The sequence below is a fragment of the Henckelia pumila genome, chromosome 4, assembly GCF_033568475.1.
Source record: "Henckelia pumila isolate YLH828 chromosome 4, ASM3356847v2, whole genome shotgun sequence".
Taxonomy (NCBI): domain Eukaryota; kingdom Viridiplantae; phylum Streptophyta; class Magnoliopsida; order Lamiales; family Gesneriaceae; genus Henckelia; species Henckelia pumila.
The window spans coordinates 136,225,102-136,369,280 of record NC_133123.1 but is presented as its reverse complement, the minus strand read 5'-3'; the positions used below and the strand labels follow the sequence as shown (position 1 = coordinate 136,369,280).

At 39.8% G+C, this 144,179-nt stretch overlaps 2 protein-coding genes across 2 annotated transcripts in view; both read right to left on the bottom strand.

Moving 5' to 3' along the window:
* The window catches only part of LOC140861829 (heat shock cognate 70 kDa protein-like), a 54,511-nt gene extending 52,612 nt beyond the window's left edge, over nt 1–1,899 (bottom strand). Inside the window, exon 1 of the mRNA XM_073264833.1 lies at nt 1,724–1,899. Coding sequence (XP_073120934.1) covers nt 1,724–1,899 — 176 coding nt within the window. The remainder of the gene's footprint in view (nt 1–1,723) is intronic.
* Nucleotides 1,900–68,579: 66,680 nt separating this feature from the next.
* LOC140861828 (heat shock cognate 70 kDa protein-like) lies at nt 68,580–136,991 on the bottom strand. The gene is made up of 2 exons (XM_073264832.1): nt 136,816–136,991; nt 68,580–69,507 (listed from the first exon to the last, which is right to left on the bottom strand). The coding sequence occupies exons 1-2, from the start codon at nt 136,989–136,991 to the stop codon at nt 68,580–68,582; spliced, it is 1,104 nt and encodes a 367-aa protein (XP_073120933.1).
* Nucleotides 136,992–144,179: the final 7,188 nt, after the last annotated feature.

Below are 144,179 nucleotides of genomic sequence, written 5' to 3'. Positions count from 1 at the left end.
GAGGAGAAAGCTCGCGCGGGCGCGAGGCAATCCTTTAAAAAAATTGATTCGATTTTTCTGCGGCTCTTCGTGATTGATTGTGTTTAATTATTCGAGATTAGATGATTAGTAACGGGGTCTCACATTAATTCAATGCCAATACTGCTGCAACTGCTGCTGCAACTCTCGCATCTCAGATGGAGCTAATCGGTACGGTGCTCGGGAAATCGGCGCTGTCCCTGGCAACAAGTCAATGCCAAACTCTATCTCTCGCATAGGTGGTAACCCTGGAATCTCGTCGGGAAACACATCCGGGAACTTACTGACTACTGGTATCTCCTCCATGTCCGGACCCTCTAAGGATGCATCAATCGCATAGATCAGGTAGCCTTCCCCGCCAGACTCTGAAGCACGTCGGGCTTTCAGAGCAGAAACCACTGGCATCGGGGGTCGCACTTCCTCACCATAGAAATACCAAGCATCCTCAGCCTCGGGGCGAAACTGGAAAAATCTCTGGTAGCAATCCACTACCGCTCGATACGAAGTCAAAAGATCAATTCCGATGATACCATCAAAGTCATCCATCGCTAAAACCATCAGGTTAGCGCTCAATAGATGTCCCTCAAATCCCAAAATACAACCCAAAACAAGACGCTTAGCTAAGACTTCTTGACCCATCGGAGTCGAAACCGCTAACAAGACGTCTAAGGAAACAAAAGGTAATTTATGCCTCTTAACAAACCGAGCTGATATGAATGAATGCGAAGCACCGGTATCGATCAAAAGATAATCAAGAAAACCGCACAAACTAAAAGTACCTGCAATCATGTTCTCACTGTCTGTCTGAGCCTGCTCCTGGTTCAGCGCAAACACCTGCCCCTGAGCACGCGGGCGCGATGACTGTCCTCTCGAAGAAGACTGAGAATGATGTCGCTGCGATGGCTGCGACTGCTGACGCTGCTGCGGCGAAGGCTGCTGCTGATACCGCGGTGGCTGATAGATAGTGGTCTGAGAACCACCAACACTCCCCGAACCACTCACTGTACCGGCCAAAGTGGGACAATCTCTCTTCATGTGACCCTCCTGGCTGCACTAAAAACAAACACCAGTGATATGAGGACACGGTCCTGAGTGATGCTTCCGTTTGCACTGACGACAACGTCGTGAATCACCAAAACGATGAACACCGCCAGATCCGGAAGAACAAGAAGAAGAAGTACCACCCTGTCTCTTAAAAGACTGGGCCCTTGGACCCAAAGAGCTAGATGGTCTGGATGCAGAAGATCCGAAAGTCCTGTTCCTCTGCAGACTGTCCTCTGCCTGGTGACAATTGTTCACCAAATTCTCGAAGTTCCTCTCTTTGCCCATGGCAACCAACTGATGAATGTCAGGGTTAAGGCCCTGAAGAAATAGATCGTGCATTGTCTCTGAGCTACTCGCAATATGGGGACTGAAAGAAAGAAGCTCAAAGAATTTCTACTGGTACTCATCAATGGTCATAGTACCCTGTCGCAAACTCAGCAACTCGCTCGCCTTCGTCTAACGCAAAGCTGGAGGAAAGTAATGCTTCTCGAAGGAAGACTTAAACTCAGCCCAAGTAGCGGTACCCCTGGCGGCAATAAACGGAGTAGAAGTAGCTCTCCACCACCTCTTTGCATTTCCCTCTAGAACAAAAGCTAAAGTCTCCATCTTCTGGACTTCAGTACACTGATACTCCCGAAAACAACTCTCCATACGCTCCAACCAGTCCTCAGCAACTGCAGGAGCCTCGCCACCCACCAATGGCTTAGGAGCCATCTGAAGAAACAGGTTCGTACTAAAACGCCTATGATCCTCATGATGATGTCTATGGTGATGTCTCCTTGGTGGATCACCCCAACAACCATCGCTAGCCTGACTCTCGTAATCATCATCTGCCATCTGTCAATAACAACAGACAACTCTTAAAATCCGTTTTACTAATTCCCAGTTGCAATGCGCTCTGATACCAATGAATGTAGCGACCCTATCCGGATCTACTACCTAATCAGAGTGATTAGCGCAAGCAACAATAATTAAAGCGTTAAATAACGAATAATTCCAAAGTACAACAAATCCAATCGGCAGAATACAACCGACGATAGAAACAGTGTATAATTATTTATACAACCAAATCGAAATTAGGGTATCGGAATCCCTAACAAACTACCTCTGCATGGTAGCAACCTCAACCCTGCTGGGAACCACCGAAACCGTCCAGCCTCAGACCTGACCCGCCACAAGGTGTCCCAAATATAAATATAAATATGAGCATGCACATGACTTTAAAAATCAGGGTTAAATCACTTTACTCATGGCGCCTGGAATACACAGTAACGGACAAGAGAGCGACTCCGCGTGGTACTCGTATATTCCCAAGACACGAATCCTCAGGAAGAATCGCCTCGACTGATGGAAACTGTCATGACTCACATCATACCCGATGCAGTCTCCGTAAAAACATATGCATGTGCTAAAAACAGTAAAACATAGCCAATACAGCACATACATCATGCATCACACACATATGTATAAATATTATGCCGGCTATCTCGGTCAGTACTTACGTACCTCTAACACTGCAGGTCAACTCCTAGCACACTCATCTAGGTCCAAAGCCTACAAGTCTGCTCTACTGCGTCTACACATGCAAAAGTCCATGCATCACTATAAACGCTCTAAAAGCCTTAACTAAGCTATTTCATACTCCTAAATATTTTTAGGAAGCCAAATTATACCTTCGTCCGTCGTCAGCCCGCTGGTGTAGAATCGCCTCAAAACTTAGGCACACCTCCGCTACGACGCCGGGATCGCTAGGCAACTTCCGGATTCCCAATAGGATGCCTAGAACTCCGTAGATCTAAGTAAGAAGGTTCGAAAACCAGAGGAAAGGAGGGAAAATCGGTGCACAGAATGAGGGCTCGGACCCCTTATTTATAGACGGCGATCGGAACGTCCGATCCCTCATCGGAACGTCCGATCGCGAACGGAGCGTCCGATCGTGACATCGGAACGTCCGATGTCACCTCACGTGCATAAGCAGTGACGTCATCTTGCTGACGTCGGTGATGACGCCAGCCCTAGCCAGAACGGAACGTACGATCCTCCAACGAAACGTCCGATCCAGATCGAAGCTTTCGATCTGTGCTTTGGAGCTTCCGATCCACTTTGGATAATTTTAGGCAAAATTTAGTAATTAATTTCCTTAATTACCTTGATTAATTGCGGGTCACTACAACCAAAGCTGTTTTGATTGAAGCCAAACCGACATATGTACCTGAGAATTGAAGATTTTGAGTTCTATAGCAGATTTTTGAGAGATTCTTATCGTCGTGGAGCCAATCGATTTCTCATCTAAATCTAGAGAAAGCTCTTGTATCTGAACCAAATCTTATGAGATCAGTTTGTTTGGCAATAAAAAGAGATCGACCAGAGCTTCAGTAATTCTTATTTCCTCTGTACTAATGATCTTCAGTGCATTGAATTTTCTTATCTAGATTCTTGAGGTATTCTTATATTCATAAGAAATCTGTGATAGCTCAGTCATGGTAGAAAATGGAGCAGTTCAAGGATCAACATCCTTTTCGTGATATTGATATGGCAGTGATCTTATTGCTGTTAGATCGGGCATCTTTATCTCCAGTGAAATTTTCGAAGTCTTTTTGTTGAACTGAGAAGTCAGAGTATGAGTTTCGCAACCGAACTGATTTTGAGATTGAGGTACAGATTGGATATGATGTAGAATCTGATGGTGAATTACAGTATGATCTGAAGTAGAACAGTGCAGCGACTGAAGTTGGAACAGAATGATGTATTATTATTTTATCTACTACCGTTATTCTCTTGAGCCGATGGATCTGTTCTTATTTTAGCTACTATCCTTGACTTCACCGACCGATGAATGTTGCACTCCTGATTTAGAGTCTAGAACAAATAGGAAATCTATCAGAATTCTTTTATCCGAACTGAACCAGAATTGATTTAGAAGATGGAGATAGCGCAGAAAACAGATTTCAATTGAAGAATTTATTAAAGAAGAGTCAGTACTGGACACAAGTTGGGTTTCAGGACAGTGACAATACCTCAGTTTTGAGTAATTGTTTTGTCGTTCAGAGATTTTGATTGAGACAGAGTACCTTGATATTTGCACTTTGGACTTATGCATTATTCTCTCAGACGACCGAAAGATGTTTAGAGGATTAAAGAACCGACTGTCTATGGTACAGCTATTGTCAGATTGTAAAGAAGATTATTTTTTGACGATTACTTTCCGAAGCTATCGTTCAGTCGGGAAATTAGTAGTCAGCTGAACTATTAGACCGATTATAGAATCTGCTACTGTTTTTTCGTATGGAATGAACTCCAGACTCGACCCAATGTTGACAAGTTGGTCAAAAAGAGTTTCAGATTGTTTTAATCTGTCGCCGTTTTATCCGTGCAAAATGGAATTGGGAGCATTCGACATGTGGTCACGGAGGTATAGAACTGTTTGATTTGGAGATGCTATCTGACTATAATCGAGATATGACTGTAGTCGGCTTCTGTTTCCATACAGAATGGATTTCAGACACGACAATATGTTTGGAATTGTTGTCAGGAGAATTTTCAGATAGTTAACTTGTCAAGGTCTGTCCTCTCAGAATGAGATTTTGAGTTAACTTGGGATCAGATTTGATTCGAGATTTGATAGACGAATGTAGTTTTCCTATCTAAGATAAAGATGACTTGAGAAGAAGAATAAACGAATTACTCGGATTCCGACGCAGATCTCTGTACTTATGTTCAGGGAGGCCGAGTAATTAAGAATATTCCTCCTTTTAGAGGTTGTGGCAGTAATAATAAGAGAGAAAACTGTCTCGATGAAACTCTCAAGCTCCTTTGAGATTCTAAAGGATTTAGGCGATCTCGCCTACTGACTTTTACTTCTTCAATTCTCCTTGTTTTCCACTAATTTAATCTTCCATATTCTTTGGGTATTCTCGACGGGCTTCACATCTTTTGTTGCCGATTCACATTTTTTTCTTGTTGTTGAGACGAAAATTGATGTGTCGCCAGTTTTGTTTGAGACAACTGATTCAGAGTTGACCGATTATAGTTGCAGCTTCTTAGCGGAACCGTTTCAGATGAGTTGTGCAGTTAAGCCGATACGGATTTAAAGAAACGGTGCAGGAAGCGGAGTTTGATTAGAACCGCGATTTCAGAGTTGTTTTGGGAGAAGAGTTATTTTAGCAGTCTTCAAACTCTATCTTGTTTTCTATGAGATGGAACTGCTTTGATTTCGAGGACGAAATCGATTCTTAGAGGGGAGAATTGTAAGGCCCTGAAATTAATTATTTCATGATTAGCATAATTGAATATTAATCATTTTGGAATTAGTGGAAATTATTTTGAGGTGGGACTGAATCGATTTAATTGGGAGTTCAGGGAACAAAGTGCAAAATGAGATTTTTATTATTATTATCCTTTCAAGTGGACTCCCCATCACATCACTTCACATCCCTCTCCTCCCTCTCCATTTTCGTACGTACTGAAGCGGAAGCCATGACTGATTTCTTCAAGCTTTTGCTCCGTCCGATTCGCACGATCCGACCGTTAGATTTCAGATTCGAGTTGAGATTCACGATCACTGCAACGAAGGCTTCATTTGGACGTAAGTTTTGCTACGATCCACGAAATTTGATTTTTTTTGGGTAGTCAGAATTTGATAATTTTCGGGTATATTGTGCTTGAGCTAGCATAGACCGTGTATTCGAAGTCGGTTCAGAAAAAGGTCGAAGTTAGGATTTTGTTGGATTTTGTTGTGTTTTGATGGATTGGAAGATGATATGAGTTGTTTGGAATGGTTTGATGATGTTGAGGATTTTTGGTTTGACCGTTTATAGCCGTTATGCCGTCGAAATCGAGTTTTGGATTATCGGTTGTTTGTTTCGGTTTGATTTCCGAAATTGTTTGAGTTGATGAATTGACATCGAATCTGTATAATCTTCATTTTCAGATTTGGGTTGAAGTTTAGGATTTGGATCGAACTTGGGAGTTGAATCGATTCAGAATTGAAGAACCGTATAGTATTGAACTTCTTGAGATGGCTCGACTGGTTTTGATTCGATATTGATTGAATTTCTTTGCTTCGATTGTTTTGATTCGATTGATTATTTATTTGAGTTCGTTGTTATTTTCAGATTGAATCCTTGACGAACTTGAAAGGTAAAAAGACGACGATTGAATGAACGGGACGATTAACTCGAATTTGAATTAATTCGAGTGCCCGAAAGAAATCACATACTCGTATGCTTTTCGAATTATTTGATTTTAAATGGAATGAGTTTAGTTTCATTTGCATACATCTTGAGCCAAAGATTCGATTCGTTTTGAATTTAGACGATTTAGGGAGCTATATTGAAGTGGCTTTGGATTTCGAGTTTTTCCAATTGCTAAAATGCTTCTTATAGTTGCTCTGAAGTCTAGGGGTCTGAGTTGAGCGACATCCACCCCGAATGGGTGTGTCGGTGAGTTGTTCGTGAAAACTTGGCCCTGGGATCCCAACCGAGTACCGATTGATATTCGATTATCCGATTAGATAATCCCGAGTTTTGAAGTCATGCATTGCATTTTAATGCATTTTGAGTTGATAGCTGATATGCCTTTTTGAATTAATTGGCTCGTTGTTTTATATAACATGAATTGTTATATTATTTGAAATTGCTTTATTTGTCTCTTTTACTGGGAATTATATTCTCACCGGATTATCCGGCTGTCGTTTTGTTTGTATGTGTACTTGACGGCAGGTGGGGCAGGATCATGTCAGAAGATACATGACTAGATCGAGTTGGAAGTGATAGAGTGAGACACCGTCTAGAAGTTTGTTCTTTTAGCAATCTTGCATTATAGGGTTGATGAAATTTCATGTCTTGATTTGTGTCTAGGAAACTCGAATTTATTTGATTTGTCGAATGACCCTATCGTCAAAATTCTTATTGTATTTTTTTTTGGACAGAACATAGAATATTGTATGTCCCAAATTTTGATATTTATGCATTCTTGAGTTTAGAATAGATCGAAATTGATCTTGGTTGATTTTTTCCAGCGTTTCCAGGTTTCTGTTCATTTGGCCTGCGCGCGGGCGAGGCTGGACCTCGTGCGCGCGCGGCTAGCCTGGAGGGGCTCTGACAGTTTTGCTCGCGTGCGCGCAAGCACTCCCCTCGCGCGGGTGCGAGCAGTTCCACAAGCCTCTGGACCTTTTGCCTGCGCGCGCGCGAGGAGAAAGCTCGCGCGGGCGCGTTTCAATCCTTTAAAAAAATAAAAAAATTGATTCGATTTTTCCGCGGCTCTTTGTTATTGATTGTGTTTAATTATTCGAGATTAGATGATTAGTAACGGGGTCTCACAGTGCCTCTCTAAGAATACATTGTCTTAACTCATCAATCTCAGGCACAACAATACGGCTATTCACAAAAAACATCATCTCTGACCTGAAACTCAGACTTGTGTCCTGATCTCACCTTCTTTATCGACTTTTGAATACTCTCATCTGATTTCTGTGCTTCTCTGATCGACACAAACAACTCTGGCTTGGCCTGAATCGCACAAACTCTGATTGGATTTCTATCTGGCTCAAACTCCAACCCAGAAGTGCAACAGTCGTCGATCAACCGAGAAACACCGATCGTCGAAAGAGATAATGAGCAAAGCTTTCGAATCAAGGCATCGGCAGCTGCATTCGACTTACCTGGGTAATACTTAATCTCGCAGTCGAAGTCCTTCAATAAATCTAGCCATCTCCTCTGTCTCATATTCAACTCAGACTGTGAAAATAAGTACTTAAGACTCTTATGATAAAAAAAGATCTCAAAAGACTCACCGTACAAATAGTGACGCCAGATCTTCAAGGCAAAAACAATAGCAGCGAGTTCAAGATCATAAACTGGATAGCGAGTCTCGTGCGGTTTCAATGCCTCGACGCATATGCTATCACCTGCTTCCTCTGCATAAGAACACAACCCAGACCTAGATGAGAAGCATCGCAATAAATTGTGAAACCTCCAGAACCAGATGGAATAGAAAGAATCGGAGCACTGGTTAATCTCTTCTTCCTGGGTTACAAGTTCGAGTCCTGGGAAGGGCATGAAACTCTCCTTTTCAGGTGGAGAGAAGACCATGAGTATGGCTGGGCCAGAGCAGAGCCTGAGAGATGGCAGAGCAGAGTCCCAATCCATTACATAAAAGGGCGCCCTTTTTTATAATGGACAGGGATGATAAGAATTTGGATTTATGCCTGGAGATCCAAGTTCTATCCCTGGGGAGGGCATGAAACTCCCTTTCCAGGTGGGAGAAGGCCCATGAGTAGAAAATGGCTGGGCCGGCCCAGAGTAGAAGTGCCTGATGTGGCCAGAAAGCAGAGGGTGCGGGTCCAGTCCATTATAATAGGTGTATCTCAATTGGTGGAAGATTGTTGTATTTTTGGATTAATATTTGAAACAGATATGTGACCTATTCGTGTTTGTGCTATAAGAGCTGAGCCAGAACTGTTAATGAGAATCAAAGAAGCACAGAAAGAGGAACAAAATATTCAGAATTCTATTGCTATGGTCAGATCTGGTTATCAATCTGAATATCAGGTTAGTGCTGATGATGTTTTATATGTGAATAACAGACTTGTTGTTCCAGATGTTTCAGACTTGAAACAGCAGATATTGAAAGAGGCTCACAGCAAGTCGATTCAGTATTCATCCTGGTGGCAGGAAAATGTATAATGATCTGAAGACACAGTATTGGTGGAAACAAATGAAAGCAAATGTCACAGATTTTGTGTCTAAATGTTTGAATTGCCAACAGGTAAAAGCAGAAAGAAAGAAACCAGGTGGTCTATTGTAGAGTCTATCAGTTCCAGAATGGAAATGGGATCATATTTCCATGGATTTCGTTACACAGCTACCACGTTCATCCAGAGGGTGCGATGCCATTTGGGTGATTATCGATCGTTTGACGAAATCAGCATGTTTTATTCCATACAGAATGACGTACAGACATGATCAGATGGCAGAAATCTACGTCCGAGAAGTGGTAAGATTACATGGTGTGCCTAAATCTATTGTTTCAGATCGAGACCCTAGATTTACATCACACTTTTGGCATAGTTTGCAACAAGCTCTTGGTACTCACTTGCATCTGAGTACTGCTTATCATCCTCAAACAGACGGACAGTCAGAGCGGACTATCCAGACACTTGAGGATATGTTGAGAGCTGTAGTACTAGATTTTGGTACAAGTTGGCAAGATTCATTACCACTTGCAGAATTCTCTTATAATAACAGCTATTAGACGAGCATTGAGATGGCTCCTTTTGAAGCATTGTACGGAAAGAAATGCAGATCACCATTTTATTGGGATGATATCTCAGACGTACCAGATGTTGGGCCAGATATGATCCGAGAAATGACTGAAAAGGTGAAGCTTATTCAGAAAAGAATGAAAACAGCTCAGGACAGACAAGCAAAGTATGCAAATATCAGACGACGACCTCTATCTTTTGATCAGGGAGACAGAGTTTTCTTGAAGATTTCTCCGTTTAAAGGTACAGTCAGATTTGGCAAGAGAGAAAAGTTATCTCCACGTTTTATTGATCCATATGAGATTATCGAGAACATAGGCGATCTTGCTTATCGACTCGCTCTTCCTCGATCTTTGGCTGGTATTCATGACGTATTCCATGTCTCTATGCTGCGGAAGTATCAGCCTGATCCTTCCCATATTCTTCAGCCTAATGAAGCTGAACTTGACGAGACTCTCAGTAATTTTGAGCAGCCTATTCAGATTCTTGATCGCAAAGATAAACAGCTCAGAAACAAGACAATTCAGCTAGTCAAAGTTCAGTGGAGTCGACATGGCACTGAAGAAGCGACTTGGGAGACTGAGTCAGACATGAGACAGAGATTTCCAGAGTTGTTTCATTGATGTGAGTTCTTATTCTGCTTTATGTTATTTCTTTCTCTTATGTGTATACAGATTGTCTATACAGCTTGCTTATGATTTCGAGGATGAACTCATGCATGAGTGGGGGAGAAATGTATGGCCCGGAATTATTTAATTTTAATCCGAGAATATTTAATTTGGAAATATTTAGAGTTTAGAATTAAATTTTAATATTCTTAAATGAATAAGGATTGAAATTGAATTAAATCGTTTTTCCGGGGACTGAATTGCAAATAGCCAAAAGTTCAAGGACTAAAGTGCAAATATGCAATATATATCTAATTCTCTACTTGAATTATCTCTTTTTCACGTGGAAAACATCAAAAGAAAAGGGTAAAGAGGCAGTACATGACTGAAACCTTTGGACGCCATTTTTGTCCCGTTCAAGCTCCGATAACTTGTGCTCCGGTTGTCAGAAATTCCGAATAAATATATATCTGCGATCACCGCTCCGAGACCTTAGTTTTGGTACAAGTTTCATTCATCTTTCTCATACTTTATTTGTATGTTGAAGATGGAAATTTATGATTTTAAGATATAAGCATTTATGAGCTGTACCGATTACGTATTCGCAGACGGTTCGGAAAAATACTATCGTTCGGATTTTATATGATTTTAGCAAGAAAAATTCGAACCCTACCCTATCTGATTATGATGCTTTTGATGATATTGATATGAGATTATAAGTGATCTTGATTGTTGGATTGTTTTGGATATTGTTTGGATTGCCGGTTTGTAGCCGTTACGCCGTCTATTCGCAAAATGTCAAGACTTCGATATTATTGATTAAAAGGAGCATGGTTTGAGTTGCATCTGATCTTGTTAGTTATTTGATATGTTATTTCTCAGCTTTCATTCGAAGATTGACGACTCGAGAATCCCGATTCGAACCGAGAAGGAGTTGAAGCAAGGTTTAGCGCATTATATTTGAAATGAAGTTGAGAAGCTGAGCAGATTTTGACATGTTGTTGTTGATTGTATTTACAGATTTGAAGTACTTTCAGACTCGACATCGAAAGACATAAATGACAGCAAATCCAAATGGGATAGAACACTCGAAATAGCTATTGTTTCGAGTATTCCCTTGTTAATCACATACTTGGTTGAGTATGTATTTTATGTGATTAGATGCTTTGATTGCTTTACATGCTTATATGATTAGTTGTTCAAGATGTTTTAGAGCATTTAATACATACAGAACATGTTGCATTCACCTTGAACTCCAGCCTGAAAAGCAAAGAGGGTTGAAAAGCCTAGAGTGCATATGACGTTTGGAGGGCTGTAGTTGAGTGACACGGATTGTAGACTTACTTCCAGAGCCAGAAGACTCACTACAGTTGCATCAAAGTCAGAGGAAATAAAGTATTTAACTTCACCTCGATTGGGTGAGTTGGTGTTCGTTAAAGATTTTATTTCCTCGGGATCCCAAAGAACTTATATCCTATTGATATCAGCTTGATAGCCTCTTTTGCCATATGCATTGCATTCACGTTTATTATCTTGCGCTTTATGTTGTTTATACCGGGATTTTATTCTCACCAGACGTATCCGGCTATTGCTTTGTTTTGTATGTGTGCATGGCAATAGGTGGGGCAGGAGCTAGTCAAAAGAGACAGTGATGGCTCGAGATAGAGTTGTAGCATGTGAGGACACGGGTTTTAGCAGCACTACATATACTTTGAGTTGATGAACCATGTTAGAACAGATACAAGAATGTTGTATAAGTAGTTGAATATGTCTTAGCTTGTGTATGGAAGCTTATAAGATGTTATGAGATAGCATGTATCTTATTTGGTAGATTATACAAGAGATTATAGTTATTGTTTCTACCTTTGACAGCACTTTGTTAGCAGCAGATTTTTCCAGAATTGAAGCCCGCTCGATCGGGTGAAATTCACCGATCGAGCGAGCCATGTATTTTGCAGAACAGAGGAGTTGATATTCTTGGCCGCTCGATCGGCTGAAGTTCACCGATCGAGCGAGGCCAAGAATGTCCTGGACCCGAGAGCTTCGAGTTTGAGCTCGCTCGATCGGGCAACTTCTGCCAATCGAGCGAGACAGTGTATTTTAAAAAAAAAATAATTTTGTTTAGCTCTTGGTTCCTTAATTCTTTTAAGTACTTGATTAATTGTTAATTATAATAAATTGTCCTAAGATAAGATTAGCAACCCGGGTCCCCACAGTACACACTCGTCAAGGAATTCCCTCCAAGACTAGTTCTCATAGTAGAATACTCACCCTATATCTTTGGCACACCAGACGATATCAAGCCATCGATATCAAACCTGATATCTAATCCAAGGTCATACCCTGTTGTGACTGCTACCGAATCCCTAGACTGAGTAGCCTTCCCACCGCCAATCTTGAAGCACGAAGGCTCCTAGATAACCTCTGAAGTACAAGGACTCCCAGAGTAACACTGGCATAGGGTCGCGTCCCATCACGTCTAGTCATGGTCATAGTCCACAACTCTTGGCATATACTGGACCTGGTATCCCGATTAAAAACCATCATCACAAGCCTCAACCTAACAAAGGTCAGTCAGCCTACTGTTCTAAGAAAACAACCTAGAACAAAGTTCAAATGTTCTAAACCGAACAATACCCTTAATGCCCCTAGATGAGTCCACTCATCGCTGGCACTAACTTAGTCCACTGACTAACTAGGTCAATCCTAGGAAAAACGCCTAGACTAACCACAAGTCAAACAGTCACAGTCGGCCCACTCAAATCCCATGAGCTACAGCAGTTGAACACTAATCAACTAGAATCAAGCCAACCTCAGCAAAATCATGCAACCATCCACGAATTGCTGGATAAATAAAACATGTATCACTTATTTCAAGTTATGTACAATTCTCTTTATTACAATCTCATGTAATATATACAGTATTCAAAATACAATGAAATGTACAATCGAACTTGAAATGATACAACCAAAGTATGATGATTCATTACAACTGAAATACTTTTTACAACTACATCAATACAGTATTTAAAATCATCGTACTTGTCTTGTTTCTTGAGCATGAAGATTCTAATCAACACACGCATCGATACAAGCATACTTCCGACCAAGTCTCTCTACATGTCCTCCTACGAAGAACTCCGGAGAAATGGCAAATGATAGCTAACCAGCTATGCTCTGCGTCAGTGCATGTCAGTCGACCTCTTCTGCTCACGATCTACCATCAGCGTTCTTACTGTAACCAAATCATGCTTTTGAACATGAAGTTTCTCGTATGCCTACCAAAAGCATCGATACCAGCATAACGGCAAAACCATGTTCTGCATGAGGTTAAAGACCTCACGCTCGAAACCTGTCATGCTTTAGGCACTCGAGGCATTCTCTGGTGAAGGTCTATCTGACAATCTCTCCATCTACGACTGGAAAATCTTCAGAGTAGTGTCATCATGGTATGGACAATACAGATGCAAGCATCAAGTGCGACCCATCCAATGCTCTGCCACTGCCTCTGGCATCCGGTACTCAATCCAAAACTAGGATCCACATGAGTAGAAATCTTGAAAACTCGGACACGATCCATCCCTCCTGTCCGCACTTGCTGGTATCCCATAAGCCAAATCTTCAGAAATCTTGCCGATGATGATAGTCTCTGGGCAAACTAATCGCCGCATCATCACCTCTTCCAAGGTCTCATCCATCCTATAAGGATAACCCAAAGTCTCTTTACTATATCCCAAGTCTCTTGCATGCATATGCTCTGATACCAATAAATGTAGCGACCCTACCCGGATCCGCTATCTAATCAGAGTTTAAGAGCATAATTAAACATGCATTAAATAAATCGCTGCGAAAGACTTAAATAAAACCAGACCGGCAGAATACAATCGGTTAAACCAATTCGATTTATACAACCAAATTGAATAAATAGCCTAAAGGCAAAACCTACAGCTAATCCTGTTGTCTTCACTGGTCACTGGCTACTCCAAGCTCCTGGCGCTCAATCTTGCACCTACACCTGCCCCATCGAATGGGGTGTCCAGATACACAGAAAATATTGGACGTGAGCTCTAAGCTCAATATGAAAGCACTGGGTAAAACATACAATTATGATGCATGCAAATGATAGGGTATCTATATCTGGGATAACTGTATATAACTGCTCAGTAATGGCGCCTAGGACATGAGTGGTACAACCTGGGGAGTAAACCCTGTCGACACTGCTCATTCCTATAGGACGTGGACTGTGTTTCCCCAGATGCTAATCACCCATGACCCGTCAGTCACTGGGCCCTAGACATCAACCGTCCATACAGAGCTGAGCGGCCCTACATGGCTCATCTCACAAGATGGACAGGCACAATATGATATGCACATCCTGCATAATAATATGACACACAAATGCAACATATAAGCATGCAAAACCCGCTGGCTATCTCAGTCTGTACTTGCGTACCTTTCTATAGGCAGTTTCTAGCAGTCCCACTCTAGGTTCCAAGCCTATCATCAACTCTACAATGCAAATACCCATGCATCATTATTTAAGATCTAAAAGCCTTAATTAAGCTATTGCATAATCCTAAATAATTTAAGGAGACCATAGCTATACCTGCGTTCGTCGTCAGCCCGCTGATGACAATTGCCTCAAAACTTAGGCACATCTTCGCCTCGACGTCGGGATCGCTATGCCACTTCCGGATTCCCAATAGGATGCCTAGAACTCCCTAGATCTGAGTTAGAAGGCCTAGGAATTGAGAGAGGAAAAGGAGAGGTGCGTGTTGAAAATGAAATTTCGGACCTCTATTTATAGGCGAAGTTCGGGCGGTCCGAACTCGACTTCGGATCCTCCGAACTGGTTTGGATCCCCCGTTCCTGACTTCGGAGCCTCCGTTCCTGTTCGGAGCCTCCGATCCTGACTTCGGATCCTCTGAAGTCCCATCAATGATGTCACCCATGACGCATTATCTTTGGAGCCTCCGATCCGAGTTCGGATCCTCCGATCTTTGGTTCGGATCCTACGATCCAGTTCGGATCCTCCTAACCCGGTTCGGAGCCTCCGAACCATCCGAACCCTTGGAACCTTCCCGACCATTTTTGAGTGTCCTGAATCCATTTCTGGACTCCGTTAACCCATTTGGAATTTCCTTAATCATGTTTTACTTAATCTAAACATGATTACATGATTAATTAATCATTAATCGTTAATTCTGGATACGGGTCATTACAGTCATGCTCGCTCGAGCGAGTGAAGCAAGCCCAAAAATCCTTCGGAACAGATTCTTGCTTGCTCGAGCGAGACTTGCGCTGGCTCGAGCAAGCGGAGCATGCAGAATTTGTATTTTTGGAAACTCTTGCTCGGATTGGATGCTGTCTTTTGAAGACTCTTGGGCATATAAATACAAATCTAATCATCAGATTAAAGGGTTCCAACACGCAAAGAATGCGGAGAGGGTGGCTACTGCAACTTGGGAGAGAAAATTCCTCGTTTCTTCTTCTTTTCTTATTTTTATTTTTAGTTCATGATTAAAACATTTTTTGAATCATGATTTTGATTCGCGAGTAGTTTTTCTTTCGATCAAGGGCACCTGATTGGGCCAGACAAATTTATGTAAAAAACTTGGATGTTTGTTTGTGATGCGATCATGGATAGCTCGCATGTTGATCAAGTGATTAAGGATCCGTTGGAGATGCCAAGAGGATCGATTACGAGAGGACGAGCTAAGAAATTCAAAGATGCGCTTCAATCGTTGATAATGGACATTGGAATGCTTGAAGATCATTTTGAGAGATGTTATAATGCTATTGAAGGCCAAAAAGATCAAGAAAATGAAGGATTTTCACGACAAGACAACGCTCCAACGCTTCAAAACAGGCGCTCCAGCGCCAAACCTTCGTATTTTGAAGCGCCCCAGCGCTAGTCCATCGGAGCTCCAGCTCTGTACGGAGCGCTCCAGCGCTGACGTCCTAGCGCTCCAGCGCTACCGCACTTACACACAGTACGACATGTAGTGTGTGTTTTCGGATTTATGAGTATTTATGATATTCTTTTCTATTTTTGAGAGTTTATTCCTACTAGGAAACTTTTAGGAGATATCTTTGATATCTTTAGCTATATTTTGAATTATTTTACGATATCTTTTATTATTTTGTAGTTGTATTATTAATACAACATATACATTCATTATTAAATATAACAATTAAGATTTCAGATTATTGATTATTCAATACAAAATTCTCTCTAGAATTTTATTAAGCTTTTGCTTACCCAAAAAATCAAACTTATCAAAGTTTTCAACTTTGTGGCGTTTGTCGATTGATTATCCTCGTGGGTTGTCAGAAACAGGTTTTCTGAAGGTCCCGTTGTGATCAATTGTTTTCTTCGTGATTACTGTTGCTAGTTTCGTTGTAAGCTAGAGGTGGTTAATCCAAAACTTTTTACTTGTTTTCAAGATTGGGCAATTTCTTGATTTTTTTTGTTATTGGATTGAGGGTACGATTTTAATATAGTCGTGTTTGCCTTCCATACATTAAGAATTCATATCATTTGGTATCAAAGCAAAGGTTTTGAATCAAGTAAGTATATATCTTCATCTATCTCTGTTCTTCGCGTTCTTCTTACCCGTTCTTCATCGTTCTTCGTTGGAATATTTCCTTCGTCGAATTTTTGTGTCGTTTCTTTCAAAATTGTTATCCAAGTCTCGTGTCTTGTGCTACAAGTTATAAAAAAAAAAATCAATCAAAAAAAAAAATAGAAAGGATCGAAAGCTTCAAAAAAAAAAAAGAAATATTGAAGAAGCAAGATAACTTGTTGTCAATTGTTCATCCTTGGGTTCAAGTCAAAATTCGAGTGTTCATAAATTTATTCATCTTGTTTTTGTCAGTCTTCGAGAGTCAATCTTCAAGTGTCTACAAGTTGTGAGCTTGAGAGTTTGATTCACTTTTACCAAGCAAAAGCCTACATAAATTCTGAGTGAAAAAAAAAAGAGTGATTGAGTGAATTCGTTTGGAGGGACTTGTGAGAACTTGTGTGAGGAATTTTATTACTAAATTTTTTCTTGCAGGTACGATGAGTTCAAATAGTCACAATTTTTCAAAGGAAGATTTGAGTACAATGATAAGGGAAGCAATGAGAGCGGAGTTGGAAACAATGCATGAAAGGATAAGTAAACTTGAATTTAGTGAGGATGATGAGAGTTTTGGTGAGAATTCGGGTAGGAATAGGCGAGGTCAAGACGATGGAAGAAATAGAAGAGAAGCAATGCGAGGGAGGTATACTGAAGGGGGTAGAGAAGATGGGAATATTAATGGGATTAAGATGAAAATTCCATCGTTTAATGGGAAATCTGATCCAGAGGCTTATTTGGAGTGGGAGATGAGAGTGGAGTCGGTGTTTGACTGCCACAACTACAACGATTCGAAAAAAATAAAGTTAGAAGTTGTTGAGTTTGTGGATTATGCTCTAATTTGGTGGGATCAACTGACTACATCTAGGAGGAGAAATCGTGAGAGACCTATTGAAACATGGGAGGAGATGAAGCAAATAATGAAGAAAAGGTTTGTTCCTAATTACTATTATCGTGATATGTTTAAGCGATTGCAGAATTTGAAGCAAGGCTCGAGAAGTGTAGAAGACTACTACAAGGAGTTGGAGATTACTATGATCCGGGCTAACATTGAGGAGGATAGTGAGGCAACAGTGGCTCGATTTCTGTGTGGTTTGAATAGAGATATTCACGACCAAGTGGAGCTACGACATTGTGTGGATCTTGAAGAGATGGTACAATTAGCTATGAAAGTGGAGCTACAGCTTAAAAGGAGAGGCATTGGTCGAGTGTCCTCGGGTGGAGGAACTACTACACCTTGGCATCCAAACGTTGGCAAACGAGAGGATGTCAAGCCGGTGTCCAAACCAAAAGTTGACACCAAGCAAGAAACACCAAAGCAAGGAGTGCAAGGTAAATTTGAAACTCCCAATAATCGTTCTAGGGATATTAAATGCTTTAGATGTCAAGGTCTTGGTCATATTGCTAGTCAGTATCCTAACAAAAAAATAATGATTGTGAATGATGGTGGTGAGGTTGAATCGGAGAGTGAGGAGGAGAATTATGATGATATGCCTGCGTTGGAGGATCCCGATGACGAGGGATATAAGGCAGCCGTTGGAGAGTTGTTGGTGACTAGGAGAGTGTTGAATGTGCAACAAAAGGAAGAAGAAGAAAATCAAAGGGAAAATTTGTTTCATACTAGATGCTTTGTGAAAAACAAAGTATGTAGTGTCATCATTGATGGGGGTAGCTGTACCAATGTCGCAAGTAGCGAGCTTGTTGAGAAATTGAGTTTGCCTACTTCAAAACATCCTCAACCCTATAGATTGCAGTGGTTTAATGATAGTTCTGAAGTGAGAGTGACTAGGCGAGTTGTGGTGCCTTTCTCAATTGGGAAGTATGGAGATGAAGTGGTGTGTGATGTGGTGCCTATGCAAGCGTGTCATATCTTGTTGGGTAGACCGTGGCAATTTGATAGGAAGGTGACACATGATGGGTTTAAAAATCGTTATTCCTTTACTATGAAAAAGGAATCTGTTGTATTGTTGCCTATGACTCCAAAGCAAATATTGGAGGATCATTTGCAAAAGAAAAAGAAAGAAGAGGCCGAAAAAAAGAGTGAACAAAAAAGTGAGATGGCCTTAGAAAAAAAAGAATGAAAGAAAAAAAGATGAGAAAAAAATTGAGAGGAAAGAGGCCGATAAAAAAATATACATGGCCCAAAAGAGTGAGTTGCGAGAGATTTTACATGTGCATACTCCACTTGTGTTGATTTTCTATAAGGAGATTCTCCTTAACACAAGTGATATAGCCGGAAATCTTCCGAGCAATGTTGTTTCTCTTTTGCAGGAATTTGAAGAATTATTTCCGGAGGATTTACCTCAAGGACTACCACCTTTGAGGGGAATTGAGCATCAAATTGATCTTGTGCCCGGAAGTGCATTACCGAATCGTCCAGCTTATAGGAGTTATCCGGAAGAAACAAAAGAGCTACAAAGGCAGGTAAGTGAACTTCTTGATAAGTGATTTGTGTGTGAGTCTATGTCTCCTTGTGCTGTACCTGTTTTGTTAGTGCCTAAGAAAGACGGTTCATGGAGAATGTGTGTTGATTGTAGAGCCGTTAACAATATTACCATCAAGTATTGGCATCCTATTCCTAGACTAGATGATATGTTGGATGAATTGTATGGTTCTAGCATCTTTAGTAAAATTGATCTTAAGAGTGGTTACCATCAAATTCGGATGAGAGAAGGTGATGAATGGAAAACTGCTTTTAAAACTAAGTATGGGTTGTATGAGTGGTTGATTATGCCATTTGGGTTAACTAATGCACCTAGTACTTTTATGAGGTTAATGAATCATGTTTTGCGTGCTTATATTGGAAAATTTGTTGTGGTATATTTTGATGATATCTTGGTGTATAGTAAAAGTTTGAATGAGCATGTTGAACACTTGAGGATTGTGTTAATCACACTAAAGGCTGAACATTTGTATGCTAATTTGAAAAAGTGTGTATTTTGTACAAAAGAACTTGTGTTTCTTGGTTTTGTTGTGAGTGCTCAAGGTGTCAAAGTTGATGAGGACAAGGTAAGTGCAATTCGAGATTGGCCAACGCCTACTTCTATTGGTCAAGTTCGGAGTTTTCATGGTCTTGCAAGTTTCTATAGGAGATTTGTAAAAGATTTCAGCACTTTGGCGGCTCCTATGACTGCGGTGATAAAAAAGAACGTTCCATTCCATTGGGGCGAGGAGCAAGAGAAGTCTTTTGATATTATTAAGTAAAAATTAATTAATGCTCCTTTACTTGTATTATCTGATTTTTCTAACACTTTTGAAATTGAATGTGATGCGTCAGGTGTAGGAATTGGAGATGTTTTGATGCAAGGTGGAAGACCGATTGCATATTTCAGTGAGAAGCTAAGTGGAGCGTCCTTGAATTATCCTACCTACGACAAAGAGTTCTATGCCTTGGTTCGTGTTCTTGAAACGTGGCAGCATTATTTGAGGCCAAAAGAATTTGTGATTCATACGGATCATGAGTCTTTGGAAGACTTCAATGAGAATTTTTGAACTATTGATTTTGATTGTCCCATGATTGCGAGAACAGATTGTGACTCGCAGATGATTGAGTGATCCTATGAAATGATAGCGAAGAAAGAACTTTTTGATATTGAATTTTTGGATTGTGCGAATTGTTGATTGATCAAATTTGATTTTAAGACATTGGATGAATGTCGACTTGGTTGAGATTGACTCAGTAGAGGAGTTTGAGATGTTAGAAACTGTCTGATTGACATAAGTTTCCGTTGAATTCTAAAATGTGTATTGGGTTTAGATTGAGATTGATTGATTGAAGATTGAATTGTTGACTTGTTAGAAGATTTCGAAGAATTCTTGGTTGATTCCTTATCAGCCGACAGACATCTAGAGCAGACTATTCAAACCTTTTGAGATGATATTCTACGAGCCGTAGTGCTAGATTTTGGCACTAGTTGGCCAGATTCATGACTTTGATTGAATGTTACGATTTGAACTATTATCAAAAGAGTTTAGAGATGACTCTTTTCGAAGCGATGTACGATGAGTACTACGAATTTTTCTTATTTTGAGAATGGTGTTCTAGAGTACATCAGCTGTAGAGTCAGATTTGACCTGATATTGTCATAGATGTCAAAGAAAGTGATTATGATTCCGAATAGAATCAGAACAGTGCGAGACAGATGTGTCAGAATTGTAAGTCTTGATTCAAACTTTAATAAGGAAACAAGATTCGTTCCTTTGTACTTTAGAGAGATGAGACGGAATTGAATGAAACTTTGAACTACTTTGATTGATCGATAACCGATGACAGATACAGAGTAAGTACCAAAAAGAGGAGTAGTTCTAGAACAATTTCATTCTAGTTGTTTCAGTATGATGACTTATATAAGAATCGAAGAAGTCATTTGAAAGCTAGAACAAGATTTGAGATATATAATTTGAATCACTTTATTGCAATAAGATTGAGTACAGATTCTTTCGAATCTCTATCTGATATGCTCGGATTGCATGCGATTTCGAGGACGAAATCAATTCTTAGAGGGGGAGAGTTGTAACGCCCCAAAATATATTTACCGAATTAATTAGCAATTGAAATAATTATTGAGTTGACGAAATAATTATTATTGCTAATGAGATTATAGAGTGTATTTACAAATACACGTGTCATTTAATCAATGAGTTTGATTATTTTTTAGAGATCTCCAATATTTGGCATTTTGGGATTAATTATTGAGATATTGAAATAAAAATAATTATTTATGCCAGATAACTTAATTTGGAAGAATATTTGACCGAGTGGACTGGTCAGAGTCTAAATTGGATTTAGTATTTAATTGGGAAAATTTTGAGTCCAATTGACTGGTCAAAGTCAATAATTTCAGAAATGGTATTAATTGATGTTGGGTGTGTGTATCAGAAAAATATCATATTGGAGATTAATTTTACCATTTGAGTATCTAATAAATTGGTCCGGATCAAGAAATTATCGGGTTACTATAAATAGAAAACAACGCGCGATGGGCATCATAAAAGCAATTACAGAGTTTTGAATTTTTCCCCAATTTTCATATTCACTATAGCAGTCCCACGTTTTCCATTGCCGACTGTTAACCGGAGCTCCGATTGAAGATCCGATCGGTCACTTTGTAGACAACATCAAGATAAAGCTATTGGTGTAAAGAAATTGACAATCCGACGGTTGGATTGTCAGGAAATCGAGTTAGAATAGACGGGTTCTGCACAGAATTTGGTTTCGCTGTAGCAGTCCACAGTTTTTATTTTTCCGGCCATTCACCGGAGCTTCGATCAAAGATCCGAACGGTGAAGTTGTAGCTAAGATCAAGAAGAATCTATTAGTATAAAGAAATCAAAGATCCGACGGTTGGATCATCGGAAAATCGATAAAGAACAGATGCAATCTGCACAGATTTTCGCAGGTACTATTCATCGTCTTCTTCGTCGGAAATTTTGGGATTTGAGCTCGTTTTTGTTATTTTTTGAGTTGCTAGATGATAGTAGATGATGTTTAGAAAATTCCCTAAGCTTTTGGTAGCTTTTTCTGGCGTTTATAGGGCAGATCGGAGCTTTTTCAAGTCGCCAAAACCGGACTGAAATTTGTAGATCCCGGCCGCCTCGGTGGTCTGTTATGGTCGTGGCTTATATGGTTGGAATCGTCTCGTCGAACTCGACAAGCCTGCCAAATTTCATAATTTTTGGAGCAGTTTTGACATCCCCGCCGGACGCCGCCGCGTCGCCGCCGTCTTCTCTGATTTTTCGGCGACCTCTGTCGAGTTAACCATTTTTGATCGTCTCGACGTGATAGATCCAAATATCCAAGTTTGGAGTCGAGATTCAAAACAGTGAAGCGGTGAGAACGCGATAAAGTTGACGAATTATTGGTCAAAGTTTGACCAGAGTTGACTATGGTTGACTTTTGTATATTATGTGATTTTTCGCAGATTGGAAGCCAGTCGAGGATATTTAAAGGCAGAGATCAGCAGTTTAGAGATTGGACTTTTCCAGACTTGAAAAATTGAGGTATGAGCTGATGTCGATTTCTAAGGGAATGAATACTCGAGTGAGTTTGAGATTCTCGAGTTCCCGATTAAAATCACATACTTGCATGTTTATTTGATATTGAATGTGAATTTGAATGATTTAATTGATTTTCAATATTACTTGAAAGACATGAGTTTGTCTATATGAAATTATTTGAAGTATGTGATTTATATATTCGATTTGAAAAGCATGAGATTTCTTATTTGAATTACTTCAACGATTTTCGATATTATATTCATGAGTTTGTATATACGAGTTGAATGTGTTGACATCTTCGATACATTGATGTCTGAATACACAGATTTATTATTTTCGATTCGATTAAATTGCATTTGATTCATATGCATTCATCTTGAGCCAAATTTCTTAAATTTTTAGAGGGCTGAGTTGCCCAGATTCGAATTGGACGTTTGGGAGCTATATCGAGTGGCCTGGGATGTTGAGTTCCCCCAGTGTCAGCATACTCCTATAGTTGCGCCAAAGTCTAGAGGTTTGAGACGCGTAGCACCACCCCGAGCGGGAGCGTAGGTGGGTTAGTTGCGTGATCTTGACCTCGGGATCCCAACCGATTGTCCGATATTCCCTTGATTATCTGATTTGATAATCCCGATTTTTAAACACATGCATTTCATTGGCATTTCCATTGAAGAATTTGAATGTATATTATGATTTTAATATACTTACTTGATATTACATGTTACGTCGCTTTTACTGGGATTTTATTCTCACCGGAGTTATCCGGCTGTTGTCTTATTTTGTATGTGTACTTGACAACAGGTGGGGCAGGAGCTAGTCAGAGTCGACGTGGTTAGCTTGGGATCGAATGATAGATGTGAGGCGTCGATTTAGAGTCGAATAACTTTTAGAACTCGGTTATTTATTGAAGCATGCTTTTATTGTTGATTTATAATACTACTGCATGTATTTTTATGCCCCGATTATTCTTAGAATTGATGTATGTCGAAGAACGAGTTAAATTGATTTTTATGGTTGAGCCCGAGATGATCTCGCTCGAGCCGAATATTTTTCTACAGCTCGAGCGAGGCACTGTTCTTGATTTAAAAAAAAAAAAATTGGCTCATTTATTTATCGATGATTGTTTTACTATTTGAGATTAATTGATTAGAATCGAGGTCCTCACAATTCTCAAATTAAATATTCTCGAATTAAAATTAAATAATCCCGGGCCTTACACAATCATTCAAGAAGTCTGGATCTACTTTTTCCTCTGGTTCTGAAGGTGTTGTTCGCTTTGGGAATAAGGACAAGTGCGACCATTGCGGGAAGAACCATCCGTCAGACAAGTGCCGTAGAGCTTCTAGAGCTTGTTTTTGATGTGGAGAGGTTGGTCATATCCGGATGGATTGTCCACTATCTGGGGGAGGCGGTTCTGGTTCAGGATCAAGTTCTCAGGCCACCATTCAGCATAGGTCGCAGAACAGTCCGCTGGGAGTTCTCATTTGAGGTCGCGGGCCTCTGGTCAGGTGTTTGCCTTGAGACATGATCAGGCTGTGGAGGAGAATGAGAAGGTCATCGCAGGTATATTTCTACTTTATGGTATACCTGCTATCGTACTTATTGACACTGGTGCATCTCATTCCTTCATTTCTGCACGTTTTGTTAAGAGGCATAAGTTACCATGCATTGCACTAGACGTAGTAGTTTCTGTTTCTACTCCAACAGGTCAATCTGCTTTGGCCAAGCGTCTAGTGATGGGTTGCCCTTTAGAGTTCGAAGGGAATATTCTGGTAGCGAATCTCATGGTCCTTGCGATGAACAACTTTGATTGTATTCTGGGGATAGACATGCTGACTACCTATCGAGCTTCAGTGGACTGCTATCAGAGATTAGTACGCTTTCATCCGGATGGGAGTGATAGCTGGTTTTTCTATGGTGAGGGAGCGCGACCCCCGATGCCTTTGGTATTAGCTTTGAGAGCCTGTCGAGCTCTAGAGTCTGGCGGAGAAGGCTACCTTATCTATGCAGTTGATTTGTCCGCTGAGAGTATTGGGATAGAGAGTATTCCTGTTGTGGATGAATTCCCAGATGTATTTCCAGATGAGATTCCGGGTTTTTCTCCTTCTAGGGAAGTCGAGTTTGACATAGAGTTGATGCCAGGTACTTCGCCTATTTCTCGAGCACCGTATCGTCTAGCTTCGTCAGAGATGCGTGAGTTGAAGAATCAGTTACAGGATCTTTTGGACAAGGGGTACTTTCGTCCTAGTGTATCTCCTTGGGGAGCTCCTGTTCTTTTTGTAAAGAAGAAGGATGGGTCTATGCGATTGTGCATTGACTATCGGCAGCTGAATCGAGTTACTATAAAGAACAAGTATCCGTTACCTCGCATTGATGACTTGTTTGATCAGCTTGTAGTGACCCTTACCTGGATCACCTACTAAACAGAACTTAGGCATGCAATTTAACTTAATCAAAACATTAATAAGAATTCAACTGCAGAAACCATAAACATTATACAATCCCAAGACAAGGAATCTGTAATTAACCAAATATTATACAACCAGATCGAACAACTGTATCAATCCAATAACAACAGAAATAAAAACCTAGGCGAAGCTCCAGCTGACCAACCACTTCTTAGCCCCTCTTGGATCCACCCGCCTCATCCAATCGCAAACCTGCCCCATGGAATAGGGTGTCCAGAAATACAGAGTACGAGAAGTGAGCATAAAACGCTCAGTACAAGAGTATGAGTATACATGCATGCAAAGTGAACTCCCTATAACTCGAGGTCAAGGATCAGATAACAGAGACAGACCGGGCCCTGGTATGCAGCACGCTGTGTCGTCGCTTCAGGAGGTGGCTCCCATACCATAATACCAGTGGATATGCCGGACCCAAATCGATGGAAATCCAACCACTAACAGGATAGGGAAAAACCCTACTAACAGACATCTCGAAGGAGATAGCTCAGTATGCAAATGAATGCAGCATAAATCAATGACATATAAACCATGCAGTCACATAATACATGCATACTCAGTCATGATATCTCGAACAGTACTTTCGTACCTCAAATCAGTGCAAGCTCTACCAACTCTAGGTCCATGCCTATAGTCTGCTCTACACTGCCAAATGATACTACTGAAAGAGTGGGTGCCCGGTTAGCCAACTTGTGGCTAAGGGCTTTTATGACTCTATGTATAAACAATCTTTGTTTAATATAATTTACATTCATTAATGACATTTTCTTTGTCTTTCTTCATATTGTTATATTGTGATATACTATTGTTGTTTTGATAAAGACCTTGAATATACTATAGTGTAAGTAAGATGAGATAGTGAATAAAGAGAGATCACTATTATGAAACACATCTTATAATCACTGTATATTCTAAACAGTTCCTAGTCAATTGAGTCGTTCGCTAATAAGGATAAGGATCGCTCGAGATTGAGACTAGCATTTGTGATGCCAAGTACCATGTTTCATTGGTAATGAACATGGAGATGTTCAAAGCATGCAAATGGATATTCATATGATGAATGATCGAACTACCCTATTCGAACTTTCCAAGTGGTTATCACTTATCGAGTGGATAAAGTCCGCGGTTTTGGTTGTACACCATTAGTCCTTACTACTTGAAACATCATTGAGACTCTATATGCTAGTACTGTACTTTGACTCGTTTCCCGACTCTATTGGGGTCATCAGGTGTCGGGATTGGGTACAATTACGACACATATAGGAGTCGATGCTTTGTTGTCAAGGATTCACCACATACTTGCGAGTGTGGATATCCTATGCGATCTGAGGAGATATTAGTGTGACGAATCTTTGGCCAGAGTACATGATGTGTTTTAGGTTACTTGGTTTTCCTAGTAACACATGCGATGTCACTATTTGATCTCCAAGATTTAATGCATAGTTATCGAATCTCGAACGACTCTCGATGCACCAATGGTTGTTGATTCGATCGGGATATATGGATGAAGGGACCGTACTGTACGCTAACCAAAATCTACTGGTTCTTGCAGGCACTATCAGTGATACCTAGGGAATCATGGGGCGATGTTGCTAGACGCTCTTACCATGATTCGTTGGGCAAGTCGAAAATTGTTGTTCCGAGTCACAAGGAGTTGTGAGCCCACGACTAGCTGTATCCCTGAACCATTGAGGGTCACACAAGTAATGGATTACTAAACCCCATTGAGATAGTTAAATTTAAAGAGTTAAATTTAATGAAAGAGAAGTTGGACTTCTTAAATAAAAGGAGTGGAATTTCCTAAAATGACATAGGGATGGGCATTTTTGAAAATCACTGAATTCGGATTCAGAAAAATTATCTTGACTTCAAAAGATGCAGAAATGGTTTCTGTGCACATTGGTAAAATCAGTTTATCAATCGGAGTCACGATGAATTTTATATTAATTTCTATCATAACAGGCTTGGCTTGTTGGGCTTAAGTTATGGATTGTGGGCCCTAAGCAGTTAGAGTCCTAATACAATTATAACTTAATCTAGTCTAGAAATTATCTATAAATACATGTGTAGTGTTCGAAAATCATAAGCTTTCAGTCTTGCAATTTTCGAATTACACACATATATTTTCAAGAGGAATTTTTGAAAATCCTCTGCTCTTTTTTGAGATAATTCAGTCTGTAATTTTTGTGAAAAATTACATTCTGAATTGACAGATCAAATCTGTTTATTCTCTTCGATAAACATCTGATTGATTTCTAGTGCAATCAATAAGAGGGTTTTAGTTTTCTATTCATGGACTTAATTCCGGAGGTTGATCGTGATAGTCATCGGTTCCCGGGATTTACAAGAAGAGCAGATTAAATTCTGTTGGAATCCATAATCAAGCCTTTGCTTGAATAGGTAAAATATTTAACTGTGTTTATTATTTTACTTGCAACAATTTTAATCGTTAGGATTTGATACCCACGATATGGAATCGTTCCATATCGAAAAATAAAATTTTTAAACTTTCGCTGCTCCGGGTATCACATCCGTGTGATCAGAGAACGCATGTTCCAACAGTGGTATCAGAGCCAGGTTGTAAACTTTGATCAAACGATTAAAATTAATAGATTGTACAAAATTTTTAGCCTCGGTTTTTGAAACAAAACGAAAAATTTTAAAATTAAATTTGAAAGGAAACAAGGCAATCGGGCAGCGAGCGTCGCTGCCCGGGTCAGCGATTGTCGCTGCCCAGGGGCAGCGCCCACCTCCACGTGGGCAACCCTGTCCCACGTGGAGGCGGGGCTGCCCGGGAATGTCCCGGGCAGCCCGAAAATTTAAAAATTTGAATTTTTGAAATTTTTGAAATTTTAGTTTTTGGTCCGATCGAAAATTGTTTTTGATTGGTCCACGAGGCATCGGATCAAATTGTTTGAGTCCGAAATTTTTAAAATTGATTTTTGTATAAATTTGAATTTTTGGAAAATTTATAAATTTTATCCGTTAAATTAGATTTTATAAAATTAATTATTTTGGTACAATTGATGATAAGATATGATCTTATGAAAGGATAAGATAAAATTTGATTTTATCTTTTTAATTATGATGTCATTGCATGTTATCCAATTATTTAATTATTGAATTAATTATTGGATAAAAGGACGATCGATTGCCATGACCAATTTGGTAGGTGTATGTTAGGTTATTTACATTTGGTTTTATTGTTGTTGGATTTTATTAATGGACTTGGTTTATAGCCCAATTTGAATTGTTATTTGTAATAAAAAGTGGGCCTGGTTTATGGCCCGTTCCCACTCTTAAATATGTATCCCCTACTTATTATCGAAATTTATTGTAAATTTATTAGACTTAGTGGGAGATAAAGATTTAAAGACAAAGGTGGGCCCAGCAGACAATAAAGACCGAAGAAATGTAAATTGAAAGCTCAATGTAATAGGATTGCATTGCATACTTGCATATCACCTAGGATTGGACTTAGATTCGTGATTGGCAACCACGGGTCGATTAGTGATTAAAATCGATCATCCTTTAAATAATATATGATATTATTGTTGTATGCATGTTTAGACTAAATTGTATGAAACCGCAAGCATACAAATATTGCATGATGAGACAATTTTCAAAATTAAAAATCCGTCATTTTAAATATGATTTAAAATTGATATCAAGATAAACAAAAGAGAATTTAAATATTGTTTAAATGTTCCTTCCTTCCATCAACGATCAATGTATGAGATGCTACCCGCGGACACGGTCCGGCTCATATTATTGGGGGGGCCCGTTCGTCGGAAAGCTGTACATTGGATCGACACATGTTGTAAGTTGGGTGGAACTCCCATGGGATTGGCTCATATTATTGGGGATCCACATGACGACCGTCCATCACAACTTAATATTGATGGATCATATTGACATGTCACATTAAACGGCGTCATATTATTGGGCCCTACCTTTTGAAAATTATGGTTGGCTGATATTATTCGGGACTATAGTTTGTCAATTGGACTCCATGTTCCCACTAAGGAAACAAGTTTTCCGTTTTCACTAGAGGGTAGTGAAATCGTTAAAATAGTGGGAGTGAAATTCATAAAATTAAATCTCGCCATATTTTATGTCTTAGTAAATTAATTAAACAATCACTGATTATTGTCTGTTTCTTTTCAGTATTTCATTACAATGAATTCGCGCAATCCACTATACTCAATTCTCGAACAAAACAAATTGACTGGCGCAAACTATACGGAATGGTTCCGTAAATTAAAGATTGTTCTAAAGTCGGAGAAAATTTTCTACGTGTTAGAAAAGAATCCTTCAAAGGAAGCACCGGCTAATATAAGTCCGGAAAAATTGGCAAAACTTGATCAATGGTGGGACCATGATGTCAAGGCTAAATTCTATATGCAAGCTTCAATGTCTAATGAACTCCAGAGGCGATTTGAGGATGCCGTGAATGCTGCTGACATACACATACACCTCAAGGAACTTTTTGGAGCTCAGTCAAGGTCGGAGAGGTATGCTACCGTCAAAGAACTCATGACATGCCGCATGCGAGATGGGACTTCGGTCCGTGAGCATGGGGTACACATGATTGGGCTCATTGAAAAATTGGTAACACTCGATTTGACTTTGGAGCATGAACTAAACGCGGACTTGTTACTTCTTTCCCTTCCTTCTTCGTTTGACAGATTTGTGGTGAACTTCAATATGAACAAGATAGAGGCCACCCTTGAAGAGATGGTCAATATGCTTGTGTCTTATGAGGCCACATTAAAGAAGGATAAACCGGTACTCTTGGTTGGCTCCTCTTCTTACTCCAAGAAGGGGCCAAGTGGAAAGGGTAAGAAACGTTCTGCCCCAACCAAGAAAATTGTACCACAGAAGAAGGGCAAGACAAAAGCTTCAAACGTGAACATATCTGGAGATGTTTGCCATCACTGCAAGAAACTCGGTCATTGGAAACGTAACTGCAAGGAATACCTCGAGCAGTTGCGAACTGCAAAGGGTATGTTTTACATTGAAATAAATATTTCACTTAATACTACTTCTTGGGTATTGGATACCGGATGTGGATCTCACATTTGCAATGATTTGCAGGTGATGACAAGAAGTCGTAAGCTTAGGATGGGTGAGACCCAGCTGAGGCTTGGAAATGGTTCCAGAGTTGAAGCCAAAAGCAGTGGGAGACGTTTATTTAGTTTTGCAGAACAATTTTAAGTTATTTTTGAGGGATGTTTTATTTGTGCCAGATTTAGTTAAAAATATTATTTCTGTTTCTATGCTTGATAGAGATGGTTTTTCTTGTAATTTTGTGAATGAGATTTGCAATATTTACAAGAATGAATGTTTGATTGGAAATGGACAACTTGAAAACGATCTATATAACATAAAATTAAAAGGCGTTCCAATTAATTATGTTGATAAACCGGTAACAACAAATAAAAGGAAAAACGATAGTCAAAACCCGGCAAACCTTTGGCATGCTAGGCTAGGTCATATTTCCTCAAGGAGGATGAACAAGCTAGTGGGAGAGGGCATGTTTGATATGTCTGATATTAACTCTCTACCTACTTGTGAGTCCTGCCTAAAAGAAAAAATTACTAAATCTCCTTTCAAAGGGAAGCCTGAGCGTAGTCAAAACATGTTGGATTTGATCCATACAGATGTTTGTGGACCATTTAGTATCGGTACTAAAATTGGACACACCTACTTCATTACCTTTACTGATGATTATTCGAGGTATGGGTATTTATATTTAATGAAATATAAGTCTGAATCATTTGAAAAGTTCAAAGAATTCAAGGCTGAAGTAGAAAACAAACAAGGTAGAAATATTAAAGCACTTCGATCTGATCGAGGTGGAGAATACTTAAGTACCGAGTTTTTGAGCTATCTAAAAGAGAATGGGATTCTCTCTCAGTGACACCTCAGCTGAATGGTGTCTTGGAGCGTCGCAATCGAACTTTGTTGGACATGGTTCGATCTATGATGAGCTTCACTGAGCTCCCACCTTCGTTTTGGGGCTATGCGCTTGAAACGGCGATATTGTTGTTGAACATTGTCCACACTAAAGCAGTAGATAAAACTCCATACGAGTTATGGAATTGGAAAACTCCTAAGTATTCGTACTTAAGAATTTGGGGATGTCCTGCTTACGTAAAGCAGACAGTGGGAGATAAGTTGGATAGTCGATCCATCTTATGTTATTTTGTAGGATATCCGAAGAATTCAATCGGATATTATTTCTATCATCCTAATGAAACAAAAGTGTTTGTTTCGAGGAATTCCACCTTCATGGAGAAGGAGTTCTTATTAGATAAGAAAGGCAAGATGATGGACTCGAAGAAATTCGAGAAGGACCCGAGATACAAAATAACGATCCCACACCTCAAGAACCTTCAGTGGACACGCCTACACCTAGGAGATCCGACAGGACTTCTAGACCTCCTATTCAATATGGTCTTCTTCTTGAAGGGGATCAAAGTGAACCCGATATTGGATGTGATCCAAGAAACTTCAAGGAAGCAATTTCTGATGCGGATTCGAATTTATGGCTTGATGCTATGCAGTCGGAAATAGACTCGATGCATACAAACCAAGTTTGGTCTTTAGTAGATCCTCCCGATGGAATTGTTCCAATAGGGTGTAAATGAATCTACAAGAGAAAACTTGGGCCTGATGGCAAGGTTCTAACCTACAAGGCACGATTGGTAGCAAAAGGTTATACTCAAAGACAAGGAGTTGACTATGATGAAACTTTTTCACCAGTCACAATGTTCAAGTCCATAAGAATCCTTATTGCCATAGCAGCATGGTATGACTATGAGATATGACAAATGGATGTGAAGACTGCATTTCTTAATGGAAACATTAAGGAAGAAATCTATATGATGCAGCCCGAGGGATTCACATCCATGGGAAGCGAGCATAAGGTATGCAAGCTTCAGAGATCAATTTATGGTCTCAAACAAGCATCAAGAAGTTGGAACCAGAAATTTGATGAAACAATAAAGGACTTTGGTTTCATCAAAAACCCGGAGGAACCGTGCGTGTACAAGAAAGTAGTTAAGGATGCGGTGACGTTCTTAGTGCTTTATGTTGATGACATCCTACTCATTGGGAATGACGTAGGGATATTGCAGTCAACAAAGATATGGTTATCAGGTAGATTCTCGATGAAGGATTTGGGTGAGGCCTCCTATATTCTAGGGATACAGATCTATAGAGATAGATCTAAGAGAATGATAGGACTCACTCAAGCAACCAACATCGACACCATATTGAAAAGGTTTTCTATGATGAGTCCAAGAGAGGACATCTACCTATGTGTCATGGAGTTTCTCTATCCAGGTCTATGTGTCCCAAGAATGATGAAGAGATAGAGAAATTGACACACATACCATATGCGTCAGCCATAGGTAGTATTATGTATGGGATGATATCTACCAAACTGGATGTAGCCTTTGCTCTGAGTGTCACGAGCAGATATCAGGCCAACCCCGGTCAAATGCATTGAAAAGCCGTGAAGGATATTCTTAAGTACTTGAGAAGGACTAAGAATATATTCATGGTTTATGGAGGAAGAGAATTGAAATTGGAAGGCTATACCGACTCTAGCTTCCAAAGCGACGTGGATGACTCGAAGTCAACCTCTGGATTTGTATTCATGCTCAATGGCGGTGCTGTCTCTTGGAAGAGTTCCAAGCAGGACACCACAGCGGATTCCACCACTGAGGTAGAATACATTGCAGCATCAGCTGCTGCTAAAGAGATCGTTTGGATGAGGAATTTCGTCCAAGAGTTGGGCGTAATTCCTGAAGCTGTTGGTCCAGTTCCGGTGTACTGCGACAACACTGGTGTCGTTGCTCAGGAAAAGGAACCAAGGTCTCATCAAAAATCCAAACACGTACTGAGGAAATACCACATCATCCGGGAGATTGTGGAAAGAGAAAACATCACTGTCGAGAGAGTGGCCTCTACAAACAAAATCGCTGATCCACTTACTAAGCCCTTGCCAGGACCATTGTTTGACAAACATCGCGAAGCAATGAGATTACGTAGTATGACTAGTTGGCTTTAGGGCAAGTGGGAGATTGAAAGAGTGGGTGCCCGGTTAGCCAACTTGTGGCTAAGGGCTTTTATGATTCTATGTATAAATAATCTTTGTTTAATATAATTTACATTCATTAATGGCATTTTCTTTGTCTTTCTTCATATTGTTATATTGTGATATACTATTGTTGTTTTGATAAAGACCTTGAATATACTATAGTGTAAGTAAGATGAGATAGTGAATAAAGAGAGATCACTATTATGAAACACATCTTATAGTCACTGTATATTCTAAACAGTTCCTAGTCAATTGAGCCATCCGTTAATAAGGATAAGGATCGCTCGAGATTGAGACTAGCATTTGTGATGCCAAGTACCATGTTTCATTGGTAATGGACATGGAGATGTTCAAAGCATGCAAATGGATATTCATATGATGAATGATCGAACTACCCTATTCGGACTTTCCAAGTGGTTATCACTTATCAAGTGGATAAAGTCCGCGGTTTTGGTTGTACACCATTAGTCCTTACTACTTGAAATATCATTGAGACTCTATATGCTAGTACTGTATTTTGACTCATTTAATGACTCTATTGGGGTCATCAGGTGTCGGGATTGGGTACAGTTATGACACATATAGGAGTCGATGCTTTGTTGTCAAGGATTCACCACATACTTGCGAGTGTGGATATCCTATGCGATCTGAGGAGATATTAGTGTGACGAATCACTGGCCAGAGTACATGATGTGTTTTAGGTTACTCGGTTTTCCTAGTAACACATGCGATGTCATTATTTGATCTTCAAGATGTAATGCATAGTTATTGAATCTCGAACGACTCTCGATGTACCAATGGTTGTTGATTCGATCGGGATATATGGATGAAGGGACCATACTGTACGCTAACCAAAATCTACTGGTTCTTGCAGGCACTATCAGTGATACCTAGGGAATCATGGGGCGATGTTGCTAGACGCTCTTACCATGATTCGTTGGGCAAGTCGGAAATTGTTGTTCCGAGTCACAAGGAGTTGTGAGCCCACGGCTAGCTGTATCCCTGAACCATTGAGGGTCACACAAGTAATGGATTACTAAACCCCGTTGAGATAGTTAAATTTAAAGAGTTAAATTTAATGAAAGAGAAGTTGGACTTCTTAAATAAAAAGAGTGGAATTTCCTAAAATGACATAGGGATGGGCATTTTTGAAAATCACTGAATTCGGATTCAGAAAAATTATCTTGACTTCAAAAGATGCAGAAATGGTTTCTGTGCACATTGGTAAAATCAGTTTATCAATCGGAGTCACGATGAATTTTATATTAATTTCTATAATAACAGGCTTGACTTGTTAGGCTTAAGTTATGGATTGTGGGCCCTAAGCAGTTAGAGTCCTAATACAATTATAACTTAATCTAGTCTAAAAATTATCTATAAATACATGTGTAGTGTTCGAAAATCATAAGCTTTCAGTCTTGCAATTTTCGAATTACACACATATATTTTTAAGAGGAATTTTAGAAAATCCTCTGCTCCTTTTTGAGATAATTCAGTCTGTAATTTTTGTGAAAAATTACATTCTGAATTGACAGATCAAATCTGTTTATTCTCTTCGATAAACATCTGATTGATTTCTAGTGCAATCAATCAGAGGGTTTTAGTTTTTTATTCGTGGACTTAATTCCGGAGGTTGATCGTGATAGTCATCGGTTCCCGGGATTTACAAGAAGAGCAGATTAAATTCTGTTGGAGTCCATAATCAAGCCTTTGCTTGAATAGGTAAAATATTTAACTGTGTTTGAAATATCTATTCATTCAGGCTGAGCTGAACATGCGGCAACGTCGTTGGATGGATCTGTTGAAGGATTATGATTGTGAGATCAAATACCATCCAGGTTCTTCAAATCCCGTTGCTGATGCGCTTAGTCGCAAAGTTTATGTGAGTTCCCTTCGTACCAGTTCGGTTTCGAAAGCAGTGGAGGAGTGTTGTTCTTTGGGATTCACGTTCCGTCATAAGAAAGAACAATAAGGGATTCGTGTCTCTTCTGTACTTGCAGAGCCTGCGCTATACAGACGAATCCGGGAAGCTCAGAATTCTGATCTGAAGACTCAGAAGTTGGCCCGGCTGGCTGAGGGTGATAACACTTCTGGTTTCCATTTGCAGGGAGATGGCCTGTTGTGTCTTTTTGGTCGAGTTGTGGTACCCGAGGATCCTACTTTGAGGGATGAGATCTTATCGCAAGCTCACCGCAGTCGATTCTCTATACATCCAGGCAGCATGAAGATGTATAAGGATCTTCACACTCGATTTTGGTGGAAAGGGATGAAGCGCAGCGTTTATCAGTTTGTGTCCCGATGCCTTGTGTGTCAACAAGTCAAGGCAGAGTTTAGACGACCCGGAGGGTTACTTCACAGCTTAGAGATTCCTGAATGGAAGTGGGAGCATGTGATGATGGACTTTGTCACCCACTTGCCTATGTCTTCCAGGAATTGTGATGCTATTTGGGTTGTCGTGGATCGGTTGTCGAAGTCAGCGCATTTTCTTCCCTATAACCGCGATTACACCTTTGATAGGATGGCGCAATTGTATGTGCGAGAGATTGTTCGATTGTATGATGGACTGTTCGATTGGACAATATTCGGAGGAACAGGGGACTTTACTCTTCTTCTTTCAGGCCAGCGAGCTCTAGTCCTTTGGGTCCGAGAGGACAGTCCTTCAAGAAGCCAGGAGGTACTTCTTCTTCTTCCTCTGGATCTGGTGGAGTGCATCGTTTTGGTGGACACGAACCGAACCAGTGTACTCAGTGCCGACGCAGACATCCGCCAGGGCAGTGTGGTCGATCGACCACTGCATGTTTCCAGTGTGGCCAGGAGGGTCACATGAAGAGAGATTGTCCTATGCTGATTGGGGCAGCGAGTGGTTCCGGAGGTTCTCAGGCATCTGTTCAGCCACATCAGTACGAGTAGCCACCTTTCCAGCAGCAGTATTCGCAGCAGCGCCAGCATCCACAGCAGTCTCAGAGACAGCCTACTCAGACTCCTAGGTTTAATAATAGGTTAATAATTAAAAATAATATGTATCTAGATAATATACCTACAAATATAATTAAAAATCTCTTATAATATTTATAATCTGATAAAAAACTCAAATCTCGAAATAAATGTTTAGGAGATTTTTAAATATCAATAAAAGTCATTAAAATGACCTATTTTGGCTAAAAATCAACCCTTAAATAAATATATAATTAAACACTAAAATTTTCTTGACAAAATACCTTAAAATATTATTTTAAGGCTCCTAAAACTCATGAAATATTTCTGGCTAAGAATTTTGGTATTTCGTCCATCCACGGTCCCGTCTACGCGATCAAATAAATAAAATTCTCAAAAATTTAAAAATCCTAATATTGCGGGTTAAATGCTAAAATAAATTAAATCATGCATATAAATCACATAATAACACATAAATACATTTAACCCTTATTTTTAATAATTTAAAATAATTAATTTCTCCTAATTATGCATGCAGATTTACGTTTTAAAATTTTCGGGTGTTACAAACATAGCTGAAAACTCATTATATAAGTTTTAAAACCGTTTTTCCTAAAAAACCAAAAGTTGCATATCACTTGTATTGCATATGTCGATCACTAGTATATGTATAAAGAATTTGGGTGTTATTAATAAAGTAATGTGTAGGAAATTTAAGATTTAAAAATATAATTGAATGTAAAATATTTATCAACTAAATTCTTTTAAGATAATATATTGAAGTTATAAAATAATACCTTTAATTTATATTTGATGATATAGTATAGATAATTATACATATATCTTACCAATCAAATCTCACCAATCAAAATTATATATCTATATATATTTGTGTGTGTGTGTATATATGTATATGTATATGAGTAGTTCACTTCTGAGGTGAGTCGATCTATTCATACTTATAGTAAAAAATAATACTTTTGATATAAAATATAGTGGTAACTCATGAAAATTCTGCAACCTAGGGTGCAGGGTATCTGTGAGCGACCACTAAAACCTGATAGTGAGTTTAGTGGTGAAAAAATAATAATAAAAACCCGGTACCGGGTTTTAATGGTCGCTCAGGATGCAGAAAATTTGTGAGTGACAACTAAAGCATTAGTGCAATAAATTTGATTTTTATTAATTTTTCGTTCATATTCCTGATTGCTAGCATGACACCAGACATATTAACACTATTCGGTATCACATAATATTTTTCTGTGTCAAATTAATTATATAGAAAAATATGACTAAAAACACAAAGTTATTGCATAAGACACAACGTTGACTATTTCTAGAACCAAAATAAATTAAAAAAATGCAAAATTATAAGACAAATTTGACTATTGTCCTCACATATATATAATATATACAATAAAGGATGTGGCAGATGATGAGGATTGTTATATTTCATATGGAGAAAATAAAATGAAATCAGGAGAATTATATTTTGATAATTCAACCCGCCCATTTTAAAAAAGTTTGATCTGATTTTATTATTTAGACCTGAAATTTCATCAATGCTAGCACTAATATTAAAAGAGGTTTTTTAGAAGCGGTTTCAAATATTAGTGTTGGCATTTATGAAAATTATATATATAAAAACCACTTCTAAATATATTCAGTAGGAGCGGTTTGCTGATAGATCCTGGAAATTAAAGCATTAGAAGTAATTTATAGCAGCGGTTTATGGAAACTTCTGTTAATTAGTTTAATATGAGCGGTTAAAAAATGTTCCTAAAAATTCAAATAATAGAAGAGCTTTTATAGCAGCATTTTATACAAATCGTTGCTAAAACATATTCAATTAGAGTGATTTTCAAATTTCTCTTAAAATGTCCTTAATAGAAGCGGTTGATAGGAGCGGTTTATACAAAATGATGCTAAAAGTATTCATTCAGAACATATTTCAAACCACACCTATAATTTAACACTTTATGAGTGGTTCGGTTCAAACCGTTTCTATTGTTAAACATTTATGAACGGTTTTAAAAACCGCCCTTAAAAAACCGATCTTGAAAATCATTTTTTTGCAGTGAAGGTAGATAAGTTTATATTTTCAGTGGACTTTGTTGTACTTGATATGAAACAGGATCGTGAGATACCTCTTATTTTGGATAGAACGTTTTTAGCCACTAGAAAGACATTGATTGATGTGCACAAGGGAGAATTGATATTGCGTATGAATGATAAAAAAAATTATTTTTAATGTTTTTCATGGCATTCGTTATCCTGCTGACAATTCTAATTGTTTCAGAATTGATGTTACTGATGATTTGGTTAAGTGTTCTCTGCAGGAGCAGTTGTCCATGGATCTATTAGAAATTTGTTTGACAGGAACAACAGATGAAGATCATGTTAGCGAGGAAGTTCATGAAGTGACACGATATCTGGATTGGAGTCTATCCTTTGATAGACTCATCAATACCAAGATGGGGGAGCTAGACCATACTCCAAAACCATTGAAGCCATCCACCGAGGAGCCCCCTACTCTTGAACTTAAACCACTCCCTTCTCACTTGAAATATTTGTATTTATTAAAGAACGATAAACTGCCAGTAATCTGTTCATCTTCTTTGACAGGTTGTGAGGAGGAGAAATTGCAGAGGGTGATTAGAGAACACATAAGAGCCATAGGATGGAGCTTGGCTGATATCAAGGGGATTAGACCAACCATGTGCATGCACAAAATATTGATGGAAGCGGAGCACAAGACATCCACTCAACCATAGAGGCGACTCAACCCGGCTATGCAAGAGGTAGTGAAAAAGGAGGTGATAAAATTCCTTGATGCAGGTATTATCTATCCTATATCTGATAGTGAATGGGTGAGTCCAATTCAAGTAGTTCCTAAAAAGGTAGGGATGACTGTTATTGAAAATGAAAATAATATATTTTATTCCTACTAGAACTGTTACGGGATGGTAGGTTTGTATTGACTATATAAAATTGAATGATGCCACTCGTATGGATCACTTTTCCCTTCCCTTTATTGATCAGATGGTTGAGAGACTTGCAGGGCATGAGTTTTATTGTTTTTTAGACGGTTATTCAGGATATATGCAAATTTCTATAGCACCTGAGGACAAACATAAAACCACTTTTACTTGTCCTTATGGTACTTTTGCATATGCAAATTCCTATAGCACCTGAGGACAAACATAAAACCACTTTTACTTGTTCTTATGGTACTTTTGCATATAAACGGATGTCGTTTGATCTTTGTAATGCGCCTGCCACTTTTCAGCGGTGTATGATGACAATTTTTCATGACATAATTGAAAATTTTATTGAAGTGTTTATGGATGATTTTTCTATGGTTGGGTCATCTTTTGATGCATGTTTAGGTAATTTGAAAAAGGTTTTGCAGAGGTGTGAGGAGAGTAATCTTGTGCTTAATTGGGAAAAATTCCACTTCATGGTGAGAGATGGAATTGTGTTAGGACATAAGGTCTTCGAGGTAGGTGTGGAGGTGGACCGGGCAAAATTGGAAGTAATTGAAAAACTTTCACCTCCCACGAATTTGAAAGGAATCAGAAGTTTTCTTGGGCATGCGGGTTTTTATAGGAGATTTATTAAAGATTTTTTTTCTAGTGCTAAACCCCTTAATAATTTGTTAATCAAAGAGGTGCCTTTTAATTTTTCTGCTGAGTGCATACAGGCTTTTCAGATTTTGAAGCTGAAATTGACAACTTCACCTGTGATAGTCGCGCTTGACTGGAATCTGCCATTTGAATTGATGAGTGATGCGAGTGACACTGCGTTGGGAGCCGTGCTTAGACAAAAGAGGGACAAAGTTCTTCATGTTATTTACTACGCCAGTATCACCCTGTCAGCTGCCCAACTGAATTATGCAACTACTGAAAAAGAACTTTTTGCTGTAGTGTTTGTGTAAGGCCTAGATTCTAATCATACAATCTCGGGATAAAGGAATTGATCAACTCAATTCAATAATAAGGATTAAGACACAAATTTTTTTTTTATTTTTAAAAGGGTTGCTCGCTCGATCGGTAAAATCTTACCGATCGAGCAGCCGAAAATAATCCAATTCTCTGCCCAAAGTTTAGGACCCCCGCTCGATCGGTAAAATCTTACCGATCGAGCCGACACAAAAATGTCCCACTCTCGGCTTTGGTACAGGGGTGCTCACTCGATCGGTGAACTTCTACCGATCGAGCGAGATTCTCTGTGCCAGAAATAAAACTAGTTTTTCCTCAAATAAATCCAACTCCAACATAATCCAAAAACATTCCAAACATCATAATCTCATTCAATCAAGATATAAAAGGATTAGGTCTAGACTTATACAATCATCAAAATATAACATGCATAAAATCCTTCTAGTCGGACTTATACAAACACAAAAGGAGTTCGAAAAACATAAACGACTCCTAACATCCAAGCCTCACTCTATCCTCTCAATCGTCTAGCCATGTTGTCTCTGACTCGGTCCTGCCCCACCTGTTGCCAAGTACACATACAAACAAAGACAACAGCCGGATAATCCGATGAAAATAATATTCCCAGTAAAAGAGACTAACATGCTATCAAATAAACATATCAAGTCATAATATGAACTCATTCTTCATATAATCAATTAATCCAATCAAGTACTGAATTAAGATGATATGCATGTCTTTAAAACTTCTGGATTATCAGACTCAGATAATCAAAAGAAATTCTTCTATTCTTTCTTTCTTTTTTCGGTTTGGGATCACGAGATTAAAACATCCAACGATCACACCGACTCCCCTCTCGAGATGGATGTGGCATATTTTAATCTTCTAGACTCCAGAGCATTATAGTGAGCTACTCGACAAGGTAGTAAATCGCCTACCAAGCCACTCAACCACAATCCCTAGATCGTCTAATTCAAATTGAATAAATCAAGGCTCAATATGAATGCATATGTAATCTCATGCACTCAATATAAATTCAATCATATAATCAAATAAGCAATCAAAACATGTAGTATGTGATTTCTTCTAGGACACTCGAATGAATCCGGATTCGAGTTAATCGTCCTATTCCATTCCAAAGTCATCTTATACCTCTTCTTTGTCGTTTCAAACTCTTCAATCTGAAAATAACAAATCCTCAATCAATATCCAAACAAGTTCATCAATCGATAAAAGAAGACACCGATACTATACCGGCTCGACTCTTCTAAACTGATCAAGACTGCAAGGCTCACAATCTTCAAGAACTTCAATTCAATCTATCAGAATAAGTCATGGTGATCAAACTCGATATCAAACTCATATCAAACTCGTATAACTCAAAACATCAAAACGACGTTCAAACTTCAAACTGACGGCATAACGGCTATATACTGATCAAACCGGAAATGCAGACAGCAAGATAACAATCCAAAGAACTCATAATCTCAGATATGGATACCCTATCATTTGCATGCCTCATATTTGTATGGTTTACCCAGTGCTTTCGTATTGAGCTTAGAGCTCACGTCCAGTTTTTCTGTGTATCTGGACACCCCATTCGACGGGGCAGGTGTAGGTGCAGGGTGGAGCACCAGGAGCTTGGAGTAGCCAGTGACCAATGAAGACAGCAGGATTAGCTGTAGGTTTTGCCTTTAAGCTATTTATTTGATTTGGTTGTATAAATCGAATTGTTTTAACCGGTTGTATTCTGCCTGTCTGTTTATATTTAAGTTTTCTGCAGTGATTTATTTAATGCATGTTTAATTATGCTCTTAACTCTGATTATGTAGCGGATCCGGGTAGGGTCGCTACACTTTTTGGTATCAGAGCATATGCATGCAAGAGACTTGGGATATAGTACTGAGAATTTGGATTATCCTTATAGGATTGATGAGACCTTGGAAGAGGTGATGATGCGGCGATTAAGTTGCCCGAAGACTATCATCATCGGCAGGATTTCTAAAGATTTGGCTTATGGGATTCCAGCAAGTGCGGATAGGAGCGAGGAATCGTGCCCGAGTTTTCAAGACTTCTACTCATGTGGATCTTAGTTTTGGATCGAGTACCGGATGCCAGAGGCAGTGGCAGAGGATTGGTGGGGACTTACTTGATGGTTGCATCTGTACAGTCATTACCATGATGACACTACTCTGAAGATTCTCCAGTCGTAGTTGGAGAGATTTTCATGCGGAACATAGTTTTGCCGGTATGCTTGTACCGATGCGTTCGGTAGGCACATGGGAAACTTCATGTTCAAAAGCATGATATGAATACAAGAAGAACGCTGATGGTAGATCATGAGCAGAAGGGGTCGACTGACATGCACTGACGCAGAGCATAGCTGGTTAGCTATCACGAGCCATTTCTCCAGAGTTCTTCGTAGGAGGACATGTAGAGAGACTTGGTCGGGAGTATGCTTGTATCGATGCGTGTGTCGATTAGAAGCTTCATGCTCAAAGAACAAGACTAGTACGATGATTTAAATACTGTATCGTTGTAGTTGTAAACAATATTTCAGTTGTAAAGAATCATCATGCTATGGTTGTATCATTTCAAGTTTGGTTGTACATTTCATTGTATTTTGAATACTGTATGTATTACATGGGATTGTAATTGAGAAATTGTACATAAATGGAAGCAATGATACATGTTTTATTTATCCAGCAATTCGTGAATGATTGCGAGTGATTTTGCAAGGATTGGCATTGTTTTAGTTGATTAGTGTTCAACTGCTGTAGCTCATGGGATTTGAGTGGGCCGACTGTGACTGTTTGACTTGTGGTTAGTCTAGGCATTTTCCTAGGATTGACCTAGTTAGTCAGTGGACTAAGTGCCAGCGATGAGTGGACTCGTCTAGAGGCAATAGGGATATTGTTCGGTTTAGAACATTTGGGCTTTGTTCTAGGTTGTTTCCTTTGACTGTCTGACCTTTGTTAGGTTGAGGCTTGTGATGATGGGTTTTCATCGGGATACCAGGTCCAGTATATGCCGAGAGTTGTGGACTATGACCAGGACTAGACGTGATGGGGCGCGACCCTATGCCAGCGTTACCCGGGAGCCTTGTGCTTCAGGAGATGGCGGTGGGAAGGCTACTTAGTCTGGGATTTGGTGACAGTCACGACGAGGTATGACCTTGAATTAGATATCATGTTTTAAAATTGATGGTTCAATATCGTCTGGTGTGCCAGAGATATTGATTATGTTTTTTTTTGGGAACCAGTCTTGGAGGGATTTCCTCGATAAGTGTGTATTCTGAGCAGTTAGATTTTAACCTTTAAGTTACTGCTATGCGTGCGGATCTAGTAGGTGGATGGATTCTACCAGCGATGGCTATGGGTTGTCATCAGGGTTGTGGTTAGAATTTTCCTGTAATAGGAGTTATCCAAGAACTTGGATAGGATGTTGTTCTAAGACTTCGACTCGAATGTGAGGACTACTCCATGATGAATGACTTCAATTGCAAGGGATTATATCAGATGTTGAAGATTGTACATGACTATTTAAGATGTTAGGGAAGCATGGCCTATGACCGTGAAACCTTGGTGGTTGTCCAGGTGGGTTATTGAGGTAAGCTACCTTAGTCTTGAACTGTTGCACAATCTTAACAAGGGATATGATTAGGAGAGTGTTCGAAGATTGTGGAAATCTTTGGGATTCTTTAGTTATTCTTCTTGGACTTGATGAGTCGTGGTGTTCATTCTAAATGAACGAGGTAAGGATAGTGAGTCCAGTGGTTGCGCTAAGTACTGTCTGATATTTTCAGAGGTTGAGCGTAGGATTTTCCATGGGATGGAAATGGGCTTAGTTCATCTTGATGTTTGCCTTGGGCGAACAAGACAGCGATTAGTAGTGCTGATGTGGCACGGAATCTGTGCTAATGACTACTAGTGTCAATTGGCTAACTCTGTCAGAGTTAGGTTGATTAAGTTCAGCATACGAGGTAGTTGTCAGTAGTGAGGCACGAGATTGTGTCAATAGACTACTAATAGCTATTTACTGGTTATCAATCATGAGTGTGTTGAAACCAAAGCGATTTTGGTATTCCAAGAGTTTGGAAATAGTTCTTTGTGGCAGTTGCATCATGGTTATTGACCGAGCCATGTAGGTTGGATGATCAGTGGTGGTCTGATCTTATAAGTGCGAGCTTAAGTAGATCGACGAATTCGATTGGTTGAGCCAATCAGGGTTGATCAGAATGTAGCAATTAAGAATACTTGGGGTAGTATTTTGTCTCTTAGTGCTTATGTAGCGACCCTACCCAGATCCGCTACCTAATCAGAGTTAAGAGCATAATTAAACATGCGTTAAATAAATCGCTGCGGAAGACTTAAATAAAAACAGACCGGCAGAATACAACCGGTTAAAACAATTCGATTTATACAACCAAATCGAATAAATAGCCTAAAGGCAAAACCTACAGCTAATCCTGTTGTCTTCACTGGTCACTGGCTACTCCAAGCTCCTGGTGCTCCACCCTGCACCTACACCTGCCCCGTCGAATGGGGTGTCCAGATACACAGAAAAGACTGGACGTGAGCTCTAAGCTCAATAAGAAAGCACTGGGTAAAACATACAAATATGATGCATGCAAATGATAGGGTATCCATATCTGGGATAACTGTATATAACTGCTCAGTAATGGCGCCTAGGATATGAGTGGTACAACCCGAGGAGCAAACCCTATCGACACTGCTCATTCCTATAGGACGTGGACTATGTCCCCAGATGCTAACTACCCATGACCCGTCAGTCACTGGGTACTAGACATCACCCGTCCAAACAGGGCTGAGCGGCCCTACATGGCTCATCTCTCAAGATGGACAGGCACAATATGATATGCACATGGTACATAATAATATGACACACAAATGCAACATATAAGCATGCAAAACCCGCTGGCTATCTCAGTCTGTACTTACGTACCTTTCTTCAGGCAGTTCCTAGCAGTCCCGCTCTAGGTTCCAAGCCTATATCAGCTCTACAATGCAGATACCCATGCATTAATAATTAAGCTCTTAAAGCCTTAATTAATCTATTGCATACTCCTAAATAATTTAAGGAGACCATAGCTATACCTGCGTCCATCGTCAGCCCGCTGATGACAATTGCCTCAAAACTAGGTCATAGCTCCGCTACGATGCCTGGATCGCTATGCCACTTCCGGATTCTCAATAGGATGCCTAGAACTCCCTAGATCTGAGTTAGAAGGCCTAGGAATCAGAGAGAAGAGAGGGAAAGGTGCACTTGAAAATGAAATCTCGGCCCCCTATTTATAGGCAAAGTTCGGGCCGTCCGAACTCGACTTCGGATCCTCCGAACTGGTTCGGATCCCCCGTTCCTGACTTTGAAGCCTCCGTTCCTGTTCGGAGCCTCCGATCTTGACTTCGGATCCTCCGAAGTCCCATCAATGATGTCACCCATGACGCATTATCTTCAGAGCCTCCGATCCGAGTTCGGATCCTCCGATCTTTGGTTCGGATCCTCCGACAGTTCCTGTTCGGAGCCTCCTAACCCGGTTCGGAGCCTTCGAACCATCCGAACCCTCGAAACCTTCCCGACCATTTTTGAGTGTCCTGAATCCATTTCTGGACTCCGTTAACCCATTTGGAATTTCCTTAATCATGTTTTACTTAATTTAAACATGATTACACGATTAATTATTCATTAATCATTAATTCTGGATACGGGTAACTACATTCTCCCCCCTTAAAAGATTTCGTCCTCGAAATCTAAGGTAGAAACCTCGAGAACATATTAAAGACCCTTGTCCGAGTGTATGGTCGAAATAGCTTTCGACAAAGTCAGACTCTTGTTGAATCCTCTACAACTCCATTAATGCTGAACTGCATTAACATTCTTCTAGCGAAAAAACCATTGCGCTACTGGTCGACAGTCGAACTCCTCTGGCGCTAGAGTACCACAACACTGATACGTAATTCCTTTCTGACCACGATCCCCCTGATCATGAAGGATACAAACATCCGCTTGACCGAGATCATCGTCTCGAGAAAAAGTCACAGACTGAAGAAGACCAAATTATAACCTGATTGGCTTACGGCAATCGTCAAATCACTAATCAAAATTAACCATCTAATGGTTCCAAAATTTCTCGGTGTTCAACACCTCTAGTAAGGAAAACGCTAATCCCAACATTGTGCTGACACATTCTAACATGAATCTCGCTTTAAGATAATCCAGTTGACTCAAGTCTATACTCCAACGTAACTGCTCACAATGTTCCATAGACTGGTTATCCTCCCCACTCTCCATGAAGCACAACCGGCTTCTTAAGAAATACTGGGAACTTAAACCATCATGTCTAGTACATTCTGTTGTCCACGTTTCCTAGTATAACCTCAACACTGTGCCCTGATGATAACTATCATCACTTGAAATTCATGACGCTACGTCATCTCCTAGCCATGGGCTTGCGAAGTCACGCATACATTGCAATGGAAGTCATCACGCCTCTGATGATCTACACCATCTCGATCATAGGTTATTCACCTCAAGAATTTGGTCGATAAAAATCCTCCTGATAGTTATACATAATCACAACCACTGTACACACATCAAGACTAAGGCAAGCTTCCACCAATATGCTCGACTGGGACATTCCACAGTGCACAGACATATGGAAACGCTTCCTATTCCGTCTCAAAACTCGACAGTCGTTGCACCTGGTATAACTCAACTTGGAGTCTCTGATGATACCATCATCGCTCATCCCAACCTCACAAGATCGAATCATAAAGATCATGGAAACTAAATCCCAACAGATTCTCAATAGTCAAATCGCTCCCTTGCTAAATGCATCAGTCTCAACACTGATCGAACTAATTCGTTGATTCCATAATCGATCCTGGGAAACACTTGTGCTCGAAGTAACTTGTAGTAACCCACATTTCTAATTAGTGATTAATGAGTAATTAATCACGTGTTCATGTTTAGATTAAGTAAAACATGATTAAGTAAGTTCCTGTTGGGATAACGGACTTCAGAAATGGATTCAGAGCACTCGAACTAGTTGAATTGGTTCAGCAGGACCGGACGGTCCGATGAGGAGTTCGGATGATCCGAAGTGGATCGGAAGCTCCGTGCCAGGCTCGGAAGCTCCGTCGGCAAGATCGGAAGCTCCGATCGGACTCAGCGTACACGTCATCGATTACGTCAGCAAGGTGACGTCATGGCTGACGTAATATCGGGCGAATGGAAGCTCCTAAGGGGCGATCGGAAGTTTCGATCGTGATCGGACGTTCCGAACTGGGTTCGGAGGTTCCGAACGTCGCCTATAAATATAGGGTTCGAGATGCTCATTTCTCACACCAATTTCCTCTCTTCTCTCTCGATTCCCAAGCCTTCTAACTCAGATCTAGGGAGATCTAGGCATCCTATGGGGAATTCGGAAGTGGCTTAGTGATCTAGACGTCGTCGCGTAGCTACGGCCTAGTTTTGAGGCTATCTTCAGCAAAGGGTTAACGACGGACGCAGGTATAGCTTTGGCATCCTAAAAATATTTAGGAGTATGCAATAGCTTAGTTAAGGCTTTTAGAGCTTAATTGTTGATGCATGGATATTTGCATTGTAGTAGCTAGTATACTGGACTAGTAGGCTTGGAGTCTAGACCAGCAGAGCTAGGTTTGACCAGCAGTGTAAGAGGTACGTAAGTACTGACCAAGATAGCCGGCATGATATATTTGCTTATATGTTGCATGAGTATGTGCTATATGTTTTATCATGTTTTAGCATGTTTTACCGCCTTAGCACATACATGATTTTACGTGTGACTGCATCCGGAGAGATGTGAGTCATTGACAGTCTTCATAGGGAACGATGACCTCATTTTGGACTCGAGTCAGGTATGACAGTTTCCATATGGGACTTGTATCCTGTTTTGGATTCGGGTCAGGATGGGGTTGGCTCAGCCCTGATATGGAGTATACGAGTACCCCGCGGAGTAGCTCTCTAGCCGGTGCTGTATATTCCCGGCGCCATGAGCAAGTGTTTTTACTTGAGTTTTAAATCATATGTGTGCGCATATTTGTATTTATATAATTGTTTCGTATTGAGCATTCTAGCTCACGCCCCTGTGGTTGGGTATTGTGTACCTTGTGGCGGGACAGGTTTGAGGCTGGACGGTCTAGGCGGCTCTCAGCAGGATTGAGCTTGGGGAATGCGAGGTTGTAGAGGGTAAGGATTTATTTACCCTGAACCTTCGATTTGGTTGTATAATAGTATTTATACAATTGTGATAACGTCGGTTATATTCTGCCGATTGGATTTGTTGTATTTTAATTATCCGCACTTTATGCTTTAAGCTTTTATTGTGTGCGCTTTTACTATAACTCTGATTAGTTAGTGGATCTGGGTTGGTCACTACATTATTGGTATCAGAGCGACGCAGTGCACTGGGAATATCGTAAAGCGGATTTAGTAATTATGTGTTCTTATGTAACAAATGGCAGATTACAACGAAAGTCACGGTAGCGTAGACGGCGGTCGTTGGGGCGATCCGAACGATCGTAGACGTCGGGGACAGCCCGAGGAGCGCAGGAGAGTGAGCATGCGTAGATTCAAAGAATTGATTGGATGGAGAGGATGGAGCAGTGCTTCCAGGAGTTCCGTTGCACGGCTGAGGATAGGATGGAGATTCTTGCCTTTATGCTTGAGGGCAGTGCGAGAAAGTGATGGAGATCTACTTCCGCACCATTCATAGCAGCTAGAGGTGCAGCTACATGGGTTGAGTTCCGTACCGCTTATCAGAGATTTTATTTTCCTCCAGCTCTTCGTCAGGCAAAAGCCAGTGAGTTGTTGAGTTTGCGACAGGGGACGATGACGATCGAGGAGTACCAGCAGAAGTTCTTTAACCTGCTACCCTTTTGTCCTCATATTGCTGATAGTTCTATGGCGAAGTTTGATCATTTCCTTCAGGGTTTGAATCCTGACATTCATCGTATGGTTGCTGTGGGCGGCGATGGGACTTACGAGGATTTGGTGGACCGTTGTCGCCAAGCCGAGGACAGTATTCGGAGGAACAGGAGACTTTATTCTTCTTCTTCCAGGCCAGCGATCTCTAGTCCTTTGGGTCCGAGAGGACAGTCCTTTTTGAAGCCAGGAGGTACTTCTTCTTCCTCTGGATCTGGTGGAGTGCATCATTTTGGTGGACAGAGACCGAACCGGTGTACTCAGTGCCGACGCAGGCATCCGCCAGGACAGTGTGGTCGATCGACCACTGCATGTTTCCAGTGTGGCCAGGAGGGTCACATGAAGAGAGATTGTCCTATGCTGATTGGGGCAGTGAGTGGTTCTGGAGGTTCTCAAGCATCTGTTCAGCCACCTCAGTACCAGCAGCCACCTTTCCAGCAGCAGTTTTCGCAGCAGCGCCAGCATCCGCAGCAGTCTTAGAGACAGCCTACTCAGACTCCTTCTCGGGGTCATTCTTCTTTGAGGCCACGTACCCAGGGTCAGGTCTTTGCGCTTAACCAGGAGCAGGCAAAGGCTGACAGCGATCGGATTATTGCAGGTATCTGTAGTTTATGTGGTTTTCCTGCATATGTTTTAATTGATACCGGTGCATCGCATTCTTTTGTCTCAGCACGTTTTGCTAGAAGTATAAGTTGCCATATATTCCTCTAGATGTGTTATTAGTGGTTTCTACTCCTATGGGTAGCGAGGTTTTAGCTAAGCGTCTAGTTGTGGGTTGTGTTTTGGATTTTGAGGGACATCAGCTTAGTGCTAACCTAATGATTCTAGCGATGGAGGATTTCGATTGCATCATTGGGATAGATCTATTGACTACCTACCGAGCGATAGTGGATTGCTATCAGAGGTTTGTTCAGTTTCGTCCAGAGGATGACGAGTCGTGGTATTTCTATGGTGAGGGAGCGCGACCCCCAATGCCAGTGGTTTCAGCTCTGAAGGACCGGCGTGCGTTAGAGTCTGGCGGGGAAGGCTACCTTATCTACGCCATTGACGCATCCTTAGGAGAGCCAGATATCCAAGAGATACCAGTGGTTCGTGACTTTCCAGATGTGTTTCCGGAGGAAATTTCAGGTTTGCCACCAGTAAGGGAAATCGAGTTTGGCATTGAGTTAGTGCCAGGGACTGCACCGATTTCCAGAACTCCTTACCGATTGGCACCGTCAGAAATGAAAGAGCTGCAGAAGCAATTGCAAGATCTTCTTGATAAGGGTTATATTAGACCTAGTGTTTTGCCATGGGGAACCCCAGTACTGTTTGTCAAGAAAAAGGATGGTTCGATGCGGTTGTGTATTGACTACCGTCAGTTGAATCAGGTGACAGTGAAGAATAAGTATCCTCTTTCGTGGATAGATGATCTCTTTGATCAGTTGCAGGGTACTTCTATCTACTCGAAGATTGATCTTTGGTCTGGGTATCATCAATTACGAGTTTGACAAGAGGACGTTCCTAAGACAGCATTTCGTACGCAGTATGGACACTATGAGTTTCTAGTGATGTCGTTTGGTTTGACGAATGCTCCAGCTGTTTTTATGGATCTGATGAACCGAGTTTTCCGCGACTTTCTGGATAAGTTCGTGGTGGTGTTCATCGATAACATTTTGGTGTATTCTCGCAGCATGGATGAGCATGCCTACCATCTCTATACTGTATTGCAGGTCTTGAGGGAGAGACAGCTCTACGCGAAGCTGAGTAAGTGTGACTTCTGGATTGACCGAGTTGTGTTCCTTGGCCATGTCATTTCTCAGGAGGGCGTATCTGTTGATCCTAGCAAGACAGAGGCTATTTTGAATTGGTCACGTCCGACTACAGCTTCTGAGATTCGTAGTTTCCTTGGTTTAGCAGGATACTATCGTCGTTTTGTGAAGAATTTCTCTCATATAGCTAAGCCTTTGACTCAGTTGACGAAGAAAGACGTTACTTTCGTTTGGTCTGATGCTTGTGAAAGTTTTCGTGAGTTGAGACGTCGTCTGACGACAGCTCCAGTTCTTGCCTTACCGTCGGGATCAGGTGGTTTTGTAGTCTTCACTGATGCTTCTCTTCAGGGTTTGGGGTGTGTGTTGACTCAGAATGGCCACGTGATCGCTTATGCCTCCAGACAGTTGAAGACTCACGAGGAGAACTATCCCGTACATGATTTAGAGCTTGCAGCCATTGTCTTTGCTCTTAAGATATGGCGTCATTATTTGTACGGAGAACGATTTGAGATCTTCACCGATCATAAGAGTTTGAAGTATCTTTCACTCAGGCTGAGTTGAACCTGCGGCAGCGTCGTTGGATGGATCTGTTGAAGGATTACGATTGTGAGATCAAGTACCATCCAGGTTCTTCAAATCCCGTTGCTGATGCGCTTAGTCACAAAGTTTATGTGAGTTCCCTTCGTACCAGTTCGGTTTCGAAGGCAGTGGAGGAGTGTTGTTCTTTGGGATTTACGTTCCGTCATAAGAAAGAACAACAAGGGATTTGTGTCTCTTCTATGCTTGCAGAGCCAGCACTATACAGACGAATCCGGGAAGCTCAAAATTCTGATCTGAAGACTCAGAAGTTGGCCCGGCTGGCTGAGGGTGATAACACTTCTGGTTTCCATTTGCAGGGAGACGGTATGTTGTGTCTTTCTGGTCGAGTTGTGGTACCCGAGGATTCTACTTTGAGGGTTGAGATCTTATCGCAAGCTCACCGCAGTCGATTCTCTGTACATCCCGGCAGCATGAAGATGTACAAGGATCTTCGCACTCGATTTTGGTGGAAAGGGATAAAGCGCAGCGTTTATCAGTTTGTGTCCCGATGCCTGGTGTGTCAACAAGTCAATGCAGAGTTTAGACGACCCGGAGGGTTACTTCACAGCTTAGAGATTCCTGAATGGAAGTGGGATCATGTGACGATGGACTTTGTCACCCACTTGCCTATTTTTTCCAGGAATTGTGATGCTATTTGGGTTGTCGTGGATCGGTTGTCAAAGTCAGCGCATTTTCTTCCCTATAACCGCGATTACACCTTTGATAGGATGGCACAATTATATGTGCGAGAGATTGTTCGATTGCATGGGATTCCGTTGAGCATTGTCAGCGATAGAGATCCGAGATTCACCTCGAGATTTTGGGGTAGTTTCCAGCGAGCCCTTGGTACTACTTTGAGCTTGAGTACGGCTTATCATCCAGAGACTGATGGACAATCGGAGAGGACTATCCGTACTCTAGCGGATATGCTTCGCGCGGCGGTGATGGATTTTGGTCCAGCGTGGCATGATCATTTACCCTTGGTGGAGTTCGCCTACAACAATAGTTACCATCGCAGCATTGGCATGGCACCATTTGAGGCTCTTTATGGACGCCGTTGTCGTACATCTTTGTTTTGGGACGAGGTTGGCGAGCGTCAGGTTGAGGGTCCTCAGATGATTCAGCAGATGATTGATGCAATAGAGTTGATCCGACGCAGGGTTAAGACAGCCCAGGATCGACAGGCTAGCTACGCGAACACTCACCGCAGGCCACTTCATTTTGAAGTAGGGGAGTATGTTTTCTTGCGTGTGTCACCTTTCCGGAAGGTGATGAGGTTTGGTCGCAAGGGTAAGCTGACACCTAGATTTATTAGTCCTTTTGAGATTCTCGAGAAGGTTGGGGATGTTGCTTACCGTCTAGGCACCATTACTGAGCAGTTATATACAGTTATCCCAGATATGGATACCCTATCATTTGAATGCATCATATTTGTATGTTTTACCCAGTGCTTTCGTATTGAGCTTAGAGCTCACGTCCAGTCTTTTCTATGTACCTAGACACCCCATTCGACGGGGCAGGTGTAGGTGCAGGGTGGAGCACCAGGAGCTTGGAGTAGCCAGTGACCAGTGAAGACAGCAGGATTAGCTGTAGGTATTGCCTTTAGGTTATTTATTCGATTTGGTTGTATAAATCGAATTTATTTAACCGGTTGTATTCTGCCGGTCTGTTTTTATTTAAGTCTTCCGCAGCGATTTATTTAATGCATGTTTAATTATGCTCTTAACTCTGATTAGGTAGCGGATCCGGGTAGGGTCGCTACATTTATTGGTATCAGAGCGCATGCATGCAAGAGACTTGGGATATAGTAATAAGACTTTGGGTTATCCTTATAGGATTGATGAGACCTTGGAAGAAGTGATGATGCGGCAATTAGTTTGCCCAGATATTACCATCATCGGCAGGATTTCTGAAGATTTGGCTTATGGGATTCCAGCAAGTGCGGACAGGAGTGATGGATCGTGTCCGAGTTTTCAAGATTTCTATTCAGGTAGATCCTAGTTTTGGATCGAGTACCGGATGCCAGAGGCAGTGGCAGAGCATTTGATGGGACGCACTTGATGCTTGCATCTGTATCGTCCATACCATGATGACACTACTCTGAAGATTCTCCACTAGTAGTTGGAGAGATTGTCAGATAGACCTTCACCAGAGAATGCCTCGAGTGCCTAAAGCATGACAGGTTTCGAGCGTGAGGTCTTTAACCTCATGCAGAACATGGTTTTGCCGGTATGCTGGTATCGATGCGTTCGGTAGGCATACGGGAAACCTCATGTTCAAAAGCATGATTTGGTTACAAGAAGAACGCTGATGGTAGATCATGAGCAGAAGGGGTCGACTGACATGCACTGACGCAGAGCATAGCTGGTTAGCTATCACGAGCCATTTCTCCGGATTTCTTCGTAGGAGGACATGTAGAGAGACTTGGTCGGGAGTATGCTTGTATCGATGCGTGTGTCGATTAGAAGCTTCATGATCAAGAAACGAAGACTAGTACGATGATTTAAATACTGTATCATTGTAGTTGTAAACAGTATTTCAGTTGTAATGAATCATCATACTAAGGTTGTATCATTTCAAGTTCGATTGTACATTTCATTGTATTTTGGATACTGTATGTATTACATGGGATTGTAATTGAGGAATTGTACATAAATGGAAGCAATGATACATGTTTTATTTATCCAGCAATTCGTGAATGATTGCAAATGATTTTGCTAGGATTGACATTGTTTTAGTTGATTAGTGTTCAACTGCTGTAGCTCATGGTATTTGAGTGAGCCAACTGTGACTGTTTGACTTGTGGTTAGTCTAGGCGTTTTCCTAGGATTGACCTAGTTAGTCAGTGGACTAGTTAGTTCCAGCAATGAGTGGACTCATCTAGAGGCATTAAGGGTATTGTTCGGTTTTTAGAACATTTGAACTTTGTTCTAGGTTGTTTCCTTAGAACAGGCTGTCCGACCTTCGTTAGGTTGAGACTTGTGATGATGGGTTTTCATCAGGGATACCAGGTCCAGTATATGCCGAGAGTTGTGAACTGTGACCATGACTAGACGTGATGGGGCGCGACCCTATGCCAGTGTTACTCTGGGAGTCCTTGTACTTCAGAGGTTACCTGGGAGCCTTTGTGCTTCAGGAGATGGCGGTGGGAAGGCTACTCAGTCTAGGGATTTGGTGACAGTCACGACGAGGTATGACCTTGGATTAGATATCAGGTTTGACATTGATGGTTCGATATCGTCTGGTGTGCCAGAGATATTGATTATGTTCTGCTGTGGGAACCAGTCTTGGAGGGATTTCCTTGATAAGTGTGTATTCCGAGCAGTTAGATTTTAACCTTTGGGTTACTGCTAGACGTGTGGATCTAGTAGGTGGACGGATTTTTAACAACGATGACTAGGGGTTGTCATCAGAGTTGTGGTTAGAATTTTCTTGTGATAGGAATCATCCAAGAACTTGGATGGGATGTTGTTTTAAGACTTAGACTCGAATACGAGGACTACTCCTTGATGATTGGCTTCATCAGTGTTGGATTATATCGGACGCTAAGGATTGTATATGACTATTTAAGATGTGAGGGAAGCATGACCTATGACCGTGAAACCTTGGTGGTTGTCCAGGTGGGTTATTGAGGTAAGCTACCTTAGTCTTGAACTGTTGCACAATCTTAGCGAGGGATATAATCAAGATTGTGTTCGAAGATTGTGGAAATCTTTGGGATTCTTTAGTTATTCTTCTTGGACTTGACGAACCGTGGTGTTCATCCTGAATGAACGAGGCAAGTGAGTCTGGTGATTGAACTATGTACTGTCTGATATTTTCAGAGGTTGAGCGTAGGATTTTCCATGGGATGGAAATGGGCTTAGTTTATCTTGATGTTTGCCTTGGGTGAACAAGACAACGATTGATAGTGCTAAGGTGTCACGGGATCTGTGCTAGTGACTACTAGTGGTTATTGGGTAACTCTGTCAGAGTTAGGATGGTTAAGTTCAGAATACAAAGCAGCGGTTAGTGGTGCTGAAAAAGGCGCAGGACCTTTGCCAAGTAAACTATTTATGCACCGTGATCTGACACTGTTTGGAAATGATTCTTTGTGGCAGCTGAGTCATGGTTATTGACCGAGCCATGTAGGTTGGATGATCAGTGGTGGTTTGATCTTATAAGTGCGAGCTTAAGTAGATCGACGAGTTCGATTGGTTGAGCCAATCAGGGTTGATCAGGATGTAGGAATTAAGAAATACTTGGAGTAGTATTCTTCGAGTAGTGCTTATGGGATGAGTACTGGATACCATCTCAGAGCATTTGACAATTTGGATGATTTAGAATCTCTAGGTTTGCCAGAGACGAATCTATCGAAAGATTGCAATTGACTTGTATGATCAAGTTAGGTGCTAACTTGACAGTGGAGACAAGCAAGAGAGTTGGTAGTTTCCAGTATAGTGCATTCTTGTTAAGAAGGAAGTTGATATTGATACAATCAATTGCTTAGTGATAGCAATAGGTTAGGAAAGGATCATGTTGTTGTTTCATGTGAGAGTTTTTCCATTGAACAACAATAGTGGAGATTGTTGACCGGACATTTCGGTTAAGTGAGAGCATCTATGTGTACCGTTGTGGTTGGATCCGACGAGTAGTTAGAAATGCTAATGGACATTAGCAAGGAAACATCAATTGTCTTATCTGTGTGACATTAGCTAGGATCTGATCCTCGAGATCTAGCAGGATGTGTCACTAGTCTTCTGGCGTGTGATGAACGATGTCTCTGAAATGACAAAGATAGTAGAATTTCAACTTAGTTGCCAACAAGATTGTTGTGGGAATTGAAGATTTCGCAAGATAGCGATGAAGCAACTTTGTTCTTTCTAGTCGACAAGCCACATCAGTGCGGACCATTCGTCAAGGATATTGTGCTTTAGCAATGGACGATATTCGGATGTGCGTTGAGTGGCAAGTTACTTCGAGCACAAGTATTTTCCAGGATTGACTAGGAAATCGACGAATTAGATCGTTCAGTGCTGAGACTGATGCATTCGACAAGGGAACGATTTGACTATTGAGAATTCATTGGGATTTAGTTCCAGGATCAGTATGTTCAACCTTGGGAGGTTGGTATGAGCTAATGATATTATCAGAGACTATGAGTTGAGTTATACCAGGTGCAATGACTGTCGAGTTTCGAGATGGAATAGGAAGCGTTTCCATATGTCTGTGCACTGTGGAATGTCCCAGTCGAGCATATTGGTGGGAGCTTGCCTTAGTCTTGATGTGTGCACAGTGGTTGCGAGTATGTATAACTAACTAGAGGATGTCTATCGATTGAAATTCATGAGGTGAATAACCTATGATCGAGATGATGTAGATCATTAGAGGTGTAATAACTTCTATTGCAATGTATGCGTGGCTTCGCAGGCCAATGGCTAGGAGATGATGTAGCGTCATAAATTGCAAGTGATGATAGTTATCATCAGGGCATAGTGTTGAGGTTATACTAAGAAACGTGGACAGCAGAATGTACTAGACATGATGGTTTAAGTTTCCAGTATTTCTTGGGAAGCCGGTTGTGCTTCAGGGAGAGTGGGAAGGATAACCAGTCTAGGGAACATTGTGAGCAGTTACGTTGGAGTATAGACTTGAGTCAACTGGATTATCTTAAAGCGAGATCCATGTTAGAATGTGTCAGCACAATGTTGGAAATAGTGTTTCCTGACTAGAGGTGTTGAGCACCGAGAACTTTTGGAACCATTAGGTGGTTAGTTTTGATTAGTGATTCGACGAATGCAGTAAACCAGTCAGGTTATGACTTGATCTTTGTCAGTATAAGATTTCCTTTGAGACGATAATCTCGATCAGGTGGGTATTGTATCTTTCGTGAACAGAGAGATCGGGGCCAGTTTGGAAGACGTATCAATGTTGTGATATGCGAGTGCTAGAGGAGTTTGATTGTCGACCAGTAGCGCAGAAAATTTCAGCTGGGAAGATGTTAATGCGGTTCAACATTAATTAAGCTTGCAAAGAATTCGACGGGAGTCTGAGTGTGTCGAAGGATATTTCGACCAGACTCTCGAGCAAGGGTTTCTTGTACGTTCTCGAGGTTTTACCCTAGATTTCGAGGACGAAATCTTTTAAGGGGGTGAGAATGTAGTGACCCGTATCCAGAATCATCGATTAATGAGTATATTAATCATGTAAATGGATTCAAGACACTCGAAAATGGTCGGGTAGGTTCCGAGGGTTCGGATGGTTCGGAGGCTCCGAACCGGGTTAGGAGGCTCCAAAGTCAGGAACGGGGGATCCGAACCAGTTCGGAGGATCCGAAGTCGAGTTCAGACGGCCCGAACTCCGTCTATAAATAGGTGGCCGAGATTTCATTTTCAAGTGCACCTTTCCCTCTCTTCTCTCTGATTCCTAAGCCTTCTAACTCAGATCTAGGGAGTTCTAGGCATCTTATTGGGAATCCGGAAGTGGCATAGCGATCCAGGCGTCGAGGCGGAGCTGTGGCCTAGTTTTGAGGTAATTGTCATCAGCGGGCTGACGACGGACGCAGGTATAGCTATGGTCTCCTTAAATTATTTAGGAGTATGCAATAACTTAGTTAAGGCTTTTAGAGCTTAAATAATGATGCATGGATATTTGCATTGTAGAGCTGATATAGGCTTGGAACCTAGAGTGGGACTGCTAGGAACTGCCTATAGTAAGGTACGCAAGTACAGACTGAGATAGCCAGCGGGTTTTGCATGCTTATATGTTGCATTTGTGTGTCATATTATTATGCAGCATGTGCATATCATATTGTGCATGTCCATCTTGTGAGATGAGCCATGTAGGGCCGCTCAGCCCTGTCTGGACGATTGATGTCTAGTGCTCAGTGACTGACGGGTCATGGGTGATTAGCATCTGGGGACACAGTCCACGTCCTGTAGGAATTAGCAGTGTACGCAGGGTTTTCTCCCCGGGTTGTACCACTCATGTCCTAGGTGCCATTACTGAGCAGTTATATACAGTTATCCCAGATATGGATACCATATCATTTGCATGCATCATATTTGTATGTATTACCCAGTGCTTTCGTATTGAGCTTAGAGCTCACGTCCAGTCTTTTCTGTGTACCTGGACACCCCAATCGACGGGGCAGGTGTAGGTGCAGGGTGGAGCACCAGGAGCTTGGAGTAGCCAGTGACCAGTGAAGACAGCAGGATTAGCTGTAGGTTTTGCCTTTAGGTTATTTATTCGATTTGGTTGTATAAATCGAATTTATTTAACCAGTTGTATTCTGCCGGTCTGTTTTTATTTAAGTCTTCGCAGCGATTTATTTAATGCATGTTTAATTATGCTCTTAACTCTGATTAGGTAGCGGATCCGGGTAGGGTCGCTACACAGAGCGTACTATTCGCACTTTAGAAGATATGCTTCATGCGTCGGTGATGGATTTTGGTCCAGCGTGGCATGACCATTTACCATTGGTGGAGTTCAACTACAACAATAGTTTCCATCACAGCATTGGCATGGCACCATTTGAGGCTCTTTATGGACGCCGTTGTCGTACACCTTTGTTTTGGGACGAGGTTGGCGAGCGTCAGGTTGAGGGTCCTCAGATGATTCAGCAGATGATTGATGCAGTAGAGTTGATCCGACGCAGGGTTAAGGCAGCCCAGGATTGACAGTCTATCTACGTGAACACCCACCGCAGGCCACTTTATTTTGAGGTAGGAGAGTATGTTTTCTTACGTGTGTCACCTTTCCGGAAGGTGATGAGGTTTGGTGGCAAGGGTAAGCTGACACCTAGATTTATTGGTCCTTTCGAGATTTTCGAGAAGGTTGGGGATGTGGCTTATTGTCTGGCCTTGCCACCCGATCTTTCGGAGATCCACGATGTAGTGGCCCGTATCCAGAATTAACGATTAATAAATAATTAATCGTGTAATCATGTTTATATTAAGTAAAACATGATTAAGGAAATTCCAAATGGGTAAAAGGAGTCCAGAAATGGATACAAGACACTCGAAAATGGTCGAGAAGGTTCCGAGGGTTCGGATGGTTCGGAGGCTCCGAACCGGGTTAGGAGGCTCCAAACTGGATCGGAGGATCCGAACAAAAGATCGGAGGATCCGAATGGGTTTGAAGGATCCGAGCTCGGATCGGAGGCTCCGAAGATAATGCGTCATGGATGACATCATTGATGGGACTTTGGAGGATCCGAAGTCAGGATCGGAGGCTCCAAACAGGAACGGAGGCTCCGAAGTCAGGAACGGGGGATCCGAACCAGTTCGGAGGATCCGAAGTCGAGTTCGGACGGCCCGAACTTCGCCTATAAATAGAGGTCCGAAATTTCATTTTCAACTCGCACCTCTCCTTTTTCCTCTCTCAATTCCTAGGCCTTCTAACTCAGATCTAGGGAGTTCTAGGCATCCTATTAGGAATCCGAAAGTGGCATAGCGATCCCGACGTCGAGGCGAAGATGTGCCTAAGTTTTGAGGCGATTGTCATCAGCGGGCTGACGACGGACGCAGGTATAGCTATGGTCTCCTTAAATTATTTAGGAGTATGCAATATCTTAGTTAAGGCTTTTAGAGCTAAATTATTGATGCATGGGTATTTGCATTGTAGAGCTGATATAGGCTTGGAACCTAAAGTGGGATTGCTAGGAACTGCCTGTAGTAAGGTACGTAAGTACAGACTGAGATTTCCAGCGGGTTTTGCATGCTTATATGTTGCATTTGTGTGTCATATTATTATGCAGCATGTGCATATCATATTGTGTCTGTCCATCTTTTGAGATGAGTCATGTAGGGCCGCTCAGCCCTGTCTGGACGGTTGATGTCTAGTGTCCAGTGACTGACGGGTCATGGGTGATTAGCATCTGGGGACACAGTCCACGTCCTGTAGGAATGAGCAGTGTACGCAGGGTTTGCTCCCTGGGTTGTACCACTCATGTCCTAGGCGCCATTACTGAGCAGTTATATACAGTTATCCCAGATATGGATACCATATCATTTGCATGCATCATATTTGTATGTTTTACCCAGTGCTTTCGTATTGAGCTTAAAGCTCACGTCCAGTCTGTTCTGTGTATTTGGACACCCCATTCGACGGGGCAGGTGTAGGTGCAGGATTGAGCACCCGGAGCTTGGAGTAGCCAGTGACCAGTGAAGACAGCAGGATTAGCTGTAGGTTTTGCCTTTACGCTATTTATTCGATTTGGTTGTATAAATCGAATTGGTTTAACCGGTTGTATTCTACCAGTCTGTTTTTATTTAAGTCTTTCGCAGCGATTTATTTAATTCATGTTTAATTATGCTCTTAAACTCTGATTAGGTAGCGGATCCGGGTAGGGTCGCTACACACGATGTGTTCCACGTGTCCTTGTTGAGGCAATATGTGGCGGACGAGTCGCATATTTTGCATCCGACCGAGGTAAAGGTAGATCGGGATCTATCGTATGTGGAGAAACCTCTGCGAATTCTTGACAGGAAGGACAAGGTACTTCGTAACAAGCGCATACCATTGGTTATGGTACAGTGGCAACGCAGAGGGACAGAGGAAGCTACTTGGGAGTTGGAGAGCCGGATGTTAGCCGAGCACCCCGAGTTATTTTGAGATTTTGTACTTCTTTGTATCGAGTTATACTTGTTCAGTTGTAATAAAGAACATTTGGTTGGCTATTTATGTTTTCCTCTAAGACTTAAATTTCGAGGACGAAATTTCTTAAGTGGGGGAGAATGTAGTAACCCGCATTTCTAATTAGTGATTAATGAGTAATTAATCATGTGATCATGTTTAGATTAAGTAAAACATGATTAAGTAAATTCCAAATGGATTAACGGAGCAAAAAAATAGATCCAGAATACTCGAAAATAGTGGGCATGGCTCGGGAGGTTCGGACGCTCCGAACTGGTGTTCGGAGGATCCGAAGAGGATCGGAGGCTCCGTCGGTGGGATCGGAGGACCCGAACAGGGTTAGGGCTTACGTCATCAACTACGTCAGCAAGGTGACATCATGGATAACATAACTGATGGGACTTCGGAGGACCCGAAGTAAAGATTGGACGGTCCAATCGTGTTCGGACGATCCGAAGTTATGATCGAGGATCCGAACCAGTTCGGAGGGCCCGAAGCCAAGTTCGGACGACCCGAACATCGTCTATAAATAGAGGAGCCGAGGTTCATTTGTGACTCGCTTATCTCCTCTCTTCTCTCTCTATTCCTAAGCCTTCTAACTCAGATCTAGGAAGATCTAGGCATCCTACGAGAAATCCGGACGTGGCTTAGTGATTTAGACGTCGTCGCGGAGCTACGGCCTAGTTTTGAGGCTATCGTCAGCAAAGGGCTAACGGCAGACGCAGGTACAGCTTTGGCATCCTAAAAATATTTAGGAGTATGCAATAGCTTAATTAAGGCTTTTAGAGCTTAATTGTTGATGCATGGATATTTGCATTGTAGTAGCAATAGACTGGACTAGTAGGGTTGGAGTCTAGGTCAGTGGAGCTAGGTTTGACCAGCAGTGTTAGAGGTACGTAAGTACTGACCGAGATAGCCGGCATGATATATTTGCTTACACCTTTCCGGAAAGTGATGAGGTTTGGTCGCAAGGGTAAGCTGACACCTAGATTTATTGGTCCTTTCGAGATTCTCGAGAAGGTTGGGGATGTTGCTTATCATTTGGCCTTGCCACCCGATCTTTCGGAGATCCACGATGTGTTCCACGTGTCCTTGTTAAGGCAGTATGTGGCGGATGAGTCGCATATTTTGCATCCGACCGAGGTAAAGGTAGATTGCGATCTATCGTATGTGGAGAAACCCCTGCGAATTCTTGACAAGAAGGACAAGGTACTTCGTAACAAGCGCATACCATTGGTTATGGTACAGTGGCAACGCAGAGGGACAGAGGAAGCTACTTGGGAGTTGGAGAGCCGGATGTTAGCCGAGCACCCCGAGTTATTTTGAGATTTTGTACTTCTTTGTATCGAGTTATACTTGTTCAGTTGTAATAAAAAACATTTGGTTGGCTATTTATGTTTTCCTCTTAGACTTAAATTTCGAGGATGAAATTTTTTAAGTGGGGGAGAATGTAGTAACCCGCATTTCTAATTAGTGATTAATGAGTAAATAATCACGTGATAATGACTAGATTAAGTAAAACATAATTAAGTAAGTTCCTGTTGGGATAACGGACTTCAGAAATGTATTCAGAGCACTCAAATTAGTTGAATTGGTTCAGCAGGATCGGACGGTCCGAAGAGGAGTTCGGACGATCCAAAGTGGATCGGAAGCTCCGTGCCAGGATCGGAGGCTCCGATCGAGATCGGACGCTCCATCGGCAAGATTGGAAGCTCCGATCTGGACCAGGGCACACGTCATCGCTTACATCAACAAGGTGACATCATGGCTAACGTAATATTGAGCGATCGGATGCTCCGAAGGTGCGATCGGAGGTTTCGATTGAGTTCGGACGGTCCAAACCGGGTTCGGAGGCTCCAAACGTTGCCTATAAATAGAGGGTCCGAGAATTCATTTTCTCGCACCAATTTCCTCTCTTCTCTCTCAATTCCTAAGCCTTCTAACTCAGATATAGGGAGATCTAGGCATCCTACGGGGAATCCGGAAGTGGCTTAGTAATCTAGACGTCGTCGCGGAGCTACGGCCTAGTTTTGAGGCTATCTTCAGCAAAGGGCTAACGACGGACGCAGGTATAGCTTTGGCATCCTAAAAATATTTAGGAGTATGCAATAGCTTAGTTAAGGCTTTTAGATCTTAATTGTTGATGCATGGATATTTGCATTGTAGTAGCTAGTAGACTGGACTAGTAGGCTTGGAGTCTAGACCAGTAGAGCTAGGTTTGACCAGCAGTGTTAGAGGTACGTAAGTACTAACCGAGATAGCCGGCATGATATATTTGCTTGTATGTTGCATGAGTATGTGCTATATGTTTTACCATGTTTTAGCATGTTTTATCGTCTTAGCACATACATGATTTTACGTGTGACTGCATCCGCAGAGATGTGAGTCATTGACAGCCTCCATAGGGAAAATTGACCTTATTTTGGACTCAAGTCAGGTATGGCAGTTTCCATATGAGGCTTGCATCCTGTTTTGGATTCGGGTCAGGATGGGGTTGGCTCAGCCCTGATATGGAGTATACGAGTACCCCGCGGAGTAGCTCTCTAGCCGGTACTGTATATTCCCGGCGCCATGAGCAAGTGTTTTCACTTGAGTTTTAAATCATCTGCGTGCGCATATTTGTATTTATATCATTGCTTCGTATTGAGCGTTCTAGCTCACGCCCCTGTGTTTGGGTATTGTATACCTTGTGGCGGGGCAGGTTTGAGGCTGGACGGTCCTGGCGGCTCTCAGCAGGATTGAGCTTGGGGAGTGCGAGGTTGTAGAGGGTAGGGATTTATTTACCCTGAACCTTCGATTTGATTGTATAACAGTATTTATACACTTGTGATAGCGTCGGTTGTATTCTGTCGATTGGATTTGTTGTATTTTAATTATCCGCACTTTACGCTTTAAGCTTTTATTGCGTGCGCTTTTATTATAACTCTGATTAGGTAGTGGATCCGGGTTGGGTCACTACAAAATATCACTCGAATGTCTTCCTCCACGCTTGTGATCTATATGGCTTTGAACCACCAGAACTAGAGGAACTACTTTCTTGCTTCTTGAACTGTTTACCTTTGGGACTAAAACGATCTCTTTTGTTTCTATTGCTGCCACCTCCTTCATACCTGCTTTGCTGTATTTCCTCAGTACGTGTTTGGATCTTTGATGAGACCTTGGTTCCTTTGCCTGAGCAACGGCACCAGTGTTGTCGCAGTACATCGGAACTGGACCAACAGCTTCAGGAATTACGCCCAACTCTTGGACGAAATTCCTCATCCAAACGGCCTCTTTAGCAGCAGTTGATGCTGCAATGTATTCTGCCTCAATGGTGGAATCCACTGTGGTGTCTTGCTTGGAACTCTTCCAAGAGACATCACTGCCATTGAGCATGAATATAAATCCAGAGGTTTACTTCGAGTCATCCACGTCTCTTTGGAAGCTAGAGTCGGTATAGCCTTCCAATTTCAATTCTCTTCCTCCATAAACCATGAATATATTCTTAGTCCTTCTCAAGTACTTAAGAATGGCCTTCACGGCTTTCCAATGCATTTGATCGAGGTTGGCCTGATATCTGCTCGTGACACTCAGAGCAAAGGCTACATCCGGTCTGGTAGATATCATCCCATACATAATACTACCTATGGCTGACTCATATGGTATGTGTGTCATTTTCTCTATCTCTTCGTCAGTCTTGGGACACATAGACCTGGATAGAAAAACTCCATGACACATAGGTAGATGTCCTCTCTTGGACTCATCCATAGAAAACCTTTTCAATATGGTGTCGATGTAGGTTGCTTGAGTGAGTCCTATCATTCTCTTAGATCTATCTCTATAGATCTGTATCCCTAGAATATAGGAGGCCTCACCCAAATCCTTCATCGAGAATCTACCTGATAACCATATCTTTGTTGACTGCAACATCCCTACGTCATTCCCAATGAGTAGGATGTCATCAACATAAAGCACTAAGAACGTCACCGCATCCTTAACTACTTTCTTGTACACGCACGGTTCCTCCGGGTTTTTGATGAAACCAAAGTCCTTTATTGTTTCATCAAATTTCTGGTTCCAACTTCTTAATGCTTGTTTGAGACCATAAATTGATCTCTGAAGCTTGCATACCTTATGCTCGCTTCGCATGGATGTGAATCCCTCGGGCTGCATCATATAGATTTCTTCCTTAATGTTTCCATTAAGAAATGCAGTCTTCACATCCATTTGTCATATCTCATAGTCATACCATGCTGCTATGGCAATAAGGATTCTTATGGACTTGAACATTGCGACTGGTGAAAAGGTTTCATCATAGTCTCCTTGTCTTTGAGTATAACCTTTTGCTACCAATCATGCCTTGTAGGTTAGTACCTTGCCATCAGGCCCAAGTTTTCTCTTGTAGATCCATTTACACCCTATTGAAACAATTCCATCGGGAGGATCTACTAAAGACCAAACTTGGTTTGTATGCATCGAGTCTATTTTCGACTGCATAGCATGAAGCCATAAATCCGAATCCGCATCAGAAATTGCTTCCTTGAAGTTTCTTGGATCACATCCAAAGTCGGATTCACTTTGATCCCCTTCAAGAAGAAGACCATACTAGAAGTCCTGTCTAGGTGTAGGCGTGTCCACTGAAGGTTCTTGAGGTGTGGGATCGTTATTTTGTATCTCGGGTTCTTCTCGAATTTCTTCGAGTTCCATCATCTTGCCTTTCTTATCTAATAAGAACTCCTTCTCCATGAAGGTAGCATTCCTCGAAACAAACACTTTTGTTTCATTAGCATGATAGAAATAATATCCGATTAAATTCTTCGGATATCCTACAAAATAACATAAGGTGGATCGACTATCCAACTTATCTCCCACTGTCTGCTTCACGTAAGCAGGACATCCCCAAATCCTTAAGTACGAATACTTAGGAGCTTTGCCATTCCATAACTAGTATGGAATTTTATCTACTACTTTAGTGTGGACATTGTTCAACAACAATACCGTCGTTTCAAGCGCATAGCCCCAAAACGAAGGTGGGAGTTCAGTGAAGCTCATCATAGATCGAACCATGTCCAACAAAGTTCGATTGTGACACTCCGAGACACCATTCAGCTGAGGTGTCATAGGAGGAGTCCATTGAGAGAGAATCCCATTCTCTTTTAGATAGCTCAAAAACTCGGTACTTAAGTATTCTCCACATCGATCCGATCGAAGTGCTTTAATACTTCTACCTTGTTTTTTTTCTACTTCAGCCTTGAATTCTTTGAACTTTTCAAATGATTCAGACTTATATTTCATTAAATATAAATACCCATACCTAGAATAATCATCAGTAAAGGTAATGAAGTAGGTGTGACCAAATTTAGTACCGATACTAAATGGTCCACAAACATTTGTATGGATCAAATCCAACAGGTTTTGACTACGCTCAGGCTTCCCTTTGAAAGGAGATTTAGTCATTTTTCCTTTTAGGCAGGACTCACAAGTAGGTAGAGAGTTAATATCAGACATATCAAACATGCCCTCTCCCACTAGCTTGTTCATCCTCCTTGAGGAAATATGACCTAGCCTAGCATGCCAAAGGTTTGCCGGGTTTTGACTATCGTTTTTCCTTTTATTTGTTGTTACCGATTTATCAACATAATTAATTGGAACGTCTTTTAATTTTAAGTTATATAGATCATTTTCAAGTTATCCATTTTCAATCAAACATTCATTCTTGTAAATATTGCAAATCCCATTTACAAAATTACAAGAAAAACCATCTCTATCAAGCATAGAAACAGAAATAATGTTTTTAACTAAATCTTGCACAAATAAAACATCTCTCAATAATAACTTAAAATTGTTCTGCAAAACTAAATAAACGTCTCCCACTGCGCTGGCTTCAACTCTGGAACCATTTCCGAGCCTCAACTGGGTCTCACCCATCCTAAGCTTATGACTTCTTGTCATCGCCTGCAAATCATTGCAAATGTGAGATCCACATCCGGTATCCAATACCCAAGAAGTAGTATTAAGTGAAACATTTATTTTAATGTAAAACATACCCTTTGCAGTTCGCAACTGCTCGAGGTATTCCTTGCAGTTACGTTTCCAATGACCGGGTTTCTTGCAGTGATGGCAAACATCTCCAGATATGTTCACGTTTGAAGCTTTTGTCTTGCCCTTATTCTGTGGTACAATTTTCTTGGGTGGGGCAGAACGTTTCTTACCCTTTCTACTTGGCCCCTTCTTGGAGTAAGAAGAGGAGCCAACCAAGAGTACCGGTTTATCCTTCTTTAATGTGGCCTCATAAAACACAAGCATATTGACCATCTCTTCAAGGGTGGCCTCTATCTTGTTCATATTGAAGTTCACCACAAATCTGTCAAACGACGAAGGAAGTGAAAGAAGTAACAAGTCCGCATTTAGTTCATGCTCCAATGTCAAATCGAGTGTTACCAACTTTTCAATGAGCCCAATCATGTGTACCCCATGCTCACGGACCGAAGTCCCATCTCGCATGCGGCATGTCATGAGCTCTTTGACGGTGGCATACCTCTCCGACCTTGACTGAGCTCCAAAAAGTTCCTTGAGGTGCATGTGTATGTCAGCAGCATTCACGGCATCCTCAAATCGCCTCTGGAGTTCATCAGACATTGAAGCTTGCATATAGCATTTAGCCTTGATATCATGGTCCCACCATTGATCAAGTTTTGCCAATTATTCCGGACTTATATTAGCCGGTGCTTCCTTTGGAGGATTCTTTTCTAACACGTAGAAAATTTTCTCCGAGTTTAGAACAATCTTTAATTTACGGAACCATTCCGTATAGTTTGCGCCAGTCAATTTGTTTTGTTCGAGAATTGAGTATAGTGGATTTCGCGAATTCATTGTAATGAAATACTGAAAAAAAAACAGACAATAATCAGTGATTGTTTAATTAATCTACTAAGACATAAAATATGGCAAGATTTAATTTTATGAATTTTACTCCCACTATTTTAACGATTTCACTATCCTCTAGTGAAAACGGGAAACTTGTTTTCTTAGTGGGAACATGGAGTCCAATTGACAAACTATAGTCCCGAATAATATCAGCCAACCATAATTTTCAAAAGATAGAGCTCAATTGCTTTCAAAGCAACCCCCATGTTTTTACCTCATGTCCAATAAGGGCCCAATAATATGATGCCGTTTAATGTGACATGTCAAGATGACCCATCAATATTAAGTTGTGATGGACGGTCGCCATGTGAATTTCCAATAATATGGGCCAATCCTATGGGAGTTCCACCCAACTTACAACATGTGTCGATCCAATGTACAACTTTTCGACGAACGGCCCCCCCCAATAATATGAGCCGAACCGTGCCCGCGGGTAGCATCTCATACATTGATCGTTGATGGAAGGTAGGAACATTTAAACAATATTTAAATTTCCTTTTGTTTATCTTGATATCAATTTTAAATCATATTTAAAATGAGGGATTTTTAATTTTGAAAATTGTCTCATCATGCAATATTTGTATGCTTGCGGGATTCATACAATTTAGTCTAAACATGCATACATCAATAATATCATGTATTATTTAAAGGATGATCGATCTCAATCACTAATCGACCTGTGGTTGCCAATCATGAGTCTAAGTCCAATCCTAGGTGATATGAAAGTATGCAATGCAATCCTATTACATTGAGCTTTCAATTTACATTTTTTCGGTCTTTATTGTCTGTTGGGCCCTGTTGTCGCTTACTCTAGGCCTTTCACCCTCGTACACTTTGAACAACATACTAGTTTGGTCATCGCAACTAGTGAAGTAAGATGCTTCTTTCTTCGTGGGAAAGGTAGTATTCCTGCCAACCACTACACTCATTTCATCGACAGCAACGCCTACACCAAGAGACAGAGAGGTGACATCGTACAATATTAGGTTTTGGATCTTGTCACTACCTTGTTCTGTCAAAATCGCGGCTTGAACTGCCGCGCCACAGGCTACAGCTTCGTCGGGGTGAATGTTTTTGCACAACTCTTTGCCATTGAAGAAATCCTGAAGCAATTGTTGCACCTTTGGAATTCTAGTGGATCCACCAACGAGCACCACGTCGTGGATGCTCGTCTTGTCCATCTCGGCATCCTTGAAACACTTTTCAACATGGCCTATGCATTTCTCGAACAAATCCATGTTCAGCTCCTCAAATTTGGCACGCGATATTTTAGACTCAAAATCGACCCCGTTGTACAAAGCATCGATTTCAACAGTCGTGTGTGCCATGAAAGACAGGTTCCTCTTTGCTCTCTCACAAGCTGTCTTCAACCTTCTCAATGCTCGTGACTTGTTACTTATGTCCTTTTTGTGCTTCCTTTTGAGCTCTTCCAAAAAATAATTTACCATTCTGTTGTCAAAATCCTCGCCTCCAAGGTGGGTGTCCCCTGCAATTGACTTAACCTTTATGACACCATCAGTCATTGTTAGAAGAGAAACATCAAAAGTACCACCGCCAAGGTCGAAAATAAGCACATTCCTTTCACCACTGGACATTTTGTCAAGACCATAGGCAACTGCTGCCGCAGTTGGCTCCACAATGATGCGCAAGACATTGAACCCTGAAATAGTTCCGGCTTCCTTGGTCGCCCTTTGTAGTATATTAATTTGTATATATATCTTATATTAATTAATTAATTAACTAGCAACGAGATCCCGCCCTGCAATTAAGTGCCCCGGCAGTTCTGGTGACTGAACCCACAAGAGAAACTGGTCTAGCACTTAAACTCGACGCCCTCGAATGCGCAGCCCAAGCTCCACCACCCGATTGCCGGAAATAGGCGCCGTTCAACATCAGATCGCCTTCCGATCTCCAGTTCCAGTGCATCCATTGACTTTCCGGCGCATCCTCGTGCTTCATCACCTACAATATATATATATATATATATATATATATATATATATATATATATATATATATATATCATTAACAAAACGTCATGCTAGCTCTATATATATGATTATATTTGAATAATATATAAAAAATATTACCTCTTTTCTAAATCTATCATTGGGTGCAAGGAATCTGTTCCCGTGGCTATAAATGGTAGGATCAGCACTTCCACCAATCGCATACATTTCCCAATGAGTATAGTCATTGTTCACCACATGGAAATACCCAAGCCTACACCTAGGCATCCTTTGTACAGATTTGGACAAGCTAAAAGACATCCTAAACATCACATTTGAAAGGTAAAAGTGGACTACTATTTGATTGGGATTATAACTCGAGATGGTTTGTATCGAGTTCTCCTAAATCACATACTTATTTGCTTAGTTGCTTTTATATGCTCTTCTATGCTATGTTGAATGAGTCTTTGATATAATGAATGCTTTGATTATGATATATGTTGCATTCATCTTGAAGACTTGTTTCTTGATTTTGAAATGAACAGAAACGTTTGAATAGACGATTTGAGGGATTGTATATGTATGGTCTGGGTGGTTGTTTTAGCCTAGCGTCTGATTTACATATATGATGGCTTCAAAGTCTAGAGAAGTGAGATAAGTAGCCCCACCTCGATCGGGAGAGTCGGTGGATTAGTTATGATATCTACTTTTCGGGATCCCAATCGACGAATGAAGAGATGAACCTTGTTTTAAAACATGCATTGAAGTTATGTTTTTTTATATCATGATCTTGATATATGTTTGTATGCATGTTTAGTTGCTTTTACTGGGAAATCTATTTCTCACCGGAGTTATCCGGCTATTGTTTTGTTGTATGTGTCAGTGCAATAGGAGGGAGTGGAACCGGGCAAAAGCGAATGTGAAGAACAAGGGAAGAGAAGATAGCGTGATGATCCGAGTTTAGATGAGTTCTTGTGCTGTCAATGTTAGAGTTGAGTCCAAAACCATGAACATGTTATAGCTACTTGTTCCAAGACTTGTAGTTGATCTAGTTGATGTATATAGGATTTGAGATGTATCTAAATCCTTGAGACAATATAATGTAGCTTGATCTTGAATATATAACATTGCTTTTTGCATGCTTTGTGGGCTTTTTGATTATGTTTATAAGGCCTTGTGATGATTCAATTCTATCAACTTTATCATGTGAGAATGCATGTTGGCTTATGATAGTTGAATAGGCTTTGTATGAGTTGATATTGGATGAAAATGCATGAAGGAACTTGTAACACCCGGTATTTTCAGTACGTAAATCCGCATGCATAATTAGGAATTTAATTAATTTAAAATTTTAGATTTATGGGTTAAATAATTATGTGAATTATCTGTGCTTATTTAAATGATTTTTTTTTAAGTATTTAACCCATAAATAGAGATTTTCCTGATTTATGATATTGTATTATTTTATCGCGTTGACGAGACCGTGGACGGACGAGATGACAACTTTCTACCCAAATTATTTTATGAGTCTTTTAGGAGCCCGAAAATATTATTTTGAGTTTTATTTCCTCAAAATTATCAGTATTTAATTTTATATAATTTTAGAAGTCCATTTTTACCCAAATTAAGCCAAAATAATAACTTTTAATTATCTTTAAAATTCCCTTAATATAATATTTCGGGATTTTTATGTTTATTATGATATCTATTATTTTTTTTTAAAGCCTAGATATATTTTTATTTATGTCATTATCTTGAAAGTTATTCCCTATCTACCCCAAGGCCAACCCTCACACGCTCAAATCACTTCTCCCTCACCCTAGCCGTCTCCCTCACCTCTCCATTCTTTTCCATCGACAGCAACATCAAGGAGGAAGCCATAGACCTTTATTTTTAAAGATTTTTCGAAGGTTGCTCGTCGTAGTCGTCCGGAATCGTCTTCACGTTCTTCCCATCTACTTTCTACGATTTAAAGGCATGTTTTTCTTCCCTTTTTAAGCACCATATCAGTATGTATTATGTAGGTGTTGTGTACGTGTCGAAATCCTCAAATATTTTCAGATTTTAAATGGTATCGTTTGATGTTTGCACCTTGTTTATGTGTTTTGTCATCATCTCACGTTTTTTATTTAGCATGGGCGTGCATGGCTGCTCGGCCAAGATTCATGGGTGTCCTAGGGTCCCTAGAATTGGGCTAGTTGATCGGTTAAGGTTGGAGAAGGGCTGGAACGAAGCAAATCGAATTCTGTCATGGGTGGCTCGCACAGGTTCGGTTCGTTCAGGTTTTGGGGCTGTGGGAGAATGCTTCGTTCTCCCTCCTCAGGCCATGGTTTAGAGTGAGGTTTGAAGGGTTAGAACTCCCTTGATGTTGGATAAGATTGAGAAGTGGTTTCACAAAAAAATATGGTTGGAGTAGGGAGAACGATTGAATTTACGGCAGCCGCTCAGGGCTGGGTGCGAGCTGGGGGACAGCCTGTTGCAAGGCTTCGTTCTCCTTCCTCGGACCACGGTTTGGGCTGGTTCTTGGCTTGATGGAAACGTCTAGATGTGGGCTACATCCTAGATGTGGTTCTCCGGCCGGTGGATGGCCGGAGCAGGGCGGCCGTCGGTGTTCTTTGCAGCTGCTCGCGGCCGAGGGCTGTGCTAGAGGGGGAAACGGGTTTTGGGTTTCAAGGTGGGTCCGAGTCGAGTCATAGGTTCGGGTCGGGGTCAGTAAGTCATGGGTCATGTTAGTTGGGTCCGAGTTCGGGTTAAGTGAGTCGGGCTCGGGTATTTTTATTTTTAAGTTTTAAGTTTAATTAAGGGTTAAATGGGCTTAATTAAATCCCAAAATTTGATTGGGCTCCATTTAATTATTTGGGTTGAATTTAATTGTTATTGGGTTTAATTAAATTAAATTAAGTTAGCCCAATAATTTTATGGGCTTGGGAGCCCATGGAAGTTATTGGGCCAGTTTTTGGGCTTTTTAGCCCATTGGGCCAGAATAGGTTGTTATTAGGCCAGGAATACATTAATGGGCTTGAATAAATTAATTGGGCTTAGAAATGTATTTTTGGGCTTAAGTTTGTTAATGGGCCATTTTCAGTGTTAATGGACCAAAATTTAAGAAAATGGGCTTGAGTGTTAGAGCCAGCAGTTCAGCACAAACCATGAGAAATTGCATGTGTCATAATTATATATTTAATTATTTTATGCATGAAAGTTATTTTAGTATTTATATGTTAGTATAAAAATTAAATTAAATATATATGAAGGACACACATTTTTATTTAAGTACATGCATTCATGAAATAATTTTATGGCATGATTTTATGTTTAAGGTTGAGCAAAAAAATAATTTTATGTTGGAAGTTGATGTAGTGTGACAATTTAAGGGGGACAAGACCCTACATGTTAAGGGCAGTTTACTGTCAATTTAAGGGTAGTTTACTACCAGTAAGAGGTAATTCGTAACTGCCACGTACGTTGGTTCTAAGAGACTGATCAGTCGAACTTTTAAGTTTAAGGTTACACTACGGATATGACCATGCGATGTTAGAAAAAAATGTTATGCTCAACAATGTTTATGTATGTAATATATGATTATATTTAAGTTCAAGTTTAAGTAAGATTTTAAGTTATAATTCATAATTTTTAAGCATGCTCATTCATGTATATGTTATTTATTAGTATTCCAGTGATTTAAATTATTTTAAACCCTTGTTATGTTAGCATGTTAGGCCTCTAGGCTCTCTACACTTATATGGTGCAGGTGAGTACGTAGAGGAAGATGTAGTTCCTACCGGTGGTGAGGACGTATGAGCGGACATGCAGTGATCCCCCGTGACCGCCGGCTGAGTCTTGAGAACATTTTTAAGAATTTTTAAACTCTGTTTCTTATTTATTCTTTTATGTCTTGTCAGTGGTGGATTTTAGTACTATTTTTATTAAATAATTTTTATTGCATGCAACCTTTTAAGTTGTTTGTTTGACCGTATTTTATTTAAGTTTGACTCAGTTATTTAAGTAAAAATGTTGCAATTTATTTATGTTATTTTTAAATCTGTTTATTTTGTGCATATATGTATGGGCATGTATGTACATCTATTTTACTTAGTATTATTTTAAAAAAAAAATTCCGCATTTATTAGTAGTAGATGTTTCAATTGGTATCAGAGTCGCGTTCTTGGAGGGGTCATCACTGCTATGCGAGCTCATAAATCCACGCTATCGGTCTGTAAGTTTTAATTTCTTTTAGTATGATTTAGTAGTATCATGTTTAAGACTTAAGCATTTATGTTAGCAGAAAATCTTTAAGTACTTAGTTATGCATGTCGATTTACGTAAAGAAATATGTGGTGGTGCAGAATGCCTCCGAGACCAGTTAACAGACGCGGGGGACCTCCACCTCCACCTCCGCAAAATCCGCTTTCGGCATTGGAGCAGGCCAATGCAAACATGATGACCGGGATTACTGCTCTGTTGGAGCAGCAGGCAGCACGTCCGAGACTGTCTCACGATGAGGACGTGGCGGAGAGGTTCTAGAAGAAGGGACCTAAGGAGTTCGCAGGTGCCACAGATCCACTCATTGCTGAGGGGTGGATCCGTTCTTTGGAGAGCATCTTTGCTTACATGGGGTTGACTGATGCGGACAAGGTGAGATGCGCAGTGTACATGCTGAAGGGTGATGCAGACTTATGGTGGGAGAGTGCATCACGAGGAGTGAATTTGACTACTTTGCTATGGGCAGACTTCCGGAGGATGTTTTACTCCAAGTATTTCACTGAGGACGTGCGCAGCCGCATGATTTGAGAGTTCATGAGTCTCCTATAGGGAGACAAGACAGTTGTGGAGTACATCCAACAGTTCGAGAGGGGCTGTCACCTGGTGCCATTGATTGCTGACAGTGCACCTGAGAAGATGAGACAGTTTATTGAGGGGCTCAGGGCAGAGATTAAGCATGATGTTCGCATGGCGGACGTCCCCACTTATGAGGCTGCAGTCAGTAGAGCCTTGCGTTTTGAGGAGGGTAGGAGAGAGATCCAGAGGGAGCAGCAGAGTAAGAGGCAGTTTCAGTCTGGGTATCAGCGACCATCTTCGCAGCCTCCTGCGAAGAAGCAGTTTACTGGGCCGTCTAAGGGCCCGAATCAGCAGAAGCCACAGCAGCAGAGACAGCAGCCTAGGGGCGGGGCCTCTAATGCTGGAGGATATCCTACTTGCCCGAAGTGCCAGAAGATGCATCTAGGACCATGTCTTCTAGGAGCGGGCGTCTGTTTTCATTGTAAGGAGCCAGGGCACCAGATGGCCAATTGCCCGAGGAAGAAGAACACTACAGGGAGAGTGTTCGTGATGCAGGCTGAGGAGGCAGATCCAGATACCTCCTTGATCACCGGTATATCTTACCCCTAGTATTTTATGATTTCTTTCTTTGGTTAAGAATTTTGATTTCTCTTTGTGGAATAATTTGATATTTGGGATTTCCTATCTGCATGTTAGAATAGGAAGCATGTTTTACTTGTGACTAGAATTAAGGGTTATTAGTGACTCATCTTTGGGGGAAAAGTTTAGTAGTGGTATGAAGTTGTTGGGATTCTTCTGCGTGCAGGGAGAATTTTAGTTGGAGGCAACTCCACGTTTGCGTTGCTAGATTCAGGGGCTACGCATTCGTTTATCTCCCTAGAGTTTATCAGACGGATAGGCATCACACCTGAGATTGCCGACAGTGGTTATGATGTCACTATGCCGTCAGGACAAAATATTTCTACCTCTAGTGTCATTCGAGAGCTGGAGTTGGAGCTGCAGGGGCACTCCATTCGCGCAGATGTAGTGGTTTTGCCGTTGAGCGGTTTTGATTTGATATTGGGTATGGACTGGTTGACAGTCAATGGAGCTTTGATTGATTTTCGTCGGAGGACAGTGTCAGTGAAACCACCGGGAGGCGACCCGTTTACTTTTCATGCATCTCAGAGCAGTGATATTTCTCAGGTGATATCTCTTATTCAGGCGAGGAAGCTGTTGAGACGGGGTTTCCGAGGTTTCCTAGCGAGTATTGTCACGGCCTCAGAACCAGCCAGTAGATCATTATCAGAGATAGAGGTAGTTCGTGACTTTCCAGAAGTCTTTCCGGAGGATGTTGCAGGGATTCCACCAGTGAGAGAGGTGGATTTCAGTATCGACTTATTGTCAGACACTGTGCCTATCTCAAAGGCACCGTACAGACTTGCTCCTACTGAGATGAAAGAGTTGAAGGAGCAGATTCAGGAGTTATTAGAGAAAGGCTTTGTTCGTCCTAGCTTTTCTCTATGGGGAGCTCCAGTGTTATTCGTGAAGAAGAAGGATGGCAGTATGAGATTGTGCATCGATTATCGAGATCTCAACAGAGTCACGGTGAAGAATAAGTACCCACTGCCGAGGATAGAGGACTTATTTGATCAGTTGCAGGGAGCTTCAGTGTTCTCCAAGATCGATCTGCGATCTGGTTATCATCAGCTGCGAGTTAGAGAGGCAGATGTGTCCAAGACTGCTTTTCGGACACGTTATGGGTATTACGAGTTCTTAGTGATGCCATTTGGGTTGACCAATGCTCCAGCGGTTTTCATGGATCTCATGAACCGGGTATTTCAGCCGTATCTTGATCAGTTCATCATAGTCTTCATTGATGATATCTTGATCTACTCTAGGAGCGTTGAGGAGCATAGGCAGCATCTACAGACAGCCTTGCAGACTTTGAGGGAGCATCGTTTGTATGCCAAGTTCAGCAAGTGCGAGTTTTGGCTTGAGCAGGTGGCATTTCTTGGCCACATTATTTCTAGAGATGGGATTGCAGTGGATCAGTCGAAGGTTGAGGTAGTGCAGAAATGGGGTATTCCGAAGAATGCTTCGGAGATTCGCAGTTTCTTGGGTTTGGCAGGATACTATAGGAAGTTCATCAAGGGTTTTTTCTCTATTGCAGTACCCTTGACTTCCTTAACCAAGAAGAATGCGAAGTTTGTTTGGAGTCCAGACTGTCAGAGGAGCTTCGATCAACTGAAGGAATCACTCACTACTGCACCGGTTTTGGCGATGTCAGTACCACACGAGGAGTTAGTGGTGTACACCGACGCGTCTAAGCTAGGTTTAGGTGCAGTACTTATGCAGTGTGGTAAGGTTATTGCGTATGCGTCGAGGCAGTTAAAGATTCACGAGCAGAACTACTCGACACATGACTTGGAGTTAGCAGCAGTGGTCTTCGCTTTGAAAATCTGGAGGCATTATCTGTATGGTGAAAAGTGTAAGATTTTCATGGATCATAAGAGCCCCAAGTACTTCTTCACTCAGAAGGAGTTGAACATGAGGCAACGGAGATGGTTGGAGTTAGTGAAGGATTACGACTGCGACATTAGCTACCATCCAGGTAAAGCTAATGTAGTGGCCGATGCCTTGAATCGGAAGTCGACAGTGGTATCGTGTTTGACAGTGCAGTTACCACTGCAGAGCGAGATTCAGAGGTTTGATTTGGAGTTTTACTCGAGTGGTCATGCACCGAGCTTGTCAGTGTTGACGGTGCAACCGATTCTACGAGATCGGATCAGAGTTGGACAGACTACTGATGAGGAGTTACAGCGTTGGAGGCAGAGAGATGAGGCCAAGGGTGGTCTTCTGTATACAGTTGTGGATGGCATTGTTCAGTACCGTGGTAGGATATGGGTACCGAACGTCGATCAGTTGAGAGCTGAGATTCTAGCAGAGGCTCACACATCTCCGTACTCCATTCACCCCGGAAGTACGAAGATGTATCGAGATTTACAGCTATTGTATTGGTGGCCCGGGATGAAGAGAGACATCGGGAGAGTTGTGTCAGAGTGCTTGACTTGTCAGCAGGTCAAGGCTGAGTATCAGCGTCCAGCAGGACTTCTTAGACCTCTTCCTATTCCGGAATGGAAATGGGAGAACATTACAATGGATTTTGTAGTTGGCCTTCCGAGGAGTAACAGAGGTTGCACAGCTATTTGGGTGATCGTGGATAGACTCACCAAGTCAGCTCATTTCTTGCCGGTGAGGACTACCTACTCCTTGACACAGTATGCAGAGCTTTACATCAAGGAGATTGTTAGATTGCATGGCATACCTGTGTCCATTGTATCCGATAGAGATCCGAGATTCACATCCGCATTTTGGAAGAGTTTGCACACAGAATTGGGGACTAGATTACTGTTCAGCACAGCTTTTCATCTCCAGACAGATGGTCAGTCTGAGAGGGTGATACAGGTTCTTGAGGATTTACTGAGAGCCTGTGTCATCGATTTTCAGGGCTCATGCGAGACGAGATTGCCGTTAGTGGAGTTTAACTATAACAACAGTTTTCAGTCGTCTATAGGTATGACTCCTTATGCAGCATTGTATGGGAGGAGATGCAGATCTCCTGTGCATTGGGATGAGGTCGGCGAGAGGATTTTACTTGGTCTTGAGATCGTGCAGCAGACAGCTAACATTGTGACTCAGATTCGGGATCGTATGAGGACTGCTCAGAGTCGTCAGAAGAGTTATGCAGATACTCGACGACGAGATTTGGAGTTCGTAGTAGGTGATCACGTGTTTCTGAGAGTGTCACCTATGAAGGAAGTGATACGTTTTGGCCGGAGAGGTAAGCTTAACCCTAGATATATAGGGCCATTCGAGATCTTGGAGAGAGTTGGTACGTTGGCCTACCGTTTAGCTCTACCACCAGGGCTAGCGGCAGTGCACAATGTATTCCATGTATCCATGCTTCGGAGATACATCTCGAACCCGTCACATGTGTTGAATTTTGAGCCTCTTCAGTTGACATCGGAGTTAGCATTTGAGGAGAGGCCTATACGGATCTTGGCTAGGGAGGAGCGCAGATTGAGGACGCAAGATATACCGATGGTCAGAGTCCAGTGGCTGAATCACTCGGAGGAGGAAGCTACTTGGGAGACCGAGGCAGACATGAGGACTCGCTACCCGGAGTTGTTCGGGTAAGTACTTTAATTTCGAGGATGAAATTCAACTTAAGGGGGGGAGAATTGTAATACCCGGTATTTTCCGTACGTAAATACGCATGCATAATTAGGAATTTAATTAATTTAAAATTTTAGATTTATGGGTTAAATAATTATGTGAATTATCTGTGCTTATTTAAATGATTTTTTTTAAGTATTTAACCCATAAATAGAGATTTTTCTGATTTATGATATTGTATTATTTTATCGCGTTGACGAGACTATGGACGGACGAGATGACAACTTTCTACCCAAATTATTTTATGAGTCTTTTAGGAGCCCGAAAATATTATTTTGAGTTTTATTTCCTCAAAATTATCAGTATTTAATTTTATATAATTTTAGGAGTCCATTTTTACCCAAATTAAGCCAAAATAATGACTTTTAATTATCTTTAAAATTCCCTTAATATAATATTTCGGGATTTTTATGTTTATTATGATATCTATTATTTTTTTTAAAGCCTAGATATATTTTTATTTATGTCATTATCTTGAAAGTTATTCCCTATCTACCCCAAGGCCCACCCTCACACGCTCAAATCACTTCTCCCTCACCCTAGCTTTCTCCCTCACCTCTCCATTCTTTTCCATCGACAGCAACATCAAGGAGGAAGCCATAGACCTTTATTTTTGAAGCTTTTTCGAAGGTTGCTCGTTGTAGTCGTCCGGAATCGTCTTCACGTTCTTCCCATCTACTTTCTATGATTTAAAGGCATGTTTTTCTTCCCTTTTTAAGCACCATATCAGTATGTATTATGTAGGTGTTGTGTACGTGTCGAAATCCTCAAATATTCAGATTTTAAATGGTATCGTTTGATGTTTGCACCTTGTTTATGTGTTTTGTCATCATCTCACGTTTTTTATTTAGCATGGGCGTGCATGGCTGCTCGGCCAAGATTCATGGGTGTCCTAGGGTCCCTAGACTTGGGCTAGTTGATCGGTTAAGGTTGGAGAAGGGCTGGAACGAAGCAAATCAAATTCTGTCATGGGTGGCTCGCGCAGGTTCGGTTCACGCAGGTTTTGGGGCTGTGGGAGAATGCTTCGTTCTCCCTCTTCAGGCCATGGTTTAGAGTGAGGTTTAAAGGGTTAGAACCCCCTTGATGTTGGCTAAGATTGAGAAGTGGTTTCACAAAAAAATATGGTCGGAGTAGGGAGAACGATTGAATTTACGGCAGCCGCTCAGGGATGGGCGCGAGCTGGGGGACAGCCTGTTGCAAGGCTTCGTTCTCCTTCCTCGGACCACGGTTTGGGCTGGTTCTTGGCTTGATGGAAATGTCTAGATGTGGGCTAGATCCTAGGTGTGGTTCTCCGGCCGGTGGGTGGCCGGAGTAGGGCGGCCGCCGGTGTTCTTTGCAGCTGCTCGCGGCCGAGGGCAGTGCAAGAGGGGGAAACGGGTTTTGGGTTTCAAGGTGGGTCCGAGTCGAGTCATAGGTTCGGGTCGGGGTCAGTAAGTCATGGGTCATGTTAGTTGGGTCCGAGTCCAGGTTAAGTGAGTCGGGCTCGGGTATTTTTATTTTTAAGTTTTAAGTTTAATTAAGGGTTAAATGGGCTTAATTAAATCCCAAAATTTGATTGGGATCCATTTAATTATTTGGGTTGAATTTAATTGTTATTGGGTTTAATTAAATTAAATTAAGTTAGCCCAATAATTTTATGGGCTTGGGAGCCCATGGAAGTTATTGGGCCAGTTTTTGGGCTTTTTAGCCCATTGGGCCAGAATAGGTTGTTATTAGGCCAGGAATACATTAATGGGCTTGAATAAATTAATTGGGCTTAGAAATGTATTTTTGGGCTTAAGTTTGTTAATGGGCCATTTTCAGTGTTAATGGACCAAAATTTAAGAAAATGGGCTTGAGTGTTAGAGCCAGCAGTTCAGCACAAACCATGAGAAATTGCATGTGTCATAATTATATATTTAATTATTTTATGCATGAAAGTTATTTTAGTATTTATATGTTAGTATAAAAATTAAATTAAATATATATGAAGGACACACATTTTTATTTAAGTACATGCATTCATGAAATAATTTTATGGCATGATTTTATGTTTAAGGTTGAGCAAAAAAATAATTTTATGTTGGAAGTTGATGTAGTGTGACAATTTAAGGGGGACAAGACCCTACATGTTAAGGGCAGTTTACTGTCAATTTAAGGGTAGTTTACTACCAGTAAGAGGTAATTCGTAACTGCCACGTACGTTGGTTCTAAGAGACTGATCAGTCGAACTTTTAAGTTTAAGGTTACACTACGGATATGACCATGCGATGTTAGAAAAAAATGTTATGCTCAACAATGTTTATGTATGTAATATATGATTATATTTAAGTTCAAGTTTAAGTAAGATTTTAAGTTATAATTCATAATTTTTAAGCATGCTCATTCATGTATATGTTATTTATTAGTATTTCAGTGATTTAAATTATTTTAAACCCTTGTTATGTTAGCATGTTGGGCCTCTAGGCTCACTACACTTATATGGTGCAGGTGAGTACGTAGAGGAAGATGTAGTTCTACCGGTGGTGAGGACGTATGAGCGGACATGCAGTGATCCCCCGTGACCGCCGGCTGAGTCTTGAGAACATTTTTAAGAATTTTTAAACTCTGTTTCTTATTTATTCTTTTATGTCTTGTCAGAGGTGGATTTTAGTACTATTTTTATTAAATAATTTTTATTGCATGCAACCTTTTAAGTTGTTTGTTTGACCGTATTTTATTTAAGTTTGACTCAGTTATTTAAGTAAAAATGTTGTAATTTATTTATGTTATTTTTAAATCTGTTTATTTTGTGCATATATGTATGGGCATGTATGTACATCTATTTTACTTAGTATTATTTAAAAAAAAAAATTTCCGCATTTATTAGAAGTAGATGTTTCAGAACTTGTTTGGACAGCAGCAACGTTTCTGGTTTTATTCTCTGGAAACTGCTCTCGCTCGATCGGTGAAATATCACGGATCGAGCGAGGCTTTGAAATCAGGAACAGAACCATGAATATGTTGGGCTCGCTCGATCGGTGATATTCTGCGGATCGAGCGAGGCCAACATAAGTTGCACCCGAGAGTTTGAGCAAAGTGCTCGCTCGATCGGTAACTTTTTACCGATCGAGCGAGGTGCTCACTCTTTAAAAAAAAAAAAAAAAATTTATTATTTTGTTTAGACATTGATTCTTGTCTATTCTTTTTGATGATTTGATTATTGAGAGATTAGAACTCGGGTCGTCACAATTCCAATTGGGTTAGAACCCCAAGACATAGAGGAAGGTATCTCAGGTAGTTCTCTAGCCAGTGATGGTCGGAGTTGGGCGGCCGAACGGCCGGAAGTCCGGCATCACGCACAGCGCGCGAGCAGAAATTAGGCAAATTTTGTTTTGGTTCGTTCTCCTTCGTTAGGACTCCGTTTGGGCTGGTGTTTAGCTTTCTGGAAACGCCTTGAAGTCTTCTAGGTGTAGGTGGTGGTGCTCCGGCCATTTGGTGGCCGTAGTAGGGCGGCCAATGCCTCTGAACAGAAGCTGGTCACAGCCGAGAGTAAGGAACAAAAGGGAAACGGGTTTAGGGTTTTGGGCAGGTCCGGGTCGGGTCTTGGGGCCTGGATTGGGTCTGGTAATTTGTGGGTCGGTTCAGGTCGGTCCGGATCCGGGTTAGGTGGGTCGGGCTCGAGTATTTTTAATTTTTAAGTGTTTAAGGTTTTAATTGGTTTTTGGGCCAATTAATTAGAAATAAAATTATTTGGGCTTCCAAATAATTTTATTTTGGGCTTTAAATACTTTATTTAAGTTAGCTCAATGATTTTTATGCGCTTGGGAGCCCATGGAAATTTTTGGGTCAGTCAGAGGATTTTTGGGCCAGTCTAGTGTCTTATTGGGTTTATTTAAGTTATGAGCTTAAATATTTTTATTTAGGCCCAGTTAAGTTTAGTTAAGTTATTTGGGCTAAAATATGATAATTGGTCTCTTATTTAAGTTTAATGGGCTTAGAGTGAGTGATCAGCAGTCTGGACCAACCCATGAAAATTAACTAAGTCCGGAATATATATTTAATTATTTTTATGCATGAAGTTTATTTTAAGTATAAGTATATTTATTATGAAAATCAATTAAATATATATTACAGACATATTTTCAGTGCATGCATTCATGAAAAATTTACATGTTATGATTATGATCAAGTGTTGAGCAGCAAAAATATTTTTATGATGGTAATTGAAGTAGTGTGACATAATGGTGGTTATCCACCATATGATTTATGAGGTAGTTTACTACCATAGGAGGTGATTTATCACCGCCACGTACGTTGGTTCAGGAGACTGATCAGTCGGCACAGATAAGGGTCACACTTACGGATAGGACCATAGACTGTTTCAAAAATACCATGCTCAACTATGTTATGTATGATGAAGAAAGATGATGTTTATGCTTAAGATTTATGATTCACCATTTATGTTATGAAAAAAATTTCCATGCATGCTCATGTATCATGTATATGTATTAATATGATTATGTGATGCATTATTTTAAATCTTGATATCCAAGTTTAGACATGTTGAGCCCCTAGGCTCACTACGCTTATATGGTGCAGGTGAGACAAATAACTTTTAGGTAGATCCTACCGGTGGTGAGGACGTATGAGCTCACGGAACAGTGGCCTCGTGACCGTTGCATGATTTAGAATTATTTCAGATACATTTTATTATGTTGTTGATTTTTAAGCAAATTATACTTTTACTTTAGTATTTTCGCACTTGGTGTTTTTGGAGCATGCAAAACTTATTTTTTATTTCATGCATGATAATATTTATCTTTTATTTTGAATTACATATATGTATGGGCATATATGTATTGATATTATTTAAAAAAAAAATTTCGCATTTAAGTTTAAAGAGTCCTAGATGTTTCATTTACAATGATCTATACATTGTAAAAGAGTGATGAAGACACCATATTGTCTTAATCTAATCAATTAGAGTCCATTAGAGTCCCTACATGATAATATTACGCTAAAACACCTATACGGATTTTGATTGACTTGTGGACAAATAACTAGCTTATTCAAACCAATTAGAGTGCATTGGATTCCCAACTTAATATTTTTAAGCTAAAACACCTATACGGATTCTGTTAGATTCGTGCATCATTTACAAGCTTATTACAACATATATTGGCATTTTCAATGATAAACATTGTAAAAGAGTTATGAAGACACCATATTATCTTAATCTAATCAATTAGAGTCCATTGGAGTCCCTATTTGATAATATTACTTTAAAACACTTATACGGATTTTGATTGACTTGTGGACCAATAACTAGCTTATTCAAACCAATTAGAGTGCATTGGATTCCCAACTTAATATTCTTAAGCTAAAACTGTAACGACCCACTGTATCAAGACGGGTCTTTTCAGCATGCTTTTGTCCTCACTCACACGCACCCTGAGAAACTTCGCAGGGGGTCACCCATCCTATAATTTCCCCAAGTCAAGCACGCTTAACTTTGGAGTCCTTATGTGATGAGCTTCCGAAAAGAAGATGCACCTTCTTGATATGAGCAGTACATATGAAATCTTATAAGTCCTCCTCAACTATGTAGTCTCATACCTACACAGTCTCAGAATCCCCTCTCATTCCGCCACGGGATCGGTTCATTCATGTCTTCCTCCGCCTAGAAGCCTACCAGGAGCCGCTCATTGTCCGTGCAACCTCTTGGCACCGGCGATCACTCCCTGCCTCTTCAGCCCCGGGCGTGGTACCAGGATTGAGGGAACATTGCATTTATGACATGGAGTGCAAAGTTCGAATCCTGGGGAGGGCAAAAACTCCCCACCAGGGGGGAGAAGATCATGAGAGCAAGAATGAACTGGGCAACCCCAGTTCATTACAAAAAAATAAAATTCATAATTGAGTTCTAGGATGTTTCATTTGGTATCAAAGCCATGGTCCTTGGAGGGTAACTAGCCTGCTACACGGAGCTCAGAAGCCGCACTGCCAGTCTGTAAGTTTTAAATGTTTTAAATTATGTTTTATTGCTGGGACACATGATTTTTGTTTTAATGATTTATGAAAATGAGAATTTCAAGTTATGACAGTATTAAAGTTAAAAATACTTAGTTATGCAATGCAGTTACGTAGAGAATTTATGAAAATTAGAGTATGCCTCTGAGACGCGTTACACACCAGGATGACTAGAATGATATATGTTTAGAAAATTAAGTTTGATAATTTATGAGACGTAAGTTTGACACTTAGATTTGTAGATTAAGTTATGATTTTAGATTTAAGTTTGACAAGTTAGAATTTTTTTTTTTTTTTGAGATTTAAGTTGAATTTTAGATATATAAATTAAGTAATGTTTTTGGGATTTAAGTTTGAAAATTAGTTTTGAAAAATTTTAGTCATGTGTTATTAGACGACTAAGTTAAATCAAATTTCGATGACGAAATTCCATTTAAGGGGGAGAGAATTGTAACGTCCGGAAATGTGAGGACTCGGGCACTAATCTCTCAAATCATAACGATTTATACAAGATGAAATACTAAATATTTAATCCAATACATGAATTAAGATCAAGCAATCAAAGGCCTAAATATTTTTTTTTTTAAAAAAACAAGGCCTCGCTCGATCGATAAAAGTTCACCGATCGAGGAGCACAATTCAGCAACTTTCTGCCCGAAATAAACATGGCCTGTAACGCTCGAAATTATTTAATTTTAATCCGAGAATATTTAATTTGAGAATATTTGGAGTTTTGATTTAAATTCTAATATTCTTAAATTATTTAGGATTGAAATTGAATGAAATGAGAAGCTGAGGACCAAATTGCAATTTTTGAATAGTTGAGGGGCTAAACTGCAAATAGCTTGGACACTTGTGATTTTTAAACTTATTCACGTGTATTCCATCAGATTTCTATCAGAAAGGTAAAGGAAGGAACCGAGTGAGAGCAAAAGAATTTCCAAGTTCAATCTTCATCTTCCAATTCACATATCTTGAGTTACGGGTATCCGATTTCGATTCCGAAAGATGTTCTGGAATCCTCGCAACGAAACCTTTGATTTGATTGCATAAACAGGGCATTTCAACTCCATAATCTTGACTTTGAACATTCGGAGAGATGTGAGTGTATTTGAAGTTTAAATTTTGATATTTTATGTTAAGAATGACTTTTAATGTGTTGTGGAAGTTTAAGTGTTGATGTTTGACCGCTTAAATCGGTATGATAAAAATCTACTGGCAAGCGTATCAGGTCAAGTAATATATAGTGGACAATGGTCCAGATGTCGAACCCACATGGACTGAATATATGATTACTAAAATATGATTATTCCTACCTTATCTAGACTAACCAATAAAAGTGATTAAATTTAAGATTTTTAACTAAGAAATTAAATTTCAAATAAAATTCAATTAAATAAAATGCAATAAAAATTTTGGATTAAATTCAAATATGAGAAAAGCTCGATCAACGACACACGTAGGTGCCGAACAAATATTGTAACATGTAGCTTATTCTGAACTCAGATTTAATCTTAAATTACGGTGAATTCTCCTAACTTGTTTAAAGGTCTATTTATAGAACAATTAAACCTATTCAAATATTGACGGATTAATTTTTCATAATTCCAATCAAATTCAAACACATGAAGAATTGTGAGAATTAAGTTTGCAGCTAAACTGGCACGATGAAATCGAATACTATTTCTAGTCAATTTATCCTCGTGTTAATTATTATATTGATCGAAATCAATTCTGTAACGCCCCAAAATTAGCCTAATTGAGATTATAAGATAATAGTATTGATTTTCAGAGTTTATGAAATCCGAGGGTTGAATTTTTATTTGTTCAAGGACTGATTTGCAATTTTTGAAAATTCAAGGACCAAAATGCGAATTCACTCATTTGAATTGATATTTAAATGGGTTTTGTAGTAACCCAGGTTCCATTTTAAGATAATAATATGTTAAACATGATTAAGGGTTAGTAATTTCGGAGTGTTATTGAACTTCGGAAAAGAATTTGGGCTTTTGACTTTGGGCCGGATTGGAAGCTCCGAACCCAGATCGGAAGCTCCGATCCCAGCCACTTCGGAAGCTCAGCGGAAGCACCGAGATCGGAAGCACCGAGATCGGAAGCACCGAGATCGGAAGCTCCGATCCCAGCCACTTCGAAAGCTCAGCGGAAGCACCGAGATCGGAAGCTCCGATCCAGGAACGGAAGTTCCGATCTCCAGCTGCCAGCAATGCTCGATGACTCAGCCGCGAGTTTTGACAAGTGTTGAACGTAGAGAAGATCGGAAGCTCCGATCGCCCGATCGGAAGTTCCGATCCTGGCGTGTCTTGCATGCACGCAATGAGCTGGATCGGAAGTTCCAATCCTGGCCGGAATTTTGCCTATAAATAGGGCTTCGCAGATTCATTTCTAAATACGAATTCCCGAGTTTCCTTCTTCAGTTATATAGTGTGAGATATACACTTGAGGGCCCTATCGGTTATAATAGAGGTTCTGGAATAACCAAGGTGTGGTTATAGTCATCCGGGACTAGCGACTCCAAAGGGCTATCTACGGACAAAGGTATGGTCCGAGAATCTATTTAAGTTTTGGGAGTACTTATTAGCATAGTTAAGGCTTATAGAATTTATGTAGTGAAGGTTTTGGAACCTAGAATTTAGCATAATCCTAGAGTTACGTACACATTGACTGAGATTGCTAGCGAGTATACATGTTTATATGTTGCATTTATTTGGCATTATTATATGACATGATATATGATTTACCGCTTTCTATATTCATATGTCATGTGCATATACACGTTGAGCCTATACCTTGTTATACCTGACTATAGAGCCACTCAGCTCTATACTCGATAGTCTGTCACTGAGAGTACCGCGACGGCGGGGGCATTTATGTCTGTCTACTCTGGTGTACTAGACGAGTGTGGTTGCACCCAGAGGTTGATCCGTGCGGTAGCAGCACTCATGTGGCGCCGGTACTGAGCATGACTTTTCAGATGACCCTTTACCAGTCATCATGTTGCATGCATTATATACATATGTTTACTCATGTCTATGTACTGGGCGTTAGCGCTCATGTCCTAGTTGTTATCGTGGACACCCTATTCCATGGGGCAGGTCGCAGGATGGACGGAGCTGGTAGTTCAAGGCAGGACTAGGGAGCAGGAGTCTTGAGGATTTTATACAGCAGGATTCGATATAGCTGTATAATGTTTACTGTTTCGATTTGGTTGTATCACTACAGATTTAAGCCTGGATTATGTTACTAAGCTGATATGTAAATTATGGTTTTGTTTCCGCATGTTTTACTCTGTTAAGTTATTTTGTTGTATTAAGTTTAATGCATGCTATTAGTTGCCAGTTAGTAGGTGATACCATGCAGGGTCACTACATTTTTGGTATTAGAGCATGCTTAGATTTTGGGATTAGTACTTGGGATTTAGAATTAGTTTTGAGTAATTCTTGCGCATTTGGGATTTTAATGTGCAATTCTTTTCAGGATATGGCTGACGAGAGTCACGGTAGTGTTGGCCAGGGAGGTGGTCATCATCATCGTCATCACCGCCATCATGATGATCAACACCGTCATCATGAGGGTAGACGTCGCTACTCTATCAATAAGTCCATACAAGTAGGATCGAAACCTTTGGTGGGAGGCGAGAATCCTGAACAGGCGAGGAGTTGGATGTCTAAACTCGAGAGTACTTTTCGTGCTTTCGATTGTACTGAGGATCAGAAATTGGAAGTTCTAGAATTTGTTCTAGAGGATCGAACACGTTTTTTGGTGGGATGCCAAAGCTGCTCAGGCACGTACTGAGAGAGGACAGGTGACTTGGGGGGAATTCTGTCGGAAATTCCAGAAATTGTATTTTCCTCCGGCTGTTTGCCAAGCACGATCTATGGAGTTGCTTACTTTGAGGCAAGGATCAATGACTATTGATCAATATCAGCAACGATTTCTTGATCTGTTACCTTTCCGTCCTCATATCAATGAGAGTGATGCGTCGAAGTATGATATCTTTCTACAAGGTTTGAACCAAGATATCTACTCTCAGGTTGTCGTTTGTGATGACCTGGTATCTTTTGAGACTTTAGTGAACCGTTGCCGTCTTGTGGAGACTAGCAACAGGCGGGCACAGTTGATGATGCCAGGACAGCCTAGTGGATATTTTGAGCCTCGAGCTCAATCTGTTGTGCAATCTGGACCTACGTCTTCTTCTACTCCTACTACTTCATCTGGATCTCGTGGTTCACGAGGTATGTTCCATTTTGGGAAGAAGAAGAAGAAGGAGGAGTTTTGTAGTCATTTTGTAGTCTCAGGTGCTGATGTCGGTCTAGGACAATTCATAACCACTTCAATCATGCTGGGATCGACAGAAATCCCATCTCCTGAAATAATATGACCGAGAAAGACCACTCGATCCAACCAGAATTCACACTTAGATAGCATAGCAAACAACTGCTCAACTCGCAAAATCTTCAAGACGATCCTCAAATTCTCTGCATGGTCAGTACGGTTCTTCAAGTAGATAAGAATATCATCGGTGAAGATAATCACAAACTCATCTAAAAATTGCTGAAAGATACGGTTCATCAAACCCATAAAAATGCTGGAGCGTTTGTCAAACCGAACGGCATGACTATAAACTCGAAATGACCATACCTCGTTCTGAATGCGGTCTTAGGAACATCTTCCTCACAAACTCTCAGCTGATGATAAACTGACCTCAGATCAATCTATGAATAGACAGAAGAACCCTGCAACTGATCAAAAAGGTCATCTATATGGGGTAACGAATACTTGTTCTTGACGGTAGCCTGATTCAGTTGACGGTAGTCAATACAGAGCCACATAGAACCATCCTTCCTCCGAACAAATAGAACAGGAGCACCCCAAGGCGATACACTATGTCTGATGATACCTTGGCAATCAAATCCTCAAGATGCTCCTTCAACTCTATCAATTCAACCATTTCCATACGATACGGAGCTTTGGAAATAGGTTGAGTACCTGACACTAAATCGATGCTGAATTCGATCTCTCGAATAGGCGGCAATCTAGGAACATCTTCCGGAAACACATCCGCAAAATCTCTAACCACTGGTATATCAGCCAATTCAGGGTTAGATTTCAGTACATCAACTGCATAAACCAAAAATCCCTCTGCACTTCTCTGTAACAAATGAGTCATAGATAACACTGAAATTAAAGGAATTCTAGATCGAGAACCCTTACCAAAGAATTTCCACTCATCTGCCATTTCAGGTCTGAATCTGACAACCTTCAGAAAACAATCGACGGTTGCCCTATACTTGGTTAAAACATCTATACCAACTATACAGTCAAAATCTTACAGCCCAAGCACAATACAGTCAAACTCTAACAAATTTCCCTCAAAACAGAGTTCACAGTTCCTGACTAATCTGACAGAAACAATTCCTCTACCCAAAGGTAAAGTAACAGCTACTACATTAGGCAACAACTCAGTTTGTAAAGCATGCATCAACACAAATTTCTCAGAGATAAAAGAATGGGAAGAACCTGTATATATCAAAACATGATCAGAATAACAGAAAATCAAACATTTACCTGCTATAACATCGTCCGATGCTGCCTGAGCCTGATCCTTTGTCAAAGCAAAGACTGGTGCCTGCTGTCTCGGAGGCTGGTTCGCACTAGGATTACCTCCCTGTCTGTTCTGCTGCTGAGGCTGGAAGGAGTGAACTGCAGAAGATTGTCTCTCAGGCTGAGCTGTAGGTCTAGATGAACTCTCACTCTGGGCTCGATCTCTACTACGCTGAGGGCACACCTTAGAAAAGTGTCCCGGTTGCTGACAGGTATTGCAGTTCCCAAAAACCCCTACACACTGATCCGATGAGTGTCTACCTCCACACTTGTTGCAAAACAAAGATGATGATCCAGAACTCTGTCCTGAACCGAATTTCTTGGAACCACTGGAACTAGAAGAACTATTCCCCTGCCTCTTGAACTTTTTCCCTCTTGCTTTTTAATGATCCTTTATGCTTGCCCCACTGCTTCCACCTTCATGCTTCTACTGTTGGTTCTGATACTGTGGTGGCTGATTTTGATGCTGAGACGGTTGGTTCTGAGACTGTCTAGGCTACTGAGGTACCATCTGATTTCCTCTCTGTCTCCACAAACCCGCTTCAGCTCCCTTTGCGTGATTCATGGCATCCACAAAGTTATCAAGCCTAGCAGTGTTTACCAACGTGAAGATGTAGGGATTCAAGCCATTGATGAATTGATCGGCTTTGGCTTCTTCATTGTCAGCGACATGCGGTGCAAAACGCAACAGACTATCGAACATGGCAACATACTCGTCAATGTTCAAGTTCCCTTGCCTCAGATTGACAAACTCTGCTCCCTTGTCCTTTCGGTACGAAACAGGGAAAAACCGCTTATAAAACTCAATTTTGAAAAGAGACCAAGTAACAACTGTACCTAGATTCTCCATGGATCTCTTCGTCGTGATCCACCAGTAGTTAGAAACACCACGAAGCTGATGAATGAATAACCTAGTTCGGCGGTCGTCAGAGTAATCAAGGGAATCGAATAACTGGTCTATGTTGTCCAACCAGCTTTCACAATCAATCGGATTCTTCGTACCTAGCAACAAAGGCGGATTAAACGACTAAAACCTCTTTAGCAAGGTTTCCATAGGAGTTGCTGTAGCATCCATCTGAACAGTTTCAGTACTAGCTTGTTCATTCGGTGGAGTAACTGGCAGCGGGTTTCTGTTAATAACTCGACGAGGACCCATCTGATAATCAAAGTTGAGGACACAAGATATCTCAATCGCTACAATGCGGTGCCCTTTCAACCTCTCAGAAAATCGGATACCAGTAGATAACAGAAACAATTATATCTCAAGTAGATCATGCTTTATAAATTTAAATCACATAGTCATGTAATTCAAATAATTTTCAATAATAAAGCATGCTCGCACGGAATTAATTAAACAACAAATAATTTAAACACATGCGAGGAATCAATACACACAGACTCGATCTACCCCGCTCACTCTAGTTCAACCAAGAACTTATCGCTCTGATACCACTTAATGCGATAACTCGGTTCTAAACAACTAATCTCGGATTAAACAACAATTAAGCATACAAGATCCAAGACTAAAAGTAAAACAAATTTTTTTTAAAAGGGGGTGCGCTAGGTCTATTAAAAACTACAGACCGGGTGCCTCCAACTATTCAGCCTACTGTCCTGCTCAACAGGGGTTGCGCTCGATCTGCTAAAAACAACAGATCGAGCGCGGCCAAAACAAAAAACTTTCTGGTTTGCTCGAAAAGGGAGGGCGCTGGGTCTGCCAAAAATAGCAAACCTTTCGTACCCTGCACCAGAACAAAAAAAAACAAGAAATAAACTAGCCAACTCAATCCAAAATCCATTCCAAACATTCAAACCATAAACATGTGTTACAATCACTGATTCTCCGAATAATACATGAAGTTCAATACCTAAACATGTTATAACATAACTAGGTTGACATGCTGAAATCGACTTCTAAACCAAGTCCCATGACTAACTCTCCCTCTTGATGCTAACCAGGTCTTCGCTGACTTGATCTTGCCCCTCCTATCGCCAAGTACAAAAACAAAACAAAGCAACAGCCGGATAAATCCGATGAGAATGATATTCCCAGTAAAAGAAACATAACAAGCAATACATGTAATATAACAACAATATGCTTTCAAGACAACATAATCAAATCAAACTAATGATATGCATGTCTTTAAAATAGGTATATCAACTCTGATAAACATGGGGTTGCTGCTGTGCTTTTGGGATCCCGAGGATGAGATCACGTAACGACTCACCAACTCTGCCAATCGAGGTGGTGTCACGTATCTCACTCTCCTAGACTTTGGTGCGACTATAAGGAGTATACTGACTCTAGATGAACCTCTACACCCAGGCCACTCGCAGTATAGCCCCCAAAACATCTAAACAAAAAGGGTTGTTCTGCCCGCTGAAATCAAAGGTTTGGCTCAATATGAATGCATAAGAAACATAAAGCATTAAGCCACATAATAAAAGTCAATCAACCAGTCCAATATTTTTTTTTCAATTCTGTTTTCAAGGTTTCGAAAGAATTGTGGCTCAAAGGGTTTACTTTCAACTCTATAATCAATCTACCACAACTCAACACTTCAAAATAATCTAAACCAACAATCTCAAATAAATTATCCATCATATATCTCAACAAGAAATCATGTTGGAAGAAAACAACTCATATATCAATTAACTCAATCAACTAAGTCAAGTAATTCATAGAATCATATAAGATTAAGTAAAACACCTAATCATGCATGTATGTGATTTAATAAACTCGAAAAACCACCATGTTTTCGAGTTATTCTACCTGTCGAATTAATGTCGAATCATACCTTTAATCTGAACTCAAACCTCTGAAACTCTCGCACTACTTGATCAAACATAAGCTGTCCAGAATTCTGCTCAATCCTTCTTGTGATTTCAACTCTAGTTGTGTCCAACTTATAGCTCAAGCTCAAATCAATTCCGGACTCGTCAACTCGACTTCGATACCTTCAACTTCAAGTTCTGAAATTAAGGTTTATACAACTCCTCATTAGCTTCTCAAATTCATTTCAACTCATCAAGGTTTCATCAACTTCAAATCTTGTCCCATTAACCAAAAATTCAACCGATGGCGAAGTAATTCGAAACCGATGATTCTAATACTTTAAACATCAATCAAACATTGATATCTAACTCATAATACTATCATCCCATCACTTCAATTTCGAAATTAACACTTTCATTTTCCAAAAATTCGACAAACGAGAATCGACGGCGTAACGATTCGAATTCGATAATTCCAAAAACATTAACATCAATATTTCTACCATATACAACTCATAATATATTCAATCTATCAGCCCAATTTCGAAAATACCATCTCCAATATTTCAGAATTCTCTAAAATCTTGCAAAAACTGTAAACATGTCCAAACGACGATCTTTTTGCGGACCGACTTAAATATGCTATCGTCGTATATACTAGAACACGTTTATACAATCAAATCTTAATTCTAACAACATCTTAAAATTAAAACACGGTAGAATTTAGCCAAACTTACGTCAAAGTGTAGCACTCAAAGCCGTGATCGCAAACATACGATCAATTTGAAATTCTATCGGCCGGATCGAGTTCTATAAAAATTGGAAGACAAGAATCGGCCATGAGAGCTTCTTCTTCAATGTTTCTGCTTCCCTTCGTTCATTTTGCTGAGTGGAATACATGCAATTCATATATACAAAGCCACGTGTAGTCCACTTGCCAACAATTGGAATTTTGCCCTTTGGTCCTTGAATTTCTTAATAATTGCAAATTGGTCCTTGGAACCTTCATCCATCTCTCTCTCAGTATTACTGTTGCTGAAGGGAATATATACACATGCAAAGTGTAATATAAATCTCTTGTTGACAAGTCAAATCCCATTTTTGCAGTTTAGCCCCTGAAACTTTGATATTTGCAGTTCAGTCCCTGCTCGAGTTTCTTCTTCCAATTAAATCCTTTAATTCTCGGAACATGGAATTTGAATCTTAAATCCCACAAATATTCAATTAGAATATTTATTCTTTTAATTTAAGAATCCCGAATTTTAATTCTCAAAACCCGTAAATTCTAAAATTAAATATTTTTGGCTCGGAATAAATCTCTAATTTCCATAAATTCCAAATTGAATATTTTCCAAATACGAAATTTAAATCTCTAATTCCATAATTAATATTCATATTTTCAGGGCCTTACAGAGTCTAACAGAATCCGTATAGGTGTTTTAGCTTAAGAATATTAAGTTGGGAATCCAATGCACTCTAATTGATTTGAATAAGCTAGTTATTGGCCACAAGTCAATCAAAATCCGTATAGGTGTTTTAGCTTAATATTATCAAGTAGAGACTCCAATGGACTCTAATTGATTAGATAAAGACAATATGATGTCTTCATCACTCTTTTACAATGTATAGATCATTGCAAATGCCAATATATGTTGTAATAAGCTTGTAAATGATGCACGAGTCTAACAGAATCCGTATAGGTGTTTTAGCTTAATAATATTAAGTTTGTAATCCAATGCACTCTAATTAGTTTGAATAAGCTAGTTATTGGTCCACAAGTCAATCAAAATCCGTATAGGTGTTTTAGCATAATATTATCAAGTAGGGACATTAATGGACTCTAATTGATTAGATTAAGACAATATGGTGTCTTCATCACTCTTTTACGATGTATAGATCATTGCAAATACAAATATATGTTGTAATAAGCTTGTAAATGATGCACGAGTCTAACAGAATCCGTATAGGTGTTTTAACTTAAGAATATTAAGTTGGAAATCCAATGCACTCTAATTGGTTTGAATAAGCTAGTTATTGGTCTACAAGTCAATCATAATCCGTATAGGTGTTTTAGCGTAATATTATCAAGTAGGGACTCCAATGGACTCTAATTGATTTGATAAAGACAATATGGTGTCTTCATCACTCTTTTACAATGTATAAATCATTGCAAATGCCAATATAAATTGTAATAAGCTTGTAAATGATGCACGAGTCTAACAGAATCCGTATAGGTGTTTTAGCTTAAGAATACTAAGTTGGGAATCCAATGCACTCTAATTGGTTTGAATAAGCTAGTTATTGGTCCACAAGTCAATCAAAATCCGTATAGGTGTTTTAGCGTAATATTATCAAGTAGGGACTCAAATGGACTCTAATTGATTAGATTAAGACAATATGGTGTCTTCATCACTCTTTTACAATGTATAGATCATTGCAAATACAAATATATGTTGTAATAAGCTTGTAAATGATGCACGAGTCTAACAGAATCCGTATAGGGGTTTTAGCTTAAGAATATTAAGTTGGGAATTCAATGCACTCTAATTGGTTTGAATAAGCTAGTTATTGGTCCACAAGTCAATCAAAATTCGTATAGGTGTTTTAGTGTAATATTATCAAGTAGGGACTCCAATTAATGCAGCATTGTATGGGAGGAGATGCAGATCTCCTGTGCATTGGGATGAGGTCGGCGAGAGGATTTTACTTGGTCTTGAGATCGTGCAGCAGACAGCTAACATTGTGACTCAGATTCGGAATCGTATGAGGACTGCTCAGAGTCGTCAGAAGAGTTATGCAGATACTCGACGACGAGATTTGGAGTTCGTAGTAGGTGATCACGTGTTTCTGAGAGTGTCACCTATGAAGGAAGTGATACGTTTTGGCCGGAGAGGTAAGCTTAACCCTAGATATATAGGGCCATTCGAGATCTTGGAGAGAGTTGGTACGTTGGCCTACCGTTTAGCTCTACCACCAGGGCTAGCGGCAGTGCACAATGTATTCCATGTATCCATGCTTCGGAGATACATCTCGAACCCGTCACATGTGTTGAATTTTGAGCCTCTTCAGTTGACATCGGAGTTAGCATTTGAGGAGAGGCCTATACGGATCTTGGCTAGGGAGGAGCGCAGATTGAGGACGCAAGATATACCGATGGTCAGAGTCCAGTGGCTGAATCACTCGGAGGAGGAAGCTACTTGGGAGACCGAGGCAGACATGAGGACTCGCTACCCGGAGTTGTTCGGGTAAGTACTTTAATTTCGAGGATGAAATTCAACTTAAGGGGGGGAGAATTGTAATACCCGGTATTTTCCGTACGTAAATACGCATGCATAATTAGGAATTTAATTAATTTAAAATTTTAGATTTATGGGTTAAATAATTATGTGAATTATCTGTGCTTATTTAAATGATTTTTTTTAAGTATTTAACCCATAAATAGAGATTTTTCTGATTTATGATATTGTATTATTTTATCGCGTTGACGAGACTATGGACGGACGAGATGACAACTTTCTACCCAAATTATTTTATGAGTCTTTTAGGAGCCCGAAAATATTATTTTGAGTTTTATTTCCTCAAAATTATCAGTATTTAATTTTATATAATTTTAGGAGTCCATTTTTACCCAAATTAAGCCAAAATAATGACTTTTAATTATCTTTAAAATTCCCTTAATATAATATTTCGGGATTTTTATGTTTATTATGATATCTATTATTTTTTTTAAAGCCTAGATATATTTTTATTTATGTCATTATCTTGAAAGTTATTCCCTATCTACCCCAAGGCCCACCCTCACACGCTCAAATCACTTCTCCCTCACCCTAGCTTTCTCCCTCACCTCTCCATTCTTTTCCATCGACAGCAACATCAAGGAGGAAGCCATAGACCTTTATTTTTGAAGCTTTTTCGAAGGTTGCTCGTTGTAGTCGTCCGGAATCGTCTTCACGTTCTTCCCATCTACTTTCTATGATTTAAAGGCATGTTTTTCTTCCCTTTTTAAGCACCATATCAGTATGTATTATGTAGGTGTTGTGTACGTGTCGAAATCCTCAAATATTCAGATTTTAAATGGTATCGTTTGATGTTTGCACCTTGTTTATGTGTTTTGTCATCATCTCACGTTTTTTATTTAGCATGGGCGTGCATGGCTGCTCGGCCAAGATTCATGGGTGTCCTAGGGTCCCTAGACTTGGGCTAGTTGATCGGTTAAGGTTGGAGAAGGGCTGGAACGAAGCAAATCAAATTCTGTCATGGGTGGCTCGCGCAGGTTCGGTTCACGCAGGTTTTGGGGCTGTGGGAGAATGCTTCGTTCTCCCTCTTCAGGCCATGGTTTAGAGTGAGGTTTAAAGGGTTAGAACCCCCTTGATGTTGGCTAAGATTGAGAAGTGGTTTCACAAAAAAATATGGTCGGAGTAGGGAGAACGATTGAATTTACGGCAGCCGCTCAGGGCTGGGCGCGAGCTGGGGGACAGCCTGTTGCAAGGCTTCGTTCTCCTTCCTCGGACCACGGTTTGGGCTGGTTCTTGGCTTGATGGAAATGTCTAGATGTGGGCTAGATCCTAGGTGTGGTTCTCCGGCCGGTGGGTGGCCGGAGTAGGGCGGCCGCCGGTGTTCTTTGCAGCTGCTCGCGGCCGAGGGCAGTGCAAGAGGGGGAAACGGGTTTTGGGTTTCAAGGTGGGTCCGAGTCGAGTCATAGGTTCGGGTCGGGGTCAGTAAGTCATGGGTCATGTTAGTTGGGTCCGAGTCCAGGTTAAGTGAGTCGGGCTCGGGTATTTTTATTTTTAAGTTTTAAGTTTAATTAAGGGTTAAATGGGCTTAATTAAATCCCAAAATTTGATTGGGATCCATTTAATTATTTGGGTTGAATTTAATTGTTATTGGGTTTAATTAAATTAAATTAAGTTAGCCCAATAATTTTATGGGCTTGGGAGCCCATGGAAGTTATTGGGCCAGTTTTTGGGCTTTTTAGCCCATTGGGCCAGAATAGGTTGTTATTAGGCCAGGAATACATTAATGGGCTTGAATAAATTAATTGGGCTTAGAAATGTATTTTTGGGCTTAAGTTTGTTAATGGGCCAGTTTCAGTGTTAATGGACCAAAATTTAAGAAAATGGGCTTGAGTGTTAGAGCCAGCAGTTCAGCACAAACCATGAGAAATTGCATGTGTCATAATTATATATTTAATTATTTTATGCATGAAAGTTATTTTAGTATTTATATGTTAGTATAAAAATTAAATTAAATATATATGAAGGACACACATTTTTATTTAAGTACATGCATTCATGAAATAATTTTATGGCATGATTTTATGTTTAAGGTTGAGCAAAAAAATAATTTTATGTTGGAAGTTGATGTAGTGTGACAATTTAAGGGGGACAAGACCCTACATGTTAAGGGCAGTTTACTGTCAATTTAAGGGTAGTTTACTACCAGTAAGAGGTAATTCGTAACTGCCACGTACGTTGGTTCTAAGAGACTGATCAGTCGAACTTTTAAGTTTAAGGTTACACTACGGATATGACCATGCGATGTTAGAAAAAAATGTTATGCTCAACAATGTTTATGTATGTAATATATGATTATATTTAAGTTCAAGTTTAAGTAAGATTTTAAGTTATAATTCATAATTTTTAAGCATGCTCATTCATGTATATGTTATTTATTAGTATTTCAGTGATTTAAATTATTTTAAACCCTTGTTATGTTAGCATGTTGGGCCTCTAGGCTCACTACACTTATATGGTGCAGGTGAGTACGTAGAGGAAGATGTAGTTCCTACCGGTGGTGAGGACGTATGAGCGGACATGCAGTGATCCCCCGTGACCGCCGGCTGAGTCTTGAGAACATTTTTAAGAATTTTTAAACTCTGTTTCTTATTTATTCTTTTATGTCTTGTCAGAGGTGGATTTTAGTACTATTTTTATTAAATAATTTTTATTGCATGCAACCTTTTAAGTTGTTTGTTTGACCGTATTTTATTTAAGTTTGACTCAGTTATTTAAGTAAAAATGTTGTAATTTATTTATGTTATTTTTAAATCTGTTTATTTTGTGCATATATGTATGGGCATGTATGTACATCTATTTTACTTAGTATTATTTAAAAAAAAAAAATTTCCGCATTTATTAGAAGTAGATGTTTCAGAACTTGTTTGGACAGCAGCAACGTTTCTGGTTTTATTCTCTGGAAACTGCTCTCGCTCGATCGGTGAAATATCACGGATCGAGCGAGGCTTTGAAATCAGGAACAGAACCATGAATATGTTGGGCTCGCTCGATCGGTGATATTCTGCGGATCGAGCGAGGCCAACATAAGTTGCACCCGAGAGTTTGAGCAAAGTGCTCGCTCGATCGGTAACTTTTTACCGATCGAGCGAGGTGCTCACTCTTTAAAAAAAAAAAAAAAAATTTATTATTTTGTTTAGACATTGATTCTTGTCTATTCTTTTTGATGATTTGATTATTGAGAGATTAGAACTCGGGTCGTCACAATTCCAATTGGGTTAGAACCCCAAGACATAGAGGAAGGTATCTCAGGTAGTTCTCTAGCCAGTGATGGTCGGAGTTGGGCGGCCGAACGGCCGGAAGTCCGGCATCGCGCACAGCGCGCGAGCAGAAATTAGGCAAATTTTGTTTTGGTTCGTTCTCCTTCGTTAGGACTCCGTTTGGGCTGGTGTTTAGCTTTCTGGAAACGCCTTGAAGTCTTCTAGGTGTAGGTGGTGGTGCTCCGGCCATTTGGTGGCCGTAGTAGGGCGGCCAATGCCTCTGAACAGAAGCTGGTCACAGCCGAGAGTAAGGAACAAAAGGGAAACGGGTTTAGGGTTTTGGGCAGGTCCGGGTCGGGTCTTGGGGCCTGGATTGGGTCTGGTAATTTGTGGGTCGGTTCAGGTCGGTCCGGATCCGGGTTAGGTGGGTCGGGCTCGAGTATTTTTAATTTTTAAGTGTTTAAGGTTTTAATTGGTTTTTGGGCCAATTAATTAGAAATAAAATTATTTGGGCTTCCAAATAATTTTATTTTGGGCTTTAAATACTTTATTTAAGTTAGCTCAATGATTTTTATGCGCTTGGGAGCCCATGGAAATTTTTGGGTCAGTCAGAGGATTTTTGGGCCAGTCTAGTGTCTTATTGGGTTTATTTAAGTTATGAGCTTAAATATTTTTATTTAGGCCCAGTTAAGTTTAGTTAAGTTATTTGGGCTAAAATATGATAATTGGTCTCTTATTTAAGTTTAATGGGCTTAGAGTGAGTGATCAGCAGTCTGGACCAACCCATGAAAATTAACTAAGTCCGGAATATATATTTAATTATTTTTATGCATGAAGTTTATTTTAAGTATAAGTATATTTATTATGAAAATCAATTAAATATATATTACAGACATATTTTCAGTGCATGCATTCATGAAAAATTTACATGTTATGATTATGATCAAGTGTTGAGCAGCAAAAATATTTTTATGATGGTAATTGAAGTAGTGTGACATAATGGTGGTTATCCACCATATGATTTATGAGGTAGTTTACTACCATAGGAGGTGATTTATCACCGCCACGTACGTTGGTTCAGGAGACTGATCAGTCGGCACAGATAAGGGTCACACTTACGGATAGGACCATAGACTGTTTCAAAAATACCATGCTCAACTATGTTATGTATGATGAAGAAAGATGATGTTTATGCTTAAGATTTATGATTCACCATTTATGTTATGAAAAAAATTTCCATGCATGCTCATGTATCATGTATATGTATTAATATGATTATGTGATGCATTATTTTAAATCTTGATATCCAAGTTTAGACATGTTGAGCCCCTAGGCTCACTACGCTTATATGGTGCAGGTGAGACAAATAACTTTTAGGTAGATCCTACCGGTGGTGAGGACGTATGAGCTCACGGAACAGTGGCCTCGTGACCGTTGCATGATTTAGAATTATTTCAGATACATTTTATTATGTTGTTGATTTTTAAGCAAATTATACTTTTACTTTAGTATTTTCGCACTTGGTGTTTTTGGAGCATGCAAAACTTATTTTTTATTTCATGCATGATAATATTTATCTTTTATTTTGAATTACATATATGTATGGGCATATATGTATTGATATTATTTAAAAAAAAAAATTTCGCATTTAAGTTTAAAGAGTCCTAGATGTTTCATTTACAATGATCTATACATTGTAAAAGAGTGATGAAGACACCATATTGTCTTAATCTAATCAATTAGAGTCCATTAGAGTCCCTACATGATAATATTACGCTAAAACACCTATACGGATTTTGATTGACTTGTGGACAAATAACTAGCTTATTCAAACCAATTAGAGTGCATTGGATTCCCAACTTAATATTTTTAAGCTAAAACACCTATACGGATTCTGTTAGATTCGTGCATCATTTACAAGCTTATTACAACATATATTGGCATTTTCAATGATAAACATTGTAAAAGAGTTATGAAGACACCATATTATCTTAATCTAATCAATTAGAGTCCATTGGAGTCCCTATTTGATAATATTACGTTAAAACACTTATACGGATTTTGATTGACTTGTGGACCAATAACTAGCTTATTCAAACCAATTAGAGTGCATTGGATTCCCAACTTAATATTCTTAAGCTAAAACTGTAACGACCCACTGTATCAAGACGGGTCTTTTCAGCATGCTTTTGTCCTCACTCACACGCACCCTGAGAAACTTCGCAGGGGGTCACCCATCCTATAATTTCCCCAAGTCAAGCACGCTTAACTTTGGAGTCCTTATGTGATGAGCTTCCGAAAAGAAGATGCACCTTCTTGATATGAGCAGTACATATGAAATCTTATAAGTCCTCCTCAACTATGTAGTCTCATACCTACACAGTCTCAGAATCCCCTCTCATTCCGCCACGGGATCGGTTCATTCATGTCTTCCTCCGCCTAGAAGCCTACCAGGAGCCGCTCATTGTCCGTGCAACCTCTTGGCACCGGCGATCACTCCCTGCCTCTTCAGCCCGGGCGTGGTACCAGGATTGAGGGAACATTGCATTTATGACATGGAGTGCAAAGTTCGAATCCTGGGGAGGGCAAAAACTCCCCACCAGGGGGGAGAAGATCATGAGAGCAAGAATGAACTGGGCAACCCCAGTTCATTACAAAAAAATAAAATTCATAATTGAGTTCTAGGATGTTTCATTTGGTATCAAAGCCATGGTCCTTGGAGGGTAACTAGCCTGCTACACGGAGCTCAGAAGCCGCACTGCCAGTCTGTAAGTTTTAAATGTTTTAAATTATGTTTTATTGCTGGGACACATGATTTTTGTTTTAATGATTTATGAAAATGAGAATTTCAAGTTATGACAGTATTAAAGTTAAAAATACTTAGTTATGCAATGCAGTTACGTAGAGAATTTATGAAAATTAGAGTATGCCTCTGAGACGCGTTACACACCAGGATGACTAGAATGATATATGTTTAGAAAATTAAGTTTGATAATTTATGAGACGTAAGTTTGACACTTAGATTTGTAGATTAAGTTATGATTTTAGATTTAAGTTTGACAAGTTAGAATTTTTTTTTTTTTTGAGATTTAAGTTGAATTTTAGATATATAAATTAAGTAATGTTTTTGGGATTTAAGTTTGAAAATTAGTTTTGAAAAATTTTAGTCATGTGTTATTAGACGACTAAGTTAAATCAAATTTCGATGACGAAATTCCATTTAAGGGGGAGAGAATTGTAACGTCCGGAAATGTGAGGACTCGGGCACTAATCTCTCAAATCATAACGATTTATACAAGATGAAATACTAAATATTTAATCCAATACATGAATTAAGATCAAGCAATCAAAGGCCTAAATATTTTTTTTTTTAAAAAAACAAGGCCTCGCTCGATCGATAAAAGTTCACCGATCGAGGAGCACAATTCAGCAACTTTCTGCCCGAAATAAACATGGCCTGTAACGCTCGAAATTATTTAATTTTAATCCGAGAATATTTAATTTGAGAATATTTGGAGTTTTGATTTAAATTCTAATATTCTTAAATTATTTAGGATTGAAATTGAATGAAATGAGAAGCTGAGGACCAAATTGCAATTTTTGAATAGTTGAGGGGCTAAACTGCAAATAGCTTGGACACTTGTGATTTTTAAACTTATTCACGTGTATTCCATCAGATTTCTATCAGAAAGGTAAAGGAAGGAACCGAGTGAGAGCAAAAGAATTTCCAAGTTCAATCTTCATCTTCCAATTCACATATCTTGAGTTACGGGTATCCGATTTCGATTCCGAAAGATGTTCTGGAATCCTCGCAACGAAACCTTTGATTTGATTGCATAAACAGGGCATTTCAACTCCATAATCTTGACTTTGAACATTCGGAGAGATGTGAGTGTATTTGAAGTTTAAATTTTGATATTTTATGTTAAGAATGACTTTTAATGTGTTGTGGAAGTTTAAGTGTTGATGTTTGACCGCTTAAATCGGTATGATAAAAATCTACTGGCAAGCGTATCAGGTCAAGTAATATATAGTGGACAATGGTCCAGATGTCGAACCCACATGGACTGAATATATGATTACTAAAATATGATTATTCCTACCTTATCTAGACTAACCAATAAAAGTGATTAAATTTAAGATTTTTAACTAAGAAATTAAATTTCAAATAAAATTCAATTAAATAAAATGCAATAAAAATTTTGGATTAAATTCAAATATGAGAAAAGCTCGATCAACGACACACGTAGGTGCCGAACAAATTTTGTAACATGTAGCTTATTCTGAACTCAGATTTAATCTTAAATTACGGTGAATTCTCCTAACTTGTTTAAAGGTCTATTTATAGAACAATTAAACCTATTCAAATATTGACGGATTAATTTTTCATAATTCCAATCAAATTCAAACACATGAAGAATTGTGAGAATTAAGTTTGCAGCTAAACTGGCACGATGAAATCGAATACTATTTCTAGTCAATTTATCCTCGTGTTAATTATTATATTGATCGAAATCAATTCTGTAACGCCCCAAAATTAGCCTAATTGAGATTATAAGATAATAGTATTGATTTTCAGAGTTTATGAAATCCGAGGGTTGAATTTTTATTTGTTCAAGGACTGATTTGCAATTTTTGAAAATTCAAGGACCAAAATGCGAATTCACTCATTTGAATTGATATTTAAATGGGTTTTGTAGTAACCCAGGTTCCATTTTAAGATAATAATATGTTAAACATGATTAAGGGTTAGTAATTTCGGAGTGTTATTGAACTTCGGAAAAGAATTTGGGCTTTTGACTTTGGGCCGGATTGGAAGCTCCGAACCCAGATCGGAAGCTCCGATCCCAGCCACTTCGGAAGCTCAGCGGAAGCACCGAGATCGGAAGCACCGAGATCGGAAGCACCGAGATCGGAAGCTCCGATCCCAGCCACTTCGAAAGCTCAGCGGAAGCACCGAGATCGGAAGCTCCGATCCAGGAACGGAAGTTCCGATCTCCAGCTGCCAGCAATGCTCGATGACTCAGCCGCGAGTTTTGACAAGTGTTGAACGTAGAGAAGATCGGAAGCTCCGATCGCCCGATCGGAAGTTCCGATCCTGGCGTGTCTTGCATGCACGCAATGAGCTGGATCGGAAGTTCCAATCCTGGCCGGGAATTTTGCCTATAAATAGGGCTTCGCAGATTCATTTCTAAATACGAATTCCCGAGTTTCCTTCTTCAGTTATATAGTGTGAGATATACACTTGAGGGCCCTATCGGTTATAATAGAGGTTCTGGAATAACCAAGTGTGGTTATAGTCATCCGGGACTAGCGACTCCAAAGGGCTATCTACGGACAAAGGTATGGTCCGAGAATCTATTTAAGTTTTGGGAGTACTTATTAGCATAGTTAAGGCTTATAGAATTTATGTAGTGAAGGTTTTGGAACCTAGAATTTAGCATAATCCTAGAGTTACGTACACATTGACTGAGATTGCTAGCGAGTATACATGTTTATATGTTGCATTTATTTGGCATTATTATATGACATGATATATGATTTACCGCTTTCTATATTCATATGTCATGTGCATATACACGTTGAGCCTATACCTTGTTATACCTGACTATAGAGCCACTCAGCTCTATACTCGATAGTCTGTCACTGAGAGTACCGCGACGGCGGGGGCATTTATGTCTGTCTACTCTGGTGTACTAGACGAGTGTGGTTGCACCCAGAGGTTGATCCGTGCGGTAGCAGCACTCATGTGGCGCCGGTACTGAGCATGACTTTTCAGATGACCCTTTACCAGTCATCATGTTGCATGCATTATATACATATGTTTACTCATGTCTATGTACTGGGCGTTAGCGCTCATGTCCTAGTTGTTATCGTGGACACCCTATTCCATGGGGCAGGTCGCAGGATGGACGGAGCTGGTAGTTCAAGGCAGGACTAGGGAGCAGGAGTCTTGAGGATTTTATACAGCAGGATTCGATATAGCTGTATAATGTTTACTGTTTCGATTTGGTTGTATCACTACAGATTTAAGCCTGGATTATGTTACTAAGCTGATATGTAAATTATGGTTTTGTTTCCGCATGTTTTACTCTGTTAAGTTATTTTGTTGTATTAAGTTTAATGCATGCTATTAGTTGCCAGTTAGTAGGTGATACCATGCAGGGTCACTACATTTTTGGTATTAGAGCATGCTTAGATTTTGGGATTAGTACTTGGGATTTAGAATTAGTTTTGAGTAATTCTTGCGCATTTGGGATTTTAATGTGCAATTCTTTTCAGGATATGGCTGACGAGAGTCACGGTAGTGTTGGCCAGGGAGGTGGTCATCATCATCGTCATCACCGCCATCATGATGATCAACACCGTCATCATGAGGGTAGACGTCGCTACTCTATCAATAAGTCCATACAAGTAGGATCGAAACCTTTGGTGGGAGGCGAGAATCCTGAACAGGCGAGGAGTTGGATGTCTAAACTCGAGAGTACTTTTCGTGCTTTCGATTGTACTGAGGATCAGAAATTGGAAGTTCTAGAATTTGTTCTAGAGGATCGAACACGTTTTTGGTGGGATGCCAAAGCTGCTCAGGCACGTACTGAGAGAGGACAGGTGACTTGGGGGGAATTCTGTCGGAAATTCCAGAAATTGTATTTTCCTCCGGCTGTTTGCCAAGCACGATCTATGGAGTTGCTTACTTTGAGGCAAGGATCAATGACTATTGATCAATATCAGCAACGATTTCTTGATCTGTTACCTTTCCGTCCTCATATCAATGAGAGTGATGCGTCGAAGTATGATATCTTTCTACAAGGTTTGAACCAAGATATCTACTCTCAGGTTGTCGTTTGTGATGACCTGGTATCTTTTGAGACTTTAGTGAACCGTTGCCGTCTTGTGGAGACTAGCAACAGGCGGGCACAGTTGATGATGCCAGGACAGCCTAGTGGATATTTTGAGCCTCGAGCTCAATCTGTTGTGCAATCTGGACCTACGTCTTCTTCTACTCCTACTACTTCATCTGGATCTCGTGGTTCACGAGGTATGTTCCATTTTGGGAAGAAGAAGAAGAAGGAGGAGTTTTGTAGTCATTTTGTAGTCTCAGGTGCTGATGTCGGTCTAGGACAATTCATAACCACTTCAATCATGCTGGGATCGACAGAAATCCCATCTCCTGAAATAATATGACCGAGAAAGACCACTCGATCCAACCAGAATTCACACTTAGATAGCATAGCAAACAACTGCTCAACTCGCAAAATCTTCAAGACGATCCTCAAATTCTCTGCATGGTCAGTACGGTTCTTCAAGTAGATAAGAATATCATCGGTGAAGATAATCACAAACTCATCTAAAAATTGCTGAAAGATACGGTTCATCAAACCCATAAAAATGCTGGAGCGTTTGTCAAACCGAACGGCATGACTATAAACTCGAAATGACCATACCTCGTTCTGAATGCGGTCTTAGGAACATCTTCCTCACAAACTCTCAGCTGATGATAAACTGACCTCAGATCAATCTATGAATAGACAGAAGAACCCTGCAACTGATCAAAAAGGTCATCTATATGGGGTAACGAATACTTGTTCTTGACGGTAGCCTGATTCAGTTGACGGTAGTCAATACAGAGCCACATAGAACCATCCTTCCTCCGAACAAATAGAACAGGAGCACCCCAAGGCGATACACTATGTCTGATGATACCTTGGCAATCAAATCCTCAAGATGCTCCTTCAACTCTATCAATTCAACCATTTCCATACGATACGGAGCTTTGGAAATAGGTTGAGTACCTGACACTAAATCGATGCTGAATTCGATCTCTCGAATAGGCGGCAATCTAGGAACATCTTCCGGAAACACATCCGCAAAATCTCTAACCACTGGTATATCAGCCAATTCAGGGTTAGATTTCAGTACATCAACTGCATAAACCAAAAATCCCTCTGCACTTCTCTGTAACAAATGAGTCATAGATAACACTGAAATTAAAGGAATTCTAGATCGAGAACCCTTACCAAAGAATTTCCACTCATCTGCCATTTCAGGTCTGAATCTGACAACCTTCAGAAAACAATCGACGGTTGCCCTATACTTGGTTAAAACATCTATACCAACTATACAGTCAAAATCTTACAGCCCAAGCACAATACAGTCAAACTCTAACAAATTTCCCTCAAAACAGAGTTCACAGTTCCTGACTAATCTGACAGAAACAATTCCTCTACCCAAAGGTAAAGTAACAGCTACTACATTAGGCAACAACTCAGTTTGTAAAGCATGCATCAACACAAATTTCTCAGAGATAAAAGAATGGGAAGAACCTGTATATATCAAAACATGATCAGAATAACAGAAAATCAAACATTTACCTGCTATAACATCGTCCGATGCTGCCTGAGCCTGATCCTTTGTCAAAGCAAAGACTGGTGCCTGCTGTCTCGGAGGCTGGTTCGCACTAGGATTACCTCCCTGTCTGTTCTGCTGCTGAGGCTGGAAGGAGTGAACTGCAGAAGATTGTCTCTCAGGCTGAGCTGTAGGTCTAGATGAACTCTCACTCTGGGCTCGATCTCTACTACGCTGAGGGCACACCTTAGAAAAGTGTCCCGGTTGCTGACAGGTATTGCAGTTCCCAAAAACCCCTACACACTGATCCGATGAGTGTCTACCTCCACACTTGTTGCAAAACAAAGATGATGATCCAGAACTCTGTCCTGAACCGAATTTCTTGGAACCACTGGAACTAGAAGAACTATTCCCCTGCCTCTTGAACTTTTTCCCTCTTGCTTTTTAATGATCCTTTATGCTTGCCCCACTGCTTCCACCTTCATGCTTCTACTGTTGGTTCTGATACTGTGGTGGCTGATTTTGATGCTGAGACGGTTGGTTCTGAGACTGTCTAGGCTACTGAGGTACCATCTGATTTCCTCTCTGTCTCCACAAACCCGCTTCAGCTCCCTTTGCGTGATTCATGGCATCCACAAAGTTATCAAGCCTAGCAGTGTTTACCAACGTGAAGATGTAGGGATTCAAGCCATTGATGAATTGATCGGCTTTGGCTTCTTCATTGTCAGCGACATGCGGTGCAAAACGCAACAGACTATCGAACATGGCAACATACTCGTCAATGTTCAAGTTCCCTTGCCTCAGATTGACAAACTCTGCTCCCTTGTCCTTTCGGTACGAAACAGGGAAAAACCGCTTATAAAACTCAATTTTGAAAAGAGACCAAGTAACAACTGTACCTAGATTCTCCATGGATCTCTTCGTCGTGATCCACCAGTAGTTAGAAACACCACGAAGCTGATGAATGAATAACCTAGTTCGGCGGTCGTCAGAGTAATCAAGGGAATCGAATAACTGGTCTATGTTGTCCAACCAGCTTTCACAATCAATCGGATTCTTCGTACCTAGCAACAAAGGCGGATTAAACGACTAAAACCTCTTTAGCAAGGTTTCCATAGGAGTTGCTGTAGCATCCATCTGAACAGTTTCAGTACTAGCTTGTTCATTCGGTGGAGTAACTGGCAGCGGGTTTCTGTTAATAACTCGACGAGGACCCATCTGATAATCAAAGTTGAGGACACAAGATATCTCAATCGCTACAATGCGGTGCCCTTTCAACCTCTCAGAAAATCGGATACCAGTAGATAACAGAAACAATTATATCTCAAGTAGATCATGCTTTATAAATTTAAATCACATAGTCATGTAATTCAAATAATTTTCAATAATAAAGCATGCTCGCACGGAATTAATTAAACAACAAATAATTTAAACACATGCGAGGAATCAATACACACAGACTCGATCTACCCCGCTCACTCTAGTTCAACCAAGAACTTATCGCTCTGATACCACTTAATGCGATAACTCGGTTCTAAACAACTAATCTCGGATTAAACAACAATTAAGCATACAAGATCCAAGACTAAAAGTAAAACAAATTTTTTTTAAAAGGGGGTGCGCTAGGTCTATTAAAAACTACAGACCGGGTGCCTCCAACTATTCAGCCTACTGTCCTGCTCAACAGGGGTTGCGCTCGATCTGCTAAAAACAACAGATCGAGCGCGGCCAAACAAAAAACTTTCTGGTTTGCTCGAAAAGGGAGGGCGCTGGGTCTGCCAAAAATAGCAAACCTTTCGTACCCTGCACCAGAACAAAAAAAAACAAGAAATAAACTAGCCAACTCAATCCAAAATCCATTCCAAACATTCAAACCATAAACATGTGTTACAATCACTGATTCTCCGAATAATACATGAAGTTCAATACCTAAACATGTTATAACATAACTAGGTTGACATGCTGAAATCGACTTCTAAACCAAGTCCCATGACTAACTCTCCCTCTTGATGCTAACCAGGTCTTCGCTGACTTGATCTTGCCCCTCCTATCGCCAAGTACAAAAACAAAACAAAGCAACAGCCGGATAAATCCGATGAGAATGATATTCCCAGTAAAAGAAACATAACAAGCAATACATGTAATATAACAACAATATGCTTTCAAGACAACATAATCAAATCAAACTAATGATATGCATGTCTTTAAAATAGGTATATCAACTCTGATAAACATGGGGTTGCTGCTGTGCTTTTGGGATCCCGAGGATGAGATCACGTAACGACTCACCAACTCTGCCAATCGAGGTGGTGTCACGTATCTCACTCTCCTAGACTTTGGTGCGACTATAAGGAGTATACTGACTCTAGATGAACCTCTACACCCAGGCCACTCGCAGTATAGCCCCCAAAACATCTAAACAAAAAGGGTTGTTCTGCCCGCTGAAATCAAAGGTTTGGCTCAATATGAATGCATAAGAAACATAAAGCATTAAGCCACATAATAAAAGTCAATCAACCAGTCCAATATTTTTTTTTCAATTCTGTTTTCAAGGTTTCGAAAGAATTGTGGCTCAAAGGGTTTACTTTCAACTCTATAATCAATCTACCACAACTCAACACTTCAAAATAATCTAAACCAACAATCTCAAATAAATTATCCATCATATATCTCAACAAGAAATCATGTTGGAAGAAAACAACTCATATATCAATTAACTCAATCAACTAAGTCAAGTAATTCATAGAATCATATAAGATTAAGTAAAACACCTAATCATGCATGTATGTGATTTAATAAACTCGAAAACCACCATGTTTTCGAGTTATTCTACCTGTCGAATTAATGTCGAATCATACCTTTAATCTGAACTCAAACCTCTGAAACTCTCGCACTACTTGATCAAACATAAGCTGTCCAGAATTCTGCTCAATCCTTCTTGTGATTTCAACTCTAGTTGTGTCCAACTTATAGCTCAAGCTCAAATCAATTCCGGACTCGTCAACTCGACTTCGATACCTTCAACTTCAAGTTCTGAAATTAAGGTTTATACAACTCCTCATTAGCTTCTCAAATTCATTTCAACTCATCAAGGTTTCATCAACTTCAAATCTTGTCCCATTAACCAAAAATTCAACCGATGGCGAAGTAATTCGAAACCGATGATTCTAATACTTTAAACATCAATCAAACATTGATATCTAACTCATAATACTATCATCCCATCACTTCAATTTCGAAATTAACACTTTCATTTTCCAAAAATTCGACAAACGAGAATCGACGGCGTAACGATTCGAATTCGATAATTCCAAAAACATTAACATCAATATTTCTACCATATACAACTCATAATATATTCAATCTATCAGCCCAATTTCGAAAATACCATCTCCAATATTTCAGAATTCTCTAAAATCTTGCAAAAACTGTAAACATGTCCAAACGACGATCTTTTTGCGGACCGACTTAAATATGCTATCGTCGTATATACTAGAACACGTTTATACAATCAAATCTTAATTCTAACAACATCTTAAAATTAAAACACGGTAGAATTTAGCCAAACTTACGTCAAAGTGTAGCACTCAAAGCCGTGATCGCAAACATACGATCAATTTGAAATTCTATCGGCCGGATCGAGTTCTATAAAAATTGGAAGACAAGAATCGGCCATGAGAGCTTCTTCTTCAATGTTTCTGCTTCCCTTCGTTCATTTTGCTGAGTGGAATACATGCAATTCATATATACAAAGCCACGTGTAGTCCACTTGCCAACAATTGGAATTTTGCCCTTTGGTCCTTGAATTTCTTAATAATTGCAAATTGGTCCTTGGAACCTTCATCCATCTCTCTCTCAGTATTACTGTTGCTGAAGGGAATATATACACATGCAAAGTGTAATATAAATCTCTTGTTGACAAGTCAAATCCCATTTTTGCAGTTTAGCCCCTGAAACTTTGATATTTGCAGTTCAGTCCCTGCTCGAGTTTCTTCTTCCAATTAAATCCTTTAATTCTCGGAACATGGAATTTGAATCTTAAATCCCACAAATATTCAATTAGAATATTTATTCTTTTAATTTAAGAATCCCGAATTTTAATTCTCAAAACCCGTAAATTCTAAAATTAAATATTTTTGGCTCGGAATAAATCTCTAATTTCCATAAATTCCAAATTGAATATTTTCCAAATACGAAATTTAAATCTCTAATTCCATAATTAATATTCATATTTTCAGGGCCTTACAGAGTCTAACAGAATTCGTATAGGTGTTTTAGCTTAAGAATATTAAGTTGGGAATCCAATGCACTCTAATTGATTTGAATAAGCTAGTTATTGGCCACAAGTCAATCAAAATCCGTATAGGTGTTTTAGCTTAATATTATCAAGTAGAGACTCCAATGGACTCTAATTGATTAGATAAAGACAATATGATGTCTTCATCACTCTTTTACAATGTATAGATCATTGCAAATGCCAATATATGTTGTAATAAGCTTGTAAATGATGCACGAGTCTAACAGAATCCGTATAGGTGTTTTAGCTTAATAATATTAAGTTTGTAATCCAATGCACTCTAATTAGTTTGAATAAGCTAGTTATTGGTCCACAAGTCAATCAAAATCCGTATAGGTGTTTTAGCATAATATTATCAAGTAGGGACATTAATGGACTCTAATTGATTAGATTAAGACAATATGGTGTCTTCATCACTCTTTTACGATGTATAGATCATTGCAAATACAAATATATGTTGTAATAAGCTTGTAAATGATGCACGAGTCTAACAGAATCCGTATAGGTGTTTTAACTTAAGAATATTAAGTTGGAAATCCAATGCACTCTAATTGGTTTGAATAAGCTAGTTATTGGTCTACAAGTCAATCATAATCCGTATAGGTGTTTTAGCGTAATATTATCAAGTAGGGACTCCAATGGACTCTAATTGATTTGATAAAGACAATATGGTGTCTTCATCACTCTTTTACAATGTATAAATCATTGCAAATGCCAATATAAATTGTAATAAGCTTGTAAATGATGCACGAGTCTAACAGAATCCGTATAGGTGTTTTAGCTTAAGAATACTAAGTTGGGAATCCAATGCACTCTAATTGGTTTGAATAAGCTAGTTATTGGTCCACAAGTCAATCAAAATCCGTATAGGTGTTTTAGCGTAATATTATCAAGTAGGGACTCAAATGGACTCTAATTGATTAGATTAAGACAATATGGTGTCTTCATCACTCTTTTACAATGTATAGATCATTGCAAATACAAATATATGTTGTAATAAGCTTGTAAATGATGCACGAGTCTAACAGAATCCGTATAGGGGTTTTAGCTTAAGAATATTAAGTTGGGAATTCAATGCACTCTAATTGGTTTGAATAAGCTAGTTATTGGTCCACAAGTCAATCAAAATTCGTATAGGTGTTTTAGTGTAATATTATCAAGTAGGGACTCCAATTAATGCAGCATTGTATGGGAGGAGATGCAGATCTCCTGTGCATTGGGATGAGGTCGGCGAGAGGATTTTACTTGGTCTTGAGATCGTGCAGCAGACAGCTAACATTGTGACTCAGATTCGGAATCGTATGAGGACTGCTCAGAGTCGTCAGAAGAGTTATGCAGATACTCGACGACGAGATTTGGAGTTCGTAGTAGGTGATCACGTGTTTCTGAGAGTGTCACCTATGAAGGAAGTGATACGTTTTGGCCGGAGAGGTAAGCTTAACCCTAGATATATAGGGCCATTCGAGATCTTGGAGAGAGTTGGTACGTTGGCCTACCGTTTAGCTCTACCACCAGGGCTAGCGGCAGTGCACAATGTATTCCATGTATCCATGCTTCGGAGATACATCTCGAACCCGTCACATGTGTTGAATTTTGAGCCTCTTCAGTTGACATCGGAGTTAGCATTTGAGGAGAGGCCTATACGGATCTTGGCTAGGGAGGAGCGCAGATTGAGGACGCAAGATATACCGATGGTCAGAGTCCAGTGGCTGAATCACTCGGAGGAGGAAGCTACTTGGGAGACCGAGGCAGACATGAGGACTCGCTACCCGGAGTTGTTCGGGTAAGTACTTTAATTTCGAGGATGAAATTCAACTTAAGGGGGGGAGAATTGTAATACCCGGTATTTTCCGTACGTAAATACGCATGCATAATTAGGAATTTAATTAATTTAAAATTTTAGATTTATGGGTTAAATAATTATGTGAATTATCTGTGCTTATTTAAATGATTTTTTTTAAGTATTTAACCCATAAATAGAGATTTTTCTGATTTATGATATTGTATTATTTTATCGCGTTGACGAGACTATGGACGGACGAGATGACAACTTTCTACCCAAATTATTTTATGAGTCTTTTAGGAGCCCGAAAATATTATTTTGAGTTTTATTTCCTCAAAATTATCAGTATTTAATTTTATATAATTTTAGGAGTCCATTTTTACCCAAATTAAGCCAAAATAATGACTTTTAATTATCTTTAAAATTCCCTTAATATAATATTTCGGGATTTTTATGTTTATTATGATATCTATTATTTTTTTTAAAGCCTAGATATATTTTTATTTATGTCATTATCTTGAAAGTTATTCCCTATCTACCCCAAGGCCCACCCTCACACGCTCAAATCACTTCTCCCTCACCCTAGCTTTCTCCCTCACCTCTCCATTCTTTTCCATCGACAGCAACATCAAGGAGGAAGCCATAGACCTTTATTTTTGAAGCTTTTTCGAAGGTTGCTCGTTGTAGTCGTCCGGAATCGTCTTCACGTTCTTCCCATCTACTTTCTATGATTTAAAGGCATGTTTTTCTTCCCTTTTTAAGCACCATATCAGTATGTATTATGTAGGTGTTGTGTACGTGTCGAAATCCTCAAATATTCAGATTTTAAATGGTATCGTTTGATGTTTGCACCTTGTTTATGTGTTTTGTCATCATCTCACGTTTTTTATTTAGCATGGGCGTGCATGGCTGCTCGGCCAAGATTCATGGGTGTCCTAGGGTCCCTAGACTTGGGCTAGTTGATCGGTTAAGGTTGGAGAAGGGCTGGAACGAAGCAAATCAAATTCTGTCATGGGTGGCTCGCGCAGGTTCGGTTCACGCAGGTTTTGGGGCTGTGGGAGAATGCTTCGTTCTCCCTCTTCAGGCCATGGTTTAGAGTGAGGTTTAAAGGGTTAGAACCCCCTTGATGTTGGCTAAGATTGAGAAGTGGTTTCACAAAAAAATATGGTCGGAGTAGGGAGAACGATTGAATTTACGGCAGCCGCTCAGGGCTGGGCGCGAGCTGGGGGACAGCCTGTTGCAAGGCTTCGTTCTCCTTCCTCGGACCACGGTTTGGGCTGGTTCTTGGCTTGATGGAAATGTCTAGATGTGGGCTAGATCCTAGGTGTGGTTCTCCGGCCGGTGGGTGGCCGGAGTAGGGCGGCCGCCGGTGTTCTTTGCAGCTGCTCGCGGCCGAGGGCAGTGCAAGAGGGGGAAACGGGTTTTGGGTTTCAAGGTGGGTCCGAGTCGAGTCATAGGTTCGGGTCGGGGTCAGTAAGTCATGGGTCATGTTAGTTGGGTCCGAGTCCAGGTTAAGTGAGTCGGGCTCGGGTATTTTTATTTTTAAGTTTTAAGTTTAATTAAGGGTTAAATGGGCTTAATTAAATCCCAAAATTTGATTGGGATCCATTTAATTATTTGGGTTGAATTTAATTGTTATTGGGTTTAATTAAATTAAATTAAGTTAGCCCAATAATTTTATGGGCTTGGGAGCCCATGGAAGTTATTGGGCCAGTTTTTGGGCTTTTTAGCCCATTGGGCCAGAATAGGTTGTTATTAGGCCAGGAATACATTAATGGGCTTGAATAAATTAATTGGGCTTAGAAATGTATTTTTGGGCTTAAGTTTGTTAATGGGCCAGTTTCAGTGTTAATGGACCAAAATTTAAGAAAATGGGCTTGAGTGTTAGAGCCAGCAGTTCAGCACAAACCATGAGAAATTGCATGTGTCATAATTATATATTTAATTATTTTATGCATGAAAGTTATTTTAGTATTTATATGTTAGTATAAAAATTAAATTAAATATATATGAAGGACACACATTTTTATTTAAGTACATGCATTCATGAAATAATTTTATGGCATGATTTTATGTTTAAGGTTGAGCAAAAAAATAATTTTATGTTGGAAGTTGATGTAGTGTGACAATTTAAGGGGGACAAGACCCTACATGTTAAGGGCAGTTTACTGTCAATTTAAGGGTAGTTTACTACCAGTAAGAGGTAATTCGTAACTGCCACGTACGTTGGTTCTAAGAGACTGATCAGTCGAACTTTTAAGTTTAAGGTTACACTACGGATATGACCATGCGATGTTAGAAAAAAATGTTATGCTCAACAATGTTTATGTATGTAATATATGATTATATTTAAGTTCAAGTTTAAGTAAGATTTTAAGTTATAATTCATAATTTTTAAGCATGCTCATTCATGTATATGTTATTTATTAGTATTTCAGTGATTTAAATTATTTTAAACCCTTGTTATGTTAGCATGTTGGGCCTCTAGGCTCACTACACTTATATGGTGCAGGTGAGTACGTAGAGGAAGATGTAGTTCCTACCGGTGGTGAGGACGTATGAGCGGACATGCAGTGATCCCCCGTGACCGCCGGCTGAGTCTTGAGAACATTTTTAAGAATTTTTAAACTCTGTTTCTTATTTATTCTTTTATGTCTTGTCAGAGGTGGATTTTAGTACTATTTTTATTAAATAATTTTTTATTGCATGCAACCTTTTAAGTTGTTTGTTTGACCGTATTTTATTTAAGTTTGACTCAGTTATTTAAGTAAAAATGTTGTAATTTATTTATGTTATTTTTAAATCTGTTTATTTTGTGCATATATGTATGGGCATGTATGTACATCTATTTTACTTAGTATTATTTAAAAAAAAAAAATTTCCGCATTTATTAGAAGTAGATGTTTCAGAACTTGTTTGGACAGCAGCAACGTTTCTGGTTTTATTCTCTGGAAACTGCTCTCGCTCGATCGGTGAAATATCACGGATCGAGCGAGGCTTTGAAATCAGGAACAGAACCATGAATATGTTGGGCTCGCTCGATCGGTGATATTCTGCGGATCGAGCGAGGCCAACATAAGTTGCACCCGAGAGTTTGAGCAAAGTGCTCGCTCGATCGGTAACTTTTTACCGATCGAGCGAGGTGCTCACTCTTTAAAAAAAAAAAAAAAATTTATTATTTTGTTTAGACATTGATTCTTGTCTATTCTTTTTGATGATTTGATTATTGAGAGATTAGAACTCGGGTCGTCACAATTCCAATTGGGTTAGAACCCCAAGACATAGAGGAAGGTATCTCAGGTAGTTCTCTAGCCAGTGATGGTCGGAGTTGGGCGGCCGAACGGCCGGAAGTCCGGCATCGCGCACAGCGCGCGAGCAGAAATTAGGCAAATTTTGTTTTGGTTCGTTCTCCTTCGTTAGGACTCCGTTTGGGCTGGTGTTTAGCTTTCTGGAAACGCCTTGAAGTCTTCTAGGTGTAGGTGGTGGTGCTCCGGCCATTTGGTGGCCGTAGTAGGGCGGCCAATGCCTCTGAACAGAAGCTGGTCACAGCCGAGAGTAAGGAACAAAAGGGAAACGGGTTTAGGGTTTTGGGCAGGTCCGGGTCGGGTCTTGGGGCCTGGATTGGGTCTGGTAATTTGTGGGTCGGTTCAGGTCGGTCCGGATCCGGGTTAGGTGGGTCGGGCTCGAGTATTTTTAATTTTTAAGTGTTTAAGGTTTTAATTGGTTTTTGGGCCAATTAATTAGAAATAAAATTATTTGGGCTTCCAAATAATTTTATTTTGGGCTTTAAATACTTTATTTAAGTTAGCTCAATGATTTTTATGCGCTTGGGAGCCCATGGAAATTTTTGGGTCAGTCAGAGGATTTTTGGGCCAGTCTAGTGTCTTATTGGGTTTATTTAAGTTATGAGCTTAAATATTTTTATTTAGGCCCAGTTAAGTTTAGTTAAGTTATTTGGGCTAAAATATGATAATTGGTCTCTTATTTAAGTTTAATGGGCTTAGAGTGAGTGATCAGCAGTCTGGACCAACCCATGAAAATTAACTAAGTCCGGAATATATATTTAATTATTTTTATGCATGAAGTTTATTTTAAGTATAAGTATATTTATTATGAAAATCAATTAAATATATATTACAGACATATTTTCAGTGCATGCATTCATGAAAAATTTACATGTTATGATTATGATCAAGTGTTGAGCAGCAAAAATATTTTTATGATGGTAATTGAAGTAGTGTGACATAATGGTGGTTATCCACCATATGATTTATGAGGTAGTTTACTACCATAGGAGGTGATTTATCACCGCCACGTACGTTGGTTCAGGAGACTGATCAGTCGGCACAGATAAGGGTCACACTTACGGATAGGACCATAGACTGTTTCAAAAATACCATGCTCAACTATGTTATGTATGATGAAGAAAGATGATGTTTATGCTTAAGATTTATGATTCACCATTTATGTTATGAAAAAAATTTCCATGCATGCTCATTTTGATGCATGTTTAGGTAATTTGAAAAAGGTTTTGCAGAGGTGTGAGGAGAGTAATCTTGTGCTTAATTGGGAAAAATTCCACTTCATGGTGAGAGATGGAATTGTGTTAGGGCATAAGGTCTTCGAGGTAGGTGTGGAGGTGGACCGGGCAAAATTGGAAGTAATTGAAAAACTTTCACCTCCCACGAATTTGAAAGGAATCAGAAGTTTTCTTGGGCATGCGGGTTTTTATAGGAGATTTATTAAAGATTTTTTTTCTAGTGCTAAACCCCTTAATAATTTGTTAATCAAAGAGGTGCCTTTTAATTTTTCTGCTGAGTGCATACAGGCTTTTCAGATTTTGAAGCTGAAATTGACAACTTCACCTGTGATAGTCACGCTTGACTAGAATCTGCCATTTGAATTGATGAGTGATGCGAGTGACACTGCGTTGGGAGCCGTGCTTAGACAAAAGAGGGACAAAGTTCTTCATGTTATTTACTACGCCAGTATCACCCTGTCAGCTGCCCAACTGAATTATGCAACTACTGAAAAAGAACTTTTTGCTGTAGTGTTTGTGTGAGGCCTAGATTCTAATCATACAATCTCGGGATAAAGGAATTGATCAACTCAATTCAATAATAAGGATTAAGACACAAAATTTTTTTTTTTAAAAGGGGTGCTCGCTCGATCGGTAAAATCTTACCGATCGAGCAGCCGAAAATAATCCAATTCTCTGCCCAAAGTTTAGGACCCCCGCTCGATCGGTAAAATCTTACCGATCGAGCCGACACAAAAATGTCCCACTCTCTGCTTTGGTACAGGGGTGCTCGCTCGATCGGTGAACTTCTACCGATCGAGCGAGATGCTCTGTACCAGAAATAAAACTAGTTTTTCCTCAAATAAATCCAACTCCAACATAATCCAAAAACATTCCAAACATCATAATCTCATTCAATCAAGATATAAAAGGATTAGGTCTAGACTTATACAATCATCAAAATATAACATGCATAAAATCCTTCTAGTCGGACTTATACAAACACAAAAGGAGTTCGAAAAACATAAACGACTCCTAACATCCAAGCCTCACTCTATCCTCTCAATCGTCTAGCCATGTTGTCTCTGACTCGGTCCTGCCCCACCTGTTGCCAAGTACACATACAAACAAAGACAACAGCCGGATAATCCGATGAAAATAATATTCCCAGTAAAAGAGACTAACATGCTATCAAATAAACATATCAAGTCATAATATGAACTCATTCTTCATATAATCAATTAATCCAATCAAGTACTGAATTAAGATGATATGCATGTCTTTAAAACTTCTGGATTATCAGACTCAGATAATCAAAAGAAATTCTTCTATTCTTTCTTTCTTTCTTCGGTTTGGGATCACGAGATTAAAACATCCAACGATCACACCGACTCCCCTCTCGAGATGGATGTGACATATTTTAATCTTCTAGACTCCAGAGCATTATAGTGAGCTACTCGACAAGGTAGTAAATCGCCTACCAAGCCACTAAACCACAATCCCTAGATCGTCTAATTCAAATTGAATAAATCAAGGCTCAATATGAATGCATATGTAATCTCATGCACTCAATATAAATTCAATCATATAATCAAATAAGCAATCAAAACATGCAGTATGTGATTTCTTCTAGGACACTCGAATGAATCCGGATTCGAGTTAATCGTCCTATTCCATTCCAAAGTCATCTTATACCTCTTCTTTGTCGTTTCAAACTCTTCAATCTGAAAATAACAAATCCTCAATCAATATCCAAACAAGTTCATCAATCGATAAAAGAAGACACCGATACTATACCGGCTCGACTCTTCTAAACTGATCAAGACTGCAAGGCTCACAATCTTCAAGAACTTCAATTCAATCTATCAGAATAAGTCATGGTGATCAAACTCGATATCAAACTCATATCAAACTCGTATAACTCAAAACATCAAAACGACGTTCAAACTTCAAACTGACGGCATAACGGCTATATACTGATCAAACCGGAAATGCAGACAGCAAGATAACAATCCAAAGAACTCATAATCAACCTCAAACATCAATTCCAACACAATCCCAACACATCACAAAATCAAGGTTTTCGAAAATAATAAGAAAAATCATAACAAATCCGATCGTCGTTAGATCTTCGAACCGTCTTAGATATACGATCACTGCTAACTCATAATCATCCTCTCCGAATATAAACAAATTCTGACAACATCGAAAAAATCAAACTTCTCAAAATTAAGATAAACTTACTTCCAAACGGAGCACTCGTCGCTGTAATTAAGATAAACTTACTTCCAAACGGAGCACTCGTCGCTGTGATCGTAGATATCAAGTCAGAATTCAATTCTATCGGACGGATTGAGCTAGAATCAAAATCACAAAAGCTTGGGAGCTTTTTTGCTCACCTAACAATGGTGAAGGGGCGTTGAGGAGGGGATGAAGAAGTGATCCAAGGACTTAGTCAAAGTCTAATTATATAACAAAACTCAATTTTGCGTTTTAGTCCCTAAAATTTCCAAAATTTTCAAAAAGGTCCTTGATTAATAAAAAGTCCGATCTCGAATTCTGAAATCACTGATTATCTCTAATAACATCAATTAAGATAAAAATGGGGCGTTACAATTCTCCCCCTCTAAGAAAAGATTTCGTCCTCGAAACCATCGATATCAACTCATAAGAAGATAATTAAGAATTCAAGAACAGAATTAACAACTCACATCAGATGAATAAAACAGGAAATCTCTGTCTCATGTCAGATTCTGTCTCCCAAGTCGCTTCTTCAACTCCGTGACGACTCCACTGAACTTTAACCAAAGGAATCGATTTGGTTTTGAGCTGTTTCTCCTTCCTGTCAAGGATCTGAATCGGTCTCTCAAAATAACTCAGAGTTTCATCATGTTCGGCTTCATCAGGTTGAAGAACATGAGAAGGATCTGGATGGTATTTCCTCAACATCGAGACATGAAATACGTCGTGAATTCCAGATAAAGAAGGAGGAAGTGCTAACTTGTAGGCTAGATCGCCTATCTTCTGTAAAACTTCATACGGACCGATGAATCTTGGTGACAACTTCCCTCTCTTCCCAAATCTAACAGTACCTCTAAACGGAGAAATCTTCAAGAATACTCGGTCTCCCTGATCAAAAGATAGAGGTCTGCGACGGATATTCGCATACTTCTCTTGTCGGTCCTGAGCAGTCTTCATTCTCAATCGAATAATCTTCACCTGCTCAGCCATATCACGAATCATATCTGGTCCCAAGTCTGGGGACTCAGACATCTCATCCCAGTACAAAGGAGATCTGCACTTCCTTCCGTACAACGCTTCGAATGGTGCCATACCTGTAAGGCCCGAAATCGTAAATTATTAATTATGGGATTTGAGAATTAAATTCCATATTATGGGCTAATATTGATTTGAGCATTTATGGAAATGATAGATTTAATTTCCGAGCCGAAAATATTTAATTTGAGAATTTATGGATTTTGAGAATTAAATTCCGAGAATTCTTAAATTAAAAGAATAAATATTCGATTTGAATATTTATGGGATTTAAGATTAAATTCCATGTTTCGAGAATTAACGAAGATTAATTTTGGAGATGAAACCCGACCAGGGGTTGATTTGAAAATATCAAAGATTCGAGGGCTAAAGTGCAAAAGGCCGGGATTATTGATTTAATCCGAATTTATTTAATTTTAATCCGAGTATATTTAATTTGGGAATATTTAGAGTTTCGATTTTAATTCTAATATTCTTAAATTATTTTGGATTGAAATTAAATTAAAAAGAAGGCCGAGGACTGAATTGCAATTACTGAAAACTTGAGGGACTAAATTGCAATTTATGCAATAAATATCTGATTTTTAATCAGATTATCAGCATGTACACGTGCATATTTTGTATGAATTCAGAAGTGAAGAACAGAGGAAGCCGAACCCTCTTATTCCTTTTTCGTTTTGAGTTTCAAATCGCCGTAACTTTTGATCCGCTCGTCCGATTTCAATTCCGAAAGATGTTCTGGAATCTTTGCGACGAGGCCTTCGATTTGAAGTAAGTATTTTGTTCTCTCGGCATGTTTTGAAGAACGAAATATGGCATAGATCATATTATGAAACTATGTTGTGTTTTTGAGTTCGTATGCCGTTCGATATCGCAGTTGGATTGGAAATGAATTAAGAAACGAACTTGTCATGGTTTCAGCATGTTTTTGACTTGTTAACATGTGAGTATAGCTGCTGATATGTGAAGTATGAATGATATGAAGTGATTAGAAGTTGATAAGAAGTTCATAATGAATGCGATACCGAGTCGGTTCCCGATTTTCAATCGCTATGTCGTCGGTTGATGTTTTGACATCGTTTTGATAGCCTATAACTGAGTTGAGATAGTTGTTTAGATGTTATGAATGTTATGGCATTTTTATTTCTCGATTTCAGTTGAGTTTCGAAGGCTAACGATTCACGACTCCGAGTTGTACCGAATAAGAAGAAGTTAAAGTTTGAAATAATGTTGATTGAATCTATATTAATGATTTTGATTCAATTCTGAAATGATTGAATAGAATGAGGTTTGATATACATGTTTTGATGATATGTTTCAGAGTTTAATAGGAGACTATTGACTCAAGAACCTCAACTTGAAACCGAAGAAAAAGTGATCAAGATTGAAGTGAATTTGAATGAAGATTGATTGATGTTTGAATGATCAGATTCTTGTAGGAGTTGTTGTACTTCCTATTCAGATGTGGAACATCGTCAACTCGAGAATGAAAGGTATAATGACGACATCACAAGTTAGGGACTTTGAAACTCAAGAACGACTATTCTTGAGTTTTCCCGTGAAAATCACATACTTGAGATGTTTTGATTATGTTTGATGTTGTCGATCCATTGCAGGTAGTGGATCTTTGATTTTGAGTCTATATGATTGTATATTGAATTGATTCTATGCTAAGGTTGCGGTTAACCTTATTTTCTAGCCCGGAATGGCTACGAAAGATGGATATCCATGTCAAGATTGGTTACGAATCTTTATGGCAATGAAGTGATAAGAATCAATTCTTGAGATAAGCGCGCTATATAAATTGAAGTCTTGATTTGAAAGTTGAGTCGATATATGCGTTATTTTTACTCTATTCCTGAGTTGATATGTTTAGAGTTGATATGAATTCATTTAACGCGTTTATATGTCGATTATACTGAGAATGATTTCTCACCGGAGTTCATCCGGCTGTTGTTTTGTTTTGTATGTGTGCATCACAACAGATGGGGCAGGAGTTGGTCTGAGATGACATTGATATCTCGGGAGAGAGATGTAGCAAGTGTGGACTCGGGTTTATAAGATAAAGAATGGTATAGTGATAACATGAAACATAGCAAGAATTTAAGACTTGAAGTTGTTTATGCTATGTTGAATAGCTTGTAGTTTTTTTTATTCCTTAAGCTATTCATTTGATGTAATAGATGTATGATTTGATGATAGAAACTTGGTATATGAAAGTATGCATGTTCTCAGAATTTATAATATGTTTAGACTCAAATTTTGTTGGTTCATTCATGCCATTGTTCCAAGCTTGACAACAGAAAATGTTTTCTGGTGTTTTCTGGAAATGGTGCCCGCTCGATCGGGTGAAGTTCACTGATCGAGCGAGGCCCTTAAATTGAAGGCAGAAAATCGAGCATTTTGGGCTCGCTCGATCGGTAGGTTTTGACCGATCGAGCGAGACCAAATATGTGCAGACCCGAGAGCATGATTTAATTGCTCGCTCGATCGGCTGACTTTGCTCGATCGAGCGAGGCTCTGAATTTAAAAAAAAAATTTCTGCTCTTGATTTATTATTCTTTAATTGTTTGATTAATTGTTTAATTAATCATTAGCTGCCCTAAAACTATATTAGCAACCCAAGGTCCCCACAACAGGTGGTATCAGAGCGTAGGTTCTGGACTGAGATAGAAGCTGAGCGGGGTAGAGTGAGTCATATGCATTTATAGTATTGCATGATTATGCAGTATTTGATTCGATGATTTAATAAATTGCATGTGCTCTTGATCTACTTTTGAAATTGAATTCCTCGGGTGATGTAAGCACCCAGAATCTAAGAGAACAGTGTTCTTTGGGTGATGTAAGCACCCCAGACTGACAGTATAGTATGGCCAGACTGAACAGAATAGTATGGTCAGATTGAACAGAACTGTATTATTGCTCAGGTGAAAGAAGTATCTCTGATTGAACAGAACAGAACAGCATATCAGCCAATGAATAGATGTTATTGCAGGTGGAAGTTGGCCTGAAGAACTTGATCAATCGTTCAGATACCTGAAAGATACAGATGAATGACGTATCCGATTGATTGAATACCAACTTCGAAACCTAGCAATCAGTTGATGAATTTTGATGAAGAAATGATGAAAAAACAGAGGTATATTAATTTGTTGATAACATGAGTTTTGTTTATAGTTCTGTGCCACAACAGATAGAAATGATCAGAAAGACAAATATACCTTTTAGAAGCTGAATATTTTGAGTGTTGAAGAATGTTTTATTAGATTTTCAAGCCTATTATAATTCTTTGAATTGGAGATGATGAAAAAGCTCAAGATTGAATTGTTTAATTATGGCTTGAATTCGAAGAATATGTCTGAATAAATGTTGATGACTGAAACATGTTATGAAAGACATAATCTTGTTTAATAGAACTGAAGCTGAATGAGGAAGCAAAAGGATTGAAATTTTAAAGATGCTATAGTGTGTGAGAGAAACACATATTTAGCTACAATTTCTATTCTAGAAGTATACAGAGAATCAGAATGAAATTGCACCTGAGAATGAAATTGCAGGTAACAGATTTATTTTGTTTTAACCTGTTTATGTTATTGGTGCAATAGATATATGATAGCTGAAGGCTTATTATATGATCACCTCTGTATCAGAAAAGAGATTGTGTGAATTGAACAGAAGAATGAAACTATTGCTTCGATGAACTGAAACTGAAGATGATTTTATTCGTATTGAAATATCTGTTTATGTTGCATGATAGATGATGATGCAATAATCAAATACAGATTAGTAGAAGAATTGATGATAAGAAGCGATTAAATTAGATCAGTAAGAACATAATGTGCAATTGAATATGATGATATAGAATCTCGAATTAAGATTCTGTGATTTCGGTTCGATATATGATGTTTGATTACAGAAATATTCCGAAATCAGTATATTCAATGCACTAGATATGTTCATGATCTAAAATAGAATTGAAAGATATGCCGATGAGTAGAGATGGCAGATATATTTCAGTAAGATTCTTGACTTTAGTTTAAGTTGTGACCTGGAATTTATCAGAGAATTGATGAGTTTGTGAATTGACTACTGCTTTTGAGGTTTACAAAATAGATGATGATATGAAAATCAGTTACAGATGAGTCTTTTATTTGATTTTACTGAAGTTATTACATCATAAATCATGATTTTTGAAATTCTTGATATTGATTTTGAGGTTTTGGTACCGACCTCAATCGATTTTGATTGACTCTTATTCTTTGTTAGGGTCTGAATTGATTTACTTGTCTTAAGTTGAGATGCTAGTGAGTTGTTTTCACTTAGCATATTGTCATTCAGAATATTGTTCTTTGGATGACCTTGACTTAAGTCAGTTTTCCTGATTATGAATTTCAAGAGTTACTGATTGGTTGATGTATACATTCAGTATATTATAATATTTATGACTCGTAACTGATAGAATTTCCAATTGAGATTTGAGAAATAGAACAAAGAGAAGAGATGAATGCGTGATTGATTGATCTTTTGAATTTATGTACTTAAAGTATCGAGATAGATACTAAAACAGTCAGAATTGCTGTAATTCAAATTAAGTGAGAATTGATTTTGAAGGATTAAAGCACATTGAGATGAGATCAAGTTATTAGAATTCAATTGAGAAATAAAAATGAAGAATGAAACAGGCATTCGATCAATTGATTTCAGATTTTGCATATTCTGGTTTGAATATTCAGATGAATATATGACCAATTAGAATGATTTTTTTAGAAGATGAAAGAAACACAGAAAGTAAACTGAAGCGATGAGAATTCAGTACAGAATGTCATATAGAGATATGAATTGAAGCCTCAGATCAGAATAGATGAATTTTTATAGTGACAGATAATATGATTGTGCTTAATATTTCCGACAAGAAATATCAACATTTGAAGAATTGCACGACAATGAATTTAAGATTCATCCAATAATTGTTTTATCAGACGATAAAGTAAACAGAAGTGACCGAATTAGTACGTTTTCGAAGTTAAACGTACAGAGAGTTTCCGATGAATTTGAAAATCGTTGACCAGATGAGTTCAGTGATAGTTTAGAAACTCCAGAATTGTTACGAGATTGTGATTTGAAAGAATATTTTGTGAAACTACCAAGATGAAACAGTTTATGTGAAGTAAACAGGTGGTAGTTATGAACAGATTGATTGAAATTACTGGATATGATAATTTGTCTGTATGATCAACTCACTGAATTGTGATTAGATTCGTTGTAAGACGAACAGTAAGCCACGAAATAATGTTTCATATTGAAACATTGGGTTTACTATGAAATTGTAATACAAATGATCAGAAGACTTTGAGTACTTTTTGAGATAAAGGTGCAATTTGATATCCTTGAAGTGGAAGAAAAATCAGAAAAGATGAATTGAATTTCGAGAATGAAACTTTATCTGTCGTGATACTGATTATCAACATATCTGAATACTTTGAAATCTGTAAATACAGTATATACTCTGATTACTAGATAGTCCGAATAGACTAATCAGATTTGTGGAATACACTGTATGAGATGTGAATAACAGCTATCGATTCAAATCTGTGAAGAAGATGGAGATATGATGAATTACAGGAATGATTACAATCTATTGTCAGGATTAAGACTTTAGAATTATTCAACAGATGTGGCATAGATTGATTGATTGATGTTCTGAGAGTTGGTTATATGTGATTGCATTATACCATTTGTCGATTGATGGATTATCTGAGTTGATTTTCCGGATATTGAGAATATTCTCAGAACTTTAATACCTGATTCGGTATTACTTGTCTTGATGTGTTGCCACTTAATGATTATAATTCCTGTAACAACTAATGAATTGATTTTGAGATAATGTTATGATGAAAAGAAATCCGATTTCTTTGTGTTGAAATGATACTATTGAAGTATATGATATCAGATCAGACATGAATTGTTGACAGCAGATCAGATTTGATTTGAGGAACACAAGGATGATGAATATGAATCTGTATGGAATGAAAGCAGAGAAGAAGAATTAAAATTAGTAATTGAATGATAGATATAACTTTTGAAGCTGAAACTAACTTGTTAAGCGTAAAAGTTATTCCTGAACATCATTCGATTCAGAATTGAGAAAGAAAGAAGTTGAGATACAGATTCAAAATATGAATGTGAATACTGATTTTGAAGCGATGAATAGAATAACAGTGTAGACTTGATATATCTTCTATGCGGAGCATAGAATGATATCGATAAAGAAACAAGTCGTTACTGAAGTTGAATTTCACTTACTGAGATATCAGATGGAATTGATGATTCGATTGAACGATTTAATCTTTTCAGTTTGATATGATGGATCTGATTTGTTCCATGAGAATAAGAGAAGGAAGTATCAGAAGATTCTTCTGATGTACTTTAATTAGTTGAGATAGATGTCGAAAAGATTTTGAGTAAGTCAATTAGTCGACAAATCTTTGATTGAAGAAAGAAACAGATCAGAACGAATTCTTTTCAGTGAATTAAAGTACAAAGGAAGAGATGAAGAGATAGGATACGAAGATTAGAGTTGGATGATTGAAGTGAGAATCACTTCAGATAATCATTCAGTTTATTAGATTGAATAGTTCGATTGAATGTGATTTCGAGGACGAAATCATTTCTTAGAGGGGAGGAATTGTAAGGCCCGAAATCGTAAATTATTAATTATGGGATTTGAGAATTAAATTCCATATTATGGGCTAATATTGATTTGAGCATTTATGGAAATGATAGATTTAATTTTCGAGCCGAAAATATTTAATTTGAGAATTTATGGATTTTGAGAATTAAATTCCGAGAATTATTAAATTAAAAGAATAAATATTCGATTTGAATATTTATGGGATTTAAGATTAAATTCCATGTTTCGGAAATTAACGAAGATTAATTTTGGAGATGAAACCCGACTAGGGGTTGATTTGAAAATATCGAAGATTCGAGGGCTAAAGTGCAAAAGGCCGGGATTATTGATTTAATCCGAATTTATTTAATTATAATCCGAGTATATTTAATTTGGAAATATTTAGAGTTTCGATTTTAATTCTAATATTCTTAAATTATTTTGGATTGAAATTGAAATAAAAAGAAGGCCGAGGACTGAATTGCAATTACTGAAGTATTGATGGACTAAATTGCAATTTATGCAATACATATCTGATTTTTAATCAGATTATCAGCATGTATACGTGCATATTTTGTATGAATTCAGAAGTGAAGAACAGAGGAAGTCGAACCCTCTTATTCCTTTTTCGTTTTGAGTTTCAAATAGCCGTAACTTTTGATCCGCTCGTCCGATTTCAATTCCGAAAGATGTTCTGGAATCCTTGAGATGAGGCCTTCGATTTGATGTAAGTATTTTGTTCTCTCGACATTTTTTGAAGAACGAAATATGGCAGAGATCAGATTATGAAACTATGTTGTGTTTTTGAGTTCGTATGCCGTTCGATATCGCAGTTGGATTGGAAATGAATTAAGAAATGAACTTGTCATGGTTTCAGCATGTTTTTGACTTGTTAACATGTGAGTATAGCTGCTGATATGTGAAGTATTAATGATATGAAGTGATTAGAAGTTGATAAGAAGTTCATAATGAATGCGATACCGAGTCGGTTCCCGATTTTCAATCGCTACGCCGCCGGTTGATGTTTTGACATCGTTTTGATAGCCTATAACTGAGTTGAGATAGTTGTTTAGATGTTATGAATGTTATGGCATTTTTATTTTTCGATTTCAGTTGAGTTTCGAAGGCTAACGATTCACGACTCCGAGTTGTACCGAATAAGAAGAAGTTAAAGTTTGAAATGATGTTGATTGAATCTATATTGATGATTTTGATTCAATTCTGAAATGATTGAATAGAATGAGGTTTGATATACATGTTTTGATGATATGTTTCAGAGTTTAATAGGAGACTATTGACTCAAGAACCTCAACTTGAAACCGAAGAAGAAGTGATCAAGATTGAAGTGAATTTGAATGAAGATTGATTGATGTTTGAATGATCAGATTCTTGTAGGAGTTGTTGTACTTCCTATTCAGATGTGGAACATCGTCAACTCGAGAATGAAAGGTATAATGACGACATCACGAGTTAGGGACTTTGAAACTCAAGAACGACTATTCTTGAGTTGGCCCGCGAAAATCACATATTTGAGATGTTTTGATTATGTTTGATGTTGTCGATCCATCGCAGGTAGTGGATCTTTGATTTTGAGTCGATATGATTGTATATTGAATTGATTATATGCCAAGGTTGCGGTTAACCTTATTTTCTAGCCCGGAATGGTTACGATAGATGGATATCCATGTCAAGATCGGTTATGAATTTTTATGGCAATGAAGTGATAAGAATCAATTCTTGAGATAAGCGCGCTATATAAATTGAAGTCTTGATTTGAAAGTTGAGTCGATATATGCGTTATTTTTACTCTATTCTTGAGTTGATATGTTTAGAGTTGATATGAATTCATTTAACGCGTTTATATGTCGATTATACTGAGAATGATTTCTCACCGGAGTTTATCCGGCTGTTGTTTTGTTTTGTATGTGTGCATCACAACAGATGGGGCAGGAGTTGGTCTGAGATGACATTGATAGCTCGGGAGAGAGATGTAGCAAGTGTGGTCTCGGGTTTATAAGATAAAGAATTGTATAGTGATAGCATCAAACATAGCAAGAACTTAAGACTTGAAGTTGTTTATGCTATGTTGAATAGCTTGTAGTTTCTTTTATCCCTTAAGCTATTCATTTGATGTAATACATGTATGATTTGATGATAGGAACTTGGTATATGAAAGTATGCATGTTCTCAGAATTTATAATATGTTTAGACTCGAATTTTGTTGGTTGATTCATGCCATTGTTCCAAGCTTGACAGCAGAAAATGTCTTCTGGTGTTTTCTGGAAATGGTGCCCACTCGATCGGGTGAAGTTCTCCTGTAGTAGCCCGTACCCTAATTGAGTAATTAAAGGATTAATGCTAATTAATTGAATTGGGTATTGGACGGATCGGAAGCTCCGAAGGCACGATCGGAAGCTCCGAACAGGATCGGAAGCTCCGATGAGCGATCGGAGGCACCGATGTTATTATGTCAGGCATGACGTGTGGTTGGATCGGAAGCTCCGATCAGGACCGGAAGCTCCGATCACCCCTATCCGGAGTCATCAAGTGATATTTTGACACGTGGCAGATCAGGTTCTTCGGAAGCTCCGATGACAGGATCGGACGTTCCGATCGAGGTTCGGATGTTCCGATCAGGGATCGGAAGTTCCGATCATTGTCTATAAATAGAAGGCCGAGACTTCACTTTCATTTGCCAATTCCGAGTTCTCCTTTCCTTTCTAGTCCTTTTGGAGCTGTTCTGGTTTTCTTAGGCTTGGTCCGGAGGTCGGAGAGGCGTTCGGTAGTCGTAGCGGAGTTGTGCCCAAGTTCTGGAGGCATCGACATCAAAGGGCTAACGACGGACGAAGGTATAGCTTTTGCTTCCTATAAATATTTAGGAGTATGCAATAGCTTAGTTAAGGCTTTTAGAGCACTTTAATGATAGTAGTATCATTTGGCAGTGTAGAGCAGACTATAGGCGTGGACCTAGAGTTGGTAGAGCTTGCACTGTATTGAGGTACGAAAGTACTGTTCGAGATATCCTGACTGAGTATGCATGTATTATGTGACTGCATGATTTATATGCCATGATATTATGCTGCATTCATTTGCATCTTGCTGTATCTCCTTCGAGATGTCTGTTAGTAGGGTTGTACCCTATCCTGTTAGTGGATGGACTTCCATCGATTTGGGTCCGGTTTTTCCACGGTTATCTCGGTATGGGAGCCACCTCCTGAAGCGACGGCACAGCGTGCTACATACCAGGGCCCGGTCTGTCTCTGTTATCTGATCCTTGACCTCGAGTCTATAGGGAGTTCACTTTGCATGCATGTATACTCATACTCTCGCACTGAGCGTTTTATGCTCACGTCTCGTACTCTGTATTTTCTGGACACCCTATTCCATGGGGCAGGTTTGCGGTTGGACGAGGAGGGTGGATCCAGGAGGGGCTAGTCAGTGGTTGGCCAGCTGGAGCTTCGTCTAGGTTTTATTACTGTTGTTTGGGTTTATACAGCTATTCGATTTGGTTGTATATTATTGGATACTTACAGATTCCTTTACTTGGGATTGTATAATGTTATTGGTTTCCGCAGTTTTATTCTGATATCTGTTTAATTAAGTTAATTGCATGCATAAGTTCTGTTTAGTAGGTGATCCGGGTAAGGGTCACTACATCTCCGATCGAGCGAGTCCCTTAAATTGAAGGCAGAAAATCGAGCATTTTAAGCTCGCTCGATCGGTAGGTTTTGACCGATCGAGCGAGACCAAAAATGTGCAGACCCGAGAGCATGATTTAATTGCTCGCTCGATCGGCTGACTTTGCCAGATCGAGCGAGGCTCTGAATTTTTTTAAAAAAAATTTCTGCTCTTTATTTATTATTCTTTAATTGTTTGATTAAATGTTTAATTAATCATTAGCTGCCCTAAAACGAGATTAACAACCCGAGGTCCCCACAATATCTATACTCGTCTAAAAGCTGTTGTTGTAAGAAAACTCAACGAGAGGCAATGAATCTTGACAAGTAGTGCCAAAGTCAAGCACCACTGCTCGTAACATATCCTCCAGAGTCTGAATCGTCCGCTCAGACTGATCGTCGGTCTGAGGATGATAAGCTGAACTCAAGTGCAAACGAGTACCAAGAGCTTCCTATAGACTATGCCAGAATTGAGAAGTAAACCAAGGATCTCGGTCTGAAACAATCGATCTCGGCACACCGTGCAATCTGACAATCTCTTTAGCATACAACTCGGCCATCTGATCATGGCGGTACGTCATCCAATAAGGAATGAAGCAAGCAAACTTCGTCAACCTATCAATCACTACCCAAATTGCATCGCATCCTCGAACCGATCGGGGTAGTTTCGTGACAAAATTCATCGAAATGTGATCCCACTTCCATTCTGGAATAGGCAGACTGTGCAGAAGCCCACCTGGTCTCTTTCTCTCGGCTTTAACCTGCTGACAGTTCAAACAATGGGATACAAACCTCACCACATCCTTCTTTAACTTCTTCCACCAGAACTGACTCTTCAAGTCGTTATACATCTTTCGGCCTCCGGGATGAACACTGAACCGACTACAATGTGCCTGTAAGGCTCTGAAATTAATTATTTCATGATTAGCATAATTGAATATTAATCATTTTGGAATTAGTGAAAATTATTTTGAGGTAGGACTGAATCGATTTAATTGGGAGTTCAGGGAACAAAGTGCAAAATGAGATTTTTATTATTATTATCCTTGCAAGTGGACTCCCCATCACATCACTTCACTTCCCTCTCCTCCCTCTCCATTTTCATACGTACTGAAGCGGAAGCCATGACCAATTTCTTCAAGCTTTTGCTCCGTCCGATTCGCACGATCCGACCGTTAGATTTCAGATTCGAGTTGAGATTCACGATCACTGCAACAAAGGCTTCATTTGGACGTAAGTTTTGCTACGATCCACGAACTTTGATTTTTGTTGGGTAGTCAGAATTTGATAATTTTCGGGTATATTGTGCTTGAGCTAGCATAGACCGTGTATTCGAAGTCGGTTCGGAAAAAGGTCGAAGTTTGGATTTTATATGAATTTTTAGGCTTAAATTCGAAAATGGGTCTTTGGATTTTGTTGGATTTTGTTGTGTTTTGATGGATTGGAAGATGATATGAGTTGTTTGGAATGGTTTGATGATGTTTAGGATTTTTGGTTTGACCGTTTATAGCCGTTATGCCGTCGAAATCGAGTTTTGGATTATTGGTTGTTTGTTTCGGTTTGATTTCCGGAATTGTTTGAGTTGATGAATTGACATCGAATCTGTATAATCTTCATTTTCAGATTTGGGTTGAGGTTTTGGATTTGGATCGAACTTGGGAGTTGAATCGATTCAGAATTGAAGAACGGTATAGTATTGAACTTCTTGAGATGGCTCGACTGGTTTTGATTTGATATTGATTGAGTTTCTTTGCTTCAATTGTTTTGATTCGATTGATTATTTATTTGAGTTCGTTGTTATTTTCAGATTGAATCCTCGACGAACTTGAAAGGTAAAAAGACGACGATTGAATGCACGGGACGATTAACTCGAATTTGAATTAATTCGAGTGCCCGAAAGAAATCACATACTCGTATGCTTTTCGAATTATTTGATTTTAAATGGAATGAGTTTAGTTTCATTTGCATACATCTTGAGCCAAAGATTCGATTCGTTTTGAATTTAGACGATTTAGGGAGCTATATTGAAGTGACTTTGGATTTCGAGTTTTTCCAATTGCTAGAATGCTTCTTATAGTTGCTCTGAAGTCTAGGGGTCTGAGTTGAGCGACATCCACCCCGAATGGGTGTGTCGGTGAGTTGTTCGTGAAAACTTGGCCCTGGGATCCCAACCGAGTACCGATTGATATTCGATTATCCGATTAGATAATCCCGAGTTTTGAAGTCATGCATTGCATTTTAATGCATTTCGAGTTGATAGCTGATATGCCTTTTTGAATTAATTGGCTCGTTGTTTTATATAACATGAATTGTTATATTATTTGAAATTGCTTTATTTGTCTCTTTTACTGGGAATTATATTCTCACCGGATTATCCGGCTGTCGTTTTGTTTGTATGTGTACTTGACGGCAGGTGGGGTAGGATCGTGTCAGAAGATACATGACTAGATCGAGTTGGAAGTGATAGAGTGAGACACCGTCTAGAAGTTTGTTCTTTTAGCAATCTTGCATTATAGGGTTGATGAAATTTCATGTCTTGATTTATGTATAGGAAACTCGAATTTATTTGATTTGTCGAATGACCTTATCGTCAAACTTCTTATTGTATTTTTTTTTGGGCAGAACTTAAAATATTTTATGTCCCAAATTTTGATATTTATGCATTCTTGAGTTTAGAATAGATCGAAATTGATCTTGGTTGATTTTTTCCAGCATTTCCAGGTTTCTGTTCGTTTGGCCTGCGCGCGGGCGAGGCAGGACCTCGCGCGCGCGCGGCTATCCTGGAGGGGCTCTGACAGTTTTGCCCGCGTGCACGCGAGCACTCCCCTCGCGCGGGCGCGAGCAATTCCGCGAGCCTCTGGACCTTTTGCCTGCGCGCGCGTGAGGAAAAAGCTCGCGCGGGCGCGAGGCAATCCTTTAAAAAAATTGATTCGATTTTTCTGCGGCTCTTCGTGATTGATTGTGTTTAATTATTCGAGATTAGATGATTAGTAACGGGGTCTCACATTAATTCAATGCCAATACTGCTGCAACTGCTGCTGCAACTCTCGCATCTCAGATGGAGCTAATCGGTACGGTGCTCGGGAAATCGGCGCTGTCCCTGGCAACAAGTCAATGCCAAACTCTATCTCTCGCATAGGTGGTAACCCTGGAATCTCGTCGGGAAACACATCCGGGAACTTACTGACTACTGGTATCTCCTCCATGTCCGGACCCTCTAAGGATGCATCAATCGCATAGATCAGGTAGCCTTCCCCGCCAGACTCTGAAGCACGTCGGGCTTTCAGAGCAGAAACCACTGGCATCGGGGGTCGCACTTCCTCACCATAGAAATACCAAGCATCCTCAGCCTCGGGGCGAAACTGGAAAAATCTCTGGTAGCAATCCACTACCGCTCGATACGAAGTCAAAAGATCAATTCCGATGATACCATCAAAGTCATCCATCGCTAAAACCATCAGGTTAGCGCTCAATAGATGTCCCTCAAATCCCAAAATACAACCCAAAACAAGACGCTTAGCTAAGACTTGACCCATCGGAGTCGAAACCGCTAACAAGACGTCTAAGGAAACAAAAGGTAATTTATGCCTCTTAACAAACCGAGCTGATATGAATGAATGCGAAGCACCGGTATCGATCAAAAGATAATCAAGAAAACCGCACAAACTAAAAGTACCTGCAATCATGTTCTCACTGTCTGTCTGAGCCTGCTCCTGGTTCAGCGCAAACACCTGCCCCTGAGCACGCGGGCGCGATGACTGTCCTCTCGAAGAAGACTGAGAATGATGTCGCTGCGATGGCTGCGACTGCTGACGCTGCTGCGGCGAAGGCTGCTGCTGATACCGCGGTGGCTGATAGATAGTGGTCTGAGAACCACCAACACTCCCCGAACCACTCACTGTACCGGCCAAAGTGGGACAATCTCTCTTCATGTGACCCTCCTGGCTGCACTAAAAACAAACACCAGTGATATGAGGACACGGTCCTGAGTGATGCTTCCGTTTGCACTGACGACAACGTCGTGAATCACCAAAACGATGAACACCGCCAGATCCGAAAGAACAAGAAGAAGAAGTACCACCCTGTCTCTTAAAAGACTGGGCCCTTGGACCCAAAGAGCTAGATGGTCTGGATGCAGAAGATCCGAAAGTCCTGTTCCTCTGCAGACTGTCCTCTGCCTGGTGACAATTGTTCACCAAATTCTCGAAGTTCCTCTCTTTGCCCATGGCAACCAACTGATGAATGTCAGGGTTAAGGCCCTGAAGAAATAGATCGTGCATTGTCTCTGAGCTACTCGCAATATGGGGACTGAAAGAAAGAAGCTCAAAGAATTTCTACTGGTACTCATCAATGGTCATAGTACCCTGTCGCAAACTCAGCAACTCGCTCGCCTTCGTCTAACGCAAAGCTGGAGGAAAGTAATGCTTCTCGAAGGAAGACTTAAACTCAGCCCAAGTAGCGGTACCCCTGGCGGCAATAAACGGAGTAGAAGTAGCTCTCCACCACCTCTTTGCATTTCCCTCTAGAACAAAAGCTAAAGTCTCCATCTTCTGGACTTCAGTACACTGATACTCCCGAAAACAACTCTCCATACGCTCCAACCAGTCCTCAGCAACTGCAGGAGCCTCGCCACCCACCAATGGCTTAGGAGCCATCTGAAGAAACAGGTTCGTACTAAAACGCCTATGATCCTCATGATGATGTCTATGGTGATGTCTCCTTGGTGGATCACCCCAACAACCATCGCTAGCCTGACTCTCGTAATCATCATCTGCCATCTGTCAATAACAACAGACAACTCTTAAAATCCGTTTTACTAATTCCCAGTTGCAATGCGCTCTGATACCAATGAATGTAGCGACCCTATCCGGATCTACTACCTAATCAGAGTGATTAGCGCAAGCAACAATAATTAAAGCGTTAAATAACGAATAATTCCAAAGTACAACAAATCCAATCGGCAGAATACAACCGACGATAGAAACAGTGTATAATTATTTATACAACCAAATCGAAATTAGGGTATCGGAATCCCTAACAAACTACCTCTGCATGGTAGCAACCTCAACCCTGCTGGGAACCACCGAAACCGTCCAGCCTCAGACCTGACCAGCCACAAGGTGTCCCAAATATAAATATAAATATGAGCATGCACATGACTTTAAAAATCAGGGTTAAATCACTTTACTCATGGCGCCTGGAATACACAGTAACGGACAAGAGAGCGACTCCGCGTGGTACTCGTATATTCCCAAGACACGAATCCTCAGGAAGAATCGCCTCGACTGATGGAAACTGTCATGACTCATATCATACCCGATGCAGTCTCCGTAAAAACATATGCATGTGCTAAAAACAGTAAAACATAGCCAATACAGCACATACATCATGCATCACACACATATGTATAAATATTATGCCGGCTATCTCGGTCAGTACTTACGTACCTCTAACACTGCAGGTCAACTCCTAGCACACTCATCTAGGTCCAAAGCCTACAAGTCTGCTCTACTGCGTCTACACATGCAAAAGTCCATGCATCACTATAAACGCTCTAAAAGCCTTAACTAAGCTATTTCATACTCCTAAATATTTTTAGGAAGCCAAATTATACCTTCGTCCGTCGTCAGCCCGCTGGTGTAGAATCGCCTCAAAACTTAGGCACACCTCCGCTACGACGCCGGGATCGCTAGGCAACTTCCGGATTCCCAATAGGATGCCTAGAACTCCGTAGATCTAAGTAAGAAGGTTCGAAAACCAGAGGAAAGGAGGGAAAATCGGTGCACAGAATGAGGGCTCGGACCCCTTATTTATAGACGGCGATCGGAACGTCCGATCCCTCATCGGAACGTCCGATCGCGAACGGAGCGTCCGATCGTGACATCGGAACGTCCGATGTCACCTCACGTGCATAAGCAGTGACGTCATCTTGCTGACGTCGGTGATGACGCCAGCCCTAGCCAGAACGGAACGTACGATCCTCCAACGAAACTTCCGATCCAGATCGAAGCTTTCGATCTGTGCTTTGGAGCTTCCGATCCACTTTGGATAATTTTAGGCAAAATTTAGTAATTAATTTTCTTAATTACCTTGATTAATTGCGGGTCACTACAACCAAAGCTGTTTTGATTGAAGCCAAACCGACATATGTACCTGAGAATTGAAGATTTTGAGTTCTATAGCAGATTTTTGAGAGATTCTTATCGTCGTGGAGCCGATTTCTCATCTAACTCTAGAGAAAGCTCTTGTATCTGAACCAAATCTTATGAGATCAGTTTGTTTGGCAATAAAAAGAGATCGACCAGAGCTTCAGTAATTCTTATTTCCTCTGTACTAATGATCTTCAGTGCATTGAATTTTCTTATCTAGATTCTTGAGGTATTCTTATATTCATAAGAAATCTGTGATAGCTCAGTCATGGTAGAAAATGGAGCAGTTCAAGGATCAACATCCTTTTCGTGATATTGATATGGCAGTGATCTTATTGCTGTTAGATCGGGCATCTTTATCTCCAGTGAAATTTTCGAAGTCTTTTTGTTGAACTGAGAAGTCAGAGTATGAGTTTCGCAACCGAACTGATTTTGAGATTGAGGTACAGATTGGATATGATGTAGAATCTGATGGTGAATTACAGTATGATCTGAAGTAGAACAGTGCAGCGACTGAAGTTGGAACAGAATGATGTATTATTATTTTATCTACTACCGTTATTCTCTTGAGCCGATGGATCTGTTCTTATTTTAGCTACTATCCTTGACTTCACCGACCGATGAATGTTGCACTCCTGATTTAGAGTCTAGAACAAATAGGAAATCTATCAGAATTCTTTTATCCGAACTGAACCAGAATTGATTTAGAAGATGGAGATAGCGCAGAAAACAGATTTGAATTGAAGAATTTATTAAAGAAGAGTCAGTACTGGACACAAGTTGGGTTTCAGGACAGTGACAATACCTCAGTTTTGAGTAATTGTTTTGTCGTTCAGAGATTTTGATTGAGACAGAGTACCTTGATATTTGCACTTTGCACTTATGCATTATTCTCTCAGACGACCGAAAGATGTTTAGAGGATTAAAGAACCGACTGTCTATGGTACAGCTATTGTCAGATTGTAAAGAAGATTATTTTTTGACGATTACTTTCCAAAGCTATCGTTCAGTCGGGAAATTAGTAGTCAGCTGAACTATTAGACCGATTATAGAATCTGCTACTGTTTTTTCGTATGGAATGAACTCCAGACTCGACCCAATGTTGACAAGTTGGTCAAAAAGAGTTTCAGATTGTTTTAATCTGTCGCCGTTTTATCCGTGCAAAATGGAATTGGGAGCATTCGACATGTGGTCACGGAGGTATAGAACTGTTTGATTTGGAGATGCTATCTGACTATAATCGAGATATGACTGTAGTCGGCTTCTGTTTCCATACAGAATGGATTTCAGACACGACAATATGTTTGGAATTGTTGTCAGGAGAATTTTCAGATAGTTAACTTGTCAAGGTCTGTCCTCTCAGAATGAGATTTTGAGTTAACTTGGGATCAGATTTGATTCGAGATTTGATAGACGAATGTAGTTTTCCTATCTAAGATAAAGATGACTTGAGAAGAAGAATAAACGAATTACTCGGATTCCGACGCAGATCTCTGTACTTATGTTCAGGGAGGCCGAGTAATTAAGAATATTCCTCCTTTTAGAGGTTGTGGCAGTAATAATAAGAGAGAGAACTGTCTCGATGAACTCTCAAGCTCCTTTGAGATTCTAAAGGATTTAGGCGATCTCGCCTACTGACTTTTACTTCTTCAGTTCTCCTTGTTTTCCACTAATTTAATCTTCCATATTCTTTGGGTATTCTCGACGGGCTTCACATCTTTTGTTGCCGATTCACATTTTTTCTTGTTGTTGAGACGAAAATTGATGTGTCGCCAGTTTTGTTTGAGACAACTGATTCAGAGTTGACCGATTATAGTTGCAGCTTCTTAGCGGAACCGTTTCAGATGAGTTGTGCAGTTAAGCCGATACGGATTTAAAGAAACGGTGCAGGAAGCGGAGTTTGATTAGAACCGCGATTTCAGAGTTGTTTTGGGAGAAGAGTTATTTTAGCAGTCTTCAAACTCTATCTTGTTTTCTATGAGATGGAACTGCTTTGATTTCGAGGACGAAATCGATTCTTAGAGGGGGAGAATTGTAAGGCCCTGAAATTAATTATTTCATGATTAGCATAATTGAATATTAATCATTTTGGAATTAGTGGAAATTATTTTGAGGTGGGACTGAATCGATTTAATTGGGAGTTCAGGGAACAAAGTGCAAAATGAGATTTTTATTATTATTATCCTTTCAAGTGGACTCCCCATCACATCACTTCACATCCCTCTCCTCCCTCTCCATTTTCGTACGTACTGAAGCGGAAGCCATGACTGATTTCTTCAAGCTTTTGCTCCGTCCGATTCGCACGATCCGACCGTTAGATTTCAGATTCGAGTTGAGATTCATGATCACTGCAACGAAGGCTTCATTTGGACGTAAGTTTTGCTACGATCCACGAAATTTGATTTTTTTTGGGTAGTCAGAATTTGATAATTTTCGGGTATGTTGTGCTTGAGCTAGCATAGACCGTGTATTCGAAGTCGGTTCAGAAAAAGGTCGAAGTTTGGATTTTGTTGGATTTTGTTGTGTTTTGATGGATTGGAAGATGATATGAGTTGTTTGGAATGGTTTGATGATGTTGAGGATTTTTGGTTTGACCGTTTATAGCCGTTATGCCGTCGAAATCGATTTTTGGATTATCGGTTGTTTGTTTCGGTTTGATTTCCGAAATTGTTTGAGTTGATGAATTGACATCGAATCTGTATAATCTTCATTTTCAGATTTGGGTTGAAGTTTAGGATTTGGATCGAACTTGGGAGTTGAATCGATTCAGAATTGAAGAACCGTATAGTATTGAACTTCTTGAGATGGCTCGACTGGTTTTGATTCGATATTGATTGAATTTCTTTGCTTCGATTGTTTTGATTCGATTGATTATTTATTTGAGTTCGTTGTTATTTTCAGATTGAATCCTTGACGAACTTGAAAGGTAAAAGACGACGATTGAATGAACGGGACGATTAACTCGAATTTGAATTAATTCGAGTGCCCGAAAGAAATCACATACTCGTATGCTTTTCGAATTATTTGATTTTAAATGGAATGAGTTTAGTTTCATTTGCATACATCTTGAGCCAAAGATTCGATTCGTTTTGAATTTAGACGATTTAGGGAGCTATATTGAAGTGGCTTTGGATTTCGAGTTTTTCCAATTGCTAAAATGCTTCTTATAGTTGCTCTGAAGTCTAGGGGTCTGAGTTGAGCGACATCCACCCCGAATGGGTGTGTCGGTGAGTTGTTCGTGAAAACTTGGCCCTGGGATCCCAACCGAGTACCGATTGATATTCGATTATCCGATTAGATAATCCCGAGTTTTGAAGTCATGCATTGCATTTTAATGCATTTTGAGTTGATAGCTGATATGCCTTTTTGAATTAATTGGCTCGTTGTTTTATATAACATGAATTGTTATATTATTTGAAATTGCTTTATTTGTCTCTTTTACTGGGAATTATATTCTCACCGGATTATCCGGCTGTCGTTTTGTTTGTATGTGTACTTGACGGCAGGTGGGGCAGGATCATGTCAGAAGATACATGACTAGATCGAGTTGGAAGTGATAGAGTGAGACACCGTCTAGAAGTTTGTTCTTTTAGCAATCTTGCATTATAGGGTTGATGAAATTTCATGTCTTGATTTATGTCTAGGAAACTCGAATTTATTTGATTTGTCGAATGACCCTATCGTCAAAATTCTTATTGTATTTTTTTTTGGACAGAACATAGAATATTGTATGTCCCAAATTTTGATATTTATGCATTCTTGAGTTTAGAATAGATCGAAATTGATCTTGGTTGATTTTTTCCAGCGTTTCCAGGTTTCTGTTCATTTGGCCTGCGCGCGGGCGAGGCTGGACCTCGTGCGCGCGCGGCTAGCCTGGAGGGGCTCTGACAGTTTTGCTCGCGTGCGCGCAAGCACTCCCCTCGCGCGGGTGCGAGCAGTTCCACAAGCCTCTGGACCTTTTGCCTGCGCGCGCGCGAGGAGAAAGCTCGCGCGGGCGCGTTTCAATCCTTTAAAAAAATAAAAAAATTGATTCGATTTTTCCGCGGCTCTTTGTTATTGATTGTGTTTAATTATTCGAGATTAGATGATTAGTAACGGGGTCTCACAGTGCCTCTCTAAGAATACATTGTCTTAACTCATCAATCTCAGGCACAACAATACGGCTATTCACAAATAAAACATCATCTCTGACCTGAAACTCAGACTTGTGTCCTGATCTCACCTTCTTTATCGACTTTTGAATACTCTCATCTGATTTCTGTGCTTCTCTGATCGACACAAACAACTCTGGCTTGGCCTGAATCGCACAAACTCTGATTGGATTTCTATCTGGCTCAAACTCCAACCCAGAAGTGCAACAGTCGTCGATCAACCGAGAAACACCGATCGTCGAAAGAGATAAAGAGCAAAGCTTTCGAATCAAGGCATCGGCAGCTGCATTCGACTTACCTGGGTAATACTTAATCTCGCAGTCGAAGTCCTTCAATAAATCTAGCCATCTCCTCTGTCTCATATTCAACTCAGACTGTGAAAATAAGTACTTAAGACTCTTATGATACAAAAAGATCTCAAAAGACTCACCGTACAAATAGTGACGCCAGATCTTCAAGGCAAAAACAATAGCAGCGAGTTCAAGATCATAAACTGGATAGCGAGTCTCGTGCGGTTTCAATGCCTCGACGCATATGCTATCACCTGCTTCCTCTGCATAAGAACACAACCCAGACCTAGATGAGAAGCATCGCAATAAATTGTGAAACCTCCAGAACCAGATGGAATAGAAAGAATCGGAGCACTGGTTAATCTCTTCTTCCTGGGTTACAAGTTCGAGTCCTGGGAAGGGCATGAAACTCTCCTTTTCAGGTGGAGAGAAGACCATGAGTATGGCTGGGCCAGAGCAGAGCCTGAGAGATGGCAGAGCAGAGTCCCAATCCATTACATAAAAGGGCGCCCTTTTTTATAATGGACAGGGATGATAAGAATTTGGATTTATGCCTGGAGATCCAAGTTCTATCCCTGGGGAGGGCATGAAACTCCCTTTCCAGGTGGGAGAAGGCCCATGAGTAGAAAATGGCTGGGCCGGCCCAGAGTAGAAGTGCCTGATGTGGCCAGAAAGCAGAGGGTGCGGGTCCAGTCCATTATAATAGGTGTATCTCAATTGGTGGAAGATTGTTGTATTTTTGGATTAATATTTGAAACAGATATGTGACCTATTCGTGTTTGTGCTATAAGAGCTGAGCCAGAACTGTTAATGAGAATCAAAGAAGCACAGAAAGAGGAACAAAATATTCAGAATTCTATTGCTATGGTCAGATCTGGTTATCAATCTGAATATCAGGTTAGTGCTGATGATGTTTTATATGTGAATAACAGACTTGTTGTTCCAGATGTTTCAGACTTGAAACAGCAGATATTGAAAGAGGCTCACAGCAAGTCGATTCAGTATTCATCCTGGTGGCAGGAAAATGTATAATGATCTGAAGACACAGTATTGGTGGAAACAAATGAAAGCAAATGTCACAGATTTTGTGTCTAAATGTTTGAATTGCCAACAGGTAAAAGCAGAAAGAAAGAAACCAGGTGGTCTATTGTAGAGTCTATCAGTTCCAGAATGGAAATGGGATCATATTTCCATGGATTTCGTTACACAGCTACCACGTTCATCCAGAGGGTGCGATGCCATTTGGGTGATTATCGATCGTTTGACGAAATCAGCATGTTTTATTCCATACAGAATGACGTACAGACATGATCAGATGGCAGAAATCTACGTCCGAGAAGTGGTAAGATTACATGGTGTGCCTAAATCTATTGTTT

What these genes read in the sequence shown, in the direction of transcription:
- LOC140861828 (XM_073264832.1), bottom strand. Translation starts at nt 136,991, where the DNA reads ATGGCAGATGATGATTACGAGAGTCAGGCTAGCGATGGTTGTTGGGGT. An exon ending in CCTGCAGTTGCTGAGGACTG is followed by an intron (nt 69,508 to 136,815) that starts GTTGGAGCGTAT and finishes TATACTACAAAG; the next exon opens with GGCGACCAAGGAAGCCGGAA.